This window comes from Nomascus leucogenys, chromosome 10 (assembly GCF_006542625.1).
Source record: "Nomascus leucogenys isolate Asia chromosome 10, Asia_NLE_v1, whole genome shotgun sequence".
Lineage (NCBI taxonomy): Eukaryota > Metazoa > Chordata > Mammalia > Primates > Hylobatidae > Nomascus > Nomascus leucogenys.
In genome coordinates this window covers 41,858,677-41,999,459 of record NC_044390.1, presented here as the reverse complement: position 1 = coordinate 41,999,459, position 140,783 = coordinate 41,858,677, and the positions used below count along the sequence as shown (strand labels likewise).

At 52.1% G+C, this 140,783-nt stretch overlaps 3 protein-coding genes and 1 pseudogene across 10 annotated transcripts; 3 read left to right on the top strand and 1 right to left on the bottom strand.

Annotated features, from left to right (window-relative positions):
- Positions 1–31,041: 31,041 nt before the first annotated feature.
- On the top strand, positions 31,042–57,057 carry GRAMD1A (GRAM domain containing 1A). 4 transcript variants are annotated; one of them, XM_030820203.1, is made up of 20 exons: positions 31,042–31,226; positions 39,823–40,033; positions 40,130–40,150; positions 40,595–40,679; positions 40,800–40,903; positions 40,992–41,087; positions 42,187–42,267; positions 43,980–44,092; positions 44,264–44,414; positions 44,916–45,114; positions 46,547–46,690; positions 49,848–49,966; positions 50,048–50,190; positions 52,128–52,231; positions 52,317–52,490; positions 52,577–52,664; positions 53,524–53,535; positions 53,860–53,967; positions 54,051–54,171; positions 56,635–57,057. In XM_030820203.1, the coding sequence occupies exons 1-20, from the start codon at positions 31,219–31,221 to the stop codon at positions 56,725–56,727; spliced, it is 2,175 nt and encodes a 724-aa protein (XP_030676063.1). In that variant the 5' UTR covers positions 31,042–31,218; the 3' UTR covers positions 56,728–57,057. The 4 variants fall into 4 exon arrangements, with proteins under 4 accessions (XP_030676063.1, XP_030676065.1, XP_030676061.1 ...); XM_030820201.1 differs by lacking the exon at positions 31,042–31,226 and adding an exon at positions 37,670–37,695; XM_030820205.1 differs by lacking the exon at positions 53,524–53,535.
- A 3,996-nt stretch (positions 57,058–61,053) lies between these two features.
- Positions 61,054–70,984, top strand: SCN1B (sodium voltage-gated channel beta subunit 1). 2 transcript variants are annotated; one of them, XM_030820199.1, is made up of 6 exons: positions 61,054–61,468; positions 63,118–63,284; positions 64,081–64,321; positions 69,650–69,791; positions 70,168–70,239; positions 70,330–70,984. In XM_030820199.1, the coding sequence occupies exons 1-5, from the start codon at positions 61,429–61,431 to the stop codon at positions 70,232–70,234; spliced, it is 657 nt and encodes a 218-aa protein (XP_030676059.1). In that variant the 5' UTR covers positions 61,054–61,428; the 3' UTR covers positions 70,235–70,239; positions 70,330–70,984. The 2 variants fall into 2 exon arrangements, with proteins under 2 accessions (XP_030676059.1, XP_030676060.1); XM_030820200.1 differs by lacking the exon at positions 61,054–61,468 and adding an exon at positions 61,825–62,371.
- Positions 70,985–71,226: 242 nt separating this feature from the next.
- HPN (hepsin) lies at positions 71,227–96,785 on the top strand. 4 transcript variants are annotated; one of them, XM_030820197.1, is made up of 12 exons: positions 71,227–73,053; positions 79,653–79,754; positions 79,838–79,879; positions 89,987–90,116; positions 90,188–90,310; positions 90,443–90,483; positions 90,661–90,826; positions 90,940–91,130; positions 95,461–95,556; positions 95,750–95,892; positions 96,078–96,242; positions 96,522–96,785. In XM_030820197.1, exons 1-12 carry the CDS (start codon positions 73,038–73,040, stop codon positions 96,732–96,734), a joined length of 1,428 nt encoding a protein of 475 aa, XP_030676057.1. In that variant the 5' UTR covers positions 71,227–73,037; the 3' UTR covers positions 96,735–96,785. The 4 variants fall into 4 exon arrangements, with proteins under 4 accessions (XP_030676057.1, XP_030676058.1, XP_030676055.1 ...); XM_030820198.1 differs by having other exon boundaries at positions 96,461–96,785; XM_030820195.1 differs by having other exon boundaries at positions 90,443–90,826.
- An 8,265-nt stretch (positions 96,786–105,050) lies between these two features.
- LOC115836947 lies at positions 105,051–105,553 on the bottom strand (annotated as a pseudogene).
- Positions 105,554–140,783: the final 35,230 nt, after the last annotated feature.

Below are 140,783 nucleotides of genomic sequence, written 5' to 3'. Positions count from 1 at the left end.
GAAAGCTCTCTCACTTACAAGTCTGGCAATTGATGCTGGCTCTCAGATGGGGCTGTGACCAGGATACCTACAGGTGGCTTTTCTGTGCATCTGCTTGGGCTTCCTCAAAGCATGGAGCCTGGGTTCCGAGGATGAGCACCCTGAGAAAGAGAGAGCCAGGCAGAAGTTATCCCCTTTTATGACTTAGCCTTCAAAGTCACCTGGGGTCACTCCTGCCACAGTCTCAGGCCTGCTAGATTGAAGGGATGGGAACATAAATCGCATATCTCCATGAAGGAGATCAAGTCATCAAGGTCATTGTAAGGAGGGCATGTGGCATGGGATATATCCGTGCATTCACCTTTGGAAAATACAATCAGCCACAGAGAGCAAACAACCCCACCACCATCCCACCCGAGCTTTCACAGGTGTCAGTGACAACAAGCATCGTAGGATGAAAAGAAGTCAGCAGTCATGAAAAAATAAGGCAGCAAGAAGTACAATCCTTTCCACCTCGTCTCCCATGAGAGCAGGAGGTTGGGAATGAATCCATCTGCCTGAACTAGAGAAGAGACGTTGTGCAAGGTCACTGGGCCGAGCCTGTGGGTTTGGGCTTCTCAGCTGGCCTGTTACCATGAAGCTTGTTCTTGTCTATTGCTGCACACCAAATTACCATAAATTTAGCAGCTTCAAACAACCCCGTTTATTATCTCACAGTTTTGTAGGTCAGGAGTCCAAGCAGGCTTGGCTGGGTTCTGCTCCAGTTATTACAAGGCTGAAACCCCAGGTGTCCGCCAGAAATTCTGTTAGCCAGGGCTTCTATCATCAGTTCTTCTCTGCGGGGCGCTGCTAGGGAGGTCCTGACCACCAGAGGGCACTAGAACCACAATCCCGGTCCCAGGGAACTTTGCTTGTGCTCCAGCCCCTTTCTGTCAAAACACGGTCCGGCCACCAGTGGCAGCAGCGTCTGGGAACTTGTTTGAAAAGCAGAACCTCAGGACTTAAAACCACACCTGCTGAATCAAAATCTGCATTTTGCCAACCCCCCCACCCAGGCAATTCGTGTACACCCTTGAGGGCCAGGCTGTAACTCAGTGGTTCTCCACCTTGGCTGCATGTTAGAACCACCAGAGGAAGCGTGTGTGTGTGTGTGTGTGTGTGTGTGTGTGTGTGTGTGTGTGTGTTTGAGATGGAGTCTCCCTCTGTCATCCAGGCTGTAGTGCAATGGCGCGATCTCAGTTCACTGCAACCTTCGCCTCCGGGGTTCAAGTGATTCTCCCGCCTCAGCCTCCAGAGTAGCTGGGATTACAGGCTCTCGCCATTATGCCTGGTGAATTTTTGTATTTTTGTAGAGACGGGGTTTCACCATGTTGACCAGGCTGGTCTCGAATTCCTCACCTCATGTGATCCGCCCAGCTCGGCCTCCCAAAATGCTAGGATTACAGGCGCGAGCCACCACACCTGGCCCAGAGGAACTTTTAAAATCCCTGATGCAAGGGACTACCCCCAGAGATTTTGATTGCATTGGTCTGGTGTGCAGCCTGCTGCCCAGGTTGTTAAAAGCTTCCCTGGGGATTCTACTGTGGAGTGAAGGTTGAGAAGGGCTGCAAGCCTGGGTCATTGCACGTTGTAAGAACCTTGTGTATGAATGGAACTGTGCTATGGAACAACTCCACGCCACCTGTGTGTGTAGGCACAGGAGAAACACATAAAGCCCTGACCCTCAAGGGTCTCCTAGAATGCAAGACCTCAGCCCTCAGGGGCCTTCAGATGATGGTGCAGTCAGGGCAAACATGGAACACCAAGGACATGTGATCTTATTTTCCAGGTGCTTCAAAGACTCAAGTCAAACACCAACTGCTCAGATAGCAAATTCTAGTTCACCCACCCCCACCCATGCTCAGTGATGGGGCTCACGGCAGTTTCCTGTAAGTGTTTGCTGGTCTCACCTTTCTAACTCCATTGTGGGCCCCCTGAGAGAAGTAATGAGTCAGGTCTCCCCTCAATGGAGCCCCGTTTGCAATTGCTTTTGTGATCTAGGAAGAAACCAGCTGATGGTGGAATTGGTGAGTTGTGCTCCAGGAAAGAAGGTGCCTGGAAGACAGAGATCAGCGATGTTAGGAGGCACTCTAAAAAAATGTATTCTTTCCTATTTATATAGAACTTCACGGTTCCCAATGCACTCTTAGGTGCACTGTTGTATTTTTATAACACCCATCTGCATTAGATTAGAGTAGGTTATCTGTACAGATGAGGAAAACTGAGTGACAGAGGCGTAAACAGATATGCTGGAATTTGCATGAGTCAGGCAGAAGTAGAACAAGAAATCACCTTCCTAAATTTCCTAATTTCCTATGTGCTGTTTCCAGGATGTAGCAGTACTCAGCTTCTGACCTCTCTTTCCTCACTGTTGAGAGCATTTTCCGGGGGATTTTGTCTTCATTCTTTCTTTTTGTTCTCCTCCCCAAAATTGTGGGTTTGTTTTGTCATTCTGGAATTCTCTGTTAATCTCCCACCAAATGTCCATTGACGTACTTGATTTCTCATTTTCGAAGGAAGATTCACCAGGTGTAAATTCTTAATATATGCTAGCAAAGACAATGATTTCATCACATTATAATCTTCTTGAATGCAAGAAACTTATTTCCCATTGTATCTCTAGCACCTTTGACAAATATTTGTGGAATGAATGAATAATGAATGAAGGGGATTTGCAAAGTTAAATGTGAGTGAGGGAGGAAGCAGACCCAGGAAATTAATCTGGAGCCAGTCTGCAGGTGGTGTGGTAGGCGTGGTTGTAACCTCTGGACCAAGAGCTGTGAACGATGGTGCACAAAAATACTGTCAGCACCACAGAGAGCGGGTTTTATCTTCTCAAATAATGGCCAACTTTCCTGCATATTCTTCCCTTTTCCTGCTCCTCTTGAGGATGTATTCCCTGCTCAAATGAAATGCTGAAACGTGGCTGGGCGCAGTGGCTCATGCCTGTAATCCCAGCACTTTGGGAGGCCGAGGTGGATGGATCACTTGAGGTCAGGAGTTTGACACCAGCCTGGCCAACATGGGGAAACCCTATCTCTACTGAAAATACAAAAATTAGCCAGGCATGGTGGTGCAGGCCTGTAATCTTAGCTACTTGGGAGGCTGAGGCAGGAGAATTGCTTGAACCCAGGAGGTGGAGGTTGCAGTGAGCCAAGATTGTGCCACTGCACTCCAGCCTGGGTGACAGAGTGAGACTCCATCGCAAAACAAACAAACAAACAAACAAACAAACAAAAAAAAAACAGAAGGGCTGAAACGTTCTTTGAAGAATTCAGCGAGCCTTTGGATACTGACTTTCAGTAAAGGCCTCCGCTGCTCCCTGCCATTTTTTTCTATAAAGTGTCCTTACTCCTCTGGGGTCAGAAACCCTTCTCCTTCTGGGGTCCCCAAACAATGCTCCTCCCCTAGACAAATGAGGTGTGGGAAGGATGTGAGTGGCATGCCCTTCCTCCACCACCAGTGTTTCTGCCGAAACCATATTCACTTTATTAAATTAATCAGGGAAGAAGGGAGGGGGAGAAATGAAAATAAACCAAGCTTGCCGCACATTCAGCGTTCATCGTGAGGTCATCCTGCTCTCCGACCTGCCCTTCCTCACAGTGGTTTGGTGCCTGTTGTTCTAGAATCACACAGACCTGTTCCAAGATGATAGTTCCCATTAACCGCTCTAGAGATAAGAACTTGAACATTATGAAATGTTAAGTTTTGGCTGGGTGCAGTGGCTCACCCCTGTAATCCCAGCACTTTGGGAGGCCGAGGTGGGTGGATCTCCTGGTCAGGAGTTTGAGACAAGCTTGACCAATATGGCGAAACCCTGTCTCTACTAAAAATACAAAAATTAGCCGGGCATGGTGGCAGGTGCCTGTAATCCCAGCTACTCAGGAGGCTGAGGCAGAAGAATCGCTTGAACTCAGGAGGCAGAAGTTGCAGTGAGCCAAGATGGTGCCACTGCACTCCAGCCTGGGCACCAAGAGCAAATCTCCGTGTAAAAAAAAAAAAGTAAAGAAAAGAAATGTTAAGTTTTCAATTTGAGATATTTTTTCAGGTTCTGTATACTGATGAAACCACTGATGCCAGTTGGTCTGAAGGAACCCACTGGAGCTGCTGACTCACCAAAGAATGCAGTTTTCACACCCTGATTTCATCCCCCAACCCCAAACAATCAACAACCCCAATTCTCCAGCTCCTCGTCCTTCCATGATCACCTTAAAATCGCCAGCCCAGAACTCCTTGGGGAGATGGATTTGAGGGTTTCCTCTCGTGTCCTCACTTGGTGCCCTGTGATCATGAAACACCCTGCTGTCTCAGGGGAATGGTCTGTCACTGTACAGTGGGTATATGAGCCTGTTGGTCTTATAACACTGCTTCATCAGGATGCTCTGAAGCTCCATACCCCAGGCCCACCCTGCACTGGCCCGCTCCCCCTGCCCTTCTCCCCATTGCCGTCCTCCCACCCTCCTCCACTTTCTTCCCTGAGAGCTGGCTCCCAGGGTCTGCAGGGCTTATCCAGGGTGGTTCTGTGGCCAAGGGGCATGGTTCCAGCTCAGCCCCTTCTGCCCCTTGGACTGAGAACCAGGGTCTGCAGTCCGCAGTGGAGTAGGCCTTCTGTATGGGCTCTGGGTCCATACTTAGGACCTTATGAGGGGCAGGTGATGGTAGAGGAAGAGGCTACCCCTAGTGGGCACTTGATTGGCAATGGAAAGGCTTAGAAAGGCGTCACAGGCTGGAGAGCTTCATGGACTGCATCCCACCATGAAGGAAATGGAAACTTGGCTTTTCCATTCTCAGATTACAAGGGAAGAAACTTTCATGATGGTGTTGATAAAGAATATTCTGACTGAATAAGTTGGGGCCAATTTGGAGTTGGGTCTCAGGGAGATGAAGAGGCTGTAAGAGCCCAAATCTTTCCCTTCAAGTGGCCCCCAGAGTCTTTAAACTCTCCTACTTATTCAAGGCCCAAGCCCCTTCCTTCAACTCATCTTGGATCACATCGAACGAAGTAACAAACATTTATTAAGAATTTGTATTCACGGCCAGGCGCGGTGGCTCACGCCTGTAATCCCAGCAGTTTGGGAGGCCAAGGCTGGTGGATCACCTGAGGTCAGGAGTTCAAGACCAGCCTGGCCAACATGGCGAAAACCCGTCTGTACTAAAAATCCAAAAAAATTAGCAGGGCATGGTGGTGGGCACCTGCAATCCCAGCAACTTGGAAGGCTGAGGCAGAGAATTGCTTGAATCTGGGAGGCAGATGTTGCAGTGAGCCGAGATCATGCCATTGCACTCCAACCTGGACAACAAGAGCAAAACTCTGTCTCAAAAAAAAAAAAAAGAATTTGTATTCACAAAACTTTGTGGCAGGCTGGATGCGGTGGCTCATACCTGTAATCCCAGCACTTTTGGAGGCCAAGGCAGGAGGATCGCTTGAGCCCAGGAGGTAGAGGCTGCAGTGAGTTATGATCGAACCACTGCACTCCATTCTGGGTGACAGAGCAAGAGCTTATCTCAAAAAAACAAAAAATCACCCAATTCTGTGCCACAGGGAAACTTTTGGGGACTACAGATGCACACATTTGCTAGAAGCCATTGAAGTATGCACTCAAAATGAGTACATTGTGTGTGTAAATTATACCTCAATAAGTTGATTAAAAAAAACTGCATCAGAAGATTGGCAAGAATATTGGTAATTGTCAAAGCCAGATGATGGACACGTGGCAGCTCATTATGCTTTTCTCTCTACTTTTGAGAATGTTTAAATTTTTCATAATAAAATTAAAAACTAAATTTACTCTGTGCCAATACATTTAGTTCTGGGAAGCAAAGTGTCATTGGGTATCTAAGATTCACACTTTAATTCTTCCATGTCACAAGCAATCCACTGAGCACCAGCCTTGTGCCAAACATTGGGCTGGTGCACTGGAAATCTTATGACAAGGTCACGGCCTGCCCCTGTCCTGATGGTGTGCACAGTGGAAGGAAAGAGATGGGTGCTTAACAAATAATTGCCCAGATAAATGGCGATTTTCATAATCCATATAAAGAAGCCAGATGCCATCAGATATGATGGAAGAACCCACCTTGCTCTAGGCAATCAGAAAGGCTTTCTAGAGGAGGTGGTGGTTAAACTGGGTGCCGAAGGATGAATAGGAGAGTGAGAGAAAAATACAGGAGCATTTGTTGTTGTTACTGTTGTTGTTTTTTTGAGACAGGGTCTCACTCTGCTTCCCAGACTGGAGTGCAGTAGCACTCACTATATAATGGCACTCATAGCTCACTATAAACTCGACCTGTTGAGCTCAAGCAATCATCCTGCCTCAGCTTCCCCAGTAGCTGGGACCACAGGTGCACACCACTATGCCTGGCTAATTTTTTTCTTTTATTTTTTGCTAGAGACAGGGTCTTGCTATGTTGCCCAGGCTGGCCTTGAACTCCTGGCCTCAAGTGAGCCTCCTGTCTTAGCCTCCCAAAGTGCTGGGATTACAGGCGTGAGCCACAATGCCAAGCCATACACAGGAATGTCTTAATTCAGCAAGCTTTTATGGCATCAATGCTATGTGATTAATTCCAAGTACTTTTCCTTGGGGAACTCTTATTCTACCAGGAGATTCCAAATGGTGATAAACACTTTATTGTGATTCAAAGCGTTAATTACTATAATGGAAAAAACCTATCTCATTGGGAACCAAGGAGAGAAAGAATTCTTGGAGAGAATTATTGCTGACATATTTACAATGGAAGTTGCTGTTAAACTGGGTGTTAAAACACAGTTGATGTTCACTAGGTGCACCAAAAGGTCTGCACAAAGCAGAAGTGCTCCAGCTATTCAAAACCTCAAACAAGCACTTTGTTCCAGGAAGAAAGACAAGGCCCTGAAACTGGACTTTGGAAAGCGGGTGGATTTGTACAGGAAGAAGAGTATTGCAGGCAGGTGGATCGCACAGGTTTTAAGGGGGACCTTCTGGTGGTGTGTGAGAGACAGTGAGTGGAGCTGAGGTAGCATCCTGAAGAGCAGGGGGATATTTGGCTGGGTGTTTAGCTAGGGTAGGGTCGACACGGAACCCTTGGATGCCAAGACAAGGAGGTTGGAAAGGACCCTGACAAGGGGACCTCACTCCCAGTTGCATTCACCTCTCACTGCCTCAACTTTAGGTGTGTGGAAGAGCAGACCCTGGTGGCCTTTCAGTACCAAGAGTCATCTTTGGTCAAAATTGCTGAGGATCAGGTCTGGCTGGGAGCACCTAGTCTGTCTGGAGGCAGAGGTGGCCAGGAGCCAAGCACCAGGGGAGAGAGAGCTCTCAGCATGATGAGGAGAGCACCGTCCAGTTTACATATTTCTTTCTGGAGGAATCTTCAAGTTCTCCCAACTTGATTCAGGACAGGTGACCCTCAAACCGGGGCTTAGCATGTGAGGGTTCTTGGCTTTGTTCAAGAAAGAATTCAAGGGTGAATCAGTATGGGCCAGTGGTAGGGGAGAAGAAAAGAGGCTCATTGAGGAAGCCATGTTACAGCTCCATGACTGCTCCTGCAGAGCAGGACTACCTGGTCCCGTAGGCAGACAGCAGCAGCTCAGAGCAGTTCTGCAGTCAGATTTATGCTCACATTTAATTGCATGTAGATTAAGGGGCGGTTTATGCAGACATTTCTAGGGAAGGTGTAGTAGCTTTGGGGTCATTATATCATTGCCATGGAAAGGGGTGGTGACTCTCGGGTGTTGCCATGGCAATAGTAAACTGACATGGTGCACTGGTGGGCATGTCATAGAAAACTGCTTCCCTCCCGTTTTAGCTAGTTCTCAGTTTGGTCAGGTGTCTGAGCCTCACCTCTGGAGTTGAGCCCACCTCCTACCTCACGGGTGTACTGCAGCCAGTGAGTATCATTGAGTCCCTGCATATAACAAACAGACTCCGAGATCTGCCTTCACCCAGCGGCAGTTCATGACCATTTGGACATGGTGCATAGATAGTGATAGAATAGAAAGACAATAATGTAATCCACTATGCATTGTCTTCGTTCTAATCACAAAGTAAGTGAAAAATTAAGCATTATATTTTCAGGTGCCTTTCAAATTCTAGACCCAGCATAAATACATACATATATATATATATATATATATATATATATATATATATATATATACAATGCAGAACATATATATGTGCTGTATTTCCTTTTTTTTGAGACTAAGTCTCTCTCTGTTGCCCAGGCTGGAGTGCAGTGGCACCATCTCGGCTCATTGCAAGCTCCGCCTCCCAGGTTCAAGTGATTCTCCTGCCTCAGCCACCCGAGTAGCTAGGATTTCAGGCATGCACCACCAGGCCAGCTAATTTTTGTATTTTTAGTAGAGATGGGGTTTCCCCATGTTGGCCAGGCTGGTCTTGAACTCCTGACCGGCCTCCCAAAGTGCTAGGATTACAGCATGAGCCAACGTGCCCAGACTTTATTTACTTTATAACTGTACTTACCTTATGTAGTGAGTATATATGAAGTAGTGTTAAAATATACATATTTAACATTTAAATATCATGCAGCATTAAAAGACATGGCTGGGTCCAGTGGCTCCCCTCTGTAATTCCAGCATTTTGGGAGACTGGCAGGCAGACGGAATGAACCCAGGGTTTTGAGACCAGCCTGGGCAAGACGGTGAGACTCCATGCTTACAAACAATACAAAAATTAGCCAGGCATGGTGGCATGTGCCTGTAGTCCCAGCTACTCAGGAGGCCGGGGTGGGAGGATGGCTTGGGCGTGGAAGACTGAGGCTGCGGTGAGCTGGGATGGCATCACTGCACTCCAGCCTGGTGACAGAGCAAGACCCTGTCACAACAAATAAATAAATAAACAAACAATAAAAGACATATAAATAAATAACTGTCCTCTGCCTTACATCTACATCCCATAATCAATCATTTTCATCTTTTGGCTCTTCTATTATTGCTTTATGTTGCTGAATAATTTGCATATTCTAATATCTCTTTTGCACTTTAATCAGTATTATTGAAGGATAGTTTATATACAATAAAATGCATCTCTTTTTTGTTACTTATCATTTTGAAACACCTTTATCCCACATGTGTTTATTAGGTGTTTACAAAGCTCTAAAAGTGCATTACAAATAAGTCATCAAACCACTAGCTTAGCATATTTGCACAGGCATGTCAGCAGTGGGGAAAATAAAACAATTAATTATAATGTCCCGTTAATAATATCCTGTAAATATCAAACAAAACACATTTTTTTCTTTGTCCTCATTGCAAACTATACTGCCTAGGCTACCTGTAAACAAAAATTTTTGTGTGTATTAAAAGTATTTCCATCAGTTTGGGATTCTTAGACTCAAAATTCTTGGTCCTACCAGTTGCAAACTTAAAATTTTAATTCTAATCAGTCATATAAATGCACAATAGAAAAAGTCAAAGAATTCAACGAGATTTCTAAACCCAGCAGCTCTCTTCTCTACCCCATGCCTTCCTGCTCCATCCCCCTCTTCAGAATCAGAATTAGCCACTCTCTCTTTTAGTGAATAGTTCTATTTTCATCTCCTTTTTTTTTTTTTTTTTTTTTTTTTTTTTGAGTTAGAGTCTCGCTCTGTTGTCCAGGCTGGAGTGCAGTGGTGCCATCTCTGCTCACTGCAACCTCTGCCGCCCGGGTTCAAGCAATTCTCCAGCCTCAGCCTCTCAAGTAACTGGGATTACAGGCATGCACCACCACACCCGGCTAACTTTTGTATTTTTAGTAGAGACAGGGTTTCACCATGTTGGCCAGGCTTGTCTCAAACTCCTGACCTCAAGTGATCTGCCCATCTCAGCCTCCCAAAGTGCTGGAATTGCAGGCATGAGCCACTGTGCCCGACTCCATGTTTATAAATAGCAGGTTTATACACAGTCTTGAATTTGAGTGCTATATATTATCAAGTTACTTTTTACTAGAAGATGATGAATTCGCTCTTTTCACTCCTCTCCCACGCACATATTTCCTTCCCCTCCCTCCATCCTCCCAGAATTGTCATGTCATGATTTTTATTAAGTTCAGTGATTATGTTATGGTAATCAGGAAAATGTTAGAGATGAGCTGTGTTGTGTGCTGGCCTTACATTTCTTTCTCATGCAAACTTTTTGCTTTTCTTTACAACTGTAGTTAAGATTTGTCCTTTTCCCCGCTTTGAATAATTTAAACTCCAATCTCTGTCCTTCTGCTCCAATCTATACTTTCTTTAAGCCAGCTGCATGATTCTCCCGCTGGGACTTCACTTCACCATCTAGTCATGTTGGTCCTCCATTTTCTCTTTCCTAGTTTACTCCCTTGTTTAGGGTGAAAATATCTTCCAGGAGCTTCCTGAGAAAGATTGGGAGGAAATTTTTTGAGACGTTGTTTGTCTGAAAATGTCTAACCCTGTTTCCACTGGACTGATAATTTGATAAAAGTCTAGGTTAAATAGCGTTTTTTCCCCAGAGTGTCCAATGTCCTCCCACCTATGATCCTTTGACTGTGATCTGTTTGGCTTTTTCTTTTTCCTCTCTGGAAACCTCTAGAACTGATGTTCTGAAATATTATTACCATATTTTAACAATTGTGGAGCACGCTGCAGGCACCCCAAATTTCTTTCAGTTGTGGGGACATTTCTTTAATACTTTCTTCACTACTGGAGTTTCTGTTTTCTCTTTTTTGGAATTTCTGAATTTATCCTCTAATTTTCTTATATTTTCTCTTATTATCCACTTTTGTCTTTTATTCTACTTTCCAGAAGCTTTCCTTTTAGTTTGTCGTTTTTTAGAGACAAATTCTCAGCGGCTGGGCACGGTGGCTCATGCCTGTAATCCCAGCACTTTGGGAGGCCAAGGCGGGCGGATCACAAGGTCAGGAGATTGAGACCATCCTGGCTAATGCGGTGAAACCCCGTCTCTACTAAAAATACAAAAATTTAGCTGGGCGTGGTGGTGGGCACCTGTGGTCCTAGCTACTCGGAAGGCTGAGGCAAGAGAATGGCGTGAACCCAGGAGGCGGAGCTTGCAGTGAGCAGAGATTGAGCCACTGTACTCCAGCCTGGGCAACAGAGCGAGACTCCATCTCAAAAAAAAAAAAAAAGAGAGAGACAAATTCTCGCTCTGTCACTCAGGCTGGAGTGCAGTGGCACTATCATAGCCCACTGCAGCCTCAAACTCCTGGGCTCAAGCAATCCTCCTGCCTCAGCCTCCCAGATAGCTAGGACTGCAGGGTTGCACCACCATGCCCTGTTAATTTTTTAATAGAGATGGGGTTTCACTATGTTGCCCAGGCTGATCTCAAACTCCTGGCCTTAAGAGATCCTCCCACTTTGGTCCCCAGTGTGGTGGTGTTGGGTGATGGGACTTTTAAGAGGTGATTTGGTCATTAAGAGAGACTGATGCCATTCTCTTGAGACTGGGTTAATTCTGGAGGCAGTGAGTTCTCACTCTTTTGGGACTGGATTGGTTATTGCAAGGGCAGGCTGCTATAAAGTAAGGCTCCCCTTACGTTTTGCCCCTTTGACACACACCTGCTTCTCTTCTGCTTTTCCATCATGTTATGATGCAGCACTAGCCCCTCCTCTGAAGCCAACCAGATGCCACCCACTTGGTATTGGACTTCCCAGCCTCCAGAACCATGAGCTAAATACTTCTTGTTCACTATAAATTACCCAGTCTATAGTATTCTGTTATACCAACAAAAAATGGACTAAAACAATCACTGTCCATTTAGATTTACCCACACATTTATCATTTTCGTTGCTTGTTATTCCATCTTACAGCTCATATTTTCCCTCTGATATTGCTTTTCTTTCTTCTGACCTAATTTTTTAAGAATTTCCTTTAGGGGGATATGTTTGTAACAAAGTATTTCAGTTTTTCTCTGCAAGTGTATTTAGTTCATCTTCATCCTTGAATGATTCTTGGGCCTGCAGCTTTAGATTGACATGTGTTTTCTCCCAGCACATCAAAGGTATTGTTCCATTGTCTTCTTGTTCCCATTTTTGCTATTGAGAAATCAGTAGAAAGTCTAATTTTGTTTTCACATATGTAATCCATCCTTTATTTCCAGCCACTTTTAAGATTATGTCATTGTCTTGGGTATTCTGTGGTTTCTAGGTATGCTTTTTAAATTATTCTTTTAAAAAGTGAATTGAGGCCGGGCACGGTGGCTCATGCCTGCAATCCCAACACTTTGGGAGACCAAGGTAGGTGGATCACCTGAGGTCAGAAGTTTGAGACCAGCCTGGCCAACATGGTGAAACCCTGTCTCTACTAAAAATACAAAAATTAGCCGGGTATGGTGGTACATGCCTGTAGTCCCAGCTACTCAGGAGGCTGAGACAGAAGAATTGCCTGAACCCAGGAGGTGGAGGCTGCAGTGAGCCGAGATCACGCCACTGCACTCCAGCCTGGGTGAGACAGAGTGAGACTCCGTCTCAAAAAAAAAAAAAAAAAAAAAGTGAATTGAACTAATGTTTAATTTTATTTAATTCCTTTTTTATCTATTTTATTCTATTTATTTATTCTTTGGATTTGTTGGGCTTCCTAGACTACTAGCATTTTTCAGTGGCATATTCTTCATCTGATTTTTTTTTTTGAGACAGAGTCTTGCTCTGTCACCCTGGCTGGAGTACAGTGGCATGACCTTGGCTGACTACAACCTCCACCTCCTGGGTTCAAGCCCTTCTTGTTCTTCAGCCTTCTGAGTAGCTGGGATTACAGGCATGCACCACCACAACTGGCTAATTTTTGTATTTTTAGTAGAGATGGAGTTTCACCATGTTGGCCAGGCTAGTCTCAAACTCCGGACCTCAAGTGATCCACCCGCCCTGGCCTCCCAAAGTGCTGGGATTACAGGTGTGAGCCACTGTGCCTGGCCTCTGAATTTTTTTTGTTTTGTTTTTTTGAGACGGAGTCTCGCTCTGTCACCCAGGCTGGAGTGCAGTGGCGCGATCTCGGCTCACTGCAAGCTCCACCTCCCGGGTTCCCGCCATTCTCCTGCCTCAGCCTCCTGAGAAGCTGGGACTACGGGCGCCCGCCACGATGCCCAGCTAATTTTTTTGTATTTTTTATTAGAGACGGGGTTTCACCATGTTAGCCAGGATGGACTTGATCTCCTGACCTTGTGATCCACTTGCCTCGGCCTCCCAAAGTGCTGGGATTACAGGCGTGAGCCACCGCGCCCAGCCTGAATTTTTTTTAATGTTGCTTTTATCCTTTTTCTTTGATAACTTTGTTCAGTTTCTTTGTATACCCTTTCTTCTCTATCTTTTTAATGAAACTTTCCAAACACAGAAAAGTCAAAAGAACTATACAGCAAATATCTGTATACATACCACCTATGCCCTTAGCATTTCACTGTACTTGCTCTATATGACTTTTTTATGTGTCTAAAGTGAGTTGCAGACATCAGGTTCCTACCCCTAAATCTGCCGGTTATGCGTTTCTCTTTTAGCTACCTTTGACTTGGGGGGAACTCTTCCTGTGCCAAGTAATTGAAGACATTCGCACAGAGTAGGGGGAGGCTTTCGACTCTGCCTAGCAGGAAGCATCTCCAGTTTCCAGGAACGTTACTAATTTAGAGGAATATGTGTATGTGTGAGTTGCTTAAACTTCCTTTGCCCCAGCTGGCCAAGAACAGCAGCCGGAAAGCCACTTACAGTGCAGCAGCTCAGCCCCACCTCCTCCTGGCAAGCAGGCAGCATCCTGTCCAGACAACTGTGTGTTGATCCCTCCTCCAGTACTGCTTCCCTGGCCCCAGATATCAATGGCAGCAAGTGCCAGGAAGGTTCCAGCAGCCAGGCCGTATCTCTCACTCTTTGTGTTCCAAACAGGTGACTGCTGGTTTGCCCATCACAATGAGCCTCTTGTGCCTTGTAGGCTTAGTCTAAGATCAGAACCATGGGCACTCCTTCTTGGCTTCCTCCTGGACTCACTTGACTTTTCCTGTGTTGGTAGCTCTTCCTCCTCTGACCTTTCAGATACCCCCTAGTTATGCCAGAAGTGCAGAATGCATTTATGTTTCTGAATCCTCCTTGCTGGTCTGGTGTAATTCCTGAAAGAAGGCATACTGCAGTAATTTTACTTGTGATTCTTTTTGCTACTAGCAAGATCAACCAGGTATTTATTTATTTTTATTTTTTAGAAAATTTTAATATAATTTTAATGTTGTAGGGAGCATGAGGAATATGGAGAAGGGCAGGAAGACTTTTGTGGGTGATGTTGGTTAGCTTGATTGTGGTGGTGATTTCATGGATATATACAAATGTCAATATCAAAGATCAAAATTGTATAATTTAAATATGTGCAGTGTATCATATATCAGTTATACTTCAATAAGCCTGTTAAAATAGTTTTAACAATGATGATATATTGCAACTTGTCATTAACATTTTATTTATTTTAAACTAATTGAGTTTTTACACATGAAATTGTACATGTAATTGAGTTTAAAATACATAAAATTTTCATGACAAGTTAAATTTTATAACATACATGCAGTAAAGTACATAAATCTTAAATGCATAGTATAATTAATTTTTCGTATGACTACCACTACCACTCAGATGAAAATATAGAATACTGGCTGGAAGCAAATGGCTCATACCTGTAATCTCAGCATTTTGGGAGACCAAAGCAGGAGGATCATGCATGGCCAGGTATTTGAGACCAGCCTAGGCAACATAGCGAGACCCCATCTCTACAAAAAATAAAAAGTAAAAATATTAGCCAGATGTGGTGGCACATACCTGTAGTCCCAGCTACTCGGGAAGCTGAAATGAGAGGATCAGTTGAGTCTGGGAGGTTGGGGTTACAGTGAGCTATGATTGTGTCACTTCACTCCAGCGTGGGCTACAGAGCAAGACCCTGTCTCTAAAAGAATGAAAAATATATATAGAATACTTCCAACACTTCAGAAGATCCCTCGTGCCCTCCTAGTTATTATCCCCTGAGGGTAAGCACTATTCTGACCTCCATCACCATGGATTAGTTTCGCCTGTTCTTGAACTTTATATTAATGGAGATGCATTCATGCTGATACTTGTGGCAATAGTTTGCTCAATTTCATTGCCATATAGTATTCCACTGCATGAATATATCACAATTTATTTATTCATTCTCTTGTTGATGCACATTAGGGTCGTTTCAAGGTTTTGGCTTTTATGGATAAAGCTGGAATGATCATTCTTATTCAGGACCTTTAATGGACATCTGTGGTCTTTTTACTTGAGTGTTGTAGTAAGTAGTATAATAGCCCCCCAAAAGATATGTCCACGTCCCAACCCTCGGAACCTGTGACAGTGACTTTACTTGGAAAAGGAGTCTTTGTACATGTAATTTTTTTTTTTTTTAAGATGGAGTCTCACTCTGTTGCCCAGGCTGGAATGTGGTGGTGCAATCTCAGCTCACTGCAACCTCTGCCTCCTGAGTTCAAGCAATTCTCCTGCCTTAGCCTCCCAAGTAGCTGGGATTACAGGCATGCATCACCACACCCAGCTAATTTTTTTTTTTTTTTTTTTTGTAGAGATGGGATTTCACCATGTTGGCCAGCCTTCACCATGTTGGATAGGCTAGTCTCCAATTCCTGACCTCAGGTGATCTGCCCACCTCGGCCTCCCAAAGTGCTGGGATTGTGGGTGTGAGCCACCACACACAGCTTGTACATGTAATTAAATTAAGGATCCCAAGATAAGATCAGCTTGTATTATCTGAGGGGGCTGTAATGACAGGGGTCCTTGTAAGAGACACAGGGAGTAGGAAAAGGCCATGTGGAGACAGAGGCGAAGATGAGGGTTATGCAGCCCCAAGCTAAGGACTGTTTAGAGCCAACAGAAGCTGGAAGAGGCAGGGAAGGATTAGAGCCTGCAGAGGGCGCATGGCGCGGCTGACACCTTGACTTTGGCCTTCTGGTCTCTAGAACACTGAGATAATATTCTGTTGTTTTAAGCCACAAAGTTTGGGATCATTTGTGACAGCAGCCAAAGGAAATTAATAATACAAAAGTTCACTTTATTAATACCCGTTTATATTTGTTTGTGATGTGCACAACACTCCAATGGAAATTTTAAAACTGTTTGGAGTACAGACTTTCCCAAGCCTGGCTAACTTTTTCTTCCTTCTCTGGGAACGGATGTTTCACGCGGTGTACAGAAGTGTGGAGAGTGACCCCAATGTCCTTGTCGATGTGTGTCTGCAAATCTTACCTGTCACAGTGTGGGCACTCTGAGAGCCCTGTGTCCCCGCCAGAAGCATCTGTTCCTTATGCAGCCGAAGCGTACTCTGCTAGGGTAGCTAATTCCCCTCCTCCTGCCCTGCCTTTTTGCAGGTTCACAGGTGCAAGACTGGCTGTTTTCTGTTAATATTAACTATACTTGAATTTTCAAGGATTTTTTTTAAGAAAAAAATGTATAATGCCAATACAAAAAAAAAAAAAACACACACAGGAAAAAAAATTAACCTTACTAAACTAAACCTGCCCTGATAGGAGGGTTCTTCTCACAAACCTGACTGCAGAGCAAAATGGAATTGTTCCAATTTCTCCCTTTGCAAACAGGCATGCATCAACTTCTCATTTTAACAACTTTCTTTATTTCTCTTCTTTCTTTCATTCTTTCTTTCTCCCTCTCTCTTTCTTTTTTTCTTTTTCTTTTTTTTTTTTTTTTTTTAGACAGTCTTGCTCTGTCACCCAGGCTGGAGTGTAGTGGTGCGATCTCGGCTCACTGCAACCTCCATCTCCTGGGTTCGAGCGATTTTCCTGCCTCAGCCTCCTGAGTAGCTGGGAATACAGGTGCATGCCACGACACCCAGCTAATTTTTTGTATTTTTAGTAGAGAGGGGGTTTCACCATGTTGCTCAGGCTGCTCTTGAACTCCTGGCCTCAAGTGATCCACCTGCCTTAGCCTCCAAAAGTGCTGGGATTACAGGCATGAGCCACCACGCCCAACCTTTAACAACTTTCTTAATAAGTGGTGTGGGAAAACACCCAGGGCTAAACAAAACCAACATGGGGAAGTGACAAGCATTTGCGGATTCTTACATTTCTCTTAGCTGTATTCCCCCAGAATCTGGTTTCCAGCTTTTTTTTTTTTTTTAGTCTGGAGACAGGTTGGAGTGCAGTGGTGTGATCAGTGCTTACTGCAGCCTTGCCCTCATGGGCTTCAGCAATCTGCCTGCCTCAGCCTCCCAAGTAGATGGGTCCACAAGCATGTGCCATCAGCTTGGCTAATTTTTCTATTTTTTGGTGAAGATGAGGTCTTGCTATGTTGCCCAGGCTGGTCTCAAACTCCTGGGCTCAAGCAAGCCTCCTGCCTCTGCCTCCCAAAGTGCAGAGACGATAGGCAGGAGCCATTCCAGCATCTCGTATGATGTGGTTGTTGAAACTGACCCTCTCGGGAACATTCAACAATAGCTAAAACAGTGAGTGGGCACTGGCTGTGTGCTCCAGCTCAGGCCATTACTTATCTGGTTAGATTCTCTCCAAACCCTTGAAGGTGGGGAATTTCCTTGAGGTGGGGGTTTTCCACACTTTCCAGATGAGGGCTGTACGCTCATTGACTAGAGGCACCATGTCTAAGTGTCTGAGGCTTAATTCCCATTCTCTAGAAGAGCAGCTGACTATGTATATGTCAGTGGGAGAGGGGAGAGCCCAGAAAATCATTGCAGTTTATCACAGCCACCCCCACCCCCTCCATCACTGCGGAAACCGAGCCTCCACTATTGGGAGTTTCCTTGAAGAGTTCCCAGTCTTGGTGAAATATGGGATGGACGGCCAGGCGCAGTGGCTCACGCCTGTTATCCCAGCACTTTGGAAGGCCAAGGTGGGTGGATCACTTTAGGTCAGGAGTCCGAGACCAGCCTGACCAACATGGTGAAACCTCATCTCTACTAAAAATACAAAAATTAGCCAGGTGTGGTGGCGCATGCCTGTAATCCCAGCTACTCGGGAGACTGACGTAGGAGAATCTCTTGAACCCAGGAGGTGGAGCTTGCAGTGAGCCGAGACTGCGCCACTGCATTCCATCCTGGGCAACAGAGCGAGACTCTGTCTCAAAAATAATAATAATAAGAAGAAGAAGAAATATGGGATGGAATTTCCAGTGGATGTTAAAGATCCTTCCAAAACAGGTATTTTCTACAGAAAATGTTACATTTGGTCTGACAACGTCTTGCAAAAATGAACTCAAATGGTCAGAAATATTTGTTGCTCTAGGTTTTCAGAAGCAGAACGGGCATCCTTTCTTAGAATACATCCTGGGACCCTCAGGGTGTTCAGGGTGGGAATAAAGTATATAAAATGAGAAGTCAAAACAGGGAAGAGGTACTAGGGAGGAAGCTGGGCAGAGGAAAGGAACCCTTGGGAGGCCCAAACTTTAATGCTCTGGTTCATAAAATGCAAAAAAAAAAAAAAAAAAATCCATTCTCATCCATCCTGTCCTGTTATTGTCAAGATGCTAGCTCCTTGGACAATTCAAGATACACCAAGCTTCCTCCCCGGATAGCCCCAAGTTTAAGGGCAGGAAATGGCCTTGGACTGGGTGTCTTTGCCGAGAGAACAGCAGCACTTTGATCCAAGATGTCCGAAAGACAAACAGAAGTTCATGAGAAACAGAGGCCCCAGCGTCACTTGGGGTGGCGGGAGGGACCTGTGCAGCTTGCGCCATGGACACCTCGTTAGTGCATAGGAGCACATCAGTTTTACAGAAACGGGGCTCCATCTAGCCCAAAGGGAGAACGCCCAGGCTGTGATCAAAGGATTGAGGGTAGGACATCAAAGGTTAGGGACTTTCCAGAGTGGAAAATATGGGAAGGGATTGGGTCAAAACCAGTCACACGTGGGGAAGAAACATTAAGCCTTACAGAGAATGTGGGCGAGATTTGGTAAGACGTCAAAACTTACCAGACCCAAGTGGGCATATTTAGGGGAAAACCAGAAGTCATAGTTCATTGGAAACAGACAGATACAGTCAACAAATCTTCATGTATCTGGGGAGTGCAAATATCACGTTATTCCTTATTGTGTGTCAGAAATACACAAGCCCACACTGTGTTGAGTACCTGCGTGGGAGTGGGAGATGTTCAGGCCTGCACACAACTTATCTGTGCCTCAGCTCTTCTTGTGGAAAAATGCTATAGAAACAGCACAAGATCTGGACCATCCAACTCACCAACCCATCCCAGCTGGAATTCAGTGGGCAGTCCCCTGACCCTGTTATTCCTCTGAATATGAGAAAGGCAGAGACAATAGAATAGGAGGGCGATGGTTTCAATCCACAGGGCTCTTTGGATGAGAAAACATGGGGGTGTTGTTAGGTAGCCCTGGTCTGCTTGAGATTTCATTTCTGGCCAGGCGCAGTGGCACATGCCTGTAATCCTGGCACTTTGGGAGGCTGACGCGGGTGGATCACTTGAGGTCAGGAGTTCCAGAGTAGCCTGGCCAACATGGTGAAACCCCGTCTCTGCCAAAAATACCAAAATTAGCTATGTGTGGTGGTGCACGCCTGTAATCCCAGCTACTTGGGAGGCTGAGACAGGAAAATCACTTGAACCCACGAGGCAGAGGCTGCAGTGAGCTGAGATTGCGCCACTGTGACAGGCGTGGGCCATAGCACAGAGCCTGGTAACCACCATTCTATTCTCTGTTTCTATGTATTTGAGTTTTTTCAGGTTCCACATATAAATGAGATCATGCAGTATTTGTCCTTCTGTGTCTGGCTTAGTTCACTTAGCGTAACATCCTCCAGATTCATCCAAATGGCAGGGTCTCCTCCTTTTTGAAGGCTGTATAGTATTCTTTTGTATTGTATACCAAGTATCTTTATCTATTCATCACTGATGGACACTTAAGGTGTTTCTATGTCTTGGCTATGGTGAATAATGCCACAATGAACCTAGTCCAAAATGGGAAGTCCTCAAATATCCATCAATGTTAAATCATTAAGTAAATAGTGGTATTTATTCACAATTTATTTCATAGGTGGAATGCTACACAATGGTAAAAATGAACAAAGTTTAGCCATACACAAAATGGTAGATGATTCACAATCATAATGGTAAATCAGAGCAGCTGGGCTGGGCACAGTGGCTCACACCAGTAATCTTTAGGAGGCTGAGGTGGGAGGATTGCTTGAGCCCAGGAGTTCAAGACCAGCCTGGGCAACATAGCGAGACTCTGTCTTTAAAAAAAATACAAAAATTAGGCAAGTGTAGAAGCACACCAGAGGCTTAGGTCAGAGGATTGCTTGAGTGCAGGAGTTCGAGGCTGCAGTGAGCTGTGATTGTGCCACTGAACTCCGGCCTGAGCAACAGGGCAAAACCCTGTTTCAAAAAACAAAAAAAGGAAGAAGAAGAAGAAGCCTAAACAAAAGAATTCTAAGTGCATTGTTCTATTTGTATGATGTTCAGAAACTGGCAAAACTAGAGCTTTTGGGAATATGCACTCAAGTAGTAAAACTCTAAAGAAAAGCAAAGGGGCTGGGCGCAATGGCTGATGCCTGTAATCTCAGCACTTTGGGAGGCCAAGGTGGGTGGATCCCTTGAGGCCAGGAGTTCGAGACCAGCCTGGCCAACATGGTGAAACCCCGTCTCTACTAAAAATACAAAAATTAGCCAGGCGTAGTGGCATGCACCTGTAATCTCAGCTACTCAGGAGGCTGAGGCAGGAAAATCGCTTGAACCTGGGAGATGGAGGTTGCAGTGAGCCGAGATTGTGCCACTGCACTCCAACCTGGGTGACAGAGCTAGACTCTGCCCATCCACCCCCCAAAAAAAGCAAAGGAAGGGGAGAGGGCAGTGCTTGTCTTCAAGGGGAAGAGTGTTTGGTGGGAAGACACTTGTGTTGTCTAGGGGTGCTGACCACATGCTTTTTCTTGATCTTAGTGGCGGTTGCAAGGTGTATACTTTATAATTACATATTAAGCTGTGCATTGATATTTTAGTCCCTTTTCTGTGTGTATCATCTGTCATAAAAAGGTTTTAAAAAACATGAAGCAACAAAGAAAAAATTGCTGATGGACACTTACGTGTCTTCACACAAGATATGAAAGAACTTTACAAGCAAAACTTAAAAAAAGAAATAAGAGATGGGATCTCACCATCTTGCCCAGGCTGGTCTCAAACTCCTGGGCTCAAGCAGTCCTCTGACCTCAGCCTCCCAAAGTCCTAGGATTACAGGTGTGAACCACCATGACCAGCACCCCCCACCAAAAAAAAAAAAAAAAAAAAAAAAAAAAAAAAAAAAAACCTTTACTTTAAAAAATGCCTACATGAGGCTGGGCGCAGTGGCTCACACCTGTCATCCCAGCACTTTGGGAGGCTGAAGCAGGCAGATCACGAGGTCAGGAGATCGAGACCGTCCTGGCTAACACGGTGAAACCCTGTCTCTACTAAAAATACAAAAAATTAGCCGGGCGTGGTGGCAGGCACCTGTAGTCCCAGCTACTCAGGAGGCTGAGGCAGGAAAATGGCATGAACCCGGGAGGTGGAGCTTGCAGTGAGCCGAGATCACGCCACTGCACTCCAGCCTGGGCGACAGAGCAAGACTCCATCTCAAAAAAAAAAAACAAAAAAAACCCCTAATGTTTACACAACAGTGTGAATGTACTAAGTACTACTGAACTGCACATTTAAGAATGGTTACGATGGTAAATTTTGTCATGTGTGTATTTTACTACAGGTTTTTTTTGTGTGTTTTTGTTTTGTTTTGTTTTTTGAGACAGTGTCTCGCTGTCACCCAGGCTGGAGTGCAGTGGCCTGATCATAGCTCACTGCAGCCTCTACCTCCTAGGCTCAGTTAATCCTCCCACTTCAGCCTCTGGAGCAGCTGGGACTGCAGGTGCGTGCCACTGTACCCAGCTAATTGTTTGTATTTTTTTTAAATGGGGTCTTGCTATGTTGTCCAGGCTGGTCTTGAACTGGCCTCAAGCCATCCTCCAACCTCAGCTTTTGAAAGTGCTGGGATTACAGGTGTGAGCCAACACACCTGGCCCCACAATTTTAAAAAATACCTGAACACACAGAGTGACATTAAAACGTACCTAAATACTTGGAGAGTGACGCCACGTAGTCACTTTGGAAAACCCGGTATTGTAAAGATATCAATTGTTGGTTATAGTATAACAATCAAATTCTCACTGTCGATTTTCCTGGCTTTGGAGCTTGACTAGCTGACTCTGTGTAAGAAGAACAACATAAGAACACTTACTTTATCCAATATGAAGAGGTACTATAGAGCTAAGTAATTGAAACAATGTCGGTTTTTTTTTTTAGAGACAGTCTTGCTCTGTCATCCAGGCTGGAGTGCAGTGGTGGGAACACAGCTCACTGCAGCCTCAAGCCTGGCCTCAAGCAATCCTCCCACCTCAGCCTCCCAAGTAGCTGGGACCACAGGCATTCGCCTCCATGCCCTGCTAATTTTTTTTAATTTTGTAGAGATGGAGTTTCTCCATGTTGCCCAGGCTGTTCTTGAACTCCTGGCCTCAAGTGATCCTCCTACCTTGGCCTCCCAAAGTGCCGGGTTTACAGGCGTGAGCCACTGCACCTGGCTATAAGCAACACTTTATAGGGTTAGGGCTAGACAGTAGATCCACAGACTCAACCTGGGCACTCAGAGATAGACCCATAGACAAGGAAGGGGTGGCTGGACTATTGGTGGGCCCCTGGCTTACCCAGGAGCATTCATGACAGCTGCGTTCATCATAGCACAAAACTAGAAACAACCCAGTGTCCACAGGCAGGAAAAATGGATAAATGAACTGTGATGTGTTTCCACAATGGAGTATCATGCACGAGTGATATGGTTAGGCTTTGTGACCCCACCCAAATCTGCTATTGAATTGTAATTCCCAGGTGCTTAGGGAGAGACCTGGTGGGAAATGATTAGATTATGGAGGCAGTTTCCTCTATGCTGTTCCTGTGATAGTGAGTGAATTCTCCTGAGACCTGATGGTTTTAAAAATGGTAGTTTTTTCTGTGCTAACATGCACTCTCTCTCACCTGCCACCGTATAAGACGTGCCTCCTTCCACTTCCACTTCCACCATGACTGTAAGTTTCCTGAGGTCTCCCCAGCCATGGGGAACTGTGAGTTAATTAAACCTCTTTTTTTTTTTCTAATAAATTACCCAGTCTCAGGTATGTCTTTATAACAGTGTGAAAATGGACTAATACAATCAGCAAAAATTGATGAAGTGTAGTTAACCTGCAGCCATGTGGATGAATCTTAGGAATAATGTGACTGAGAAAACCAAGTCACAGAAGATGACACGTTATGATTTTATTTTTAAAAGCTCAGCTAGGTGCAGTGACTCATGCCTGTAATCCCAGCACTTTGAGAGGTCAAGGCAGGCAGATCACCTAAGGTCAAGAGTTTGAGACCAGCCTAATCAACATGGAGAAACCCCGTCTCTACTAAAAATACAAAATTAGCCGGGCGTGCTGGTGCATGCCTTTAATCCCAGCTACTCAAGAGGCTGAGGCAGGTGAATCACTTGAACCCGGGAGGCGGACGTTTCAGTGAGCCAAGATCACACCATTGTACTCCAGCCTGGGCAACAAGAGTGAAACTCTGTCTTAAATAAATAAATAAATATTCAAAAGCAAAGAAAACTAAAAATCATATTGTTTAGAGATGCATACCAATATGATAATAACTATTAAAAAAGTAAGGGACTGGGCTGCGCATGGTGGCTCACGCCTGTAATCTCAGCACTTTGGGAGGCTGAGGCAGGAGGATCACTTGAGCCCAGGAGTTTAAGATGAGCCTGGGCAATATGGCAAAACCCCATCTCTACCAAAAAAAGAAAAAAAAAAAAGTAGCCAGGTGTGGTGGTGCATGCCTGTAATCCTAGCACTTTGGGAGGCTGAGGTAGGAGAATCCCTTGAGCCCAGGAGTTCAAGAGCAGCCTCAGCAACATGGCAAAACCCCATCTCTACAAAAAATTTTAAAAATTAGCCACGTGTGGTGGTGTGTGCCTGTAATCTCATCACTTGGGGAAGCTGAAGCAGGAGAATCACTTGAGCCCAGGAGTTGAAGACCAGCCTGGGCAATATAGGGAGACCTCATCTCTACCAAAAATTTAAAAATTGGCCAAGTGTGGTGATATACACCTGTAGTCCCAGCTACTCAGGAGGCTGAGACAGGAGGATTGCTTGAGTCCAGGACTTGGAGGCTACAATGAGTATGATGGCAGCCTGGGAGAATGAAACCCTGTCTCTAATAAATAAATAATAAAATAAAATTAAAAAAATGTAAGGGAATGATAACCATCAAACAAAGGGCAACAGATACTTCTGAAAGGAAGACAAAAGTGGAATGGGGAGGGGCCCAAGGCAGTCACAGGGTACTTCCCAGTGATGTGCTGGTTCTCAAACTGAGTTGGTGGATGGAGGTAGGGGTCGTTTTATTATTATACACCTCATATATTATAACATTTTATTGTTATACATTATAACCCACATCTATGGGTATATGTCAATTCTCATATAATAAAACTGGCACGGTGGCTCATACCTGTAATCCCACCACTTTTGGAGGCCGAGGTGGGAGGATCACTTGAGGTCAGGAGTTCGGGACCAGCCTGGCCAACATGGTGAAACCCCGTTTCTGCTAAAAAAATTAGCCGGGCATGGTGATGCATGCCTGTAATCCCAGCTACTTGGGAGGCTGAAGCCGAGAATTGCTTGAACCTGGGCAGTAGAAGTTGCAGTGAGCTGAGATCGTGCCATTGCACTCCAGCCAGGCAACAGAGCGAGACTCCATCCCCCTCCCCCCACCCCAAAAAAAAGAAAAGAAACTGGAAAAGTAAAAGTTCCCAGACCTCAGCCTTGGTGAACGCCAGCTTTTACGGACCAGGGAGAGGGGCAAGAGTTGTGCACCAAACAAGATGGAGCTGCATGAGGTGGGAGAAGAGGAAACTGTGACATCACAGTGGCCAAGGGAGCCTTCCAGGAGGAAGAAGCCTCTCCCAGGGTCAGGGCTTCTAAGAGCAGCTGGGGAAGATGAGGACTGGAATTTGGATTTGGTCACCTGGGGGTGTTTTCTGAACTTGGAGGAACATTCTTGGGGAGTTGGAGTTTGGGGACGCCCCTATGATGCTTGCAGCGGCTGAGGACTCCAGACCTGCAGAGTCTGTCCTGAGACAGGTCAGACCTCGGCGGTGGGACAGGAAAGGGGGCCTCTCTGTCTAGGGACTTGCACTCCGATGTAGTTGGAGGTGCTACACTGCGGCTGGCCACAGACCAACACGAGCAATGGACCACAAGAGGCCTGGGGTAGGTAGCCTTTCCTTCCTGTGCAGCCAAGAACGGAAGGATGAGAGGGGTTCCTTCTGCCTCCTCCTTGGTATGAGCACCTCCACCTCCATTCCCACTCTGTCCTTTCTCCCAGGAGCAGCTGGCCGGAGAGTAACACGACTCCAGCCGGACATGGTCATGACTATTCCAGCCTGCAAGGTCATGACTCTCTGGCACAGCTAGGACTCCTGGGGGAAAGGAAGTGCCTGGTCTACTGCCCTTCCCCTGCAAGTCTGAACCCTGTGTGGACAGAAGGAGGAGGACCCCATAAGGTAGGGGTATTGGGGTACTCAGGTGCCTGGGAAGATCCAGGCCTGGCCTGTAGGGGTCAAGGTCTTTTCCAAAACAGGGGAAACCCTTTCTGGTTCCCGAAGGTCCTCCCTTCCCTATTCCCTGAACAGTGGGTGCCAAGAAGCCCCTGTCTTGAGGACAGGGACTGCAGTCTGGCCTCCCGAGACCCAGGCAGCCTCTAACATCACAGCCGCAGCGCAGAAAAAGCCTGGCTTCCTCTCAGGCCCAGAAGGCCCCAGCTGGCCACCTCCCTTTGTTTGTCTTGGGAGGGGCGACTGCTAAGCAAACAGGGAAGGGGAATCCCGATTCTGCCTCTCTGTCTGTCCAGCCAGCCATTACCCAGGCCCGGGTCTCTGGTACCCACTGAGGCCAGGCTCCTTCCTGGCCCTTTGTGTGGAAGGGACACAGGGCAGGAGTGGGTACAGAGAACACCCAGGGCTTTCCAAAAAAAAAAATAGCCCAGGCCCCCCACAGATGAGATAGGAGCTATGTGGTTCTGTAAACCTCAGTTCCAGTTACAGGCAAATGGGATTAACTGAGCACTTACTGTGTTGGGGCCCTGGCCTAGCGACTTGCATGTCAGAGCCCTCCAGATACTGCCTGGCCACCCTACGGGGTCCTATCAGGATCTCGAGTTTCCAAAAGAGGACACAGGCTTGGGGTCATAAGGGAATGAGGTTAGCAGGGGTGGTAATCCCACCCAGATCTCTCTGACTCCCAGATCATGCTTTTTTTTTTTTTTTTTTTTTTTTTTTTCTGAGACAGGGTCTCCCTCTGTTGCCCAGGCTGGAGTGCAATGGCACAATCATAGCTCACTGCAGCCTCAAGTTCCAGGATTCTCATGTGATCCTACCACCTCAGCCTCCCGAGTAGCCAGAGCTATAGGGACGTGCCACCATGCCTAGCTAATTTTTAACTTTTTGTAGAGATAGGGTCTTGCTATGCTGCCCAGACTGGTCTCAAACTCCTGGCTTCAAGTGATCCTTCTGCCTCAGCCTCCCAGAGAGCTGGGATTACAGGCATGAGCCACTGCGCCTGGCCCCCAACTGTGCGCTTAATCATAGCTCATTTCTCTTAGTGGAGCCACGGGGGAAGGTGGTAAGGGGGCTTAAGCAGGAACTCTACCCCCACCTCTCTTTTCTCTTTCCCAGAGACCACGCCGCTGTTCCAGACCCTCTCCATGGATGAGATCCTGCCCCTGATGCCTTGGGAGACCCTGCCGGCACAGGGCAGTCCCCAGGGCTCGCCTGACCTCCCAGCTGGGCAGAGGAAGCAACAGCCACAGGGTGACAGGGCCCAGGGCCTGGCCTCTGAGTCCTGGAAGCTCCTGGAGGTGCCCATCATTCACATAACGCCATCCAGTGATGGGGAGTCCCCCGCCTGCACCCCGATCCCCGGACGCCGGGAGCAGCTGAGGATGCCAGACCCGCAGAGTCTGTCCCAGGACAGGTCAGACCTGGGCAGTGGGACAGGAAAGAGGGTCTCTCTGTCTAGGGAGGGTTCTCTCTGTCTAGGGTGGGTTCCTTGTGGCTGCAGATCACAGCGCAACCTTAGCCCCACAGAGGGCTGACTCAAAGCCACGAAACAGATGCACAAACAAAAGGTAAAAACTGAGGGTGTGCATTGGGACAACCAGCTATTAGTGAGCCCAGCTGAGCTCTGCCTAGTAAGAGTGGCGGGGAAGCTGGGCACGGTGGCTCATGCCTGTAATCCCAGCACTTTGGGAGGCCGAAGCTGGTGGATCACCTGAGGTCGACAGTTCAAGACCAGCCTGGCCAACATGCTAAAACCCCATCTCGACTAAAAATACAAAATTAGCCAGTGATGGTGGTGGGTGCCTACATATAATCCAAGCTATTCAGGAGGCTGGGGCAGGCGGTTCGCTTGAACCTGGTAGGACGAGGTTGCAGTGAGCCGAGATTGCGCCACTGCTCCAGCCTGGGTGACAGAGCAAGACTCTGTCTCAAAAAAAAAAAAAAAAAAAAAAAGAGAGTGGATGGGTGGAGAGGGACCCCACCCAGTGTTTTTCAAACTGTAGGTCAAGAACCATTTAAGGACCACAAAACTAATATAGTGAATTGCAATCAGCCCTTGTTTTTTGTGTTTTTTTTTTTTTTTTTCTTTTTAAGACAGCATCTCTCTCTGTCACGCAAGCTGAAGTGCAGTGGCACGATCTTGGCTCACTGCAACTTCCATCATTCCCCCCTCCACCCAGTAGCTGGGTCCACAGATGTGCACCACCACACCCATCTATTTTTTTGTATTTTTAGTAGAGACGAGGTCTGACCATGTTGCCCAGGCTGGTTTTGAACTCCTGAGCTCACGTGATGCACCCTCCTCGGCCTCCCAAAGTGCTGGGTTTGTGAGATGCGGTGCCCGGCCGCAATCAGCACTTCTTTATCCAAATCAGAAAATAGAATTGCAAATAACACTATGCGTGAGGCTTAATGAGGGTTCGTGTGGTTTCTTACAACTTCTGTGGCATTACGCCTATTTCTAAGTACGTGCTGGAAGCCCATGTGAAAGGTATTTCCTGCTGTAGATCACAGGCCCCAAAAAAAGAAGAAGAAAAACAGAAAAAAAGAAAGTTTAAACAAAACTTCTGCAAAGAAACACAACCTGCGATACAAGGAGACAGGAAATGGGAGGTTCAGGGCCATAGGGGGAAGAGGAAAGAACTCTACTGACCTTGAATAGAAGTAGCCACTGTGGTTTCTTCCAACAAGGGATACTCGATAAGAGTTAAAGTTTATGAAGCAGAGCTTTGTGCATGGATGTGGAGAAATCGCAGAAACAATGATGATGGGGGACAGCAAGTTGCAAATGAAACAGAGGGAGCCTAATTGTGTATCTTTTAAAAAAGACACTGGATAATAGGCGATAGTGTTGGTGGATGCCTCCTGATGTGGAAAAAGAACAGAAAAGTGCACAGGGGCCAGGCGTGCTGGCTCACGCCTGTAATCCCAGCATTTTGGGAGGCCAAGGCAGGCAGATCACCTGAGGTCAGGAGCTTGAGACTAGCCTGACCAACACGGTAAAACCCCATCTCTACTAAAAATACAAAAATTAGCCAGGCATGGTGGCGCATGCCTGTAATCCCAGCTATTCAGGAAGCTGGGGCAAGAGAATCGCTTGAACCCAGGAGGTGGAGGCTGCAGTGAGCCAAGATCGAGCCACTGCACCACTGCAGCCTGAGCGACAGAGCAAGACCTTGTCTCAAACAAAAAAACAAAACAAAACAAAAAACACAGGAAGGAAACACACCAACTGCACGGCAGGCAGAAGGCTCCTTGGGGGAAGGGAAAGGAGGGATGGGGAGCCGGGCCTTTGGTTGTAAGTGTAATCATTTATTTCTTTTAAAAAAAGGACCTGAAGCAAAATGGCAAAATGTCCACATCTGTTCTATATAGGTACAGGGCACATAGAGGACCATTATATTTTTTTCCCTTTTTTTTTTTTTTTTTTTTTTTTGAGATGGAGTCTTGCTCTGTTGTCCAGGCTGGAGCACAGTGGTACGATCCTGGCTCACTGCAACTTCCACCTCCCGGGTTCAAGCAATTCTCCTGCCTCAGCCTCCTGGGTACCTGGGATTACAGGGGCAAGCCACTTCACCTGGCTAATTTTTTTGTATTTTTAGTAGAGACAGGGTTTCACTATGTTGGCCAGGCTGGTCTTGAACTCCTGATAGGTGATCCACCCTCCTTGGCCTCCCAAATTGCTGGGATTACAGGCGTGAGCCAACGTGCCCAACCTGAAATAAATATTATTTAATTAAAAAAGCAAAAGCATTACACCAGAAGAAACAGACCAAAGAGAAATCTAAAGAGATCAGTTGGACAGAGGAAGGTGGTGGGAGGAGGGCCTCTCTTACATTGGCCGGTGGGAGGCAGCAAATGTCAGATGGGGGATGGGGAGTTTTAGAGGTGGGGGGTAGCATGAGAGGTAGGGCATGGCAAGGTGGGGGTGCTGTCCGTGCAGAGGGAATAGCCAGTGCAAAGGTCTTGGGGTAGGAGGCAGGAAGATGCCTGGTGAGTTAGAAGAACAGCGGGAAGGCTGGATGGAGGGTGTGAGCCAGGGGGAGATGAGGAGCTGAAATCAGAGAGCTGACAGAGGCCTTGGGTGCCAAGGTGAGGACTTTGCTTTTACCTGGAGTGAGGTACAGCTGGGGCAGGGCTCTGAGACAGGAGGGTAGTTAACTGACTCAGGTGGTCCCAGGCTCTCTCTGGCTGCAGGTGAGAACAGACAGTACGGGCAGGGATGGGAGCAGGGAGATCAGGCAGGAAACTGCTGGGATATCCAGGCAAGAGAGGATGGAGGCTGGGCCAGGGCGTGGGCAGCGGAGGAAGAAGAGTTTAGAACCTGGAGCGATTTGATTTTATAGGTGGAGCCCACAGAGTTTGTGACAGATTGGATGTGGTGTGAAGGAAAAGAGAGGGTCAGAAAAGACTGAAGTTCTGGGCCTGCCATTCATCAAAATGGAGAAGTCAGGTGGGGTTCTTTTGCCGGAGGAGGGGAAGGGTTGATGGAGAGGGATGGGAAGGGAGTTTTTTCAAAAGAGGCCGGGACAGCGTACCCTGGAGAGCGCTGGGGAGCCACAGCCCCGGAGCTGTGAGGTGGGACTCGCATTTCTGTGTGGTTGGGCCAGGAGTCCAGGACACCACCTGACTCTGACCTCTTGCAGACGGGGTGGGGGGGGGACGCAGGTTATGGCGTCAGAGCAGGATCGAATCCAACTCTGCTGCCTACCTACCGGGTGACCCCAACAAGTCACTTCCCATCTTAGAGGCCGGGCTTCTCCTTCCGTAAAAGGACTGATTTTGCCCGTTCCTGCGCTGTCCCCGGGGAAAGCCCTTACCACCGAGTTAGTGGGACTCCCAGCACCGGGGTGATGAGCGCAAGGTCTCAGCACAGATAAGAGCCAGGGAGGCTGGATTCTGACTTGGTACTTGGCCTGGCTGACCAAGACTGGGAAGTCCCTAGAAACGGAGGCACGGGACCTCCTGGGACCAGGAACCCGGGCTCAGAGACTGGGAGAGGGAAGGAGGAGGCGGCCAACCGGCCCCACCCCTTCCCGCCAGCTTCGGGCCCCCTCTCCTATACACACACCTCGGTTTCCCAGCATCTCCAGTCCTCCCCTACCTTCGCCCCGGCTCTCAGGTTCCTCCCTGGGAGGTCCAGGAGCTTCTGGCCAGGGGCATAGTAGTTGCTAGGGACCCTTTTTTAGGTACTAGGGGAGGGGGCTCCCCAACCTGCGGGCAGGCAGCTGTCTCCACGATGTTTGGTTTTAATAAAGTCTCTTTGTTTCCTTCTCTGTCTCTCTGCCCCTCTGTTTTCCCTTCTCTGTCCAGTCCCTCTCTCCCCAGCTTCTCCCTCCTTCTAGGCCTCTGCGGCCCCTCCCGGCTTTCCCTCCTGGGCGGGGGGCGGCGCCGTGACGCGGCGGGGCGGGGGAAGGAAGGGGGTGTCGCTGACGCCGCGGCGGCCTCCGGCGGCTCCGGCCTTTTGTGCGGGCGGCTGGGTCGGGTGGGGGCGGCGGCCGCGGAAGGCCAAGCCGGTGCCCTGCGGGGACGCCCAGCGCAGCCCAGCCCCGCGCAGCCCAGCCCTGCCCTGCGCCCGGGGCGCGCCCGCCGCGCCGCATCCATGTTCGAGTAAGGACCAGGCGACTAGAGCTCAGGGACCGGGCGCGCGGGGGAGGCCACCGGAGGGAGGGGGCGCCGCAGGCTTGGGGAGGGGGCGGCGCGGCAGCTGCAGAGGTCGGAGGCCTCTGCACGTGGCCCTGGCCGGGGCGATCGGGGTGGGGGCGGGGCAGGGGGCCCCCGGGCGAGGGGTGCAGCTGGGGGGTGGGGCGCGGACGCAGGACAGGGCCCGAGGTCTGGGTCGCCACTGCCGGCCCGCGACGCACTGGGTTGCGGGGTTTGGCTGGGGGCCCGCGGGCTTATCTGGCGGGGAGGGCCCTCAGGCCTGGCACCCCCCTGCCTGGTAAGCGAGGGGTGAGCGCGAGGCCGAACTGGGGCTCCGGCCTGGGATGGAGAGAGGATCCGGACCAGCCCAGGCCCACAGGCCGCAGAGCCCTGGGCCCGCCCGGAGCAGCCAGCCCCTTCCTGGCTGGGCCCCCTCCCACCGGCCTTGGCTGTTGCGGGTCTCGGGGCTGCCGGGGGTGGGGGCTTCCTGCGTCTCCCCAGGACCGCGTGCTTGAGATCATGGGGGGCGGGGGGTCCTGTGTGCTCGGAATTGACTTCTTACTCCCCTTCCGGTCCAGGTGGGCGCATGTGCTTCCAACTGTGAATTGTCTTGCAAGTTTGTGTACGTGTGTCTGGGGCTGCTAGCCTGCAGCAGCTTTGGGCCTCTGATAGGGTTCCTGCGTGTAACTTAACCATTAATTCCGACGGCGGCTCTGTGTGTTACTGTTACCTGTGTGTGTCTGGGGCTCCAAGTCTGTGGCTGTGAGCAGGTGGTTGTGTGCGTGTTGTGTCTCATTCCATCCGTAGCTCCCCGTGCAAATTAAATTACCCCTGTGTGTCTGAGTGTGACGTTGGAGTGTGTGTACTTGTGTCTGGAGTTACTGTGTGTAGCAGCTCTGATCCTTCTTGGGCTGTGTGTGTTTTACCATTAATTCCATCTGTAGCTCCAAGCGTCGCTGTAAGTCACCAGTGTGCATCCCACTGTGACTTAGTGGTGTGTGTACAAGAGTGCCTGGGGCTCTGGGTTCTACCATGACCCTCTGTGCCTGCATATGCCTGTAATTTAGCTCTGAAACGCTCTTTTCTTTTTTTTTTTCTTTTTTTTGAAATAGAGTCTGGCTCTGTCGCCCAGGCTAGAGTGCAGTGGCACGATCTTGGCCCACTTCAACCTCCTCCTCCTGGGTTCAAGCAATTCTCTTGCCTCAGCCTCCCGAGTAGCTGGGATTACAGGCGTGCGCCACCACGCCTGGCTAAGTTTCGTATTTTTAGTAGAGATGGGGTTTCACCATGTTGGCCAGGCTGATCTCGAACTCCTGACCTCAGGTGATCCACCTGCCTCGGCCTCCCAAAATGCTGAGATTACAGGCTTAAGCAACCGCACCTGGCTTGAAACTCTCATTTAGCTCTGTGTGCCCGTGTAAGTTACATTTGTGACATTGTTGTGTGTCTGGGGCTCTGTGAGTGTGGTTGTAACTTAATCTGATTCCATCTTTGTGTGAACATTCCCTTGTGTATTCCTTTGTGACAGTATTGAGTGGTGCCTAGGCCTCTCTGTGTACAGCTGAGACCCTCTGTGGTTTTGTGTGTGTGTGAACAGTGTGAGACCCCTTGTGGCTCTCTGTGGGCTTGGAACCCTCCGTTCTAAGACCCTGGGAGTACCCAGGGCACTTTGGAGGCAATAATCATAACTGACATTGTCCACCTGTTACAGTTAGTATAGCCTGTGCCACGCATTATTCCACTACCTGGCCACTGTGTCCTCAAGATCCACGCCCCGCGAGGCTGCATTATTCCCAAGTCCTGCTTGACTGTGTGAGCGTCAGGGCTCTCCACCAGCGACAGCCACTGACACCTCCACCCCTTGCCACTTTATTTTTTCTTTTCCTTTTTCTCTTTTTTTTAGACGCAGTCTCGCTCTGTAGCCCAGGCTGGAGTGCAGTGGCACGATCTCGGCTCACTGCAACCTCCGTCTCCTGGGTTCAAGCGATTCTTCTGCCTCAGCCTCCTGAGTAGCTGGGATTACAGGTGCGTGCCACCACACCTGGCTAATTTTTGTATTTTTAGTAGAGATGGGGTTTCACCATGTTGGCCAGGCTGGTCTCGAACTCCTGACTTCAGGTGATCCACCCGCCTCGGCCTCCCAAAGTGCTGGGATTACAGGCGTCAGCCACTGTGCCCACCCAGCCCCTTGCCACTTTAGAAGTAGCCTTTGCTCAGTCTTCCCTGCCAGACAGTGAACCCAGTGCAGGCACAGAACAACTCAGTGGGGATGTGTTGGCTGACTGTGGGACCTGATTTACCTGGGACTATGTATGTGTCACCCGGGGTCTTTTGGGACCAGTCTTTCACTGTATGGCTGTCTTCGGCTCTTTACTGAGACTTCCTCGTGGCTATGTGTGTGAATATAATTTATCCGGGACTTTCTGTGGGTCGCTGTATGTTTCTGTGACCCTCTGCAGCTCTTTGTCTGTGTGCACACATGCATGTGTCTGGATAACTTTCTGGGAAATTGCCATGTGACTGTAGCAGACTAGCAATGCTGCAGGTGTGTGTGTGTGTGTGTGTGTGTGTGTGTGTAATTACTCTGGCTCTCTGTAGCATACCTGTGATGCTGTTGCTCTGTGCGTGTGTCTGTGCATATGACACAGAGAGAGAGGAGACTCCTTGCAATTGTAGGGAAATGCAGTTTACCCCTGACACCTACTGTGTGGCAATCATTGAGTTTCCCTTTTATGCACACCTGTGGATGCATCTGCCCTTTTCTGACCAGAGGCAGCTCTGGGTCCATTGGGGCCTAGGAAGTTGGAGGTCAGGTGTCTGCGGAAGCAAAACAACATCCCTTCCGAGTCTCCTTACCCCTATAACAGTCCCCCAGGCTCCTCCCTTCACTCTGCCTTCAGCTAGCCTGGTTGGGCAGCCACAGGGCCCGCCCTTGAGTACTTCCTCTTTGCCCAGCCCTGGAGCAAAAACTGGGGGCGTGGTCCTTGCCCTGTCTGTGTGCCTTGAGCCTCTGTTCAGGATTCCTGCCCCCAGGCCCTGCTCCTAGATCTGTGGCTGCGGGAAAGTAGGGCAGGTCTGTGTTTCAGGCTAGACGGCTGAGAAAAGCAGGCAGGGGAGGAGTAGCAGGCCCTGCTACTTAAGAGTCCCTCCCTGCTCACCAGTGCCATCTGGGTGAAGCCAAACTCCTGACTAGGGTCACCAGGCCTGTGCACCTCCGCCAGTCCCCAAGCCCCACTGGCCACCTCACTCACGCTCAGACCTGCCAGGCTCAGTCCTGTCCCTGAGCTTGATGTTCTCCACCTGGAACAGCCTTCTCCCAGCCTTTGCCACATCTGTTCTTTGTCCTCAGGTGAACAAGTGGGCTTTGTTCAGGAAGGCTTTTGCTGACTCTTACTAAAGAAATTGGTTGGGCACGGTGGCTCATGCCTGTAATCCCAGCACTTTGGGATGCCAAGGTGGGAGGATCACTTGAGGTCAGGAGTTTGATACCAGCCTGGGCAACATAGCAAGACCCCATCTCTACAAAAAAAAGTTAAAAATCAGCTAGGCATGGTGATGTGAGACTGTAGTCCCAGCTACCAGGGAAGCTAAGGCTGGAGGATCACTTGAGCGCAAGAGTTCGGGCCTGGAGTGACCTGAGAGGCTGAGGCTTGAGAATTGCTTGAGCCCGGGAGTTCAGAGCTGCAGTTAACCATGATTTTGCCACTGTACCGCAGCCTGGGTGACAGAGTGTGACCGTGTCTCTAAAAAAAATTTTAAAAGCATCTCTGCCCCCTAGTTTTCCCATCCCTTATCTCTGTGGTCCTCAAACTTGAATGTGCGTCAGAATCTCTGGCCCCAGCCCAGTTCTGTTTCAGAAGGTTGGGAGTGGGTCCTGGACTCTGCCTTTTGAACACTTTCCAAGTCCTGCTTGCTGCTCTCTGGGGCCCATACTGAGCAGCATTGCTTTATGGCGTTCACCAGGGTCTGAGGTTGCCATCCCTGCTCACTTGTTTTCTTACTGACGGTCTATGTTTCCCTGTTTCAGCGTCAGGTCCCTGCAGGCAGGGGCTTGTATGGGCTTTGCTCACTTCCTTGTGGCGGGTGCAGGGTATTTAGAGGTGAAAGGCTGGAGTTGAGGGTCAGTCATGGAGGCTCCTAACATCAGGCGTAGTGCTTGTGAGGTCCCTGTCAGGGTCAGCAGAGCGTCATGGACAGTGGTGCACTGGGCTGGCAGCTGGGCTCTACACTCCATTTTAGTCTGCCAGTCCCTGCCGGAGGGAAAGCAGCGTAGTTAAACCAGGTGCCCTCCAGGTACTGGGCTTTGTGGATCTCACCTCACCTCCATCTCTGTGCAACCCTAGGAGGTGGGCACTAATTCCCATCATACCCAAGAGGAAACTGAGGCACAGGATGGTTCAGACACTGGCTCAGGGTCACACGGAAAGGACGCGGCTGCACTTGACTGGAAGCTCCTTGGACTGTGGGGCCCACACTCCAGGCTGCTGCCCTGGAGACCTGCGGGGTCCAAGGAGTCGTGCACCTGCTGGAACCCAAGTTCTATGAGGGGCGGGGGAGGAGGGCCAATCACCCAGGCCATCCCCAACAGTATGTGCTCACGGAACACCTCCTGTGCGCCAGGCCCTGCTCTAGGTGATGGGGACACTCACATCGTGGGTGGGGGTGGGGAGAGAAGGATAAGAACTAGGGGGAAATACCGAAGGTCCTGGGAGGCAGCAGGCAGATGTGCTTCGAAGAAAGAGAGCAGGAAGGGGGATCAGGAGGGTGGGGTAGGGGGTGTTAAATAGGGAGGTAGGGAAGGTGTCCACTGAGCAGAGAGCTGAGGGAGGTGGGGGGGCCTGTGGATGTGGATGTCTGGGAGGAAGGGCATTTTGAGCAGAGGCGCCGACCAAGGCAGGAGCTGGGAGAGGGAGTGCAGGGCTGATGACGGCAGAGAGGGACCAGCCAGGAGGGCCCTGATGGACTCAGGTGATCCCAGGCTCCCTCCCACTACAGGTGTGGGCAGGGACGGGAACAGGGAGACCAGGGAGGAGGCTGCTGGGATGGCCCAGGGGAAAAGCAGTAGCCTGGGCCGCTGGCTGTTTAATTATTTTATTCATGTATTTTATTCCACAAATTTATTTTACAAGTGTTACATGAATGCCTACCCTGCGTCCTGTCCCGCATTGTGCTGGGGACAGAGCAGTGACCCACAGACCCGTGAGGGACTTGGACCTGTCATCAGACAGTGACAGCCCAGAGTAGTCCAGGATAGGAGCTGCCCAGGGGACTGTGGGGTCACGCATGAGCCAAAGTCCTAAAGGACAAATAAGGATTTGCTAGGTAAAGAAGAACTACGACCTGGACAGACAGAATGGCATATGTTAAGGCTTGGAGTTAAGAGAGACAACTTTGAGTTGCCCCAGGTGGTGGAGGGAATCCCACCTGCACCCCAGAATACATCGAGGCCCCCAAATGGGAATCCTGCCTTGAAATAAACCAAGCCTGTGGCCAGGTGCAGTGGCTCACACCTGTAATCTCCTAGCACTTTGGGAGGCTGAGGCAGGTGGATTGCCTGAGCTCAGGAGTTCGAGACCAGCCTGGGCAACATGGTGGAACCCTGTCTCTACTAAAATACAAAAAATTAGCTGGGCATAGTGATGGGTGCATGTAATCCCAGCTACTCGGGAGGCTGAGGCGGAAGAATCACTTGAACCTGGGAGGCGCAGGTTGCATTGAGCTGAGATAGTGCCACTGCACTCCAGCCTGGGCGACAGCGCGACTCTTTGTCTCTAAAAACGAAGGAAAAAAGAAATAAACCAGGCCCATATCCTATGGCAAGTGGTTTGCCGCTTCGAGCTAGTTTCCTCCTCTGTAAAGCAGGGATGGTTAATCGTATCAAAGGCACCGGCTTGAGAAATAATACAGTTAATCATACGGAGAGCTTGACATAGTTCCTGATAAGGAGTCAACAAAGAATGTCCTTTTAAAGTTCCCAACACCATCCCCACAGTCCTTATTACAGTTCGTGTTTGCACAGTCAAGTTGGGAGTGTCCTGTTTGTTCAGTGTCTGCCTCCCCACCAGAAGGCTCATTCCCCAAGGGCAGGGGCCGTGTCCTGCGGGCTCTACTGATGCCAGCTCCAGCCAGCGTGCAGATTATTCATTTAGCCTCTGGTGGTTATTGAGCATTCGCTATGTTACTAGAGTTTTGGGCTCTAGGGACCCCGTGGTAACCAAGATCTGAAGGTCACAGTCTGGGTAGACAGTAAACAAACAGTAAACAAGCAGGACACTCCAGATAGCCCAGGGTGTGGCAACAGAGGTGCCTGCCTTAGGCTAGATGACGGGGAAGGAGAGCATTTGAGCTGAAGGGAAAAGAGCTGGTGATGCCGGGGTCATGGAAGGACATTCAGGCGGAGGGACTACAAGTGTGGAGGCCTTGGCATGGGAATGAGGTTGGAGAGCTTAGGGACAAAAGCAGGCTGGGATGGCCAGGGTGGAGGAAGGACAGGGAGAGGGAGGACGTGAGGTCAGTGAGGTTCCAGGGCCAAATCACCACACCAAGGTGAGGTCTTTGCTTTTACCTGGAGTGAGGTGCATCCAGGGCAGGGCTCAGACCTGACTCAGACGGTCACTGGCCCCCTCTGGTTGTAGGATACCAGGGAAGAGGCTGCCGGGGTGTCCAGGCTAGAGGTGATGGAGGCTGCAGCAGGGAGAAATGGGTATAATAAAAATAATGTATGTCGGGTGCGGTGGCTTACGTCTGTAATCCCAGAATTTTGGGAGGCCGAGGCGGGCAGATAACCTGAGGTCAGGAGTTCAAGACCAGCCTGGCCAACATGGTGAAATCCCGTCTCTACAAAAAATACAAAAATTAGCTGGGCATGATGGCGGGTGCCTGTAATCCCAGCTACAGGGGAAGCTGGGGCAGAATCGCTTGAACCCGGGAGGTGGAGTTTGCAGTGAGTCGAGATCGTGCCATTGCACTCCAGCCTGGGCGACAGAGCGAGACGCCATCTCAAAAAAATAAAAATAATGGAAATAGAGCTGGGTGCAGTGGCTCACACCTGTAATACCAGCACTTTGGTAGTGTCCGAGGTGGGAGGATCACTTGAGGTCAGGAGTTTGAGAACAGCCTGGGCGACATAGCTAGACCCCATCTGTACAAAAGTTTTTTAAAAATAAAAAAGCTGATGCAGTGGCGTGTACCTGTAGTCCCAGCTACCTTGGAGGCTGAGGCAGGAGGATCACTTGAGCCCGGGAGCTCGAGGCTGCAGTGAGCCATGATTGTGTCACTGCATTCCAGCCTGGGTGACACAGCGAGCCCCTATCTATAAAAATAAAAATAAAAATAAATAATGGAAATAGATTTTGAAATGAGAGATGAAGAAAATAAAGAAATTAAGAAAGGTGCTTAGGGTTTTAGCTCCAACAACTGAGTGGAAAGTCACTGTTCAATAAATATTTGTTGTATGAATTAGTAAGTTAATTTAAAAAATAGCAGGTATAGGCCAGGCATGGTGACTCATGCCTGTAATCCCAGCATTTTGGGAGGCTGAGGTGGGCAGATCACTTGAGGTCAGGAGTTCGAGACCAGCCTGGCCAACATAGTGAACCCCCATCTCTACAAAAAATACAAAAATTAGCCAGGTATGGTAGTGTGATCCTGTAATCTCAGCTACTCAGGAGGTTGAGGCAGGAGTATCTCTTGAACCCAGGAGGCGAAGGTTACATTGAGCTGAGATCACACCACTGCACTCTAGCCTGGGCGACGAGCGAGAGACTCTGTCTCAAAATAAAATAAAATAAAACATAGCAGGTGTCGTCGAGAGCTTGCTATGTGCCATGCTCTGTTAGAATTACTTTACATGGGCTGGGCATGGTGGCTCATGCCTGTAATCCCAGCATTTTGGGAGGCTGAGGCCGGAGGATTGCTTGAGGCCAGGATTTTGAGACCAGCTTGGGCAACTTAGGAAGACCCCGTCTCAAAAAAAACTAAAGTAGGCTGGGCACGGTGGCTCCCACCTGTAATCCCAGCATTTGGGAGGCCAAGGTGGGCAGATCATGAGGTCAAGAGTTCGAGACCAGCCCGGCCAACATGGTGAAACCCCATCTACTAAAAATATAAAAGTTAGCCATTCATGGTGGCAGGAACCTGTAGTGCCAGCTACTCGGGAGGCTGAGGCAGGAGAATCAGTTGAACCCAGGAGGCAGAGGTTGCAGTGAGCCGAGATCATGCCACTGACTCCAGCATGGGCAACACAGCAAGACTCTGTCGCAAAAAATAAATAAATAAAATAAAGTAAGATAAAGGAAGTGCTTTACATGTCCTGACTTGTTTAAGCCCCAAAACAACCAGATGAGGACATGTATTTATCATCCCCGGGTTACTGATGAAGTAACTGTAGCACAGAGACATTAAGGAGCATGTTCTGAGTCTCACTGCTGGGAAGAGGAACAGGATGGCTGGGTGGATGGGTGTGTTTTTGGGGATCAATGGGTGGGCCTCTGAAAATAGGCCTGTCCCCGAACCCTAGCCTGTTTTTTCCAGTTAACACTTCCCTTCCTCTTCCTGCCCCCAGCACCACACCCCACTCTGGCCGGAGCACGCCAAGCAGCTCCCCATCACTCCGGAAACGGCTGCAGCTCCTGCCCCCAAGCCGGCCCCCACCCGAGCCAGAACCAGGCACCATGGTGGAGAAGGGGTCAGATAGCTCCTCAGAGAAGGGTGGGGTGCCTGGGACCCCCAGCACCCAGAGCCTAGGCAGCCGGAACTTCATCCGCAACAGCAAGGTTGGTGCAAGCCCAGGTAGGGTGGGGAGAGGGCTGGTGGGGGGGGCTGGCCGGTGATCTAGGGGCTCATCCTGACTCCTCTCCTTTTCTTTACAGAAGATGCAGAGCTGGTACAGTGTAAGTGTCTGGGCAAGGGACTTGCTGGAGGGCTGGGAGGACAGGGTGCTGGGCCAGGAGCCCCAGGCTGCAACAGCCAAGGAGTGCATGCTGAGATGGAGTGGGTGCAGACCTAGGGTCACCTTGTATGCTATTATTTATGTGCTGTGTGACCTTGGGTGAGTTACTTAACCTCTCTGGGCCGCTCTCTGTCCTTGAGAAACAGCCCCACCTTACAAGGCTGAAGGGAACATTGAATGAGTCAGTGATGCTGGTGGGTGCTTGGTACAGGGCCTGGCTTACATAAGAAATCTGTAAATGGCAGCTGTCATTGCGGCTACTGGTTTGTTGTGTGCATTGGAATCTGTCAGGGACTTAAGAGACTGAAGGGGTTCCAGGAGCTTTGTGGGGCAGAATTGGGAGTGTGAACCCCCATCCAGATTCTCACCTCCCAAACTTCCTCAGATGCTGAGCCCCACTTACAAGCAGCGTAATGAGGACTTCCGGAAACTGTTCAGCAAACTCCCCGAAGCAGAACGCCTCATTGTGGGTGAGTCCCAGACCACTAGTCCCAGCTCCTAGCCCAGCCCTGTGACTCCCCGCCAGCCCGCGGGCGCCGGCTGAGCCTCGTGACTTGGGTGTCCTCCTATCTCTCCCTGGCCACTCTCAGATTACTCCTGCGCCCTGCAGCGTGAGATCCTGCTCCAGGGCCGCCTCTACCTCTCCGAGAACTGGATCTGCTTCTACAGCAACATCTTCCGCTGGGAGACCACGGTGAGCCCACAGCGGGGCAGGGTGCAGGGGCGGGGGCCCCCATGGCCAGGCCCCACCCCGCTCCTATTGACCCTCCTGCTGTCCTCAGATTTCCATCCAGCTGAAGGAAGTGACATGTCTGAAGAAGGAAAAGACAGCCAAGCTGATCCCCAACGCCATCCAGATCTGCACGGAGAGCGAGAAGGTGACGGAGGACCCGGTGACGGGACCAGGCGGTCCCCCCTCTCAGCAGGCCGCCTCCCGCAACCATGCAAAGCCCCGTTTGTTCTGCACCCTGAGTTCTCTCCGAGCTGTCCCCTTCTTTCTGTTCTCCCGGCCCAGGCGCCCATCACCCCTGACCTGATCCCTGCACCAGCCTCTCCTCTCTTTCCCTGCAACCTGTCACCTCACACAGCTGCTCAGCAACAGCAGAAATAGTAAAACTCTCCCATGTATGTGGCACTTCAGCCGCCCCTCCCTTCGTAAGTCTCCCCGATGCTGTGTCCTGTCCCTGTCATTGTGGCCTCATGTCCGTTGGTTGCAAGATGGCTTTCTCACCAACGGTCCAACAAGAAGGGGGACAGGTGTGGGGGACACTTTCCAGCAGACTTCTCTTTGTGTTTTGTTGGTTAAAAGTGGATCTGGCCAGGTACAGTGGCTCATGCCTGTAACCCTAGCATTTTGGGGAGGCTGAGGCAGGAAGATTGGTTGAGCCCAAGAGGTCGAGGCTAGCCTGGGCAACATAGGGAGGCCCTGTCTCTTAAAAAGCAAAAAATGAACCAGGTGTGGTGGCACGCACCTATAGTCCCAGCTACTCACTCAGGAGGCTGAGACAGGAGGATGGCTTGAGCCCAGGAGGTTGAGGCTGCAGTGAGCTGTGATCATGCCACTGCACTCCAGCCTGGGTGACAAAGCCAGACCCTGTCTCAAAAAAAAAAAAAAAAAAAAAAGGATCAACTGACCATTCTTAGTGGCAAAGGAGGCTGGGCAAGTTCCCTGGGCTTCCCCCATCACATCCCAGCCCCTCTGGGCTGACCCTGCCTAGAGATGCATCTGCCCCTCCGTGGACTGGAAGCTCCAAGGACAGGGCCAGGGGCCGTCTCCCCAGCCCAGTGATTCTGGCATTGTCCAGTGCAGGGCCAAGCGCAGGACAGATGTTTTGTGGAACTAATGCAGGGGTGAATTAGTGGAGTCATGGGGACAAAGATGTGGCATCAGCGCAGATGAGGGTGGCGCTTCCCCGCCTCTGTCCTGGTTGCTCCCCAACCTGCTCACACCTCTCTCTCTCGCTCTCTCCCTGACAGCATTTCTTCACTTCCTTTGGGGCCCGTGACCGCTGCTTCCTCCTCATCTTCCGCCTCTGGCAGAATGCACTGCTTGAAAAGGTGGGCCTGGGTGAGGCCTGGGTGGGGATGGGGTGTTCCCAGGGGGACCATGGAGCCAGGGACCCCAGAACTTGTGGAGCTGGAGGCAGTCCTGGCTCTTCTCCATGGGCACCAGGCCCAGTGCCCCTGCAGCTCCTCCCTGGGCTCCACCTGATCCTGAAGCTGAGTCTCTGGCAAAGGGACATGAATTGGTGTAAACCATCGTAATTCTTCCCTGGGGCTGGGAATGATTTTCACCCTGAAGGAAATCCGGGTTCCGCTGGCAGTGGGGGAGCATGGATAGAGGTTGGGTGGTCATCACAGGATACTGGCTATGGCTGGCCCACAGCACCTCAGAGAGCCCCAGCCCCATCCTCCGGCTCAGCGGCACTCACGCACTGCCTTCTCAGAGGCTCCGAAGTCCCTGGAGGAGGCAGGAGTGCTGAGGGTCCCGTTCAGCATCCTGAGAGAGGGACAGCGCACAGTCAGGCCCTAAGGAGGACAGGGCAGAGCCCCGGGATTCCAGCCCCATCCCCTGGGGCAAGTGATTGAACCCCATCTGTCAAATGGGGGCCATCACCACTTCTCAGCACCCAGAATTTTGCCCAGAATAAGTACTCAGTCATGTCAGCTCTTATAAGCAGAGTAGCCCAGTGGTTAGCTCCCTCGCCACCCCCTCTGCCCCCTGGCTGTAGACCAGCTCCCCTGGGGGGTCACATCTCAGCACTGCTACTTCCTGGCTGGACCTTGGCATGTCACCTTGCACTTCTCAGCACCATTGTCTTAAAAGGATGATGAGGTTAGCACCTCCTTTCCAGATGGTTTTGAAGATACAGTGAGTTAGCACATCTGTAAAGTGGTTAGAAGAATGCACCTAGTTGACAAGGTGGCAAATGTCTGCTGCTATCATCACTTACTGTTATCTGTCATCACTGTCATTCAGCCACTCTGACCATGGGTGGCTGAAAGCTCAAGGCTCCTGAGGACACCTGGGAAAAGATTCGGGGGGCCACGATGGCATAGACGTGGGAGACTCAGCCCTGGAGTCTGGCAGGGCTTGACCAAGTCACTTGGTGACCTTGAACACATGACTTTCCCTACATAACTTCCCCTTCCTGGGCCTCTGTATTCTCTGTAAAGATGGGAACATTCATGTCTGGGCACGGTGGCTCATGCCTGTAATCCCAGCACTTTGGTAGGCTGAGACAGGTGGATCGGGGTGCCCACGAGGTCAGGAGATCGAGACCAGCCTGGCCAACATGGTGAAACCCCGTCTCTACTAAAATTGCAAAAATTAGCTGGGCGTGGTAGCAAGCACCTGTAATCCCAGCTCCTTGGGAAGCTGAGGTAGGAGAATCGCTTGAACTCAGGAGGGAGAGGTTGCAGTGAGCTGAGATCACACCACTGATCTTACCAGCCTGAGCGACAGAGCCAGGCTCCACCTCCAAAAAAACAAACAAACAAACAAAAAAAGTTATAAAAAATAATGGGAACATTCTCTGGCCAGAGTATTGTGGGGACTTGGGAGGCGGGAGGTTTGAGTCTTGGGCGCAGGCCCTGGAGGGGCTGTAGCAGATTTCCTGCGTGCTGGGGCCAGGTCTGGTGCGGGAGATCATGGCTGCCTCCTTGTGGAAGCCAGGGGAACTGCGGAGGCCGAGGGCTGGTGGGGAATCTGGCGGGCCGGGCTCTGGCTGGGGTGAGATGGAGGCCAACCCCAGGTCCCGCCTCCCCAGACGCTGAGTCCCCGCGAGCTCTGGCACCTGGTGCATCAGTGCTACGGCTCAGAGCTGGGCCTCACCAGTGAGGATGAGGACTATGTCTGCCCCTTGCAGCTGAACGGTCTGGGGTGAGTTGGCGGTCAAAGGAGGGGAAGGGTTCGGGGGAGAACAGGACAGTCGGCGTGCAGAATTCCTGGAGTGCTGGGGGGCCTGAGGTGGTTGTATGAAGTCTGGAGGATTCAGGAGGGTGTGTGGGGCCTCAAGGACACAGCAGTCCTGCTTCTTCCCCTTCTGCATAGGACCCCCAAGGAAGTGGGAGATGTGATCGCCCTGAGCGACATCACCTCCTCGGGGGCAGCCGACCGCAGCCAGGAGCCAAGCCCAGTGGGTTCGCGCCGTGGCCGCGTCACGCCCAACCTTTCCCGAGCCAGCAGCGACGCAGACCACGGGGTGAGTGGTGGGGTGGAAGAGAGGTGGGATACTGATAGGAAGAGAGAGGAGGGCTGGGGGTGCAGTGGGAGAAGAACAGCCTGACAGATTTGGAGGGGAATGGATAGAGGGACAGGGGAGGCCTGGATGGAGGAACAGGACGGGGAGGGGAAGACGGACATGCGACAGATAGGGAAAGAGAGACAGGGAAGAGAGGGGACAGACAGAAAGGATGAGAGACAGAAGGGGTGGGAGATGGGTGGATAGATGAAGCAGCAGACAGACAGATGGACAGGACAGGTAAGAAAGCTTATGGCTCAGGCATCTGAGACAAGCCTGGCAGGGGCTGAGAGGGGTCCTCATCTGGGTGGCCCCAGGCTGCTCGCAGCTCAGCCGTGAGCCCTCGGTGCACACACCACCCAGGGTCTGCACAGGCTCTGGAATCCTTGTGGCCAGTGTGGACTTGGGAGCCCTGGGGCTGGGATGGAGATGGCCAAGGCTGCATCGGGCCTTTCTCCACAGGCAGAGGAGGACAAGGAGGAGCAGGTAGACAGCCAGCCAGATGCCTCCTCCAGCCAGACAGTGACCCCGGTGGCTGAACCCCCGAGCACAGAGCCCACCCAGCCTGACGGGCCCACCACCCTGGGCCCCTTGGATCTGCTGCCCAGCGAGGAGCTATTGACAGACACAAGTAACTCCTCTTCATCCACTGGGGAGGAAGGTGAGGCAGCCAGGCCCAATTCATTCGCCTCCGGTACTTGCAAGCCTCGCTCAGTCTTAAGCAAGAGGGGATGGATTTGCCCGCGGCACTGAGAATCCAGGGGCAGGCAGGATGGCGTTCAGGTGCTGTTGCTAGAAATCTGTCTTTACTCTGTTTTGAAGGCAGCATGGCAGGGTGAACACGAGCACAGACTGAAGGCAGCTTGATGGGTTTCACATCCTGGTCGCACCACTTCCTGACCATGTCACGTGGGCAAATTATGTAACTTCTCTGAGCTTTGCTTTCCTCCTCTGAAAATGGGGTTAACAATGATAATACCTACTTCATAGGATTGTTGTTAAGAGACTATAAATGAAACCGGGTGTGATGGCTCACATCTGTAATCCCAGCACTTTGGGAGGCCAAGGTAGGAAGGATTGCTTGAGGCCAAGAGTTGGAGAACAGCCTGAGCAGCAAAGCAAGACCCCGTTTTGTACAAAAAAGAAAAAAAAAGGAAAAATCTAGGTGTGGTGGTGCATATCTATAGTCCCAGCTACTTGGCAGACCAAGGCAAGAGGATCCCATGAGGCCAAGAGTTTGAGACAAGCCTGGGCAACATAGTGAGACCCCTGTCTTTACAAAAAATTTAAAAATTAGCCAGGCATGGTGTCATGCACCCTGTGTAGTCTCAGCTACTGGGGAGGCTGAGGCAGGAGGTTCGCTTGAGCCCAGGAGTTGGAGGCTGCAGTGAGCTATGATTGCACCACTGCACTCCGGCCTGAGCAACAGAGCGAGACCCTGTCTCTAAAACGAACAAAGGGAGACAATTAAGTTATTTCATACATCTAAAGGGCCAGTTAGTAAGCGTTGACTATTAGTATTTCAATTATCGTTATTATATTCATTTTCTCTCCACTAATTTTCAGCTAGCGTCTACTCTTGTCTCTTATGGGGCAGAGATAGCCTCAGCCCTGCCCCAGACCAGCCCAATGAGAGAGAGGAGCCTATTTTTCCCAGTGTCTACAGTGGACACCCTAGGGTTAGCTCTGATTGGCCCAACTTGAGAGCGTGCCTGCCCCTGAACCAATCACTGTGGTTGATCGGATAGACCTGGGCCACCCACTCACCCCCGAACCAATTGCTCTGCTCCTAGGTTGATGCTCCCAGGAACGCATGCTATCTGGTAATGAATCCCTGTAATTTAAATCTCAGGGCCTAGGTGTGTTCTCCACCCAGAACCAAGCACAGTGGCACTGACTGTCTGGGCCTGGAGCACATGCCCACCCTCAATCCATCCCTGAGTCACAGGAGGGCTCTGTGTCAGTGTCTAGCTCTGCTCCAGGAGGTTGGGTCTGCCCATGCACACTACAAGGCCTGGGAGTGTGGAGGCGTGGCCTGCAGAGGGAGGGAGGAGTGTAGGCAGTCATCATCTTCGGCTCTCCTCTGTCTCCAGCGGACTTGGCTGCCCTGCTTCCCGACCTCTCCGGCCGCCTCCTCATCAACTCTGTCTTCCATGTGGGCGCTGAGCGGCTCCAGCAGATGCTCTTCTCGGACTCGCCCTTCCTTCAGGGCTTCCTACAGCAGTGCAAGTTCACAGGTCAGCGGGTGCATGAAGGAGAGGCTGAGGTTACCCAGGTTCGGGGGAGGGGTGAGGAAGGGTAGCCCAGGGCAGGGTGGGGTGGTGAAAAGCAACGTCTGTCAGACCAGAAGCAGTTCTGCCTCTTAACTAGCTGGGTAGGCTTGGGCGGAGTTCTGAGACTCTCTGTGCCTCAGTTTCTCCTTCTGTATAATGGGGGTATGATAATAGTACCTGGCTTATTGGTTATCATGAGAACTAAGTGAGTTCATACTAGAAAAGTGCCTAGAGCAATACCATATAGTAAGCGTTTAATAAATACAAGTTAAGAGGCTGAGGTGGGGCTGGGTACGGTGGCTCACACCTGTAATCCCAGCACTTTGGGAGGCCGAGGTGGGCAGATCACTCGAGGTCAGGAGTGCGAGACCAGCCAGAGCAACGTGGTTAAACCTTGTCTCTACTAAAAATACAAAAATCAGCTAGGTGTGGTGGCGCACGCCTTTAGTCCCAGCTACTTGGGAGGCTGAAGTGGGAGAATTGCTTGAACCTCGGAAGCGGAGGATGCAGTGAGCTGAGATCACACTGCACTCCAGCCTGGGCGACACAGCGAAACTCTGTCTCAAAAAAACGGGGGCTGGGGGTGGGGTGCTGGGTGCAGTGGCTCACGCTTATAATCCCAGCACTTTGGGAGGCCGAGGCAGGTGGATCACCTGAGGTCAGGAGTTTGAGACCAGCCTGGCCAACATGGCAAAACCCCATCTCCACTAAAAATACAAAAAAATTAGCCAGGCATGGTGGCGGGCACCTGTAATCCCAGCTACTCAGGAGGCTGAGGCAGGAGAATCACTTGAACTCGGGAGGCAGAGGTTGCAGTGAGCCAAGATCGTGCCGTTGCACTCCAGCCTGGGCAACAGAGCGAGACTCTGTCTCAAAAAAAAAAAAGCGGGAGGAAGGCCAAGGTGGGAAGATCACATCAGCCCAGAAGTTGGAGACCAGCCTGGGCAACATAATGAGACTCAGTCTTTACAAAAATAAAAAAAAAATTAGCTGAGCATGATGCTGCACACCTGTAATTCCAGCTACTCTGGAGGCTCAGGCGAGAGAATTGCTTGAACCCAGGAGGTGGAAGTTGCAGTGAGCCAAGATCATGCCACTGCACTTCAGCCTGGGTGACAGAGAGACTCCATTAAAAAAAAAAAAAGCTCCTGAGGCCTCCCCAGAGGCCGAGCAGATGCCGGCATCATGCTTCCTGTACAGCCTGTGGAACTGTGAACCCATTAAACCTCTTTTAAGTTACTGAGCCTTAGGTATTTATAGTAACGTAAGAACGGCCTAATACAGAGCTCCTCAGCCTGACACGCCAGCCCTTTTAGGACATAAGCATAGTTTTGGGGGCCTTGTAGCCCCCCAACACAAGGCACCATCTTCCTGACCGCAGGGGATACTACATGTCTCATCAATACAGAAAAAGAAACAGAGAAACTCCCATCTGACACGCTCCTCCCCTGCTTGAATCTCTTTCGTAGCCTCCCAAGTTCCTTGGCTGGTCTCATGTCAACCCTTCAGCCTCACCCAGCGCTGTGGCTGCCCCTCTCCATACCAGGCTGCCCCATCCCAGCCTCAGGGGACTTCTCCCAATATTGGCCTCCAGCCTCAGGGCCTTTACTGGTACCACACCGGCCTCCTGGGCTCCTCTGCCCCCACCCCCTTCCTTCCTCAGTTCCTCCTTCAGGCCTTGGTTTTGATTTCACATCCTCCTGGCAGCCTTCCCTTACCTTCCTCAGATCCCAGATACCCCCAGATACTCACAGCCTCTGCCCTTAACTCACACCATGCCGGTAGTGTGTGGTTTTTATTTATAGATATTTCCTGTTGTTCTCAAGAGATTCTGGGTGCTAAGGGCAGGAGTTCATCTATCCTGGTCTCCCACTGGCCTCCAAGCCCTGCATAGGCCTGACAGAGTGGACATATAACACGTATTTATTTATTTATTCATTTTTGAGTCAGGGTCTTGCTGTCGCCCCAGCTGGAATGCAGTAGCATAATCTTGGGTCACTGTAGCCTCTGCCTCCTGGGTTCAAGCCATTCTTCTGCCTCAGCCTCCCGAATAGCCAGGATTACAGGTGCCCACCACCATGCCCAGCTAATTTTTGTATTTTTAGTAGAGACGGGGTTTCACCATGTTGGCCAGGCTGGTTTCAAACTCATGACCTCAGGTGATCCTCCTGCCTCGGCCTCCCAAATTTCCCAAGGTGCTGGGATTACAGGCGTGAGCCACCATGCCCGGCTGCCTCAGGGAGCTTTTGATCATGGTGGAAGACAAAGGGGGAGCAAGTGAGAGTGGAGGGGAGGTGCGACACACTTAAATGACCAGATTTCGGAAGAACTCACTATCATGAAGACAGCAGCAAACCATGAGGGATCCGCCCCCATGATCCAAACACCTCTCACCAGGCCCTACCACCAGCATTAGGGATTACAATTCAACATGAGATTTGGGTGGGGACAAATATCCAAACTATACCAAACTCAGACTCTGTTCTAGGGGTACTGGGGAGCCATGGAGTGTTCTAGGCAGAGAAGGGATAGAGTCAGGCTTGGCTTTAACAAGATGCCCCTGGACCAGATGGGGAGACTGAGGCCAGACACTCAAGGGAAGGCTGGGAGGGGCACTGGGCAGGCAAAGATGGGCTGAACCAGGAGTGACGCTCAGTAGATTTGGTGAACACACAGTGTAGGTAATCATCTGGGGTCTGACTAGGGGGTGTCCAGGGCAAGGCCTACCGCTCCAGTGGGAGCCTGGGGGACCCTAGGCCACCCCTGAGTGGGGGCCTGGGAGATGCAGCAGGTTTGGGGAGGTGCTGAGGCTGTGTGGAGCTCGGTGGGTTCAAGGGGTCCAGGGACCTTCCAGGGGAAGGTGTTCAAAAGATTGCAGGTCCAATGCTCAGGGCAGAAGCCAGGATGGGTGCAGAGGGGGAAACTGAGGCTGCAGCAGTGGATGAGATGGCCCTACCCCAACAGCTAAGGTTTTAGGCTCCTGGAAGGAAGGTGGGGACACAGAGGAGTGGTGGGGATTGGGACAAGTCCCCAGAGAGACCTCCCAGAAGGCTGAGTCTCCTGCGGCCTGTGGGCAAATGACTGGGGTGTGGCCTCCTCATGCTGCTCCTCCCTCCCCTAGACGTGACCCTGAGCCCCTGGAGCGGGGACAGCAAGTGCCACCAGCGCCGGGTGCTGACGTACACCATCCCCATCAGCAACCCACTGGGCCCCAAGAGCGCCTCCGTGGTGGAGACACAGGTGGGCCAGGTGGGGCAGCCGGGTGGGTGGGGCAGCTGGGTGTGTGGGGTGGCTCTGACTCCTCCGGCTCTGTCCCTGCAGACGCTGTTCCGGCGCGGCCCCCAGGCCGGTGGGTGTGTGGTGGACTCTGAGGTGCTGACGCAGGGCATCCCCTACCAGGACTACTTCTACACTGCCCACCGCTACTGCATCCTGGGTCTGGCCCGGAACAAGGCGCGGCTCCGGTGAGCGGTGGCTGGACCCCTCCACCCGATGCCCTGGTGGCTCCAGGGCCTCCTGTCCACTCCTCAAGTCAACAGCAGAGCCTTGGTTCCCACCCTGGTGGAGGAACAGAAGCGTGGGGTTCCTGAGGCCCTTGTCCTCCGAATAGTGGAGGGTAGAGGAAGAGTGGCCCTGGGATGGCTCCTCCCATCTACAGAGGGTGTTTGAGCCTCAAGACTCGGAGGATACAGCAAAGCCAGGCAATATCACCTCTCTCAGGGAGCTCATAGTCTAGTGGGGAATTGGACAGTAGAGAAATAATCAGGAAAATCTGCAGAACATTCACTGGCAGTTAGGCCTGTGGAGAAAAATGAGGAAAACATGGCAAGCTAAAGAAGCAGAGCATGGAGGCTTTTACACCCGACACACTGGTCAGGGAAGGGCCCGCTGGGTAAGAAATGTTTCACCAGGAACCTGAAGGAGCTGAGAGCAACTCATTTGGGACAGCAGGTGCAAAGGCCCTGAGGCAGGGTTGTGGGCAATGGCTGGAGTGGAGTAAGATTGAGTGAGTAGGAGCTGAGATTAAAGTGGTGAACCGGGGCCCAGCACAGTGGCTCACACCTGTAATCCCAGCGCTTTGGGAGACTGAGGCAGGAGTATCACTTGAGCCCAGAGATCAAGAGTAGCCTGGGTAACGTACAGAGGCCCTGTCTCTACAAAAAAAATTTTTTTTAATTAGCCAGGGGCCAGGCGCAGTGGCTTACGCCTGTAATCCCAGCAACTTGGGAGGCTGAGGCGGGCGGATCACTTGAGGTCAGGAGTTCGAGACCAGCCTGGCCAACATGGTGAAACCCCATCTCTACTAAAAATACAAAAATTAGTCGGGGGTGGTGGTGCACGTCTGTAATCCCTTGAACCTAGGAGGTGAAGGTTGCAGTGAGCCGAGATCCGGCCACTGCACTTCGGCCTGGGTGACGGAGTGAAACTCTGTCTCAAAAAAACAAACAAACAAACAAACAAAAAAACAAGTTAAAAAATTAGCCAGACATGGTGGAGATGTCAGTGAGCCATGATCACACCGTTGCACTTCAGCCTGGGTGGCAGAGCAAGACCCTGTCTCAAAAAAAAAAAAAGAAAAAGGTGAACCAGATGTGGCTCATGGTGAAGACTTGACTTTACCTGGAGTGAGGTGCAACCAGGCAAGGGCTCTGAGCCAGGAGGGCGCTGACCTGACTCAGGTGGTGCCAGGCTCCTTCTAGCTCCCTCTGTTCTGGTGGGAACAGACTGCAAAGACAGGTACAGGAGCAGGGAGGCCAGGGAGGAGGCCGCTGGGACATCCAGGTTGGAGGGGACGGAGGCTGAATCAGGGTGGGGAAATGGAGGGGGAAGAGTTTAGATTCTGGAGAGATTTTGTAGGTTTAGCTGACAGGATTTGCTGAGAGATTGGATGTGGCGGTGAGGGAAAGAGAGCTCAAGGAATACCCGGAGGCATTTGGCCCAAATCACTACAACGTTGGAGCTGCCCTTGACCCAGATGGGGGCGGCAGGGAGGCATGGGTTTGGGGAAAGACCAGGAGGTCAGTTTGGGTCTGATCTGTCTATGTTGAGCTGAGCCCATGTGGAGCTGGGGTGCAGCAGCTGAATGGAAGAGGTTCAGGGGCATGGTCTGGCTAAGACGTCAGTCTGTGAGTGGACAGGGCTCAGGCCATCGGGAGCATTGCCCAGGTAGTGGGCATAGGTGGAGAAGGACCGAGGGCTGAGTTGGCTGGCATTTGGGCTGGGCGGGGTGGTGTATGGGGTATCCAGGGAAGCCATGGGGGGTAGGGAACCTATCTGTTTTGTCTGTGAGTGACAAGGTGCCCTCTCTGAATTAGGGGAAGGAAAGAACTCAGCTTGGGGGACGGGGCAGCCAGGGCTGGAGTCAGACCCTTACCTCCTTCCCCTGATCTCCCAACCCCAGAGTGTCCTCTGAGATCCGCTACCGAAAGCAGCCGTGGAGCCTGGTGAAGTCGCTCATTGAGAAGAACTCGTGGAGCGGCATTGAAGACTATTTCCACCATCTGGGTAGGGACAGAAGGCCAGCCGGGGCGCAGGTTGGGGGATGGCCTGGCCAGGTATGGACATCCAGAGCCCCCTCTCTTTTACGCAGAGCGAGAGCTCGCCAAGGCTGAGAAGCTGTCTCTGGAGGAAGGCGGGAAGGATGCCCGGGGCTTGCTATCCGGCCTGCGGCGGCGGAAGCGGCCCCTGAGCTGGCGGGCTCACGGGGATGGGCCCCAGCACCCAGATCCTGACCCCTGTGCCCGGGCCGGCATGCACACCTCGGGTGCGTTCCGTTGGGGCCGGGTTGGGGTAGGCGGAGGATCGGGGGTCCTGGACTGGGCCATCTGACTCCAAGCCGCTCTCCTGCAGGCTCCCTCAGCTCCCGCTTCTCCGAACCATCTGTGGACCAGGGCCCCGGGGCAGGCATCCCCAGTGCCCTGGTTCTCATCAGCATTGTGTGAGTAAGAGACAGGAGCAGTGGCCACACAGGCCTGAACCTGCCTTCTGACTGTGTGACCTTGGGCAAGTGTGTGGCCTCTTTGAGCTCCCTGCTTAAGTGGGAGTGTGGGTTTGCTCACAGCAAGGATTAGACGAGGCGATGTTTGGGATGTGCCGGTTTGTCATGGAGAAGCCTTCCCTGCTAGAACAGCAGAGCCCGGGGGGGCTATGGGAGATCAGAGGGGCCTGACCTCACCCAAGGATCAAGGGGGGCTTTCTGGAGGAGCAGGCACACAAGGATTCTGGAATTAGGTGCACAGGGAGAGGTGTGCCTAACAAATGAGGTCATTTATGCACGTTATGTTCTCTGTGCCCACCCCTAAGCTGGGCGATGCTGAGGACACAGCAGTGACCTTGAGGAAAAGGTAGACCTCACACCAGACCAGAGTGATCCAGGCTGGGATGGGGGAGGTATGGGCAGAGGAGTCAGGGCTGGGAGTGGGGAAGCCCTGGGAGGCCAGCGGCAGCTTCCTCCCAGGCCACAGGGGGCAGTCAGGATGGGCGTCCTGAGAGAGTGGAGACCGCATAGGCTAAGGGCTTGGGCAGGGAGAACCCACACTCCTGCCCAGAAGCCTGCAGGAGTTGGCAGGCAGGACACTGGGAGGAAACAAGCAGGATCCCGGGGTTGAGCAGACCCTGGGAGGTGAGGGTCAGGCCGGCTACATGCTCAGCCTCTGAGCCTCAGCTCTCGGCTCTCATCCAGTGAGGGGGTGTAGTGCACTCAGCCAAGAGCTGCCCAGGGTGAGGAGGGCTGGGGGTGGCGGGACCAGGCCAGGTGACGCTCATCTCTCTGTCTCCCCTCACTGCTGCTGCTGCAGGATCTGTGTGAGGTAGGGTCCTGAGTCCTCCCCCTGCCCTCCCCTCCCTGCACCCCACCCCTGCTGCAGCCTCTTCTCCCCACCCCACGACCCCCAGGTCCCCCAAGGAGGTGGCCTGGCATGGCAGCCAAGGGTATGGGCATCAGACAGACCTGGATTTGAACCCTGACTTTCCTGCTATAGACTGTGCAACCCTAGGCATGTCTCTCACCCTCTCTGAGCCTCATTCTCCTCCTCTGCAATGGGGGATAGAGGTGTCCCTACAAGGTGTAGTTGTATGGGGGGGTTCAGAGCATCTAGACCCCAGGAATCCTGACCTCTGACCCCTGTCCCCAGCCTTATCATCCTCATCGCCCTCAACGTCCTGCTCTTCTACCGTCTCTGGTCCCTGGAAAGGACAGCCCACACCTTTGAGTCCTGGCACAGCCTGGCCCTGGCCAAGGGGTGAGTGGGTAGCCTGGGGAAATGGGGGGGCTTGGGCACATCGGGGGAGGCCAAGGCCCTGCTCAGGCCTGGCATCCCCACAGCAAGTTCCCCCAGACGGCCACAGAGTGGGCCGAGATCCTGGCGCTGCAGAAGCAATTCCACAGCGTGGAGGTGCACAAGTGGAGGCAGATCCTGCGGGCCTCCGTGGAGCTCCTGGACGAGGTAGGAGGCGCCACTCGGGCAGGGCTGGGGGCTGCAGGGCTGCAGGGTCCTGTGTTGAAACCCCACCATGCGGCAGGCACTTCCCCTCTTCGGGTCTCAGTGTCCTCCTCTGTAAAATGAGGAGGCCACTCAGAGTCCCCACCCCACAGCATTGCCCGGGAAAGCATGGAAGCATGGATGGAAGAAAGAACTGATTGGCTCACATCCTGGAGAAAAGTCCAGAGGCGTCTCACGTTAGGCACGGCCGGGTTCGGTCACTCAATGGCAATAAGAGTCAGTCTCTCGTGCCCACTCTGCCCTGTGCCCATCTCCAGGGTTGGCTTCATTGGAGGCCACCCTTTTTCCCCCGACGGGACCACAGAGCTTACTCTCATTGGCTGCCGGGGTCCCAGGCCCACCCCTGACACATCACAGCAGCCAGGGCAGGCCAGGTGTGGTCCCTCTACCCGCTACCCCCCTCTGGGGTAACTAAGGGGTCACATGGTCTGAAGGGGAGAGACTCTCCAAAGGACCTGAGGTCTCGTCTCCGAAACGGAGTGGACCCAGACACCCAGTGTAGTTCAGGGACAATGTCTACTCAGACAGTCAGGTTCCAATTCCGGTGTGTGACCTCATGCAAGTGATTTTGCTATGGTGGCCATGGCCTCCTCTGTGCACAGAATAATGACTGATGCTACCTCAAAGACTGTTGTGAGGATGAGACAAGTTGACATTGGGAGTGGTGCCAGGCCTGCAGGAAACACTGGATGTGGGCTGGCTGTCCTGAGTGTGAGCCTAGTGCCAGGGACAAAGCAGATGCCCAATAAATGTGATGTCATCACACGGCAATGCCCTCAGGCCCCAGTAGACTCAGGCCAGCAGTTGCGGTGCGTCAGAGCAAGTGTCAGGCCAGCAGTTGCGGTGGGTCAGAACAAGTGTTAGGGACTGGGGAAGGTGTTGAGGGGGAAAGCGGATGGGAAATAGAGAGTCTGGCATTGCCTGCATTTCCAAGGCCATCAGAGCTGAAGTTGTGGGTGACGGTGAAAATCTTGTCTCGTCGGACCCTTCCATATCAGAAGGCTCATCTTTAGGGGTCTCATTCCCCCCCGAAATCAATGGGAGAGGCTCACACTGGAAAGGGCGGGGCAGGACGGGGTGGGGAGGGGATGAAGGCTGAGGCCCCATCAGTCATAGAGAGGGTGGGCAGGGCCCCCCATCCTGCGTTATTTTATTTTATTCTTTTGAGACAGGATCTCATTCTGTTGCCCAGGCTGGAGTGCAGTGGCACAATCATGGCTCATCGCTGCCTCGAACTCCTGGCTCAAGTGATCCTCCTGCCTCAGCCTCCTGAGTAGCTGGGACTATAGGCATGCACCACCACGCCTGGCCAATTTTAAAATTTTTTGTAGAGACCAGTCTCACCATGTTGCCCAGGCTGGTCTCAAACTCCTGGCCTCAGGCAATCCTCCCGCCTCAGCCTCCCAAAGTCCTAGGATTGCAGGTGTGATCCACCATGCCTGGCCCTGAGTTAAATTTTTATCATTTTCCTCTCTCTCAAACTGCCAAGGATGCAGAGTTGACGTCACAGATTGGTGCTCACAGTAGATGTAGACTGAGCACTTACCTGCAGCCGGGCTGTTCTAAGTTTTAAGCATGACTGCTGTATCCCCACAGCCAGCCTTTGAGTAAGATGCTCTTGTTATCCCAGTTTTTTTGAGACAGTCTCGATCTGTCACCCAGGCTGGCATGCAGTGGTGTGACCTCTGCCTTCCAGGTTAAAACGATTCTCATGCCTCAGCTTCCCAAGTAGCTGGGATTACAGGCACCCGCCACCACACCTGGCTAATTTTTGTATTTTTAGTAGAGATGGGGTTTCACCATGTTGGCCAGGCTAGTCTTGAACTCCTGACCTTAAGTGATCCACCAGTCTCAGCCTCCCAAAGTGCTGAGATTACAGGCACGAGGCACTGTGTCCGGCCGTTATCCCGGTTTTATACATAGGTAGGCGATATGAGGCATCCAGAGGTTCGAGGAGCTCAGGAGCTTGCCCGAGGTCACAGAGTGGGTAATGGTGACAGCTAACATGTGCTGAGCACTTAGTGTACACCGGGTTCTCAGTGCTCCTCAGAAGCCTGAAATAATCCCGTGGAGCAGATGTGTTACAGACCCGTATTTCAAATGAGGGGATTTTGGCTCAGGGTGGTTACGGGACTTGCCTGAGGTTAACTGAGGTAACAAGCAGCAGAGCCGGGATTTGAACGCAGGCCATCGAGGTCCCAGGCACACACTAAGCCCCTTCCGCTGCTGCCTCTGAGAAGTTAAACTGGGTGCAGTGTGGCTGTGCTCTTTTCACCAAGGGACCCTGGGGTGGGGCAGTATGGCCTCTAGACCGTCCTCAGTTTCTCAATGGCAGGATGGGGGTGGGCGACATCACCCCCCAGCCTCCAGCGTTCACCCCCGACCCTGCTCACCTCCTCCCCGCAGATGAAATTCTCGCTGGAGAAGCTGCACCAAGGCATCACAGTCTCAGACCCTCCCTTTGACACCCAGCCCCGGCCTGATGACAGCTTTTCCTGAGGACCCTGGCCATGCAGCTGTTCCCCCACATGGACAGATGGACACACAGAGCCTCGGCGGCCACTGCTGGCACAGTGTGAGCGCCAGGCATCTCCCACCCGCCCCTCCCAACAGCCCAACCAGGGGCTGTGCAGACGTGGGGGCCACGGAACCGAGATGCACTTTAGACCAGGGAGCTGGCCCGGCCTCTGGCAGGCCCCCCACTAACTTATTTTGCCCGGCTGAGGTTGTGGGGGGTGCCTCCTGGGGTGCACGTTTCCCTCAGCTCTGGGTTTAATGTATTATATTTATTTGGGGCCAACAGTACCCCAATAAATGGTCAGAAATGGCTGTGGCTGTGCCTGTGGGGCCTTGGGAGTGGGTGGGAGCCTCCTGTTGCACTCAGATCCTGCCGTGGTGGGGAGGGGACGTCTGTCTGTGTTCTGGGGCCATAGTCACTGAAACGATCTGGAAATCCCCCAGCATCTTACACAAGCTTTACATCATCTGAGGTCAACACAGGAACTCCGAGGACAGACTCTGGTAGCCGGAGTTCAAATCCTGCTTCCTAGCAGTGGTGTAACTGCAGCAGGTCAACCCCCTGGAGCTCCAGTACCCTTTCCTGTGCAATGGGTGGAATGGCAGTACCTGTCTCTCAGGATTGTTAGAAGGGAGTGGTTCTCAAACTTGAGCTGCATTAGAATCTCCTGGAGGGCTTGATGAAAAACAGACTGTAGGCCCCTCCCTCCAAATTTCTGGTTCAGTAGGTCTGGGGCAGGGCTGGGATTCTGCCTTTATAACGAGTTCCCAGGAGATGCTCATGGTGCCATCCCAGACGACACTTTGTTTTTTTGTTTGTTTTAAGTTAGGGTCTCTGTTGCCCAGGCTGGAGTGCAGTGGCACAAACATGGCTCACAGCAGCTTCGACCTCCTGTGCTCAAGCCGTCCTCCCACCTCAGCCTTCTGAGTAGGTGGGACTACAGGTGTAAGCCACCATGCCCGGCTAATTTTTTATTTCTGTTTGGAGATGGGATCTCACTATGTTGCCCAGGCTGGTCTTGAACTCCTGGCCTCCAGCGATCCTCCCACCTCAGCTTCCCAAAGTGTTGGGATTTCAGGTGTGAGCCACCATGCCCAGCCCCAGACCACACTTTGAGAACCACTATTATAGGTTCAAGGAGTTCATAAATGTGGCTACTTATGACAGGGCCTGGCACAGATGGAATGGAGTAAGTATTCAATAAATGTTACACTTATTGCATAAAAATAGAGGGAAAAAAGTAACTCATGTAGTGAGTACCAAGTACGTACGTACCCAGCTCTGTGCCAAGATCTGATGTTCATTTTATTCTCACAGTGATTCCATGAGGCAGAGACAAAGATGTACACGCCCGAGGCTACCCAGCAGAGAGGCAGACTCCAGGCCTGACCCCTGGGGTCTCCACATTTACATGCAAGGTCCTAACCCCCTCAGGACCCCACCACAGCCCATTCAGGCTGACTTTGGTTGGATTCCTGTTTTACAGATGAGGAAATGAACTTGGAGGCAAAGTCCCTGGTCCAGAAAGAACCCAGGTCCACCTCATGCAAACCTTGTCCTGGTTCCAGAGGGAGTGTGTGGGGCAGAGACACCTTTGGCATGTCACACCCCCGGCTATAAGAATCATCGTAACTGATGGCTTGGAGCAGGGGACTGGAGGAGGGATTGGAGAGTGGATCAGGAGTGGCATAGGAGGCAAAGCCAGCCTCTCCTACGCTCTAGCTGTGTGATCATGGCAAGGTACCCACGCTGAGCCTCAGTCTTCTATATCTGTAACATGGGTATAATAATAATATCACCTATAGGAAGAATTAAATGAGCTAATGTTAGTAAAGTGCTTAGAATGCTTAGAACAGCACCAAGCCCATACATAGTAGGTGCTCACTGAACATAGCTTATAGGGCTGCGAGGTGCCTCCTGTCCAGTGCTGAGGCCTGTCCTCACTGTGCCTTCACCTACCATCCCCCACCAGTGGAAGGGCCCGGAACAGCAAGAGGGTTATTCTCTGCGGGGGAATTTCACAGCTCAGGAGGTGCTGGCGTAAAAGTCTAGACCACAGAGGTGTCGGATGTCCCTGGCTCCCTGCCCCTCTGCCATGGTCCTGCCCCACACCCTGGCTCCTCTTGCCTGGCAGGGCTGGGCCAGGGGGATTCTGAGACCTTACCCCACCCGGAATTGGAGTCTAGGATCTGGGTAGTGACCCTTCAGCCGAGAGTCTCACTCCCACCCTGGTCCTGACAGCCCAGAACTCCCACCTCCATTCTCTCCATTTGGCAGAACCTACTGGTAGGACAGGCCACTCACCACTGCTGGGGCAGGATTTCACATCCATCCTAGGCCAGCTACATGACTCTGGGCAAGGGCACGGCCCTCTCCCAGCCTCGGTTTCTTCATCTATAAAATGGAGATAATAGAACTTGCTGAAGGTTTGGGGCAGTAGAAGTGGGTTCTGCAAATCCCAAGGACTTAGTGAACATTGGCATTCATTTATTTGTTTGACAAATGTTGATTGAGTACCTGCAATGTGCCAGGAACAGTTCAAGGTGCAAGAGACATGGTGGTACACAAGACAGTATCCTCACCTGGGAGATTTTTTTTGTTTGTTTTTTGTTTTTTTGTTTACATGGAGTCTCACTCTGTCACCAGGCTGGAGTGCAGTGGCGTGATCTCGGCTCACTGCCACCTCTGCCTCCCGGGTTCAAGCGATTCTCCTGCCTCAGCCTCCCGAGTAGCTGGGACTACAGGCATGCGCAACCACGCCCAGCTAATTTTTGTATTTTTAGTAGAGATGGAGTTTCACTATGTTGGCCAGGATGGTCTCGATCTCTTGACCTCGTGATCCGCCCACCTCGGCCTTCCAGAATGCTGGAATTACAAGCGTGAGCCACTGCGCCCGGCCTTTTTTTTGAGATGGAGTTTCGCTCTTGTTGCTCAGGCTGGAGTGCAGTGACGTGATCTTGGCTTACTGCAAACCTCTGCCTCCCGGGTTCAAGCGATTCTTCTTCCTCAGCCTCCCGAGTAACTGGGATTACAGGCGCCCACCACCACTCCCGGCTAATTTTTTTGTATTTTTAGTAGAGACGGGGTTTCACCATGCTGGTCAGGCTGGTCTCGAACTCCTGCCCTCAGGTGACCTGCCCGCCCCCCCGCCTTGGCTTCCCAAAGTGCTGGGATGGCGGGGGCGGGGGGAGCGGCTCACACCTGTCATCCCAGCATGGTCAACATGGTGAAACCCTGTCTCTACTAAAAAATTAAAAAATTAGCCAGGCATGATGGTGCACACCTGTACTCCCAGCTACTCGGGAGGTTGCGGCAGAAGAATCGCTTGAACCCGCGAGGCGGAGGTTGCAGTGAGAAGAGATTGGCCACTGCACTCCAGCCTGGGCGACAGAGCCAGACCCTGTCTCAAAAAAAAAAAAAAAAAAAAAAAAAAAAAAAGAGGAAGAACATAATGTCAGGTAATGAGGCTGCTGTGGAAAACACTCAACAAGAGTAAAGGAGGTCAAGTTAGGAGCGGGGGAGGCAGTTTACCCTGAAGGGACACAGAAGACCTGACGAAGGTGACATTGGAGCCATGGAGGCCCGGGAGGGGGGGGTAAGGGGGGGAGAGCAGGGGCAGAGGGGAGAGCTGGGGCCAAGGCCCTGAGGCAGGAATGGGTTCCCTGTGTTGGGAACAGCAGGAGGACCTGAACAGCCAGAGTAGAGTGGGAGGAAAGAGGGGTAGAAGGTGACATCAGGGACATAAAGGGGTGCAGGGGATCATGAAGGGGTCCTCCTCCTGAAACAGCACCTCCATATTCCCGGGGCTGCTTCTCTCCAGGGTGCCCCGCCTGCTTGGGTGAGGTCTGGATTGTAGCTGTAGTCCTAGCCTGACGGCCCCCTACCCTCCTCTAATGCCTACTTGGGGTCCCTGCACGTTGACCCCCCAGGCCAGGATATCAGGGCTCAGGGGAGATAACTTGGAGGTTCGCCCTCTCGAACTCCTGAGGATGACCTCCATCATTTGAAGTCGGAAACCCGGCCCCCAAACTGCGCTCTAAGTCCTCCTGTGACTCTGGGGGTGACCTTTCCAGACTCCCTGGGAAGGTGGTGGGGTGGTCCTCAGAGCCCCAGCGGGGTCGGAGACACCCAGACCACCCTCCCCGTTCCCAGAAGTCGCGGTCCCTGCGCCACCCGGAGAGGCCGGTGCAGCGGGCGCCTCCCGGGCCGCTGCGGCAAAGGCTGGGCGGCCGCGCCCTCCCCCAGTGGTGATTCATCCCGCCCCCTCCCTCTCCTCCCTCCTCCCTTCCTAGGCCGCCGCCGCCGCCGCCGCCGCCGCCGCCGCCGCTGCAGTGCGCAGGAGACCGCGGTCCGCGCCCGAGCGCGCCCGAGCCGGAGCGGGACCGGGGTCGGTGCACCTAGCGGATGTGCCCGGCTGCGCGCGCCAGCGCAGCAGCCCGAGCAGCGGCCGCCGCCCGCGCGGCGGGGATGCCCGGACGCCGGGTCCCGGGGCTGGGCCCCCGGCGGTAACCGGAGCGGGGGGGCCGCGCCCCCCCTCCTCCCCCCCTCGCCGGTCCCAGAGCCGCAGCTGCTGCGCCCGCGCGCTCCCGGGGACATTCTAACCGCCGCCGGGTCCCGCCGCCTCTCGACCCGCTATTAATACCGGCGGCCCGAGAGAGGGGCGCAGCACGCGCCGCGCAGCCATGGGGAGGCTGCTGGCCTTAGTGGTCGGCGCGGCACTGGGTGAGTGCGCGGGGGGGGGCGAGCGGCCGGGGGCACTGGCGGGGCGGCAGGAGTGGCGCTCGGGACTCGGGGCAGCCGCGCTAGGGCCACCCCCGGCCCATCCCCGGGCCCCGCCAAGTCAGCTTCAGAAGTTGTGCGCGCGGGAGCCGGGCTTGGGCAGGGCAGTGGAGGTGAGAGTGGGCTCCAGCGGGGCGGGGGGACCGAGCTGGCACAGCTTCGCGGCTGCAGGCGCCCAGCCGGGGGCGAGGAAACGCGGAGTCAGCTGCTCCCGGAGCCCCGCAGGCTGCAATGTGACACCCACAGCCGCGGGAGGGGGGTGGGGGGAAGGCGGCGCCCGGAGACTGGGACGGGAAAGACGGAGGGACAGGGAGAGATGAAGACGGTAGGAAGGGGGCGAGAGACAGAGAAGGACTCGGAGCGCACCGGAGTGGTCCGCTGGGAGGCTGGGGACATGGGGGTCAAGGGGGAGACGGAGACAGAGAGGGGTTATTGGAGAGAGAGAGAGAGAGAGTTAAGAGACTGAGCGCGATGGAGAAAGGGAAACTTGAGAAAGGCGGAAGGAGATGGAGAGAAGAGGGAGATGGGGGTGCCCGTGAACACCGGGAGAGAATCTGGCATGGAGTTTGAAAAGGGATAGACGTGGAAAGGTGGGAAGAGATTAGGAGAGGTCTCCTTCTGAGCCCAGAGAGTGGACAAAAAGTGGAGGGACCTTCAGAGAGACCCCTGAGAGGGACAAAGATAGGAGGAACTGAGACAGAGGCCCTCAGGGAGTCTGAAAGGTACCGCAGGGGAGGCGGATGGATGAGAAGTCCTGAGGATCAGGAGACAAGGACAGCACGGGGCTGCAGCAGAAGAGACACAGCGTTAGCTACAGAGTGCTGGGAGGCAGAAAGGAGGTGCCAGGTAAGAGAAGGAATTCTAAGACTGGAATTCAGTGGGGTGCAAAAGCCCTGGGGCAGGAGAGAGCTCAGGAAAGCTTTGAGTAGTGGATGGGGTTGGGGTGGGAAGAGCTCTAGAGGCGAGGAGCCTGGGGAAGAGGGGACGATGGAGGCAGGAGAGGATGGGGAGGGGATGGCTCACAAAGGGGCTTGTGGGGCTGGGGAGAGGGGCTGAGTGTGGGTCAGCCCCGGTTTCAGTGCCCACCTCCCCACAATCCCCTACCCCCAGACCTTCTTTTCTCCCAACCCATTTCTCCTGGAACTAGCTGGTTTTGCAATTTAATGGTGAAAATGACTGCCACCTTAAACTTCTAACTTAGCTGGAATTCTCATTCTACCACCTAGATGCTTGGGTTCCTCCAGCAAGGGACTTCTGAGGAAGGGGCATTCGGGTAGCAAAAAGTCTGAGTTACTGGCAACGTTGACAGTCCCACTTATGGGGCCTCCCATGTACAAGGCCCTACCTAATGTATGAAAATGGGCCCAGCCATTGCTGGAAGCAAAGGACCATTTCTTTCAACAAGAGAGAGGGAAACTGAGACTCAGAGATGAATGACTTGCTGAGGTCACGCAGTGAGTGACAGGGCTCAGCCTGGCATCCAGTCCTGTCTGCTGGTAATCATTGAGCGGGAAACAGATGGTTTCTGAGGGGTCTGGCATTGTGTAGGGCAATGGGTGCCTCTGCCTGACCTGAGCCTGCTGTCCCCACAGTGTCCTCAGCCTGCGGGGGCTGCGTGGAGGTGGACTCGGAGACCGAGGCCGTGTATGGGATGACCTTCAAAATTCTTTGCATCTCCTGCAAGCGCCGCAGCGAGACCAACGCTGAGACCTTCACCGAGTGGACCTTCCGCCAGAAGGGCACTGAGGAGTTTGTCAAGGTGTGCGGGTGCCGGGCACGGGCATGGGAGGGCAGGGGTCCACGAGTGGGAGGCGGTGGGGCTGGGAGGGGGCTTATTTGTTTAACAATATGCTGTGATTGCTGACCTGGATTCAGATTCTGGCTCCACCAGTGGCCAGCTGGTGACCTTGGCCAAGTCAGTGAGCCTCTCTGAAAGTCAGTTTCCTCCTCGGTAAAGACGGGGTGGCGGTGGTCTCTAGCCCATAGGTTTGTGTGAGGACTGAATGCATTGACACACCTGGCACATGGTTGGCATGAAATAAATGTCAATGGACTTATTTGGCACCAGCAAACAATGTCTCTGATAGGCATTACGGAAGGAAGATAGAACTTTTTTTTTTAACCTCCTTTAAAATATGTGTGTATTTTGCATTACATATCGGTGAGGGAACCATAAACTTCTATGATGTGCTGGAGAGTTGGGGTCTCCAGCTGCTGGAATCAAGCTGCCCTGTCTCTGCTGGAGGAGTGTGTCTGGTGGCTGGGAAAGAACTGCAGAGAATGATGGCCTAGAGGCCAGATGGGGCTTGGGAGGATGACTGAGGAACGTGTGTGCGCGCGTGTGCATCTCAGCTAGAGGCAAAAGCGGGGTCTGGATGACTCCAGGCGTGATCCTAGTCCCCCACCCCTGTGCCCTCCCTGCCTGAGGTCAAGGCATCTGAGCCCATCTGTGTGCCATCTGTGTCTGTGGGTGTCAGGGCAGGGGACAGAATCAGGGTCAGGTGAGGGAAGAGAGGCCCAGGCAGTGACACCTTCCCCTCCCTGGCTACCCCTAGATCCTCCGCTATGAGAATGAGGTGTTGCAGCTGGAGGAGGACGAGCGCTTCGAGGGCCGCGTGGTGTGGAATGGCAGCCGGGGCACCAAAGACCTGCAGGATCTGTCTATCTTCATCACCAACGTCACCTACAACCACTCAGGCGACTACGAGTGCCACGTCTACCGCCTGCTCTTCTTCGAAAACTACGAGCACAACACCAGCGTCGTCAAGAAGATCCACATTGAGGTAGTGGACAAAGGTGAGTCGGGCGCTGCCTGCCCCTTTACTGTCAGCCACTGGTGAGCCAGATGGAGGGACAGATGGCAGGTAGCAGACAGGACAGGCTGGCTCTGTGCCTGGTCAGCCAACCGCCCACAGCAGCAGGCTGGGGGGGAGGGGAGCAGCCCCTCTCGCCCACTCCAGCTCTGGCCTCTGTTTCCCTCCAGCCCACGGAGAGGTCAAAGCATGCCTCTCCCCCACAGACACTCCGGGTATAGAACGCAGCTCTGTCACCTGTGCTGTATGACCTCTGGCAGGTGCCTTCTGTCTCTGAGCCAAAGGGTTGTCCTGGGCTCGCCCAGGATAATAATCTGATGTGTTTCTCGGGGTGTGGTTTGAGCCATTCTTCCATCATGGGGATCATGAGGATTGAGCAGCTGCAGGCACATGCCCGGCTTCCAGCAGAGCCTTGCAGGTGGTGGCGAGGGTGGCGGTTCTTACTGTTTGAGTAGCTCAGCCCTGCTGCCCTCTGTCGTGATGAGGCAAGAGAACGTGTCACCTAGAGCAGAGTTCCGCACACCCCTCTGCACTCCTGCCCCGGGGGAGCCGCGCTGGCCTGCAGAGTCTCACTCAACACCTCTGGGGCGGGCCCAGGGATCCTTTCTAAAGCTCTCAGGTGAGGCAGTGAGGGGCCACAGGTGTGGGGCCCACCCTCTGAGCAGCAAGGGTCTACAGCGCTTTCGAACGTCTCATCATTTTGCCTCAGCCACCCTGGACCCCTTTTTTGAGGGAGGTCTGCCCCTTTTCTGATCCATCTTCTGCTCAGCATCAATTGCAATTGTCCAGGGCCCTGTGGCCACTGGCTTAGAGTCGGGGAGACAGCCTAGGCTTTGAAGCAGCTACAAGCCATGGCAGGAAGGTCTCTCAGGGCCACGGCACACACATCCTCATGGGCAACACGCGCTGCCCGTCTTTTCCGTGAGACAGGTCCTGGCCTCAGTGCCTTACACGGAGTCCCTTAGTGAATCCTCTCCCCACCCTCTGGGGTAGGGGCTCTTCCTATCCCCATTTTACAGATGAGAAAACCAAGGCTCAGGGAGGGAAGGTTATGTGGCCAAGGTCATGTGATTGGGAGCTGGACTTGAATCCAGAGGAGCTTGGGTGACTGTGTTTCTGTTCTTGGTATGATTCACTGTACTCTGATCAGCCAGAGCCTGTGGGTTTCTTTTTATAATTAGCATTTTTACGTTTATTGTCAAATTAGTGTAGCAGAATGCAATTCAGCAGACATGTCTGAGCCACTCTGGTGTTTGTCACGATGCTGGGGGGTGGGGGTCACCCGCAGACATGGACGATGGAGCCCCACCCGCGGAGTTGCTGTGACAAAGATGCCTGCGGTACTGGGGCTTTACAAAACCTGTGTTACTGCTCTTGCAAATCTGCAGAGGTGAGATGGGGAGAGGGTGGGAGGCTCCAGGGCACTGTTCAGCCACCCAGGTTCTTTCCATCTTGTTGTTTGGCAATTGGCCAGGGTGTTGTGTCCTCTGTATGCCATGACCCAGTAGAGCCTCTTTTTTTTTTTTTTTAAATTTAAATTTTTATTTTTTGAGACGGAGTTTTGCTCTTGTTGCCCAGGCTGGAGTGCAATGGCGTGATCTCGGCCCACTGCAACTTCCGCCTCCCGGGTTCAAGTGATTCTCCTGCTTCAGCCTCCCAAGTAGCTGGGATTACAGGCATGTGCCACCAAGCCCAGCTAATTTTTGTATTTTTAGTAGATATGGGGTTTCCCCACATTGGCCAGGCTGGTCTTGAACTCCTGACCTTAGGTAATGCTCCACCTGCCTTGGCCTCCCAAGGTGCTGGGATTACAGGCGTGAGCCACTGCGCCTGGCCTGAGCCTCTCTGTTTTAGGATTGTCCACTGTATCACACTACATCCCAGAGCCCGTGTTTTTACCAGCATTTACCATCGTATGCAGTTCCTTATGTTGGCCCTGCAGAGTTTGTGTTTTCTGCACTATCCACCCAGTTCTAGTGTTTTTTACCCACCATATGTAGTATTGCCTTTTAAACATTATCCACTATATTATAGTATTTTATATTACCCACTATAGTATATTTTATATTACACAATATATTATGCTATCATAATATTGCCAAACACAACAGTTTTTTGTTTTTTGTTAAAGAGAGACCAAGTCTTGCTCTGTTGCCCAGGCTGGGACCCCACTGCAGCCTCGAACTCCCAAAATCCAGCAATCCTTCTGCTTGAGCCTCCCAAGTAGCTGGGACTACAGGTGTGAGCTACTACACCCGGCTATTTTTTTTTTTTTTTGTAGAGACTGGATCTTGCTATGTTGCCCAGGATGGCCTCGAACTCCTGGCCTCAAACAATCTTCCCTCCTTAGCTGCCGTAAGTGCTGAGATTACAGGAGTGAGTCTCCACGCCTGGCCTACAGTATTTTTATTATAATCCATCATACTAGAGTATTTTTAACATTCCCCACCATGGCGGGTATTTTTATTACCCACGATGCTATGCTATAGTATTTTAAAAATCGATCCTATTGTAGCATTTAAAAACATTCCATTCTATCCTATACTATATTCATCATTACCCCTGATACTACAGTATTTTTAACACGACTCACTGTGCTACTGTATTTTTTCATTACCCACAATACTACAATATTACTGTATTTGTTAGCACTGCCTGCCATTCCTTATTGTTATTACTTTTGCAATGGAGTCTCGCTCTGTCACCCAGGCAGGCTGGAGTGCAGTGGCACAATGTCAGCTCACTGCACCTCCCGGGCTCAAGCAATTCTTCTGCCTCAGCCTCCCAAGTAGGTGGGATTACAGGTGCACGCCACCATGCCCAGCTAATTTTTGTACTTGTAGTAGAGACGGGGTTTTCCCGTGTTGGCCAGGCTGGTCTTGAACTCCTGACCTCAGGTGATCCACCCACCTCAGCCTCCCAAAGTGCTGTGATTACAGGCGTGAGTTACCATGCCTGGCGTATTATTATTATTATTATTATTTTGAGTTAGAGTCTCCTCTGTCACCCAGGCTGGAGTGCAGTGGCACGATCTTGGCTCACTGCAGCCTCCACCTCCCGGGTTCAAGCGATTCTCCTGCCTCAGCCTCCGAAGTAGCTGGGATTACAGGCGAGTGCCACCACACCCAGCTAATTCTTTTGTATTTTTAGTAGAGACAGGGTTTCGCTATGTAGACCAGGCTGGTCTCGTACTCCTGGCCTCCAGTGATTCACCCACCTTGGCCTCCCAGAGTGCTGGAATGACATGTATGAGCCACCACACTGACCTTTTTATTATTTTTATCCACCATCTCGCTGCAGTTTCAGTATTGCCCTTCGACCTATATTGCCTCCTGGTAATGACCCCTGAGGAGTGAGCCATGCCATTTCCATAGGTGGAGGCGACGGGTCATGGTGGTGAGAACTTCACTGACCTGGAAGAGGTGAAGAAGATGCTGGGAAGCTGCTAGGGGCTGCCCACTTGTGGTAGGAGCAGGCAGATAGGGACCCATGGGGACAGTAATACTATTTTGGATCCACACAACATGAGTGGAAAATGTCTTGAGGCACAGCAGTGTCTGAGGCGGGTGAGAAATCCGGCCTGCAGAGTTGCGGCTGGCCTTCAGATCTGCGGGCTGCCTGTGAGATGCCGTGTTACCTAAATCCGTTTGGGCACTGAGTTCCAGGAGTGGGGGCAAAAATTCCGATGACGGGGCTTTATCCGGTGTGCATCCAGCCCAGAGTGGTTCCTGAGACCAGCCACTATGGGCAGCCAGGATGTGCTCGTCCTTGAGGCTTTCCGAGGCATCAAGGAGATGGTTGGATAAAGAATTTAGCACAGAGCTTGACTGACAGCAGGCGCCCACTACATGAGACACGTTAATAATGTCTGTGGAGGCCAGGTGCAGTGGTTCATGCCTGTCACCCCAGCACTTTGGGAGGCAGAGGTGGGAAGATTTCTTGAGGCCAGGAGTTCAAGACCAGCCTGGGCAACATAGTGAGACCTCATCTCTACCAAAAAAAAAAAAAAAAGGAAAAAAATTCACCTGGCCTGGTGATGCACACTTGTAGTCTCTGCTACTCAGGAGGCTGAGGCAGGAGGATTGCTTGAGCTCAGGAGTTCCAGGCTGCAGTGAGCTATGATTGCATCACTGCACTCCAGTCTGGGCAATAGAGCAAGACCCTGTCTCTTAAAAAAATAAAGTCTGTTGAAAAGAATGAATGAAGGAAGGAAGGAATGAGAAGGAAACCCTATCTCAGCTCCTCCCAAAGGGAAGCTGGGGCAGGGCAGGCAGGGGGAGCATCCAGCCCCTCTCCCTCCCTTACTGTGGCCCAGAAAGCACTGGTGCCATCTGCACAGGGTGGAGCCAAAGAAAGTGCCCCACTCACAGCAGAGGGAGGCCATTTGAGGACAGCAGGGAAAATGGGATCTCAGCCATCTAGGAGGGGGCCAGAGATGTGGGATGGACACCTAGGAAATCCAGCCGAGGACACCAGAGTGGCTTTTGACTCTGGTCCCCTGGCTGAACACGTTCCCTTTACAGTTTAAATTTAGGCTCAAGGAGAAGCTGGCAATTGGCAGGGCCAGTGCTGTAGAGAGGATGTAGGGTTTCCGGAAAATAGCCAACACTTCAGCAGTGCTGGCTGCGTGCTCCTCCAAGCATGTTACGGATGTTAACTCATTTCCTCTCCAGCAACCCTGTGAGAGGGTCTGAGTGTTCCCATCTCCATTTTACAGAGGCTCAGAGAGGTGCAGTCCTTTGCCTGAGGTCACACAGCTAGTAAGAGGCAGAGCCGGGATTCGAACCCTGGCAGTCTGGCCCTAGAGCCCTGGCTGTTAACCATTAGGCTTTACTGCTCCAGTTAGAACAATAATAATAATAATAATAAAACTGAACCTTCATTGAGTGCTGTTATAGATCAAGCACTATTCTAAGGATTTTAAAGCATATTTAATTCTCACAGCACTCTGATGAAGGAGGTATTCATTTTACAATTGAAGAAACAGAGGCCTAGAGACATTGAGTCACTTGGCGCAAGGTCACACAGCTGGCCAGTGGCAGAGCCAGCCTCTGAACCTGAGCCTTCTGGTTGCAGAGCTAAGGCTTTTAGGCACTGTGCTGAGGGCCTCCAGAATGACACAGATGTGCCCTCGAGTTACACAGGGAGGTAGGTTGAGGGTGACCCCCACCAGGCCTACCCAAGGCTGGGTATTAATAATCACAGTGCATACACCAGGCCCAGGGAGGTTGAGCCACTTGTCCAAGCTCACAGCACACTCAGGCTGTCATGCAGCCTGGGCTACCCCCTTAACCCTGCCTGGCCCCTGCAGCCAACAGAGACATGGCATCCATCGTGTCTGAGATCATGATGTATGTGCTCATTGTGGTGTTGACCATATGGCTCGTGGCAGAGATGATTTACTGCTACAAGAAGATCGCTGCTGCCACGGAGACTGCTGCACAAGAGAACGCGTGAGTAGGGTGGCTGGGAGGCGGGAGGGCACCCAGGGCACCATCACACTTGCCAGAGAGGAACTCCGGAGCCCGGGCAGGGAGGAGGCAGCGGAGCGGCCCAGGGCGCCATCTCTTAGTACTACCCAGAGGGGAGCGCTCCCTGTCAGACACAGGATAGGGGTTGTCAGACCGAGCCCCTTCCTCCCTCTAACTCAGGAGCCCAGGCTCCCAGCTAGATTCCTCAAAGACCCTGAGGAGTCCACCCACAGACTCCTTCTCTCTCTAACTAAGGAGCCCTGTGTTCCTGGGGTGGAGACTGCTACCTTCCCTCATCCCCTGGGGGTTGGGTCGGTCTGATGATGGGGTCACTGTATACCTGGCCTTTCCTCCACAGCTCAGAATACCTGGCCATCACCTCCGAAAGCAAAGAGAACTGCACGGGCGTCCAGGTGGCCGAATAGCCCTGGTAAGGTGGATGGGCGGGCAGAGGGGAAGAGGATTGGGAGGGGCCGAAGTCCCCCAGGTCCCTAATTCCCCCTCTCTTGCTCCCCTTCAGGCCCTGGGCCCCGCCTCAAGGAAGAGCCAGCCCTAATGGGGACTCTCCAGGCACTGCCTGCCCCCAGTGTGGGGGTGGCCACTCCTGGGCCCCAGAAAGCCTCAGAGTCCTGCCGACGGAGCCGCTGGGGTGGGAGGGGGCAGGGGGCTTGGCTCGCACCCCCACTTTCGCCTCCTCCAGCTCCTGCCCCTCCGGCTGCGCACCGCCATGCATGATGGGTAAAGCAATACTGCCGCTGCCCCCACCCTGCTTCTGCTGCCTGTTTGGGGAGGGGGGCGGTGAGGTGGGGGCAGCGGCCCCGCACCCCTCCTCCTTGCTGATTTGCACACATTGGCCGCTTCAGACACGCACTTCTGGGGCCAGCCCCTCCCCGCCTCCTCCCTGCCTGGCGGCAGGGGTCGCGATGATGGGCTGGAGCAGTTTGGGGCAGGGGGTTCTGGGACCCACTCCGACTCCCCCTCCCCGGCATCATTTCCCCTCCCGCTTCCTCCGGCTGGACCTGGGGTCCCCCGTCCCTGTAATGCACTCCTGCCCCGGCCCAACCTCGCCCACTCTCACCAGCCTTGAACTGTGGCCACCTAGAAAGGGGCCCATTCAGCCTCGTCTCTCTTTACAGAAGTAGTTTTGTTCATGAAATAAAGACTCTTGGACTTGATGCATAGTTTCGATTGTGAGTCCCGTCACCTTCCCCCCATTCCTGTCCCAGAATCTTACAGCCAGCTTTCCAGGGACCCTACCTGAGGGCCCACAGGTGAAGCCACTTAGTGCCTGATCTGTGTCGGGGTTGGGGGAGCCATTCGCTCAGGGGTGAGGGAGAGTGGAACGGAGCCAGGAAGGGAGGGGGTGCCGGGGAGGGAGGAGAATCGAGGCTGATGCTGGGGTACAGGGGTGGCATGGGGTGTGCGGTGTGCCCAGCAGAGTGGGTCTCTGGAGAGGTGGGCGCTGGGGAGGAGAGGGAAGGAGAGACGGGTATGGATGGAAAGGGAGAGGAAGCCAGGCTAAACCAGCGTGTCCCAATGGGGGGCCCTGGGCTGAGTGGAGGAAATGGGTGCGGTGGAGGTGGGTTTGGCTGGGCACAGCCGGCACGTGGGGTAAGCGGGTGGGGCCGGTTGTGCGGGAGGCCTATCTGGGGCAAGCAGCCGAGGCCGACTGTGTCAGGCGTGTGGTTGAGCACGGGCAGGTGTCTGGCGGTGACCCTGCACGTCTGGTGTTTACCTGGCCCTGGGTCTGACGTGGACCGCGCCTGGCTGCTGGCGGGACAGTGTGTTATCTGCCTGCGGACGCTTCCGGCCACTTGGCCTGGGCCTCTGCCCTTAGCGCTGTGTTTTCCGGGCCAAGCCCCCCATCCCCCCTATCTAGTGCTAGGACTTTCTGGCTCCAGAGGTCACCGCGGCCGGGCAGAGGCTGCCAAAGCAAACCAGCCCCGTGACTTGTAGGAAGCCAGCGGGGGAGGGGCTGGGGCAGGATGAGCAGGGCAGGCGGGAGAGGCTGGGGCTGGGGTTGGGACCCAGGAATTGGGCAGGGAATTAGCAGAGGTGCAGCAAGTGGCGGGCACAGCCAGGACCTGGGGCTGGAGGATGCAGAAAGGGCGGGGGGAAGGGGTCGCTGGGCGAGGGTGGAGTGGGCTTAGGGCAACTGGGGCCCTCCATCTGATCTCTTCTGGTCAGACCCCCACCCTTCAGCCTGCACTTTCTCCCTAAACCCCCATCCTCCAGCCAGGCCTGTCCCTGTTCCCACATCCCTGCAGACAGGCACACCTGGGTCCCCCTGGAGGTCCAAGACGAGCCCCGTAGCTGGGCCCGCCTGGTCCAGCCCCCGCAAGCCCGGCCCCATCAGCCAGGTGGCCTCCAGCGCTGCCAATCGAATGGTCCGGCCCCTCCCCGCCCCTTCGCCCGCCCCTCGCCCAGCCCCCTCCTCCTCAGGTGAGGCAGCCTGGCCTAGCAGGCCCCACGCCACCGCCTCTGCCTCCAGGCCGCCTGCTGCTGCGGGGCCACCATGCTCCTGCCCAGGCCTGGAGACTGACCCGACCCCAGCACCACCTCGAGGCTCCGCCCCCACCTGCTGGACCCCAGGGTAAGGACAGGGGGCCCCAGACTCACGGTTCCAGCCCTGAGGACAGGGGTTCCCTCATCCCTCCACGCAGCCTAATGCCCACCTCCTAATAGAGGGGTTCCTGGGGACCTGAAGAGGGGGCACTGTGACGTCCCCCCAAGTACCTAGGTGTTCAGGCCTGCTCTTCCTTCAGACTCAGCGGTTGGGCCCCAGGCCTTTCCTCCCCAGACCCAGGAGTTCCAGCCCTCAGGCCCCTCCTCTCTCATACTAAGGAGTCTTGGCCCCCAGATTCCTCCTTTGCCAAGACTTATGATTTCAGGTCCTCAGCTGTCTCCTCCCTCAAACCCGGATCCTCAGTCCCCTGCTCCACCTGGCTCAGGCATGGGGGTCCCCATCCCTGCAAATCCAAATCCAGGCTTCCCCCCACTGCTGGTCAGACACTGACCCCATCCTTGAACCCAGCCCAATCTGCGTCCGTGATCACGGCGTGCTCTGGCCAAGGCCCAGTCCCTACAGCCTGCCTGGATGGACGCCTGGGACTGGGGGCGCCAGGACTGGGCTGGGCTCCCCCAGGCCCTGCCTCCCCGTCCATCTCCTCACAGGTCCCACCCTGGCCCAGGAGGTCAGCCAGGGAATCATTAACAAGAGGCGGTGACATGGCGCAGAAGGAGGGTGAGTCCCCTTCCCTGAGCCCCAGCTTTGGCTCTGCCTGGTGCCCCACCCTCTGTGCTCTCTTCTCTACCCTCTACTTTTCGGAGCCCCCTCTCTCCGGACACCCCTCCCAGATGCATCCCCACCCCCTCTTAGTCCTCCTCCACCTGATTAACTATTAACCACATTTTCTGTGTAGCTGTGCCACCACCAGCCTCCCTTCTACCCTATATGACCTTCCTGGCATGCTGCCTCAGTTTCCCCTCATCCCCCAGTGATTTCTCAGCTAACTCTGGACTTGTCCTCTACTGGGGCTGAGGCGGGGAGGCTGTAGCTGTCATGGTTAAGGACACAGATTTGGGTTCAAACACACAGGCTTGCATTTGAATTTGCTCTTGCTGTGTGATCTTGTGCAAGTGACATTATTCTCAGGGCTTTGGTCTCCCTCTGGGTCAAGCATGGATCCCAGTCCTCCCTCTGTGAGGTTGTTGAGTGCATGACACACACCAGGCACTAGCCTGGGGCTCTGCATATAAGACGAATGCCATCAACCAGAGCTGTCGTGACAGAGGTTGGCAGACTCAGAGTCCCAGAGACCTAGGACCCCCACCGATTCTAGACATTCCTTCACCTCCTGGCTCTGTGGGCAAAAGAGCAGAGGGAGGACTTTGGACTGGGCCTGGATGGATGGAGAGGGGAGAGACGGCAGAGAAACCACCATAAGGATGACAGAGAGAGACTGCGTCATGGAGTTGTTGGCCCTTGGGAGGCTCCGGGCAGCCCCTGGATAGCCTGGCTTCCTTTCTACCTCTCACACATGGGACCCAGCTGGAGGGGCGCATGGAGGGGTGGCCTGTTCTTTCTGCCTTCCCCTAGCTGGGGCTGACTCCCTCTCTTCTTCCTGCAACCAGGCTAGCCGGGCTCAGTCCTGGGCAATAGCACTTTCTAGCTGTGTGGCCCTGGGCAGATGGCGTGTTCTGTCTGGGCCTCCATTCTCTCATCTGTGAAATGGAGAGGGTGACAGTGCATGTCCGACAGCGTGGGATGAGGCCTGAAATGCCAGGATGGGCAGGAAGCACTGAGTGTGTTGGCTGAAATGATTAGTTCAGATCTCTGGCCTCCTCAGGTCTCGGCACAGCTGGCAATTCAGACCCCAAACCATTCAGCTGTGGTTCAGAGGGAACTCAGGCTCCCAGTTACTCAGGAGATGGCATTGCACCCCAGCTGAGCAGGCGGATGACGGAGTCCAGCTCCTTGGGGACAATCTCTTTCCTGGAGCTGCCAGAAGGCTTGGGCCCATGGGTGAATGAGCCAGGGAAGAAAAGCAGCAAATGCCCAGATGGACAGAGATGGCTTGGGTACACAGAGAAACAGACACAAAGTGGGCTCTGGTGCCTCCCTGGCAGCTCCGGGCTGGTCTCGGAGGGGAGTCCTGCTGTCAGGGCTGGGGGTGTGGGGGTCAAACCTAGACACAGATGCTGAAGGGTTCCGATTCTGCACTTACTTGCCGGGTGATCCGGGTTTAGTGGCTGCCAGACTTTGGGCCTCCTTTTCTCATCTGTAAACTGGGGGTGATGGCAATGGCGCCTTCCTCGTGAACAGCTGCAAGGATTTAAGGATGCTGTGCGGGACTGGGCGGGGTTAGGGTAGGGCGGTGCGTCCGTGTGTGATTTGGAGAGCCGTTGTGGCTGCAGCGGCTGCTGTTGTTGCTGTCACTGTTATTGCTGCTGGCTTCTTGGTGCTGCCTGGGAACTTGGAATTAGAGGAGGTGATACTGGAGTTGCAATTCCAAGGATGCCAGGCAGAGGGAAGAGCAAGGCTCTTGCTCTTCTCTGGGAAGCTGGGAGGTGACACAGCGCTGGTGTGCACATAGCCAGTTGTGGTATTTCTGGAGGTGAAGTTGGAAATGGAGCTGGGTGGGAGAAGAGGTGTGCAAGCTGGACCAGGCAGGGTTGGGACTGTTTTGGGGAAGAGCCGGCCAATTCCTCGCAGTGCCAGGTCTCTCCACAAGGTGGCGCCAGTGGTTAGTCCCTGCTTCTCTTGTCTAACTTGTATTTTACAAGTTCTACTCTTTGGGTTGCTTTTTGGAAGCTCTCTCTGGTGCCTGTTAATGACCCACTTGGTTGTCTGGGAATTGGGGGAAACATACTCCCAAATCTCAAAAAAGCCATGCTTATACCCTAGTGGGGCTGGAAATGCCAGGCTGAGGGACTTAAGCTGTCCGGGGGGTACTAGGGAGTCACAGAGGGTTCTATAGGTAAAGAGGGGACAGGTTGGATTTGGTGTCTCAGTAGGTTCCCCAAGCCTCCGTGTGGATGGTGCGCTAGAAGGGAGACTGAGCCCAGTGGTTGGATGGGGCTGGAGCAAGGTGCAGATGGACGGAAAGAAGGAACCAGGGGAAGGAGAGTCACTCAGGAGGATTGTCAGGCTGTTGGGGGAGGGGAATGTTATGCAGATGGGGATGGTCCTAGGAGTGAGGGCCTCTGAGACAGGACCTGGGAGGAAGAACATACTTGGGGAGACATTGAGTCCATTCTGGGTCCTGGTAGGGCCAAAGGGACTAGGAGTTCCCAGGGAAAGGTATTTAAAAGGTATTTAAAGGACTGCAGGAGCCCTGACCTGGGACCTGGAAGAGGGTCTAGGGCTGGGGACAGAGGGAAACTGAGTCCACAGAGGTGGGTGAGACAGACTTAGGGGCAGGGAGGAGTAGGGGAGGCTGCGGCCAGCCCTACAAACTCCGGATTTTACGGAGTAGATAGAGGGTGGGTGGAGACAGCAGCCTCAGAGATGGGAAGGAAAATCAGGTGCGCGTGGTGTCCCAGAAGTCCAAAGAGGAGAGCATTTATTCAGGAAGCTGCAGTCATGTAAGAGGAGGCCCGAGACACGGAGCCACCAGTTGAATGGATTTTCAGAGCCAGGGAGCCAAAGGTGTTACGTGTGGGGGTCTTTGCAGCCAAATGGTGGAGGCGGAAGAACTGACCTATGATAAGACCCAAGGCATCCAGAGGGACCTGGAGAAGCAGGGGCAGAGAGTCTCAGGGAGACGTGGGGGTGGGGGAGGTCTGGCTTACCAAGGGACATGGCCCTGCTGCTGGGATCAAAGAATTGATGATGACATGCCGCCTGTCCCAGTAGACACGCAGGGAGGATGAAGATGCATCCCACACCCTGGGCCAGATGAGGATGCTGCCTGTCCCAATAGAGACACACAGGGAGGATGCCTCTCATACTGGGGGAACCCCAGGATGCAGATGCTTCCTGTCCCACTGGAGGCGCTGAAGTCCTCTGAACCACACAGCATGGAAGGAGGTTCTTCCTCTCACCCTAGGAGACACATACATAGTGGCATTGCTTCCTGTCCCACCAGATGTGCCAAGGCCTCTAGGCTGCATTCTGCGTGGCCTAGAGCCCTGGCAGGCACAGCTGAAAACAAAGGAAGCAAGACCCGCCCAGTGGCTGTTGGGAGCCAAGACCTCCTGCTGGAACCTGGAGAGTGGTCCTGGGCAGAGTTGGGGGGCAGGCCTGAGAGCCCCTCGCAGGACAGGCAGGGGTCAGCCAGCAATAGTTGGGCTGGTCTGGCCCACTGGGGCCTCTTTTGGGGAAGAGAGTGTTTCCTTATGCCTTGATGGGAGCTACTGAGCTTTCAATTTTTTTTTTTTTTTTTTTTTAGACAGTCTCGCTCTGTTGCCCAGGCTAGAGTACAGTGGTGCAATCTTAGTTCACTGCAACCTCCACCTCCTGGGTTCAAGCGATTCTCCTGCCTCAGCTTCCCAAGTAGCTGGGACTATAGGTGCCCGCCATCACACCCAGCTAATTTTTGTATTTTTAGTAGAGGCAGGGTTTCACCATGTTGGCCAGGCTGGTCTCGAGCTCCTGACCTCAAGTGATCCACCCGCCTCAGCCTCCCAAAGTGCTGGGATTACAGGCATGAGCCACCATGCCCAGCCTGAGCTCTCAAATTCTTAAGACACCCAGATAATGGCCACCCCAGGAAGGTCCTGGACCACTCCCTGCTCTGTTCCGGGTGCTGGCCTGGTGCCGGGCTCACCAGCCACACCACCATGGGTGCAGATGGGCGAGCTGCCGCCTTGGGGGTGCTTTGTAGCTGCCAAGGGCAGTTGAGCCCAAGCCAGGCCTAGCTGAAGGCTTTCAGCTGCCTTTACTCTTTGGCCCTCTTATAATCCCTAGTGAAGATGTTGGCTTTTATTTATTTATGTATTTATTTATTTATTTTTTGAGACGGAGTCTCGCTCTGTCGCCCAAGCTGAAGTGCAATGGCGCGATCTCGGCTCACTGCAAGCTCTGCCTCCCGGGTTCACACCATTCTCCTGCCTCAGCCTCCCGAGTAGCTGGGACTACAAGTGCCTGCCACTGTGCCTGGCTAATTTTTTGTATTCTTGGTAGAGATGGGGTTTCACCGTGTTAGCCAGGATGGTCTCAATCTCCTGACCTCGTGATCCGCCCTCCTCGGCCTCCCAAAGTGCTGGGATTACAGGCTTGAGCCACCGAGCCCGGCTAGGGGTTGGCTTTTAATCTCCAGGACCTCTTTGCCCTGGGAATAAAATCCCTTTTCCTGTGCCACCAGGCCTCCCCAGCTGGCCCCAGCCTTGGTTCTCACTACCTTCCCCAAGCTCCGGCCATCTGGCCGTCTCGATGGCCTCTCCAGCCTCTGACGTAACAGAGCCTGCTTATTCTTGCCTCAAGGCCTTTGCCTGTGCTGTTCCCTCTGCCCACAGTGCCCTTCCTTGTGGTCTGTGCATGGCTGGCACCTCACCTTTCAGAGCTTAGCTCAGAAGTCTCCTCTAGGGGAGGTCCTGTGATCCCTGATCCCCCTGCAGAAGCCCACCTGCTGCCCCAGCCTGCACGGTTTTCTTCACAGCCTCTGCCACAATCTGGAAATTATCGGGTTCATTTACTTGTTTCCTTGTTAATGTCTCCCACTCCCCACCTACACGCATGAGAATGTGAACCCCTGAGAGCCGTAACCTTATCTGTCTTCTTTGGGTTATGTTCCCGGAACCTAGAAAGGTGCCAGGCACACAGTAGGTGTTCAGTAGGATGGTAAACAAATAAAGCTCCATTAGGCTGATGAAAAAACTGAGGGTCAGGTGCAGTGGCTCACGCCTGCAAACCCAACACTTTATTTGGGAGGCTGAGGCAAGCAGATAGCTTGAGTCTAGGAGTTCACGACCAGCCTGGCCAACGTGGCAAACCCCGTCTCTACCAAAAATACAAAAATTAGCCAGGTGTGGTGGTGTGTGCCTATAATCCCAGCTACTCGGGAGGCTCAGAATTACCTGAGCCTGAGCGCTTGAGACTGCAGTGTGCCATGATCGCGCCACTGCACTCCAACCTGGGCAGCACAATGAGACCATGTCTCAAAAAAAAAAAAAAAAAAAAAAAAAAAAAAACAAAGAGAGAAAGAAAAGAAAAGAAAAAACTGAGGCTGAGGCTCAGAGAGGGGAGGGGAGTTGCTCAGGCCCACACAGCTCTAATGATTTATAAAGCGTTTATAGAGAACTTGCTATGTGCCAGGCACTTCCGCACAGTGAGAGCCAGGATGGCTTCGTGGCTGTACACAGGGGACCTGGCATCAAACCTGCCCAGGGTTCTGGACGCTGCTCTGCCTCTTCCAGGCTGTCACTGTGGGCACGTGACCCCACTTCTCTGAGCTATCTGAAAAACAGGAATCATAGTTGTAGGATTGAAATAAGGACTAAATGAGCTGATGTATTTAGAGTGGTGCTTAGTACCTAGGAGGCATCAATACAATTTGGGCTATTCTTCTTCTTGAAAATAACTTTAAATTATTATTTTTAGAAGTAGGTGCTCAGTGGATGCCCATTTAATAGATAAGAAAGTTGAGGCTCAAAGATATGATGGCACCTGCCTTAGGTTCCAGCTAGGAGGGGGTAGGGTCAATATTTTTAAATGAGGCTGGCCAGGCGCAGTGGCTCACTCCTGTAATCTCAGCACTTTGGGAGGCTGAGGAAGGAAGATCACTTCAGCCCAGGAGCTTGAGACCAGCCTGGGCAACATAGCAAGACCACGTCTCTAAAAAAATTAATACATAAAATAAAATCAAATGAGGCTGGCAGATTTTCAAGTGGAGGGGCAAATTTGATCTTGCAACTGGGTACCACGAGAGAGGTCTGATTTAGGGGGTATCTAGGGGCAAAGCATCTAGAACAGCAGAAACAACTGAGGCAGCGAGGAATGCCAGCGGCAGGGAAGAGAGCTACCAAGAGGGCAAAGGTTGGGGGTCACAGTCCCAAGAAGAGATGGCCCAAAGCAAAGACAGAAATACAAAAGCACAGTGTCACTGGGGAGGAGACATTCCCTAAGTGCCAGGAAAGTGCAGGGTGGAGGCGGAGACTGTGGCAGGTGGCCTGGCCATGCCCCCTCCCAGCTGGAACCCTGGGGGAGCTGGGCACCTGGTTGTTCACACGGCAGGGGAGGAACAGCCCTGTCAACCGCTGGCCCCGGGTAACTGGGCCTGGGGAGGGCATGCTTGGGCATAATAAGTTAGCCCTGGGGGCAGGGCAGAGCTGGCCTCGGGCCCAGACCCTGCCGCAATGAGGACAGGCCTGGCTGTGGCCCCAGCATGGTGTCTGTTGCAGGTGGCCGGACTGTGCCATGCTGCTCCAGACCCAAGGTGGCAGCTCTCACTGCGGGGACCCTGCTACTTCTGACAGCCATCGGGGCGGCATCCTGGGCCATTGGTGAGAGCGGTTCCTGTGCCTCTGACCTCCCCTGGCCCCTGCAGCCTCCAGCCTGCCTGCCCTCACCCCTCCCTTCTCTGCAGTGGCTGTTCTCCTCAGGAGTGACCAGGAGCCGCTGTACCCAGGTGAGTGGAGCAGGCTGGGACCCTCTGGGGGAGCCCTGGAGGACACATATATCTGGCGGGAGCTCAACAAGCGTATTTGTTGAATAAATGTACAAATGCATGCAGAAATGCTAATCATAATAGTGCATTTGTATCAAGTGCCTGCTATGTACCAGGCACTATTCTAAGCACCCCACATGTCTAACCCAGACTCTTTCAGACACCAGTGTATCACTCATGAGTGCCTCATAAAATTAAATTAGTGAGTTGGAAAACCATGTTTTTTTTTTTTAAGTATGAAATAGATTAGATTACAGACTATCAGAGTGCATCTCTCAGTAAGTAAAGGTTATGCTAATTTTTGTTTGTTTTTTTTTTTTTTGCACTCATATACATATAATCCCACTGCATCCCCACACTGTGAGGGTGGGACTGTTATTCTCCCTGTTTTACAGATGGGGAAACTGAGGCTTTGAGCAATGAGGTAGTTTGCCCCAGACCACAGAGCTATGGGCTACATCAGGATGTAAAAATGTGTTTCTTACTGCGGGGCATGGTGAAAACATGTTGGGGAGGCATGGTATAAATTCAGTGGGCCCTTCTAACTCTCTTAGGAGGTAGTTTTTTTATTTGTTTGTTAAAAAAAAAAAAAAGTCTTGCTCTGTCACCCAGGCTAGAGTGCAATGGTGCAGTCTCAGCTCACTGCAACCTCTGCCTCCCAGGTTCAAGCGATTCTCCTGCTTCAGCCTCCCAAGTACCTGGGAATACAGGCATATGCCACCATGCCCGGCTAATTTTTTGTATTTTTAGTAGAGATGGGGTTTCACCGTGTTGGCCAGGACGGTCTCGATCTCCTGACCTTGTGATCCACCCGCTTCGGCCTCCCAAAGTGCTGAGATTACAGGCGTGAGCCACCGCGCCTGTCCCTGGTATTAGCTCCGTTTTACAGATGTGCAAAATGAGGACCAGAGAGGACATGCAGCTGGGGAATGAGGGGCCAGGAACAGCTCTTAGACTTATCCACTGTAGGTGTGTCTGCAGGCATGTGGAATGAATGGCCACACAAATAAATAGATAAAGAAACTAACTGTGGGATGAATGAATGAATCTTCCCAAATGCCAACTTCAAGCTGCCATTCCCTGATGCAGGACAGCAGGAAAAAAGGGGAAGTTGGGTGGTGGGATGTATTTTTCGTGTCTATGAGCCTCATCTAACTCCATAAAGGATTCAGCTCACACTAAAATCAAAAATGAAAATCCAGACAAGAAAAGCCAACATCAACATTAATCATCATTACCAGCACTTAGCATTTGTATGCACCAGGCAAGGCCTTGGGACCTTATGGTATCAACTCATTAAGTCTTCACAACAACCTGTTTTTTTCTTTTCTTTTTTTTCTATCTTTTTTTTTTTTTTTTTTTGAGATAGGGTCTTGCTCTGTTGCCCAGGCTGGAGTGCAGTGGCATGATCTTAGCTCATTGTAACCTACATCTCCCGGGCTCAGGCAATCCTCCCATCTCAGCCTTCTGAGTAGCTGGGACTATAGGCTAATGCCACCATGCCTATACAAAATTATTTTGTCAATAACAAAATTATTGTTATTTTTATCTTTTTGAGCCGGAGTCTTGCTGTGTCGCCCAGGCAGGAGTGCTGTGGTGCGATCTCGGCTCACTGCAATCTCCATCTCCCAGGTTCAAGCGATTCTCCTGCCTCAGCCTCCTGAATAGCTGGGACTACAGGCACGTGCCACCACGCCCAGCTAATTTTTGTATTTTTAGTAGAGACGGGGTTTCACCATGTTGGCCAGGATGGTCTCGAACTCCTGACCTCAGGTGATCCACCCGTCTCGGCCTCCCAAAGTGCTGGGACTACAGGCATGAGCCACTGCACCCAACCTCATTTTTTAAATTTTTAGTAGAGATGGGATCTTGCTATGTTGCCCAGTCTGATCTTGAACTCCTGAGCTCAAAGCAGTCCTCTCAGATCAGCTTCCCAAAGTGCAGGGATTACAGGTGCGCACCACCACAACCCATTTTCTACGGGGACGCTGAGGCACAGAAAGGCTGAGTGACTTGCCCCAGGTCATGGAGCTAGTCAGTGTCAGGGCTGGGATTTGAACCCAGGCAGCCTGCGTAGGAACTGTGTATGATGTCTACACTTGATTGCTTGTTAAAAAATAAAATAAAAAAATAAAAAGAACAGCTGAATTCATTGCCATAGTAAAGACTAACATATGCCAGGCCCTGGCGGCAGCCTTAACCCAGTAGGCCTATGAAGTTAGGGCTGTTACATCCCAACACTTTGCATTTGGGGGAAATTGAGTCCCAGTGAAGCAAACTGACTTCCCGAGACCACACATCAGATAAGAGACAGAGCGAAGGGATCACACCCCTGCCAAAAGTCCCTCCGTGACAACACGTGGCATTGAGATAAAATCCCAACCCATCACAGGCTCCAAGGCTGCTAGTGTGGAGGCCCCTCTCCACCCCCACCTCACACTGGCTTCTAGCACCCTCGGGGCCCAGTCCCTCACTCAAATGACCTGCTCACACAGAAGTCTCTACTCACCCACTTCTTTCTAGCTCACACCTAGAGGCAAATTTCAGTTCTGCACAGTTCCTTCTGAGCTGTGGGGCCTCCCACCAGTCCCTACCCTCTCCGAGCCTCAGTTCCTCATCTGTGAGATGGGGGTAAGAAGAATCAGTGAGAATAAGAGGAGATAAAAATCTGTGCAGTACTTGGACGGGGTGCGGTGGCTCACCCCTGTAATCCCAGCACTTTGGGAGGCCGAGGCAGGCAGATCACCTGAGGTCAGGAGTTCGAGACCAGCCTGGCCAACATGGTGAAACCTCATCTCTACTAAAAACACAAAAATTGGCCGGGCGTGAGGGCGGGCGCCCGTAATCCCAGCTACTCAGGAGGCTGAGGCAGGAGAACTGTTTGAACCCGGGAGGCGCAGGTTGCAGGTTGCAGTGAACTGAGATCACACCACTGCACTCCAGCCTGGGCAAGACTCTGTCTCAAAAAAAAAAAAAAAAAGGCTGTGCAGTGCTTGGCTCTTAGCCAGCACAGTGGACATTGGCTTTTGTTTCTCACTCTTGAAATTCTTTCTTGAAATTTCTTGAGCAAGATCTTCCTGGACTTCCAGACTCTATGGCCTCTCACCCTATGGTGGTGTCCCTGCCACCCCAGTAAAACCCTCCTCATTCACTGTGAATTATTTACTCCTGGCGAACTCCAGGAGGGCAGGGACCTTTTGTGGTCAGACAGTGCCTGGCACATAGTAGGTGCTCAGGAAATCCTTGAGTTATGAATGCATCCAAAGCCAAAACACTGAGATGAACTAGAGAGCCATGGGCCTCCAGCTGGAAAGGAGTGAGGTCACCACTCACACCTGGCTCTGGCCAGCGCCACACCCCCGCCCTGCAGAGGTACTTGGGTTTTTCAACAACTCAGGGAAATGATGAAACAATCAAACAAACAAAAACAACCCCAAGCTTGTATCCCCACCTCGTTTTTTTTTTTTCCTGGGATTTTCACACTTCTAAATATATCCAACAACTTGGCAGGCACACGGGGTGACCCAGAACATCCTTTTTGTGTTGCCTGAAATGATAGGAACAAGAATAAAGAATTTAAAAGTGAGAAACAGCAGCAGAGAGTGTGACTTTAAAAATAGCCAGAGGGGACATTTGATGTTCTCTCCCCACTCCCATCTCCCCCAACACACATCTATAAAGTGATTTTTTCCCCCCTAAAACCTCACACTTTCTGGAAATCACATTTCCAGAGCAGTTAACCGTCATTTTAAAATAAGAATCCACCCCTCTCCCCGCCCCAGCTGGTGTTTCAAACTCCAAGCCTTGGCTTTCATGGGGTGATGAGGACCCCCCAGCTAGAGGTGCCAGGCATTCCCTGCCCCAACCCCAGAGCAGGAGACTGTAATTAAGGCAGGCCAGGCCAGTGTGGTGGCTCACGCCCGTAATCCCAACACTTTGGGAGGCCCAAATGGGCAGATCACTTGAGGTCAGGAGACCAACCAGCCTGGCCAACACGGCAAAATCCCATCTCTACTAAAAATAAAAAATTAGCCGGGTGTGGTGGCTGGTGCCTATAATCCCAGCTATTTGGGAGGCTGAGGCATGAGAATTGCTTGAACTCAGGAGGCAGAGGTTGCAATGAGCTGAGATCGTGCCACTGCACTCTAGCCTGGGAGACAGAGCAAGACTCCATCTCAAAACAAACTTAAAATAGAATAAAATAAAATAAGAATCCACCCCCCTCCCTGCCCCAGTTGGTGTTTCAACCCCGAGCCTCGGCCTTGGAATTTATGGGGTGATGAGGACCCCACAGCCAGAGGTGCCAGGCGTTCCCTGCCCCAACCCCAGAGCAGGAGGCCATCATTAAGGCAGGCCAGCCAGGTGGCTTTTCAGTGCTGGCTGTAGCTGAATATATTAGGCAAGGAGACAGGCAAGGGTTTATATGAGACCCACAGAAGGAACAGGGAATATGCAGGTCTGGGTTCAAGTCCCGGTTTTGCTGGTTAGCCGTGTGCCCCTGGGCAAGTTTATTCCTCTGAGGCTTAGTTTTCCCATCTGTAAGGTGGGCATAGAAGTGGTCACTATTGGCTGGGCACGGTGGCTCACGCCTGTAATCCCAACACTTTGGGAGGCCGAGGCAGGTGGATCACCTGAGGCCAGGAGTTGGAGACCAGCCTGGCCAACATGGTGAAACCCTGTTTCTACTAAGAACACAAAAGTTAGCCGGGCATGGTAGCACGCGCCTGTAGTCCCAGCTACTCGGGAGGCAGAGGTTGCAGTGAGCCGAGATCACGCCACTGCACTCCAGCCTGAGCAACAGAGCAAGATTATGTCTCAAAAAAACAAAAACAAACAAACAAACAAACCAGAAGTGGTCACTATCTCCGAGGATGGTTGTGGGATTCAGAGAGCCACTTGGATAGGATGCATAGCATGGGGCCAGCCCACTGACACCCCCCAGTAAACGTAGCCAGTGCTATTATTACTGTGCTGTTGTTTAACTCTTCAGAGGGGAAGTCTCTTGAGAGGCTGTCCAGGGCAATGTTAAAAGCTTGGGGTTTGAAGTCACTCAGACCTGATTTCCAATCCTCTCTCCCTGCTTCTCATGCACTTGGTGATGTTGGGGAAGCCACCTCACCTCTCTGAGCTTCAGCTTCCCCGTCTGGAAATTGGGGATGATCTTTGTGGCTCCTGGGGTGTGCAACGAGGCCTTGGTTGATGGTGGGGCAGAGGTAGCCCAGCCCCGGGCACACAGTAGGTCCTCAGCTGGGGAGAGTTCTACTTGGAAGTCCTGCTTCTCCTTGTCCCGACCTGCGGGGCTGTGGGAAGACACCTCAGCTGGTGTGTGGCCTCACCAGGTTCCTTCTAAGAGGATGCAAAAGCAAGTTTTCATTTGACTCAGTTTCCCAGAATGTACTCTCAGAGCCCAGGCCAGGCAGGAGGCTCCTGAGAAAAGGACAAAAAGGTTGGGCACAGGCCGGGCGCAGTGGCTCACACTTGTAATCCCAGCACTTCGGGAGGCCGAGGCGGGCGGATCACGAGGTCAGGAGATCGAGACCACGGTGAAACCCCGTCTCTACTAAAAATCCAAAAAAAAAAAAAAAATGGTTGGGCACGGTGGCTCACACCTGCCATCCCAGCACTTTGGGAGGCCAAGGTGGGAGGATTGCTTGAGGCCAAGAGTTTGAGACCAGCCTGGACAATATAGCAATACCCTGTCTCTACAGGAAAAAATAAATTTAAAAGGTGTTTTTAGCTCAGGCTTTGCTGGGTTCTAACCTGGCTATTGTCACTCAGCTTTATCCTAACATAAAAAGGTAAACAAATTAGCCGAGTGTGGTGGTATGCCCCTGTGGTCCTAGCTACTTGGGAGGTTGAGGCGGGAGGATCGTTTGAGCCCAGGAGGTTGAGGCTGCAATGAGCTATGATTGTGCCACTGCACTCCAGCCTGGGTAATGGAGTGAGACCGTGTCTCAGAAAAGAAAAAAAAAAAGGTGGCAGGGAGAAGGAAAGGAAAGGACAAAGAGGTTCACAGCTGATCTCTCCCCGAACCTGCTCCCTCCGTCCCAATCTCTGTCAGCCCCATCTTTTCAGGCTCAGGCCAAACCCCTCGGTTACCCTCCCAGTTCCTCCAGTCACCCATGAATCAGATCTTGCAGGAAACCCTGTTAGCTCCACCTACAGAACCTCTCCAAAATCTGAACTCTTCTCCCCCTCCACTGCCCCCACCCTGCTCCAGCCCCCTTCCCCTCCCTTCTGGACATCCCAGAGCCTCCTTCCTGGCCTCCCTGCTCCCATCCCTGCCCCCCAATCATATCCCACAAAGGGGATATGACTCACTCACTTCTTAAAACCTGGCTGCCTCAAGAGGCTTTAAAATGTTATCGGATGGGGGCCGGGTACAGTGGCTCATGCTGGTTCCCCACTTGCAGCCAGAGGGAGCTGGTGACCACCTGAGTCAGGTCAGGGCCCTCCCCTGGCTGCACCTCACACCAGGTACCAGCAAAGCCCTGATGTAGCTCTATTTCTAGCTTCCACCTCATCTCCCCCTCTCTGGGTCACTCTGCTCCAGCCTCCCACTGTTCCTGGAGCACTCCCCCCAGTACCCCACACCAGCCTTGGTATCTTTGCACCTGCAAGTCCCTCTGTCTCCGTGCTGATCTCACACACCTCCTGACACTTTCTCACCTCCTGCAGGTCTTTGTTCCTGCACCACCTTCCCAGGGACGCTCTCCTTGCAGCGATTGAAAAGTGCAACCTCACCCCACCCTCCATGCCAGCACTCCCCTCCCTCGATGGCATTTTATTTTTCTCTGTGGCCCCTTCCTATCTTGTGACACATAATATATCCTACTTATTTGTCCCATTCTTGATTTGTCTCACCTACTGGGCTTTGAGCTCCACAGGGGTCGAGATTTTTGTCTGATTTGTTCATGGCAGTGGTGATTTGTTCACTGCCTAAAATAGAGCCTGGCAGGTACAAAATGTTTGGTAAATAGAAATCAATACCCCAGGGTCTGTGACCTGACTTAGGTGTTAACAGGTTCCTCTGAGGTGTGTGGGGAGCAGACTGAGGGGTTTCAGGGGACATCTGTTCTCACCACAAATTGCCCCCCAACCAGCCCCAGACATGAACAGTCTCCCGGGAGCTCCCTCTAGCCTTCTCGTATATCCCAGCCCTGCCTCATGTCACAATTTTTAATGATGTGTTTGGCTGGGTGACATTTTATGGCCATCTGTCTCCCTATCCCCCATAATATGGTTTGCCGAAAGCAAAGCCCAGGACTGTCTTGGCCATCTGTGTCTCCAGCATCACCCCTCACTGGGCATGGAGTACATGTCCAGTTAACGCTTGCTGAGTGAATGAATGAATACTCCATCCTCTGCTTGGAGAATTATGCACTTTAGCATATTCAAGGCTCTGACAAGTCCTGCCTAAAAGATCATTATTGTTTTCTTTCTTTCTCTCTTTCTTTCCTTCTTTCCTTCTTCTTTTCTTTCTGACTGTAGGATATTGATTATCAATCTGGCAATAGTCAAGATTGGCAATCTGGTATATTAGTCAAAGGTTTTCTGCCTACAAAAGACAAAAAGAAAAAATAAACTGGCTAAAAACAAAAGGGGAGATGATTAACTCGCTTAACTGACAATCATAGAGGTTCTTCAAACCTGGCTGCATCGAGGGGCTTTAAAATGTTATCAGATGGGGGCCAGGTGCGGTGGCTCACGCCTGTCATCCCAGCACTTTGTGAGGCCAAGACAGGCAGATCACTTGAGGTCAGGAGTTCGAGACCAGCCTGGCCAATGTGGTGAAACCCCATCTCTACTAAAAATACAAAAAATTAGCCAGGTGTGGTAGCACGTGTCTGTAGCCCCAGCTACTCGGGAGGCTGAGGCAGGAGAACGGCTTGAATCCGGGAGGTGGAGGTTACAGTGACCCAAGATTGCACCAGTGCATTCCAGCCTGGGTGACAGAGCGAGACTCTGTCTCAAAAAAAAAAAAAAAAGTTATCAGATGGGAAATGAATTCCGATATTAAAAATTGATGTTTATTTATACTATATTATTAAAGTTATTTTTCATAAAACATAGAAGGGTAAGTTTAAGAAATGAGAAGTATTTATACCAAAACTATTAAATATTATTTAATTTAAACATATGTCTTGTTGGACAAAGAATTCAAAATTTCCATTAGACAGGAAAAATAAGTTCAAGAGATATATTGAACAACACCCATCTCGATTATAGTTAATAACAATACATTATATACTTGAACATTGCTAAAAGATATTTTAAGGGTTCTCACCACACACAAAGGGTAGTGCATGTGTTAATTAGCTTGATTTAGCCGTTCCACAACGTATACATATTTCACATCATCTTGTACACCATCAATGTATATAATTTTTGTCAATTAAAATAAATATATATTTTAAGGCTGGGCGCAGTGGCTCACACCTATAATCCCAGCACTTTGGGAGGCCGAGGCAGGCAGATCACCTCAGGTCAGGAGTTCGAGACTAGCCTGGCCAACATGGTGAAACCCCGCCTCTACTTAAAATACAAAAAAATTAGCTGGGCATGGTGGTGCATGTCTGTAATCCCAGCTGCTCCGGAGGCTGAGGCAGAAGAATCGCTTGAACCTGGGAGGCAGAGGTTGCAGTGAGCTGAGATTGCGCCATTGCACACCAGCCTGGACAACAGAGTGAGACTCTGTCTCAAAAAAATAAATAAATAAAAATAAAATAAATACATATATATATTTTTTTGAGATGGAGTCTCACTCTGTCGCCCAAACTGGAGTGCAGTGGCATGATCTCGGCTTACTGCAACCTCTGCCACCCGGGTTCAAGCAATTCTCCCGCCTCAGCCTCCCGAGTAGCTGGGATTACAGGCACCTGCCACCACGCCTGGCTAATTTTTGTAGTTTTCGTAGAGATGAGGTTTCATCATCTTGGCCAGGCTGGTCTTGAACTCCTGACCTTGTGATCCACCCATCTCGGCCTCCCAAATAAATACATATTTTAAAAGATAGAAATCACTCTGGAAGGAGAGTTAATCTGTTCGATATAATAATAATAATACGCAATATAGCTATGGAAAAGTTCATATGAAGAAACCAGGCTGTGATCTACAGACTGGCAACAAATTTGTTCTTCTATTTTCCATATGCTGTCTGTGTACATATAAAGTGAGAGGTCTTTTTATATGAGTTAAGAGTGTGGCCAAAGACAAATGTAAAAAGACAAATGACAAACGTACTAATAAACAGCTTCAGTTTCTCCACAAAAAATATAATAATAAAATGTTATCAGAAATCTCTTGGCTCTCCTCCACGTTAGCTTACTTTTTCCCTCAAGAGGGTGAAGATGACCCTTAACAGATCCAGCCTCATGTGCTGGATTCTCTTGGGAACTTGGTTAAATGGCTTTTTTTCTTCCCAAATGTCCAAGTTACCTTCCAGATCTGCAGCTCCTGAGCAGCCAATTTAGGACTTCTAATGGAGAGTGAAGTTCCCCTGGTTGGCAGAGGGGCCGGCCACAGCCCCAAGGCTGCTGTTCATTGGTCCGACCTGAGTCCTTGAGTCTGGCAGAGTGCCATGGCGCTCTGTAATCCCACCTGTAATCCCAGCATTTTAGGAGGCTGAGGCAGGAAGATTGCTTGAGCCCAGGAGTTCGAGACCAGCCTGGGCAACATGGCAAGACCTGTCTCTACAGGGAAAAAAAAAAAAAATACAAAAATTAGCCAGGTGTGGTGGTGCACGCCTGTGGTCCCAGCTACTCAGGAGGTTGAGGTAGGAGGATTTCTTGAGTCTGGGAGGTCAAGGCTACAGTGAGCCAAGATCACACCACTATGCTCCAGCCTGGGCAACAGAGCGAGACCCTGTCTTAAAAAAAAAAAAAAAAAAGTCCTCAAGTCATGATTCCAGATGCAATCGCAGATGTGGGGGCTGCAGCCCTTTGATGGGCTGGGGTTCATGTCAACACCACATGGCTGGAGCACAGGCCAGGAGGGGCTCCGGCTGGGGAAGCGCATGGGGAGCCTGGCTGTGGGACTCAGGCGGCCCCGGGCCCTGTCGCCCTGCAGTGCAGGTCAGCTCTGCGGACGCTCGGCTCATGGTCTTTGACAAGACAGAAGGGACGTGGCGGCTGCTGTGCTCCTCGCGCTCCAATGCCAGGGTAGCCGGACTCAGCTGCGAGGAGATGGGCTTCCTCAGGTACTGGGGGCCCTCGGAGGGGTGGGAGCCGGGAGGGGTGGGGGAGCAGGCCTAACCCCTGCCCCGCCCAGGGCACTGACCCACTCCGAGCTGGATGTGCGAACGGCGGGCGCCAACGGCACGTCAGGCTTCTTCTGTGTGGACGAGGGGAGGCTGCCCCACACCCAGAGGCTGCTGGAGGTCATCTCCGTGTGGTGAGGAGGGCAGCGGGCAGATGGGGCAACACCTCGGACCCCCAAGGCACTCCCTCTCCCCGCTTTCCTTCCACCTGTCTTAACTGGTCTCTATTTCCTTTCTTTCTGTGTCTCCAATCCCGTCTCTCCCAGTGATTGCCCCAGAGGCCGTTTCTTGGCCACCATCTGCCAAGGTGAGACCCTAAAACTCAGAACCCTCTCCTTTAGGCCCTTGGGGAGGCCACGTCCCCTCAAGCTCCCCAGGATGGGGCCGTGTACTTTCAGACCCCCTAGGGCAGGGCCAAGCCTGGGCTCTGGGGACCTGGGCTTCAGTCCTCTGTCGCCGCCCCCGGCTGACCCCTGTCCCACAGACTGTGGCCGCAGGAAGCTGCCCGTGGACCGCATCGTGGGAGGCCGGGACACCAGCTTGGGCCGGTGGCCGTGGCAAGTCAGCCTTCGCTATGACGGAGCACACCTCTGTGGGGGGTCCCTGCTCTCCGGGGACTGGGTGCTGACAGCCGCCCACTGCTTCCCCGAGTGAGTGCCCCCCATGGCGCTGATGAGGGGGAGGCAGAGGAGCGGAGAGACGGTGGGGAGGGGGACGGATTGTGCCCAGGCAGGTGGCCACCCTTCACCCCTTTCCCTGGTAGGCGGAACCGGGTCCTGTCCCGATGGCGAGTGTTTGCCGGTGCCGTGGCCCAGGCCTCTCCCCACGGCCTGCAGCTGGGGGTGCAGGCTGTGGTCTACCACGGGGGCTATCTTCCCTTTCGGGACCCCAACAGCGAGGAGAACAGCAACGATATTGCCCTGGTCCACCTCTCCAGTCCCCTGCCCCTCACAGGTAAGTCTGAGGGCTGAGCCTTGGGGTTTGGGGACCCGAGGCCAGGAGGACAGAGGAGGGGACCAGGGGCACAGGGGAATCAACTTATGGTTCAGGCATCCCTGGTGATAAGGGGAATGATCTCAAGGGAGCACAAAGTAGGCCTTAACTATCAACAATCAGTGCAGCCAATTTGGAAAACTTGCCAGCATTTCCCCAAGAAGTAAACATAAACTTACCATTGGACTCAACACTTCCACTCCTAGGACAGGAGGTATATACCTAAGACAAATGGAAACTGTCTGCACCAAAACTCGTACATCAATGTTCATAGCAGCATTATTCATAATAGTCCAAAGATGGAAACAGCCCAAGAGTGTTTCATCGGACAAATGCATAAAGAAAATGTGGTATATTGGCCGGGCGCAGTGGCTCATGCCTGTAATCCCAACACTTTGGGAGGCCGAGGTGGGTGGATCACGAGGTCAGGAGTTTGAAACCAGCCTGGCCAACATGGTGAAACTCCATCTCTACTAAAAATACAAAAATTGGCCTGGCGTGGTGGCACACGCCTGTAATCCCAGCTACTCGGGTGGCTGAGGCAGGAGAATCACTTGAACCCGGGAGGTGGAGATTGCAGTGAGCTGAGATCGCACCACTGCACTCCAGCCTGGCTGATAGAGCGAGACTCCATCTCGAAAATAAATAAATAAATAAATAACAAAAAAAAATGTGGCGTATCCATATAACGGGAGAATATTGGACCATATAAGTGAATGAGGTACTGATTCATGCTACCACAAGGATGAACCTTGAGAACAGTGCTGAATGAGACAAGCCAGCCACAAAGGCCACCTGCTGTAGGATGCCACTTGTATGAAATGTCCAAGGCTGGGCACGGTGGCTCATGCCTGTAATCCCGGCACTTCGGGCAGCTGAGATGGGAGGATTGTTTGTGCTCAGGAGTTTAAGAGCAGCTTGGGCAACATAGCAAGACCCCATCACTTAAAAAAATGAGCTAGGTGTGGTGGCGCATGCCTGTAGTTCCAGTTACTCAGGAGGCTAAGGCAGGAGGATCACTTGAGCCCAGGAGTTTGAGGCTGCCGTGAGCTAGGATTGTGCCACTGCACTCCAGCCTGGGTAACAGAGCAAAACCTTGTCTGTTATAAAAAGAAGAAGAAAGAAAGAAAGAGAAAGAAAAGAAAGAAAGAGAGAGAGAGAGAAAAGAAAGAAAGAAAGAAAAGAAAGAAGAAAGAAAGAAAGAGAGAAAGAGAGAAAGAAAGAGAAAGGAAAAGAAGAAAAGAAATGTCTAGAATAGGCACATCGGTAGAGATAGAAAGTTGATTGATGGTGGCAGGGTGGGACGTGGGGATGGGAGATTGGGAGGTGACTGGTGAAGGACACAAGGTTTCTTGTCTGGGTGATGAAAGATTCTAAGTCGATCATGATGATGGTTGCACTTCTCTGTGACTATACAAAAAGCCAGTGACTTGTGCCTTTAAAAGGAATTGGGTAATATGTAAATAATAGTTCAATCAAGCTGTTACCAAAAAACTAATAAAATGAAAAGAAAATGTGTTAAAAAATGAATGAATCAGATTTAGAAAGTAAGTTAGGAGTCATTCCCTCTGCAATTCCCTGGAGTATTCCCTTGGTCTTACTGAGACTCACTTGGGTGCCAACGTGTCCTTAACACCTCTCCAACACGTACATCTTCCTTTTGGATTAAAAGCAGGCCCTGGGCTTCAGAGTTCAGCAGGCCGCAGTGTAATAATAATAAAAATAGGCTGGGCATGTAATCCCAGGCCAAGGCGGGGGTATCGCTTGAGCTCAGGAGTTCAAGACTCGCCTGGGCAACATAGCAAAACCCCATCTCTACGAACAATAAAAAAAATTAGCTGGCCATGGTGGTGCGCGCCTGTGGTCCCAGCTACTTGGGAGGTGGAGGCAGGAGAATCACCTGATCACCCCGGAGATCAAGGCTGCAGTGAGCCATGATCGCACCACTGCATTCTAGCCTGGGTGATAGAACGAGACCCTGTCTCAAAACATAATAATAATAACGGTGATAATGATGATCATGAAGTAGTAATAGCGAGTAGTATTCAAGTTCATGATCGAGTATTCGAGTATAGCAAGTTCATGATCGTGAAGTAGTAAAAGGGAGTAAGGGAGTACATGATGAGTGTACACAACACAGTAAAATAATCTGGTAAACATAGCAGTGAACACCAATGCTGGCACGCAGCCTCCTGTGTGCCAGGCACCATTCCAAATATGTCCTGTGTATGGACTCACTTAGTTCTCACAGCAACCCCAGCACACCCTGGTAAGGGGGGTTCTCTTAAGATCCTGTCTTCCACCTGGGAAAAGGTCCCAACCCAAAGAAGGCAAACAATGCCCCAAATTCGTACAGCTGGTGAACGGCAAAGATTTGTGCCCAGGTGGACTGGCACTGGGATCTGTGCCTGTGGCCCCCACGCTATGGTGACGGAGAATCCAGGGCCATGTTGGGGTTGGCATTATGTTTATTTTTTATGTTTATTTTCTTTTTCATGATCTGTGGTACTGGTTTCCTATTGAAGGGAGTGATACATGCTTTTCTTTAAAACCAAACCCTGTCCTGACATGGTGGCTCACGCCTGTAATCCCAGCACTTTGAGAGGCTGAGGCGGGCAGATCACTTGAGGTCAGGAGTTGGAGACCAGCCTGGCCAATGTGGTGAAACCCCATCTCTACTAAAAACACAAAAATTAGCCAGGTGTAGTGACATGCACTTGTAGTCTCAGCTACTCTGGAGGCAGAGGCAGGAGAATCACTTGAACCCAGGAGGTAGAGGTTGTGGTGAGCCCAGATCGTTGCCACACCCTTCTCCTTAGTGAAAAGAGTGAGAGAGTTAATATTGAAGTAAGGACGCGTCTTTGAGAACACAGGTAGACAGGTGGAAGCGGCTGGGGTTTCAGACACAGGGCTGAGGGGGTCACAGCATGGGCTTTGGGGTCAGATTCAGGTATTTGCCAACTGTGTGATCTTGGACACATGGCTTCACCTCACCGTGCCTCAGTTTCCCTTATCTGTAAAATGACTTCCTAGGGTTATTGAGACAATTAAAAGGGTTAATATGAGTAAAGAGCTTAGAGAACTGTCAGCACATAGTGAACACTGGTAAATGTTAGCAGCAATTGCTACTGTTGTTGTTTAATACTTGTACTAGTTATATGAACACTTGCTGTTTGCCTGGCATGCAACTCAATGACTCACCAATTTCTCACTACAACTTCTGGGGATAAGCGATTATTATTTCCACTCTACATCTGAGAGCTCTAAGACTCAGGCCGGTGGTGTCATCAGCAGGCAGCAGGCAGCAGGCAACAGGCAGGGCTGCCAGGAACCCTTGCATAGGTTGTGCACTGCACAAGGACACCACATCTCGGGGTTACCATTCTCTCTGTAGACCTGTGTATTTATTATTATGATTTTCGAGTCTTGCTCTATCACCCAGGCTGGAGTGCAATGGTGCAATCTCGGCTCCCTGCAACCTCTGCCTCCCAGGTTCAAGCGATTCTCCTGCCTCAGCCTCCTGAGTAGCTGGGATTACAGGCACCTGCCACCTGTAATACCAGTGCTTTGGGAGGCTGAGGCAGGAGGATTGCTTGAGCCCAGGAGGTCGAGGCTGCAGTGAGCCATGTTCCTGCCATTGCACTCTGGCCTTGGTGACACTGCAGGCTTAGAAATGAAAACAAGCTGTGTTAAAACATATTTGTTATGAAACTTTGGGCACGTGACTTGGCCTCATTTTCCCCCTCTGTATATAGACCCTACATCTCTGGGCTGATGAAACATTAAAGAAAATGGTGCAGGAAGGCGCCTAGTATGCGATGAGCTCTCGGTACATGGCGACTTCTGTTGTGGCTTTTTTGTTTGTTTGTTTGTTTGTTTGTTTTTGAGACAGAGTCTTGCTCTGTCGCCCAGGCTGGAGTGCAATGACGTGATCTCGGCTCACTGCAACCTCCACCTCCTGGGTTCAAGTGATTCTCCTGCCTCAGTCTCCCGAGTAGCTGGGATTACAGGTGCGTGCCACCATGCCCAGCTAATTTTTGCATTTTTAGTAGAGATGAGGTTTCGCCATGTTGGCCAGGCCGGTCTCAAACTCCTGACATCAAGTGATCCTCCTGCCTCAGTCTCCCAAAGTGCTGGGATTACAGGCACGAGCCACTGTGCCTGGCCTATTGTGGTTGTTTTAAAAGAACAGAGGGCAGGGTGTGTTAGGGGCCATGGTAGCTGCTGGAGAGAGGTTTGTACCAGGTGGGGCAGGCCAGCGGGGGCTGGACCAGCATGGTCTCTCTCACAGAATACATCCAGCCTGTGTGCCTCCCAGCTGCCGGCCAGGCCCTGGTGGATGGCAAGATCTGTACCGTGACGGGCTGGGGCAACACACAGTACTATGGTGAGTCCTGTCCTCTGCCTCCGATGCCACCGTTTGGGAGACTCTGAACTGGGCTGGGGTTGGGCAGTCTGGCTGGTTGGATGAGTCTTGACCATGAGGAGTAGGGATGCTGAGGGGAATGGGGTGCGCACCAGGAGGGAAGGGAGGGGTGTACACCCCCCAGCTCTGGCCAGCCTTGCCCGCACACCCCCAGGCCAACAGGCCGGGGTACTCCAGGAGGCTCGAGTCCCCATAATCAGCAATGATGTCTGCAATGGCGCTGACTTCTATGGAAACCAGATCAAGCCCAAGATGTTCTGTGCCGGCTACCCCGAGGGTGGCATTGATGCCTGCCAGGTGAGGGACTCTGTAGGGGCAGCCCCCTGGCTGCTGCCACCCCAGGGATGGAGACGCAGGGGAGTGGGTGGTCGGGCTTCCTATCTAAAAGCTTCAGGATTCTGGGGCCACAGCCCATGTCATCCCGGGGCGTCCTCCTGTCCAACCACCTTGGCCTCCAGCCAGACCTCCCTCTCCCCTCCCAGGGCGACAGCGGTGGTCCCTTTGTGTGTGAGGACAGCATCTCTCGGACGCCACGTTGGCGGCTGTGTGGCATTGTGAGCTGGGGCACTGGCTGTGCCCTGGCCCAGAAGCCAGGCGTCTACACCAAAGTCAGTGACTTCCGGGAGTGGATCTTCCAGGCCATAAAGGTGAAAGTTGGGCCCAGATGGGAGCCAGGGTGGGGATGTTTGGGTGTCTCATGGGGTAAGGGAGGCAGAGATTTGTTTTAGGAGACCTACGCTCAGGCCTGGAAGAGGGCCCCCCTTGGGAACAGATGGACTTTGAAGGGTTCCTGGAGAGGGGAAGCCAGTGGTGGGATGTGGAAGAGCCTCTCAGACCTCAGGAGCCCCCAGCTGTCTTTCCCCAGACTCACTCCGAAGCCAGCGGCATGGTGACCCAGCTCTGACCGATGGCTTCTCGCTGCGCAGCCTCCAGGGCCCGAGGTGATCTCGGTGGTGGGATCCACGCCGGGCCTAGGATGGGACGTTTTTCTTCTTGGGCCTGGTCCACAGGTCCAAGGACACCCTCCCTCCAGGGTCCTCTCTTCCACAGTGGCGGGCCCACTCAGCCCCGAGACCACCCAACCTCACCCTCCTGACCCCCATGTAAATATTGTTCTGCTGTCTGGGACTCCTGTCTAGGTGCCCCTGATGACAGGATGCTCTTTAAATAATAAAGATGGTTTTGATTAATGTGGCCTCCGAGCTTACAAACATACACAGCAATGAGGACATTTTGGCAGGAGGGAAGAGAAGAATTAGGACCTGGCGCAAATCAGACAGAGAGTGTGGGTCCCTCAGTTCCCACTGATTTGAGATTTAAGATTTTAATTGGTTCACTTAACTGGAATTTTCCTGGAGCAAGGCTTCAGGTACAGCTGGATCCAGCTGCTCTCTCAAATCTGCGTTACTCTGTGTTAGCTTCATTTCCAAGCAGCCTCTCCTACAACCAGAGAGAGAGATGGTCCCTTCCACACAAACTGTTTCCCAATCACTGCAGAAAAAGTCCCAGGCAACAAAAAAAAAAACCCCAGGCCCAGCTCCCATTGTACAGATTTGGGTCACGTGATCATCCCTTGGCAAATCACTGTGCACCGGATGTATGGGGTAGGGGTGGAGCAGGGTGGAGTGGAGGAGCTAGGCCTTCAAGAACGATGTGACCTGAGTATAGGAGTCCCAAAGGAAAACAGGGTGCTATTTTCAGAAGTGGAAATAGATGCTCAGTGAGCAAAAAAGACATCTACCTTGAACCAACACGGAAAATGGGGCCCTGTAAGGTGGAGACAGGGGCGCTAGACGCTGGGAACACAGGCTGAGACCCTTCCCCCCACCCCTTTCTCCCTCTGGGCAGCTTCTGGGGAGGGAACCCCCTTCTTTAGAGCCTCTACAGAGCCTCATGGAGCCCTGATGGCCACCAGGGGGCACTGCTGCCTCAACATTGTGACACATTACGGGGTTTCCTGCCTGAAGTCGGCCACGTGTTGCTGAAAACCTGCTGTTCTGCTGAAGAAAGGCTCAGCGGGGGGGCCTGTTCACCATGACTTTAAATAACAACAATTATAATACATCACCCATCGACCACCGCTCCCAAGCAATTTCCTTTTTTTTTTCTTTTTTTTTGAAACGGAGTCTCGCTCTGTCGCCCAGGTTGGAGTGCAGTGACGTGATCTTAGCTCACTGCAACCTCTGCCTCCCGGGTTCGAGCGATTCTCCTGCCTCGGCCTCCCGCGTAGCTGGGATTACAGGCGGTGCCCCACCACGCCCGGCTAATTTTTGTATTTTTAGTAGAGACGGGCTTTCACCATGTTGGCCAGGCTGGTCTCGAACTCCTGACCTCAGGTGATCCGCCCACCTTGGTCTCCCAAAGTGCTGGGATTACAAGCGTGAGCCACTGCACCCAGCCCAACCTCCTAAAATGTAAACGATCTACAAGAGCTCCTTTGAGAAACTGACAAACCGTGCATTTGGAAAATGATCCCAGCGTCACTCCCTGATCCCCACACCCCTGGCAAGGTTGAGCCCCACCACTGCTTTGTTGGTCAGGAGCCCCCAGGCCCACATTCTGTTAGCAGAGCCTCAGTGCAGTTTCCCCAAACGTCTACCTCTGGCTGTGGTGTTCTACGTATGGGATGTGGGATGTAATTTGAGACCTGACCTACGGCTTGCTTTGTTAGAAACGTATTGAGTTACAACAGGGAGTGACTGAATTTTCCTTTGTAATTGCCAGCTGAGAAATGTACTGTACCTGTGTTTTAGGAAGTTTGGGGACTCTGAGAGAACATGGTCCACCCTGGGGGTTCTGAACCAATGTGACCATGTCCTGGAGGGACACAGTTCACCCTGGTGAGGAGGAAGGCAGGTGTGAGGGGCACTGAAGAAGGCATGGCCCTGCCCTGGGAAGTCTGGGGGGATGTGGCCTTATTCTAGGGGATCTGATGGAAATTTGGTCATTAAAAGCCAACAGGCAGCTTGCTGGAAAAATAAAAACCAGGTGGCCATATTAATGGAAAGGGCTCCCAATCCAGACCCCAAGGGTTCTTGGATCTCGTGCAAGAAAGAATTCAGGGTAAGTCCACAGAGTAAAGTGAAAGCAAGTTGATTAAGAAAGTAAAGGAATAAAAGAATGGCTACTCCATAGACAGAGCAGCCCCGAGGGTTGCTGGTTGCCCATTGTTATGGTTATTTCTTAATTTAGTCTTGATTTATTGTTTAGTTATGCTAAACAAGGGGTGGATTATTGACGCCTCACCTTTTTAGACCATATAGGGTAACTTCCCAACATTGCCATGGCATTTGTAAATTGTCATAGCGCTGGTGGGGGTGTAGCAGTGAGGGCAATCAGAGGTCACTTTCGTGGCCATCTTGATTTTGGTGGGTCTTCCCGACTTCTTTACCACAGTCTGTTTTATCAGAAAGGTCTTTATGACCTGTATCTTGTGCCGACCTCCTATCTCATCCTCTGACTTAGAATGCCTTAATTTACTGGGAATGCGGCCCAGCAGCTCTCAGCCTTACTTTACCCAGGTCCTATTCAAGATGGAGTTGCCCTGGTTCAAACGCCTCTGACAGCCATTCTGAGTTCTGTCTGCGTTATTGCTTTGTTGGAGGAGTGGAGGGGCTGGGGAGATTGTGATTCACCCAATAGCCATTCAGTAGTTTCCCTTTATGCCAGGGGTCAGTGAGCCTCAGTTTCTCCTCCTGCTCCCAGCAACCTTGCCATTCACCCCAAGGAGCCAGGAAGATATTTAAAAAGAATAATAACAGTCACAAGGTTGCTTTCAGGTCCTGCCAGGGTCTCAGTCTTCAGAAAAGCTGAATATGAAAATTACTTCCATGTCATTGCAGTGCCGCTCGGAATCAGAAATATTTGACCCATCTTACAGAATTAGTGCAACTACATCAGGAACCCAAGCCAAGTTTTGCATTCCTATTTAGCATTTATATCTACATAGTCCTTTTCAAATATAGAAAAGCTTCCTGGATGTTACTTGGAACAGATAGCTCCATATGTGGTTATAAGTTGGCATTCTCCCAGCCAGGTTGAAGGAGAAATGTACAGCTACTCTGCCACAACAGTTATTTCATACATAAAATCACGGCCATGATTAGCAATGATGGTGAAGGCTATTCATTTTATATTCAGAAATAATTATTGTGAACATTCAGATAGCAGCGTAAGTAGGGAGATGGACTTTAGTTTCTGCATAAAAGGTAACACTGTTTCAATCCCACAGTTATGAAGTGAGGAGCTGTTTTGGCTCTTGCTGCAGGACAAACCACCCAAAGATAGTGGGTATGGCAAATGCTCATGGATTCTGTGGCTCAGAAAGTTGGACAGGGAACAGCAGGCACAGCTTGTCTCTGCTCCATGATGACCAGGTCCTTAGCTAGAAAGCCTAAAGGAACAGGGAGTGGAATAGGGAGGCTTCTTTTGTTTGTTTGTTTTGAAACAGGGTCCCACTCTGTTGCCCAGGCTGGAGTGCAGTGGCGTGATCATGGCTCACTAAAACCTCTACCACCTGGGCTCAATTGATCCTCCCAATTTAGCCTCCCAAGTAACTGGGACTATGGGTGTGTGCCACCATACCCAACTAATTTTTTTTTTTTTTTTTGGAGAGATGGGACTGGTTGCCCAGGCTGGTCTTGAACTCCTGGGCTCAAGTGACCCTCCTGTCTCGATCTCCCAAAAGAAGGCTCTTTACTCACCAGTCTAGTACCTGGGCTGGGATCACTCAAAAGCTGGGCTCAGCTGGTACTCTGGACTCATTGTCTGTCTGGCTAACTTGGGCTTCCTTCCAATATGGCTACCCAAGGACATTTGAACTTCTCACGTGGTGGCTCATGGCTCCAGAGTGAGCATTCCAGCAGACACTGCCCTTTATACCCCAGCTTCATTTCTGCTCCACTCTGTCAGCTGAAGCAATCACAAACATGTCCAGACTCTAGAGGAGGAGATGGAGACCCCACCCTTTGGTGGCAGAAGGCAGGTCAAAAACTTTGGGGCCACATCTTAAAACTGCCCTAGGAGCTTATGGACTATCGGAGCAAATTAACAGCTGACAGAGCAGAGAAATGATCCCTCAGTAAGGGGTTCAACCTGAAATATTTCCCACTAAAATTGTGGATAATAAAATTATGATAGTAATAACTTTTTAAAACACTTTCACATTTGTTCTTATATTACAGAAGTTCATTCTAAGAAGGTGATATTCAGCTTTGGACAAATCTTTAATTTAACACTTTACTAATTAGCATTTGGCCACAATGCCTGTTTCACTTCTAAATAATAATAATAATTTATATTAATAAACATATCCATGCATATTTTTGAGCACTTCCTATGTGACAGGTACTGTACTGAGAGTTTTATACATGTTACTTCAGTATTTCCCCAAATTCGGACATTTGAAAGTGGCTGTCTTAATTTTTGCTATTCATTCATTCAAATAATATTTATTAAGCACCTATTATGTGCCAGACACTGTTCTAGGAATTAGAGAAATATAGGGGACAGGACAAACCAACATCCCTGCCCTTATGGAGCTTAGGGGCAAACAGACAATGAACAAATACCACTGGTGCTACTTGTATTATTTTATTCAAATTATCTCTTTTCCTTTTTTGTGTGTGTGTCTTTTTTTGTAACCTAGCCTTGACTTCATTTTTGTATTATTTTTATTGATTTATTTATTTTGAGACTGGGTTATGAGACTGGCTAATTTTTGTATTTTTGGTAGTGATGGGGTCTCGCTATGCTGCCCAGGCTGGTCTTAGACTCCTGGGCTCAAGCGATCCACCTGCCTTGGCCTCCCAAAGTGCTAGGATTACAGGCATGAGCCACTGTGCCCTGCCAGCCTTGACTTTAACAATAATGTTTATGAAACTGTGGGTTTGAGGCCGGGTGCGGTGGCTCACGCCTGTAATCCCAGCACTTTGGGAGGCCGAGGCAGGTGGACCACAAGGTCAGGAGATAGAGACCATCCTGGCTAACACGGTGAAACCCCGTCTTTACTAAAAATACAAAAAAATTAGCCAGACATGGTGGTGGGTGCCTGTAGTCCCAGCTACTCAGGAGGCTGAGACAGGAGAATGGCGTGAAGCTGGGAGGTGGAGCTTGCAGTGAGCCGAGTTCACGCCACTGTACTCCGGCCTGGGCGACAGAGCAAGACTGTCTCAAAAAAAAAAGAAAGAAACTGTGGGTTTGATGTGGCAGTGGCAGATATGTTTTTCAATATAAATCAAAACAAATGTATTAAATAAACAAATACTAGTGAAATAATAAATAATAACAATTCCTTCTTCACTGCCATCCTGTACTCTCCCAGGGTTTCCTGCCAGCAGCCCATGTGCTGCCCTTTGGGAAACACTTGTTTCATCCCCATGCAAGCTGGGAAGGAGAGTCTGCGGGGTTTGCTGTCCTACAGAGGGGCTGCATAGCCCATCCAAGGTCCACATCCGAGGGGCAGGGCTGGTGCTGGGGCCTGGGGCTGGAACAGCTCTGGATATGGCACTGAGCTCTCATTCCCAGCCTCTCTCTGCTGAGCAGGTTCGGACACTTTCTCCCTGGCGGGGTGGTGGGGGGTCCCTGGGCCCCTAGGGAAGTGCATGTCTCCAGATGCTGGGGGTGTTCTGGGGGAAAAGATGGGATGCCTTAACCCAGACACTCCTTGGACTGGTGGTGCAAAAAGGAGCCTTTGAATCAGGACTGGGCCCAGGTGTGGCAGGCCAGATCTCACTAACGCAGGCCTCCATTAACAACTGTTTCAGCACCGACTGAGTGGCTGAGTTAAATATTAAAAGCTGATAGAGCCAGTGCCCTATACAAAAGCTGGAACGTAAAAAAAGCCTACCAAGAGTTTTGCTCAGGCCTTTCCTGGACTTTAAAGCATGACAAGATAAAGAAGGAATTCTTAACAGGACCCTTTTAGGATTAAACAAGTTTAATTGGGGGTCTGAAGAAACTCCCCAGGCCTCCACAAACAAGTTCATTGGGAGTCTGAAGGAGCTCCCTAAACCTCCATGAGTTAGCAGGAAACAAAATAAGGGTAATCACCCCAGCACCTGGACCTATTTAGATTAAGTAAATGTACTGAGGCTCCAGAGGAAGGTCATCAGGACTCAGATCTTAGTAATAGATTACAAGAAGTTGATCACTTATGTCTTTAGATGAATGCACACTTACACGCAGACATATAGCTTAGAAGGTATATAAGCTCTGGAAAACTTTGTAATTTTGAGTTGGTCTGGGGACAATTTCCAGGCTTTCGCCCTGTAACCAGTTACAGAAATAAAAACTTCTTTTTCGCAGGGTGTGGTGGCTCATGCCTGTAATCCCAGCACTTTGGGAGGTGGAAGTGGGCGGATCACCTGAGGTCAGGAGTTTGAGATCAGCCTGGCCAACATGGAGAAACCCCGTCTCTACTAATAATACAAAAATTAGCCAGGTGTGGTGGTGGGTGCTGGTAATCCCAACTACTTGGGAGGCTGAGGCAGGAGAATTGCTTGAACCTGGGAGGCAGAGGTTGCAGTGAGCCGAGACAGCGCCATTGCACTCCAGCCTGGGCGATAGGGCGAGACTCCATCTCAGAAAACAAAAACAAAAACAAAAAAAACTCCCTTTTCTCCCAGTTCATCTGCATCTAGTTACTGGGCCATGAGAAATAGCAGCCCAATCCTCAGTTTGTTCCAGGAACACAGGTGACCCTCTGTCCCACCTGGTTTGACCAGGTGAAGGGCTGTCTGGGGCTTGAGGGTCTGGAGCACCCCTTTGGGACACTGCTTTGAAGATGGAGTCCCCAGTGCCTAACTCTGAGCCTCCTCCACCAGGGTGGCCCATGAATCTCACAGGTGCACAGTACCGAGCCCCCTTGCCTGTATGCTCCTCCTCCCCGTCTCCCCGTTCAACTCTCCAGGCGAATCTCTCCCTCTGGGTCCAGTAACACTCCTAAATGCCTGACCTTGAGTATCCACCATGGCAGCCCCAGCCATGCCCTGCAGATGCCCACCCCTGGGCCCCCGGGGCTGGCCTTCAGCCCATGAGTCTCCCCAGCTGCACATCTTGGCCCCACTTGATGCACACGCACTCCGTTCCCGGACGCTGTGCACTCATCTCTAACCTGCTCCAAGAGAACCAGCAAGGCCCCACGGGAAGAGGCTCCCTGCTTGTTCAGCTGTCTGTCAGCAGCGGCCCCTCACCAAGCAGTGGCTCAGCTTCCCCACTGTGGATTGCTTGACTTGTGCCCAGCTCTGCTAATGGGTGGGGGGTTCCTCCAGGGTCTGGCAACCCGGCCCCCTGGGACAGCCCTGGAAGATTTCCATCCCCTCTTTCCTCCTTTGTCCTGCCCACCACTCCCAGGACTGGCCCAGCCTCGGGCAGACCGGATGGGAACCAGGATCCCTAGGAGACTCCCAGGCCCCCTGACCCTTGAACAATGGAAGCTGAGCTCCAGCCGCCCTGTCCCCACCCTGGCCCCACCTCTGCCTTGGTATAAGCCTGCCTGGCCCGCAGCACCTGCAGCCACCATGGGGATGCTGTGGCTTCTGCTGGTGGGTGAGTAGGAGTGGGGGCTCCGGAAGGGGGTTGACTGTGGCACGTGGGCCCCAGCCCTTAGCTGACATCCTTCCCCTCAGTCCTACAAAACCAAGTGACTTGGAGCGAGGAGATCAGAGGTGAGAATGGACATGCTCCCTAACCTGGAGAGAGGACAGGGCCATGGGGACAGGCAGGGAGGGCTCTAGGGATCTGAGGAGCCATGGCCCCATCCTGGAGTCCCTCAGGGGACCTGGAGCTTTCTCTTGGGGACTGAGGGGACACAGCCCTGCCCTGGGGCTCTGAGGAGAGCCTCAGTGGTCTTGTGTCCCCAGCCTCGCTCCTGTACCCCTACGGGCTGGAGCACGGGGATCAGGCCCTCCCTGCAGAGGATGATGACTTCTCGGAGCAGCTGCGGCTGCTGGAGCCCTTCCTGCTCTTCGAGGCCACACACAGGATGGCCTATGTGAGTGCCCTGGCCCTGACCGTGCAGTCCCTGGGCTCTCTCTCTTCTCCCCACCCCACTCTTGACTCGGAGCCTGTCTATATCTATAGCTCCTGGCTCCTTCTGGCTTCGTCCTCTGTCTTCCTGGGGCGGCCCTGTCCCTGTTCTGCCCCCCGCCCTGCCAACACCCCTCTATGGGTCTTGTCCTTCCTCACTTCCCCCAGTTCTGCACCAATGGGCTAGTGTCCTTCGGGGAGCCTGTGGCTCTGTTCACACCGGAGGCGTTTCCCCTGGAGATGGGCCAGGCCTTCGCAGTCCCGTTCTGGGCCGATGGGTACACACTGAGCAGGGGCCGGGTGTGGTGCCGGCAGAGCTGCCAGCCAGAGCTGCTGCAGCAGGTGGCCCGAGACCTGGCCTTGGCCTTCCCCCACGCCCCGCCCACCCGCTGCGCCCTGCTGGTGGCCATGTGGGACCAAATTCCATTTTACGGGGCACTTGATCCCCAGGTGAGGAAGCGGGTGGCAGAGAAGTGCCCAGGCTGAGGCTTTTTGGCCCAGCCCCTTGGGAAGAAGGGCTTGGATTCCTGGGCAAGGAGGAGACACCACAGAGGAGAGACGGAGATAGGGGAATGTGGGAGAGATAGAAAGAGGGGGAGAGAAGAGAGAGACAGAGAGACAGAGGGAAGCATGGAGATGCAGCGAGGGAGAGAAAACAGGTGGGAAAGAGGAGGGAAGACACGAACAGGGAGAGAAATGGCGAGAGAGAGGAGGCAAGACAGCAAGCGAGAGGAGTGAGATGATCAGATGGAGAGACAGAGAACAGGAAAAGGAGAGAAAGACGGAGAGAGAGGGGATGAGAGCAGAGCAGAAAAATCGGGACTGGGGGATGTGAAAGGGAGGCTGGCACAGGTGCCAACGGAGGCAGCTGTGGACATGGTGTGGACGGGGGCCTGGGAAGGGGCATGGATGGGGGTCTGGGATGTGCCATGGGTAGGGGCCCGGGAGGTGGTGTGGACAGGGGCCCAGGAGGTGGTGTGGACAGGGGCCCGGGAGGTGGCACAGCGGGAAGCAGCCAGCTTAGTGGTGCAGATGGAGCTTGGTTGAGGACTGGGCAGTGAGGAGGGGCCCTGGGTGCCCCTGGACCAGCCCACGACACCCTGGCCCCTGGCGCTTGCCCTGCAGGTGAACACCTTCCAGGTGGTGCTGGCCCTGGGCAGCGGCCCCTCCTGGGTGCTGTTTCACTACAAGGACATCCAGTGGACCAGGGGGGTGGCCAGCGGTGGGAGCCCCCACGACGCCCTGGGGGGCATTGTGGCCCAGGTGAGTGGGGAACCCACAGGGGCCTCCCTGGGTCCTCGGGGAGGGTGAGGACGCAGCTGGGCTGACCCTGTTCCGAATGACACCCCCAGGCGGGCTTCAACAGCGGCTAGCAGAGGGACTACTTCACCCTTCCTGGCTCCAGGACCTCAGGCATCCTGAATGTGGCAGACACCAGCAATGTGGGCATCCCCAGGCACTAGACCTTCCACATCAACAGCTTTGCAGTCCCCAGTGGCTGCACCTACAATAGTGAGGGGTGGAGAACCTGCCCCAGACCTGCCTGCTCCCAGGGCCCAGCCACAGAGCCCAGAAGCCCAGGCCCCACCCTCTCCTCCTCCAAGACCCAGGAGTCCAGGCAGCCCTCAGTCCATTCCATCCTTAGATCCAGGAATCAGAGGCCGGGCGGGGTGCCTCATGCCTGTAATCCCAGCACTTTGGGAGACCGAGGCAGGCGGATCACCTGAGGTCGGGGGTTCGAGGCTTGACCAACATGGAGAAACCCTGTCTCTGTTAAAAATACAAAATTAGCCAGGCATGGTGGCACATGCCTGTAATCTCAGCTACTTGGGAGACTGAGACAGGAGAATTGCTTGAACCCAGGAGGCGGAGGTTGTGGTGAGCCGAGATCACGCCATTGCACTCTAGCCTGGGCAACAAGAGCGAAACTCTGTCTCAAATAAAAAAAAAAAAAAAAAAAAAAAGATCCAGGAGTCAGAACCCCCAGTCCCACCTTCCTCAGGACCTGAGGTTCAAGCCTCAGCCCCAGACACCCCCACCTCAGCCCCACTCTCTCCACAGCCCAGTTCCTGCCCCTCGGTGACTCTTTATGGAACAGCAGTGCCTGCAGTCACCATTGCCACTGTGGGCAGGAAGGCTGGGTGTGGTGCTGGCCAGAGGGCTGCCAGGTGGGGCAGCAGTGTATGCCTGCACACCCCTTCCCACACTGCTGGGCCCCTCGTGGCCCTTCCTGCCGCCTGGGCCCCCAGGCCACCTGCATACACTCTCCAGATGGCAGCTGCGGCTCCAGCCCTGCCACTTCATCCTGGCCCTGCTTCCTGGCATGCGTGTGGAGGTGGAGTTGAGGAGGGGAGGCCCGGTGGCAGAGGCCCTGGTGCGGCTGGTTATCCACGGCTGGGATGTGGTAGTGAGATCGCATGGCCCAATAGAACACGTGCTGGTGAGTGGGGCTGGGAGCTGGGCTGGAGGATGGAACCCGGACAGCCGTGGAGTCACAGGCACACTAAGTGCCCACAGCCCCAAAGACCGCCACAGAGACTGGCGGGCAGAGTCAAATGTTAGATGGACGGACAGGCAGACAGACAGACAAAATGAATAACAGGCAGAGAGACGGACAGGAAGACAGACCAGCTGGCCGATGGACAGGAAGACAGGAGGGTTGGACAGATGGACAGGTTGATGGAAAGACAGACAGAGTGACATTGGGATGACCAGAGCAGGTGGCGAGACAGACAGCAGAAGGGGGCTAGATGGACAGAAGGACACGTGGCTAGCAGATGGCGAAGCACTTGGTGGACTCGCTGAGGCTGACAGATGGTCGCAGGCAGACAGAGCCTCCCGGGCTCTCATCCTAGCCATGGACCTCGCATTGCCCACTGATGCAGCACTCCGGGGCCTCAGTGCCACCTGTCCCCCTGACCCCACCTTTCTGTGTTACACAACCCAGTTTCTGCCCCCCACCTCTGGTTTCCTGACTGGTTGACCTCACTGGCCGCCCCATCTGCTGAGCCTACTGAGCCTACGGTGCCTCCCCACTTCTTACCTTCTGGGACATCAGGCTCCCTCTCGAATCCCTACTTGTCTACACTCATACCTACCTACCCTTCCTCCAATATCCCACAGGTGAACCACACCTCTCCATTTGCACTCACCCCTGCATGTAGGCAGCAGAGCACACCTGAGCTGGTGTTGCACCTGTGACTGTGAACTTGAAGAGCCCTTCCTTCCACCTCCCTGGCACCCTCACTCACCTCCTCTCCCTGGCCACCTGTTCACACCTTCTCCTCTCCCTTTAGACCAAACCTCCTCCCTGGAACTCATTCTCAGCCCATGAGCTCACTTCCTACTTCACTGGTAGCATCAGCTGGAACCTGCACTCCCCAACCCTCCCCCTATAGTCCAGGCTGCCATGATGGAGGGTGGTCTGTGCTCCTTCCAGGCTGGGCCACCTCTGTGACAGTTCCTGCATCTCCCAGCAATGCTTCCTCTCCCTCTCCTCTATATCCGTGCTTCTCAAAGTGCAGCTATTAGGCCAGTAGCATCAGTAGCACCTAGGAATGTGTTTGAAATGCAAATTATTGGGTCCCACCCGAGACCACCACTCTGGGTAGGGACATGCAATCTGGATTTTTTTTTTTTGAGACAGGGTCTCCGTCACTCAGGCTGGAGTGCAGTGGCACGATTTTGGCTCACTGCAACCACCTGCCTTGGCTTCCCTGGGTAATGGGATTCCAGGGAGCGCACGCCAGCACTCCCAGCCTGCAGTCTGTTTTTGCCAGCCCTTCCGGGGATTCTGATCTGATGCATGCTGAGCTCCAGTGAGCTTCACCATCAATTTGCTCTTTTTTTTTTTTTTTTTTTTTTTTTGAGACAGAGTCTCGCTCTGCTAAAGTGCAGTTGTGCAATCTCAGTTCGTGGCAACCTCCGCCTCCCAGGTTCAAGCGGTTCTCCTGCTTCGGCCTCCCAAGTAGCTGGGATTACAGGCGTGTGCCACCATGCCCGGATAATTTTTGTATTTTTAGTAGAGATGGGGTTTCAACATGTTGGCCAGGCTGGTCTCAAACTCCTGACTTCAAGTGATCTGCCCACCTCGGCCTCCCAAAGTGTTGGGATTACAGACGTGAGACCCTGCACCTGGCCAATTTGCCCTTTTCTACCAGATCCTTCTTACTGCATTCCAACAGGCTACAATTTGTGCCATCTTCAAAAACCTTTCTCCTCAATCCTTCCTCCGCCTCTAGCCACTGCCTCGTTTCTCAGATACCCTGTACAAGAAAAGCATGCAGAAGAGTTGTCAGGCTCACTGCCTCCAATTCCTCCCTTTTCTTTCTTTGAGAGACAGGGTCTCACTCCATGGCCCAGGATGGAATGCAATAGTGCAGTCATGGCTCACTGCAGCCTTGACCTCCAAGGCTCAATTGATCCTCCCACCTCAGCCTCCTGAGTAGCTGGGACCACAGGCGCACATCACCACGGTTGGCTATCAGTTCCTCTCTTTTCATTCTCTTTCGGACCCTCTGTAGTCAGGCTTTTTCTGCCTTCAACTTCATGCAGCCAAAACCACTCTTGATGGGGTCCCCCCAGGACAGTGGTCAATCTTCAGGCCACATCCTGATTGACCGCCAGTTATGTCTGACACAGCCCTGTCCCTCCCTTCTCCATGAGACACTCTTCCCAACTTCCAAGACCCCACAGTCTCCCGGTTTTCCTCCAGCTGTGCCTCCCCATCAGCCCACACGCTAAACACTGGAGTGCCCAGGGCTCAGCCTGCCCTCCTCTCCTCCCCACCTTCACCCATTCCTGGGCATTCACCCAGGCTTTCTGCTGGAAACACCCCAATCTGCTCCTACTTTTCCTCTTAAGAATTTTACCTGACCGGGTGCGGTGGCTCATGTCTGTAATCCCAGTGCTTTGGGAGGCTGAGGTGGGAGGATCGCTTGAGTCTAGGAGTTCCAGACCAGCCTGGGCAACATAGTGAGAACCCATTTCTACAAAAATTTTAAAATTAGCCAGGTGTGGTGGCCTGTACCTGTAGTCCCAGCTACGTTTCGGAGCCTCATGGCATCTTCTCCTTCTTGCTGACAAGTGCATTTCTATCTGAATGCCTCTCGCTGGGAGCCTGCGCCATCACACTCACCCCATGCCAAGGCCCCGACCCCACAGCAGGGCCACATTCTGCACCTAGGGCCGCAGGAGCTGAGCCCCAACTGCCGTGAGCTGTGTGAGTGCAAGGAGGCTGGGCAGCCACCCCACTGCAGCCCCCAGGAGTGTGAGGACGGGGAGGCCTGCCTCCTGCCCACCGGGGCCTGGTACTGTGGGGTCCGGAGAGGTAGCAGCTGGGTGTCAGGTGACCCCCATTACTGCACCTTCAACAGCGCAGCCTGCACAGCCCAGGGTGCCTGTCACTATGTGCTGAGCTGCACCTGTCAGGCCGGTCTGGGGGCACCAGCTTTCACAGTGTGGGTGGACAATGAGTACCTAAGCCCCATGGCCCTCATGACTGGGGCTCGGCGGATTGAGGGGGACGTGCACGGGGTGAAGGTGATGATGGAGGCTCAGACCCCCGGGAGGGTACAGGTGAGCTTGGGAAGGGGCTGGGATCAGGCCCCAGAAGGGCGGGCTTAGACTCAGGAGTCCAGGGAGGACCCAGTCACATCCTAGGAAGACTTGAGGGGACACAGCCTCACCCCAAAGGTTCTCAGGGATTCCCAGACACACCTAGGGGTGTTTGATGTGGACATGGCCCCGGGTGTGTCTCCAGGTTAACAGGATCCAGGCCCACCTGCCCCTATGCCTGGCTGGCAGCCAAGTGCACTTCTATTTCAGCGATTCTGGGGCCATGCTGGAGACTGACGCTGGCCTCTTGGTCTCCTACGACTGGAGCCACCACGTATCCATCATGGTGCCTGAGACCTACGCTGGCACCCTCTGCAGCCTGTTTGGGGACTTCAACGGGGACCCCCATGATGACTTCCATGCCCCTGATGGCTCCCTCCTGCCTGACCCGGAGGCATTTGCACTCAGCTGGAAGGACCTGGATTCCCCAGCCAGCTGCTCCATCATGGGCACTGCCCCTCTGTGCCCCCACAACCGAGAGGGCCGGTACCAGTCACTGGCTTTCTGTGGGCTGCTGGGTGCCCATGACGGGCCCTTCCAGGCCTGTGATGAGCTGGCCCAGGCCTAAGTCCACATGGAGAACTGTATCCATGACCTCTGTGCCACAAGGGGTTCGCGGCAGATCCTGTGCGAGGCTCTGGGGAGCTATGCCCAGCAGTGCCAGCGGCATGGCCTCCTAGTGAAGCCCTGGAGACACCTGGTAGACTGCAGTGAGTGGTGTCCTCTCCGTGCCAGCCAGCATGTTCTGCCGGCCAGGTCCAGAAAACCAGTTCTGCCCATTTTGTGGGGTTGCATAATTAATGATCTCAGAGCAGCTACTTCAGGCCTGGCCCAGTGAGGCACTCGACATCACTGGCCTTGGTTTCATGCTTCCCACCAGATTGCCTCTGCATCCAGACAGGCTCACCCTGATCGCAGTGGCTCCACACCTTGCAGCCACTCAGGTTTCTCAGCCCAGCAGGAAAGAGAGCTCCGTGGGTCTCAGAAGCTCCAGCCTGATTTGCACTGCGACTCTGTGGCTTCAACTGACTCCTTCTTGTACGTCTCACTTTGGCCAGGGGAATGTGAGTCTTCGATTGACTTCCGCCTGACCTCGGGCTCTGCCCTTGGGGAGACTGCCCAGGCAGAAGTTGGGATGAGGTTAGCAGTGGGCAGTAGTACTGGCTGGTGACCAAAGGACAAATGTCTGCTGCCTCTCATCCTTGTCCTGCTGCCAAGCGATCTTTGTCAAGAGCATTAAGCAGTCTTTCAAACGTTTTTGTTGGAGACCCACAATACAAAATATAGTTCATTTCAGGATCTAATTCTATTAGTTTTCTATCTCTTGCTGCTGTAACAAATTGCAGCAAACTCAGCAGCTTAAAATAACACTTTTTTTTTTTTTTTGAGACAGGATCTCGCTCTGTCACCCCAGCTGCAGTGCAGTGGTGCAATCATGGCTCACTGCAGCCTCCAACTCGTGGCTCACGTGCTCTTTCTGCCTCAGCCTCCTGAGTAGCTGGGACTACAGGCACACACCACCACCTGGCTATTTTTAAAACTTTTTTTGTAGAGACAGTCTTCCTATGTTGCCCAGGCAGTTCTCAAACTCCTAGTGTCAAGCGATCCTCCTGCTCAGCCTCCCAAGGTGCTGGGATTACAGGTGTGAGCCACGGCACCCAGCTAATTTTTATTTATTTATTTATTTTGAGATGGCGTCTCACTCAGTTGCCCAGGCTGGAGTGCAATGGCGCGACCTCAGCTCACTGCAACCTCCACCTCCTGGGTTCAAGCAATTCTCCTGACTCAGCCTCCCGAGTAGCTGGGACTGCAGGCACCCGCCACCACAGCTGGCTAATTTTTTGTATTTTCAGTAGAGATGGGGTTTCACCATGTTAGCCAGATGGTCTCGATCTCCTGACCTCATGACCTGCCCACCTTGGCCTCCCAAAGTGCTAGGATTACAGGCATGAGCCACCCCGCCCAGCCCAACTCCAGCTAATTTTTTGAAAATGTTTTGTACAGATGGGGTCTTGCTATGTCAAATTTTTTCTTACAATTCCAACACAGTTCTCACTGGCCTAAAAATCAAGGTGTCTGCAGGAGTGCATTTCTTTCTGGAGGCCCTAGGGGAGAACTGTTTCCTTATTTAAATTGTTGGCCAAATTCAGTTTCTGATGGTTATAGGACTGAGGGCCCTGTCTCTCTGCTGGCTGTAACCTGAGGGTTGGTGTCTGCTTCTAGAGGCCACCCACATTCCTTGGCTCATGGCCCCTTCCGTCATTTTCAAGGCCACTAACAGCAGGTCAAGTCCCCATCACGCTTCAAAATCCCCTGCCTCTTTCTGATGGACTCTCTGGCCTCTGTCTTCCACTTTTAAGAGCCCACATGATTACACTGGGCCCAGCCAGATAATCCAGGTTAATCTCTCCCTTCCCAAGGTCTAGAACCTTAATCACATCTGCAAAGTCCATTTTGCCATGTAATGTAACACAGGATACAGAGATTAGACTGTGGACATCTTTGAGGGGCTGTTCCTCAGCTGACCACACCAGCATATGCATACACAGCGCACAAAGTGTCACCAAATAGGAAAATGCACTCAATACTTTGCATTACATTCTTTTCTATTCTATTTCATTTTTCAGAGCAGGGAATGCTCTCACTGATCTGTATAGCATTGAGATTGAGAACACAGATCCCAAAGTCAGGCTGCCTTGGTTAGGATGCCAGTACCACCACTTTCAGCTGTATGCTCTTGGGGAAGTCATTTAACCGCTCCGTGCCTCAGTTTCCCCTTTAACAAGAGAAAGAATGGTGATAATAACACTTCTCTTGTGGTGTTGTTGTGAGAGCCAAACAAACAGTAGCTGGCAATATAGTGAATATAGTGAATGCTCTACAAGTATTAGCTGTCATTATGAAATCGATTTTTTTTTTTTTTTTTTTTTTGAGATGGAACCTCACTCTGTCACCCAGACTGGAGCACAGTGGTGTAATCTCGGCTCACTGCAAAATTCACCTCCCGAGTTCAAGCAATTCTCATGCCTCAGACTCCCAAATGTCTGGGAGTACAGGAGCACGCCACCAGGCCCAGCTAATTTCTGTATTTTCAGTAGAGATGGGATTTTGCCATGTTGGCCAGGCTGGTCTTGAACTCCTGACCTCAAGTGATCCACCTGCCTCTGCCTCCCAAAGTGCTGGTGAACCACCGTGCCCAGCCTGAAATTGATTTTTAACCTGTGTTAACATCACTCTGTCCCGAGATCAAAACCACAGGGCTCTGCTGTTGGCAGGCTTTGTCCCAGAGTCTGGGTCGGCCTGTCCTGGGGAGGGCTTGAGATCAGCCCGGCCCACACCCTCTCCAGTCCAGCAGGCAGCTGAGATGGGTCCTGAGCCATCGTTTTATCCCTTTGGTGTGAATGGGACAATGGGACCATTTCACAGATGAAGAGCAGACACAGAGCCGCACAGCTGGGGAGTGGCAGGGAGGGGTCCCCCTGGGCCTGATCTTGCCCTGGGTGATGCAGGGGCCAGGGCAGGACTGAGAAGTGCTGGGTCTCTGACCTCGTAGGGCTCACACGCTGCCAGGGTGGCCGGGTCTGTGGTGGCAGAGTGATCAGGGCTCAGATGAGGGAAGCGTAGGGCCACATGGGAGCACAGAGGAGGGTCTGGCCCAGCCTGGAAAGTCAGGCCAAGTTTCCCAGAGGAAGGGCCACGCGAGCTGAGGCCTGAATGACAGGTCAAAGCCAATAGGTAAGCGAGGAGAAGCCAAATGTTCTAGGGAGAAGGAACAAGGTTTTCAGAAGCCCAGAGGCTGTGTAGAGTTGAGCCAGAGGTGGGGGAGCCTGGAGAGAGACGTGGTCCTGGGCTGTGTCTGTGGGGCTTTGAATGGCAGGCACGAAGTGAGGACTTTATCCTGAAGGACTGGGCCTCTAACTTCCAGGACCCCGAGGCGCAACTCCTTTTCTCTGCCCCTAGTCCCTCACTCCTCTCAGAGCAGGAAGCAAGTTCAGCATCCTGCAAACAAAACCTCTCTTTATCCAAAGGAAACAGCCCACTGCAAGCTCCAAAGGCCAACACAAGGGACTGGTGGTGGGTGCTCTGGCCTCTAGCCTGCCTGGCCCACCCCTCCTCCCAAAGCCAGAGACAAGCCCCAGGGGCATCACACACTTTGACTAAGGTTCACTAAGCGCCAGGCAGCATTCTAGACACTGCAGACACAGCAGTGACCCAAACAGACAAAACCTTGCCCTCATGGAGGCGACATTCCAGTGGAGAAGACAGAAAGAGTGCCAGTAAGTAGGTGATTAAACAGTAAGTCAGGCGGGGCAGGGCTGGGGAGTGCTGGAGAAGGGGCATGCAGTATTAAACTGGGGGGTCAGGGTTCCCTGGGGTGCAGGGAGGTGCCTTGGGAATGGAGACTGAAGCGGGTGGGAAAGGGAGCTGAGCTGGCTGTGGGGACATTCCAGGCAGCAGGAATCCAGGAAACCCATCCAGGAAGGGTGCAGGCGTCTCCCCAGCCCCTAGACTCTGGGTGCCCAAATCAAGATGAACTTTTGAGCTGGAAAATCTCCCATGTCCCACTCCAGGACACTTCTCCTTTTCTGACTTTCTTTATTAATCCTGAGACTGGGGGACACCCCCACAGCCAGCGCGCACACACGCCCACACACACACACACACACACACACACAACCCTTCCCAGCAATCTCTCCTCCAGTATGTTTTTCCCCTGATCTGTGAAACCCCCAAAGACAAAGGTTGGGGATGGGGTCTCTCTTGGTCACCAGTGTGTCACCAGAACCTACCATGAGGCATTTAAAAGCATAGGTCAGGGCCGGGCACAGTGGCTCACACCTGTAATTCCAGTACTTTGGGAGGCCAAGGTGGGTGGATGACTTGAGGTCAGGAGTTCAAGACCAGCCTGACCAACATGGTGAAACCTCGTCTCTACTGAAAATACAAAAAAAAAAAAAAAAAAAAAATTAGCCGGGTGTGGTGGTGTGCGCCGGCTGAGGCGGGAGGATCGCTTGAACCCAGGTGGAGGTGGAGGCTGCAGTCAGCCAAAATGGTGCCACTGCACTCCAGCCTGGGTGACAGAGCAAGACGCCATCTCAAAAAAAATAAAAAAAATGAAAAAGCATAGGTCAGATCTCATCATATTCCTGATTAAAAGCATCCCTGGGTCCCCCTTGCCTCTGGGATGAAAGCTGACTTCCAGGCCTCCTCCTAAGAGGCCCCCACAGCAGCCTCTCTCTGCTCACCCTGCCTCCTCCTACACTGGCTTTGTCTAGCTCACTCCACACCAAGGGTCCAGCCACACTGGCCTCTCTGCTGTCCCTGGACCATGCCAGATGCCTTCCCACCCCTAGGTCTTTGCATCTGCTGTCCACCCAGCCTGGAATGCTCTTTCCCAGATGTACACACGGCTGGCTCCTTCCATTATTCAGGCCTCGGCTCCAATGTCCCCTCTGCAGAGAGGCCCCCCTAGCCACTGTCCTCAAATCAGCCCATGGGGCTCGGCCACTCTGTGCTACCTAAAGCTGGGTAACACAGATCTGACCCAGTTCCTCAATCCGAAATTATCTCTTATTTATTGCTAGTTTGTTGCCCATTTCCCCCCTCTAGAATAGGTCAGCACACTTTTATGATAAAAGGCCAGATAATACATATTTTAGGCTTTCAGGGCCACACTCTGCCACAACTACTCAAAGCTTCTGTTGTAACACAAGAACAGTCACAGACAATACACGAACCGACGACGAGCTGGCTTCCATGAAGACATTATTTATAGACACTGGAATTTGAATTTTACATGATTTTCACACCTCACAAAATTTCCTCTTTTGGTTTCTTTTTTTCTAACCACTTAAACATGTAAAGACTATTTAGATGGTAGGCTGTACCAAAACAGGTGGAGGGCCAGATTTGGGCCCAGGGGTGAAGCTTGTCAACGTCTGCACTAGAACATCTGTTTCATGAGGTCAGGGATCTCTGTCTTGGTCATTGCTGTGTCCCCAGGCCCTGGGATGTTCCTGGCGTGTAGTGGATGCCAAAGTTGAACAAATATGTGTTATAGAAAAGGCTTCAACACATTCATTAATTCTTCCAACAAATATCCATTGAGGTTTGCTGTGAGCTGGGCTCTGGGGAGACAGCAGGGAACATAATTTGAACGTGGGGCAGTGAGTTGACATCCTTGCATTGAATGACTTGTGTTCCTCCAGAGCTGACCTGTCCCCCCGACAGCCACTATGAGCTGTGTGGCTTCTCCTGTCCCAGCTCCTGCACCGAGCCTGCCCTGCCTGACAGCTGTCTGACACCATGCCGGGATGGCTGCCAGTGTGACCCAGGATTTGTGCTCAGTGGCATAGACTGCGTTCCCCCCATCCAGTGCAGCTGCTCCATGGGGGGCAGGTACCACCTGGCCAGGGAGGCATTCTGGGCTGGGGAGCACTGTGAGCAATTCTGCCACTGTGAGGCTTCCACCCACGCTGTGTGCTGCTCCCCCTCCTCCTGTGGGCCGGGGGCAGAGATGTGGGACCCTCAGGGGCATCTTTGGGTGCCACCCACTCTCCCCTGGCACCTGCCAAGCAGCCGGGCACTCACATCATCACCTTTGATGGGAAAACTGTTGAGTTCTTGGGTACCTGTGTGTCCGTCTTTGCTGAATCCTGTGGCTCCTCTGGCTCACTGCCGTTCTTCAGGGTACAGCTGGGAAAGGAGAACAGATCCAGCAGTCCCGTCACGCTCATCTCAGAGGTGTCTGTCCAGGTTAATGGGACCCAGGTCCACCCACGGAGGGACAGCCCAGGCATGACTCAGATAAGCACCAGCTTTGGGGACATGTCATTTCTAGGAACCCCAACCCTTCGCCCAAACCCATAGCCCCAAGGAAAAAACTTATTGTCTCCATTATTTCTACATTTTACCTCTGTTTTCTGATTATACGCCCATTTTTGACTATATCCATCAGATGCATTCAGCTAAAATAACAGAAACACTCTCAGACCAGTTTAAGAAAAAAAAAAGAATTACTGATTTACACAATTGAAAAAAAAATCTACAGGTGTATGGATTCAGGCATAGCTGGACCCAGGTGCTTGAACAATGTGTCTCAAATCTGTCTCAATTTCTGGGTTCTCCTTTCCTTCATTTTCAGACACATGCCATCCCATCCCACCTTGTAGGGACAGCTGCCAGGTTAGCAAATGTCACTGGAGGAAAAGTGTCCCTCACTGGCCCAGCTTGAGTCATGTGACCACCACTGAATCCCTGGTGGACTAGCTGATTGGCTGGGCCTGGGTAATGTGCTGGAAGTTAGGATAGGATTGACTTTCTGTGAACCACATGGATTGATTTTGGTGGGGTGAGTTGTCAGGGAAATGCAGAGAAAGGAGAAATGAATGCAGAGCAGGATAAAAACAAGAGATGGTCATTATTATAGTTATGTCTTTGTTCCTTCATTTAAAAATGTTTTACATGTGTTTTACATGTACTGGGTGCGGTGGCTCACATCTGTAATCCTAACACTTTGGGAGGCCAAGGCAGGTGGATCCCTTGAGCCCAAGAGTTCAAGACCAGCCTGTCTGAAGCAGGCAATATAGCGAGACCCTGTGTCTAAAAAAGAATTAGCTGGGTGTGTTGGCACACGCTTGTAGTCCCAGCTACTTAGGAGGCTGAGGTGGGAAGATCGCATGAACCCAGGAGGAGTTCGAGGCTGCAGTGAGCCATGATCGTGCCACTGCATCCAGCCTGGGGGACAGAGTGAGACCCTGTATCAAAAAAAACCAACATTTTTACATGTATTTGAACCCCTACTATGTGCCAAGCAACACTGTCCCAACTGTGGTCCTATGCTCCCGAGCCTTCCTTTGATTCTGCCTGCTCCTTAGGTGAATGGTGAGACAACAGCCTTCCCCGTAAGCCTGAATGGGGGCAGCCTTGCCGTCCACTGGAGTGGCCTCTTCTCCCTGCTGCAGTCGGACTTTGGCCTCTGGCTCAGCACAGATCTCACCTACAGCCTCACCCTCACCCTGCCCCACCTCTACGAGGGTCACACCTGTGGGCTCTGTGGCAACTTCAACGGCGACCCCAGTGAGGACGCTAAGGCTGACATTACCTTGGAGAAGCAGAGCAAGGCTTGTAGGGACAACTGTGGGGCTGCCTGTCCAGTCTCAGTCTGCAATGCCCAGGGGCAGATTGTGTCAGCCAGGAGGCAGTGCTGGCTCCTACAGGACCCCCAGGGACCCTTCAGCCACTGCCACCGGGAGATCAACCCAGACCCATATGTTTCCAGCTGTGTCGATGATTTGTGTCTTGCTGGGGGACAATGACCACATCCTCTGCCTGGCCCTGCAGACATATGCCGCCATCTGCCAGGGTGCCAACATCACCGTCAGGCACTGGAGGAATTCTCCCTTCTGTGGTGAGTCATGGTTGAGCAGGGCAGGAATTCATCCATGTGCTCTGTATGGCCACACACAGACTGACATCCTTCTGTACTCCTGGGCTGCCTGAGTGCCCCAGCCACTTCCCATGTTCCCAATTCCAGCACAGGAAGGCCTTCCAGGTTCTCCTACTAGGCTCCAGCTGGACGCATGTGGATTGGTAGGGGGCCTGTATGCTACCAACTGTTGTTTTTTTTGTTTTTGTTTTTGTTTTGAGACAGAGTCTCACTCTGTCACCCAGGCCGGAGTACAGTGACTTGTTCTTAGCTCACTGCAACCTCCTCCTCCTGGGTTCAAACTATTCTTCTGCCTCAGCCTCCCGAGTAGCTGGGATTACAGGCGCCCGCCACTACGCCCAGCTAATTTTTTGTATTTTTGGTAGAGATAGGGTTTCACCATGTTGGCCAGGCTGGTCTCGAACTCCTGACCTCAGGTGATCTGCCCACCTCGGCCTCCCAAAGTGCTGGGATTACAGGCATGAGCCATGGCACCCAGCCCGCTATGTATTTTGAATACCACCCTGGGCTGACTGGATCCCTGGCTCCCGGTCAAGGGGCTGTCCTTTTCCACCCTCAGAAAGCCTGACCTGAGATGCCACAATAATAATCCCAACAACCGCTAATACTTATTGAACATCTACGATGTCCCAGGCATGGGGCCAAAGGCTCTGTGTACCTCTTGCCGCCACTGTCTCAGAAACACCCTGCAAGTGAGAGGCAATGACTGTTATTATTCCCACTTTACATTTGGGAAAACAGAGGCTCACAGAGGTAAAGCCATTTGTCCACAGCTAATCACAACAGACAGAGCTGAGACTTGAACCAAGACTTTCTTTCTCCAGAGACAAAAGAAGTTTTATTAATAGCCATATCCTCCAATTCTTTCTTTCTTATTTAACTATTATGGAAAATTTGAACATAAAAGTAGAGAGAATAGCCTATTGAATGCCCCTGTACCCAGAAGGCAGCCTCAACAACAGCCAAGTTGTGGCCGACCTGTGTCCACCTCCACCCCTCCCTTGTTGATTTATTTTGTGTAAAGTAAATCCCAGACATCGTGTAAACCTTTAAATACTCCAGCATGATTTTTTTAATTGATTAGGACTTTTGAAAGGAAAAAAACCTGCTGTGGCTGGGCACGGTGGCTCATGCTCACACCTGTAATCCCAGCACTTTGGGAGGCCGAGGCAGGCAGATCACCTGAGGTCGGGAGTTCGAGACCAGCCTGACCAACATGGAGAAAACCCGTCTCTACTAAAAATACAAAATTAGCCAGGCGTGGTGGCACATGCCTGTAATCCCAGCTACTCAGGAGGCTGAGGCAGGAGGATCGCTTGAACCTGGGAGGCAGAGGTTGCAGTGAGCTAAGATTGCGCCATTGCGCAACAAGAGCAAAACTCCATCTCAAAAAACAAAGACAAAACAAACAAACAAAAAAACCTGCTGTGATTTGCTCACACCTAACAAAATAAGCAATAATTCCCAGATATCATGAAAAGCCTAGTCCATGTTCAGATTTTTCTGATTGTTCCTAAAACATCTGGCTTTCCTCCCTTGCACCAAGGCTTTGCTGGCCCCTAATGCTTGCCCATTAAGGGTTCCTAGCTGGTTCCAACATTAGGGGCGCAATCGGGGCAGGTCATGTTCTATGGAGTGGGGGTGGAAGGTGCCGCTTTGTTGCTCAACCAACAGGCAACAAAAGCCTGTCCAGTACCATCCTGGGGATCAGGACACCCCTAAAACCAGGTTCTAACCCACCTATGTTAGATCCAGATGTGAATCTCTGACACCTGGGCCATAGGGAACCCTCAAAGGGTTTGGAATGGGGGGGCGGGGCGGGGTAAGACAGTGTTCATGGAGTGAGAAAGGTGGGCCACCTAGGGGCTATTTCTGGAATAACAATAGGTCGCATTTATCCAAGGTTCCCAGGGTGCCCGCCGCTGTCCCAACCACTGAATTTATTTTAACTTGCTTAACCCTCAAAGTCAGTTTGAGGTCAGTACACTTTTTGGAGAGATGGGTACGGAGTCCTGGAGAGGTTAAGCACCACGACAGAGCCAGGATTTTAAGCAGTAGATCGGGGAGTTGGGCAAATGTGGCCTGCAGATCCTGTTTCCTTACCCGCGCTTTTTCTCCTCCCTGCACAGCCGCCACGTGTCCGAAGCACAGCAGCTACCAGCAACGCTTGGACCCGCGCCGAGTGCAGCTCTGCGTCCCCGCGGCGGCCCTGCCTGCTCCGAGGGCTGCGCCTGCGACAACGCGCACCTGTGGGCAGGTGCCAGGTGCGGGCAACCGAAGGAGTGCGGCTCCTCGCACGGCGGCCCCTCCTACCAGGTGAGCTGGGGGCAGGGTCTTGCTGTTGTGAGGGGGTCGGCCCATCATGGGAGTCAGGGAGCCCCCAAAACATGCCAGGGATGGGCGCCCAATCCGGGACACCTATATTCAATTGTGCGGATGGCACATTGTGGGTTCACAATGTGTTGACCTGCTTTATTATTGATGATTCCAATACTGCTACTTGTTACTAAGGTCATTCCCTGTGTGCTAAGTGCTTAATATTATTGGCTGGTTGCGGTGGCTCACGCCTGTAATCTGAGCACTTTGGGAGGCCGAGGCCGGCGGATCACCTGAGGTCAGGAGTTTGAGACCAGCCTGGGCAACATGGCGAAACCCCATTCTACTAAAAATACAAAAATTACCTGGATGTTGTGGTCCACGCCTGTAATCTCAGCTGCTTGGGAGGCTGAGGCAGGAGAATCGCTTGAGCCCGGAAGGAGGAAGCTGCAGTGAGTGGAGATGGCGCCACTGTACTCCAGCCTGGGCAACAAAGCGAGACTCTGTCTCAAAAAACATACGTATTATTATTACTACTGTCAGCACTATTGACTTTTTAAAATATTAGCCATCATTTATTGAGTGCATGGCCCCCACTACACACTTTGGCAATGTAATAGTAGTAACAGTAATAATCAAAACAGCTCATTTTATTTATCATTAATAGGTACAAGACTCTGCCCTAAATGTTTTAGCATTGTGGTCAGTGCTATTTTTTATTTTTTATTTTATTTTTATTTTATTTATTTATTTTTTATTTTTTTGAGACAGGGTCTTGCTTTGTTGCTGGGGCTAGAGTGTAGGGGCACCATCTTAGCTCACTGCAGCTTCAAACTCCCTGGCTCAAATGATCCTGCCCCTCAGCCACCTGAGTAGCTGGGACTTCAGTTGTGTGCCACCAAGTCTGGCTAATTTTTTAATTTTTTGTAGAGATGAGGTCTGACCGTATTGCCCAGGCTGGTCTCAAACTCCTGGCCTCAAGGGATCCTTCTGCCTCAGCCTCGCAAAGTACTAGGATTACAGGCGTCAGCCACCACACCCAAACCGTTTGTATTATTTTGATGGCCAGCATCTGAGTAGTGATCACACATCAGGTCTCATACTGCTAATAATAATAATTAAAATGTGGCCAGGCGCGGTGGCTCATGCCTATAATCCCAGAACTTTGGGAGGCTGAGGCGAGTGGATCACCTGAGGTCAGGAGTTCTAGACCAGCCTGGCCAACATGGTAAAACCCAGTCTCTACTAAAAATGCAAAAATCAGCTGGGCATGGTAGTGCAGCAGGACAAGCTGCAGACAAAATTCCTCAGACACCGAGTTAAAGAAGGAAGGACTTTATTCTGCCAGGAGCATCGGCAAGACTCACGTCTCAAAAAACCAAGCTCCCCGAGTGAGCAATTCCTGTCCCTTTTAAGGGCTCACAACTCTAAGGGGGTCCGTGTGAGAAGGTCGTGATCTATTGAACAAGCAGGGGGCATGTGACTGGGGGCTGCATGCACCGGTAAGAACAGAACAGAACAGGACAGGGATTTTCACAGTGCTTTTCTATACAATGTCTGTAATCTATAGATAACATAACTGATTAGGTCAGGGGTCGATCTTTAACTACCAGGCCCAGGGTGTGGTGCCGGGCTGTCTGCCTGTGGATTTCATTTCTGCCTTTTAGTTTTCACTTCTTTCTTTGGAGGCAGAAATTGGGCATAAGATAATATGAGGGGTGGTCTCCTCCCTTAGTGGCAGGTGCCTATAATCCCAGCTACTCAGGGGCTGAGGCAGGAGAATCGCTTGAACCTAGGAGGCAGAGGTTGCAGTGAGCTGAGATTGTGCCATTGCACTCCAGCCTGGGGGACAAGAGTGAGACTTCATCTCAAAAAAAAAAATTTTAAATGTACTGGGGGCTGGGCACAGTGGCTCACACCTGTAATCCCAACACTGTGGGAGGCCAAGGTGGGCGGATCACTTGAGGTCAGGAGTTGGAGACCAGCCTAGTCAACATGTCGAAACCCAGTCTCTACTGAAAAATACAAAAATAAGCCGGGCATGGTGGCACATGCCTGTAGTCCCAGCTACTTGGGAGGCTGAGGCACAAGAATCGCTTGAGCCCGGGAGGCAGAGGTTGCAGTGAGCTGAGATAACACCACTGCACTCCAGCCTGGGTGAGAGAGCAAGACTCCATCTCAAAAAATAATTAAATGAATAAAATAAAATATATTGGGTATTTACTTCGTGTTCATGCCTGGGCTAAGCATTTTATGAATAGTAATAATAATAATAATGGCTAATATATTAAGAGTTTGGGCATTTACAATGTGCCTTGTGTAAGCATATCAAAACAATGATGATATTAACAATAATAATGGCTAGTATGTACCAGGCATTTGCTGTGTTCCTGTGCTAACCATTTAATGATATAGAGTGATAACCATTGTGAACACATTTTGGTCATTTGCTGCGTGTGTAATCCTGTCATCAGGATAAAAAGTAATATTTTCTGAGTGCTTATTATGCCTTGAGCACTGGGCCAGCATGTTATTAATAATGGTATCAGATATATGTCAAGAACTTGGTTACTGTAGGCCAGCTGGGTGGTGAGATCCTCATGCGTATGACCGCACTGACCTTCAAACAGCCCTTTGATTGCCCCCAATGTGCAGAGGGGGAAACTGAGGCTACAGGATGCACAGAGATCTCAAGGGACAGAGCTAGGTCTGGACTCCAGGTCTCTCTGACCCCAAAACTGTGCTGCTAATCACTAGGCTGTGCTTTCCACTGAGAGAAAACAGGTGTCACAAGTTTGCTGCCCTCTGGGTAAGGCAGTAGCCTGTCATGACGGTCAGACCCCCAGCTGTTGAATCTGGGCATGGCATTCCTGCCCATCCCATGCTGAGCCGGCCCCTGAGCCTCTGCTCTTCTGGGTCAGCTGCCAGGCCAGCCTCGGGCCTCCACCAGGCCCTGTTCGGGTCCACCTGGGCTGGGCTGGGCAGGGCATGCTGATCTGGCCTCCCTCCCCAGGTTGGGGACCTGGTCTGGCTGAACAAATGCACCCGCCGCTGCAGCTGTGACAGAAAGGGGCATTTCCGCTGCAGCCCGGCGTGCTGCCCCACTGGGGAGATCTGTGGTCTGCAGGGTGGCCGGCTGGGCTGCCAGAGCCCCCTGGGCACCTGCGTGGCCACTGGAGATCCTCATTACTTCACCTTTGATGGGGCCGCAGCCCACTTCCAGGGCACCTGCACCTACCACCTGGCCCATGCCATGCATCCATTCCATCATCCATCCACTCATCCATCCTTCCATCCATTCATCCATTCATCCATCCATTCATCTATCCATCCATCCATCCATCCATCCATCCATCCATCTATCCACTCATCCATCCTTCCATCCATCCATCTATCCACTCATCCATCCTTCCATCTATCCATTCACAAAATTTTTCTGAGTATCTACTTTGTAGCAGGCCCTGTTCTAGGCTCTGGAGACACAGCAAAGAACAAAAGAGACAGGTCTCTTCTCTCCTAGAGTGCACATTATAATAGTGAGAGACAAACAGTAAAAAATAAATACATAATATTTCAGATGGTGATAAGTCCTAGAAAAATAAAACTAGAAAGGAGAATCAGGAGTGCTTGTGAGTATGGGGTGGGAGTTATAATTTTTAAACAGGGTGAGCAGGAAAAGCCTCATTGAGGAGGTGACTTTGGAGCAGAGACTTGCTGGAGGGAAGGAGAAGCCTTATGAGCAATGAGGGAAGAGCCCTCCAGGCACAGGGAACCTTAGGTGGAAAGTCCAGACGCAGAAATGCCCTTAGCCTTATTAAGAAAGAACAGGGTAATTCTAGCAGTTTAGGAGGCCAAAGTGGATCACTTGAGGCCAGAAGTTCAAGGTCAGCCTGGGCAACATAGGTGAGACCCCCATCACTATTAAAAATTAAAAATTAAAAAATTAGCTGGGCATGGTGGCAAGTGCTTGTAGTCCCACCTATCGGGAGGTTGACATGGGAGGATCACTTGAGCCCAGGAGTTGGAGGCTACAGTGAGCCATGGTAGTACCACTGCACTTCAGCCTGGGGTACAGAGTGAGGCTCTGTCTCTAAAATAAAATAAAATAAAATAAAATACAATTTTAAAAAAGAAAGAAAGAGGCTGGGCACAGTGGCTCACGCCTGTAATCCAAACACTTTGGGAGGCTGAGGTGGGCAGATCACGAGGTCAAGAGATTGAGACCATACTGGCCAACATGGTGAAACCCCGTCTCTACTAAAAATACAAAAATTAGATGGAGGTGGTGGCACACGCCTGTAGTCCCAGCTACTTGGGAGGCTGAGACAGGAGAATAGCTTGAACCCAGGAGGTGGAGGTTGCAGTGAGCTGAGATCACGCCGCTGCACTCCAGTCTGGGTGATAGAGCAAGACAAGGAAGGAAGGAAGGAAGGAAGGGAGGGAGGAGGGAGGGAGGGAGGAAGTGTGGGAGGGAGGGAGGGAGGAGAAGGAAGGAAGGAAGGAAGGAAGGAAGGAAGGAAGGAAGGAGAAAGGAAAGGAAAGGAAGAAGGAAGAAGGAAGGAAGGAAAAGAAAAGAAAGAAAGAACAGGGAGGCCAGTGTGTCTGGAGTGGAGAGTAAGGGGTGAGGTCGGAGCGTTAATGGGGACAGATCCTGTAGGGCCTTGTGGGTCACTGTGAGGACTTTGGCTTTCACTCAGAATGGGCTGGGAGTTCCAGGGATTTCGGGGAGGGCTCTGAGCCCAGGAGGCCCCTGATCTGACTCGGGTGTTAGCAGATCCCTCTGGTTTCATTCATGCAGGGGACAGATGGCCGAGGACCTGGGGGGAACAGGTAGACTAGAGAGGAGGCTGACACGATTGTTCAGGCAGAACGTGGCAGTGGTTGGAATCAGGAAGAGGGCGGTAGAGGGAGTGAGAAATGGTTAGATTCTGGAAATATTTTGAAAGGATGAGCTGTGGGATGAGAGAGAGGGCAGGTTCCAACATGATTTGGTTTTTGGCCTCTGCGTCCTGGACAGAGCTGCCACTGCCTGAGATGGAGAAGGTGGGAGAGGAGGCTTGGGGTAAAATTAGGAGTTCAGATTTGTTTTTTTTTTTTTTTTTTTTTTTTTTTTTTGAGATGGAGTCTCGCTCTGTCGCCCAGGCTGGAGTGCAGTGGCGCAATCTCGGCTCACTGCAAGCTCCGCCTCCTGGGTTCACGCCATTCTCCTGCCTCAGCCTCTCCGAGTAGCTGGGACTACAGGCACCCGCCATCACGCCCAGCTAATTTTTTGTATTTTTAGTAGAGACGGGGTTTCACCGTGGTCTCGATCTCCTGACCTCGTGATCCGCCCGCCTCGGCCACCCAAAGTGCTGGGATTACAAGCGTGAGCCACTGCGCCCGGCCTAGGAGTTCAGATTTGAACGTGGGGAGTTCGAGGTGCCTCTTTTCTCCCAGAGCTGGGACACAGCAGGATGCGGACACCTGGAGTTCTAGGACTGGTGAGGGCTGGAGGTAGACATTTGGGAATTGCCAGAATACAGCTGGGGTTTAAAGCCAGGCAAGTGGATGAGAAAACTAAGGGAAGGGAAATGAAGGGGATGGGGCTAAGTTGAGCTTGGCAGTGTGAGGTGTGAGGTCCTTGGTGGCATGGAGCAGACAGCTGGGCTTGGAGATTCATGCACCTTACCTGCTGTGGGGTCATGAGGAGTGTATGGATGGCATTACGGGGTGGGAGGTGGTAGGGGAAGATGGATCCTGGGCTCTTCCCCTGCACTGCAGGTAGACAGCCAGGTGGTGAGCAGGGCCTGGTGCTCCTGCAGGTGGGCACCCGGCTCCAGGTGCAGTTCAACGGCCACAATACGCTGTTGGTGCGTGTGGGGCCTGAGTTCCGGGGCCACCCATGTGGCCTCTGCAGCCTCTGCGGCAACTTCAGTGGCGACCCCAGTGATGACAAGGTGTTCCCCAGCAGGGTGCCCACCCTCAGTGATGCCATCTTTGGCAACGCCTGGCAGAGCCAGGACAGCCGGCCTGGGTGGGTGGCTGCCTGGGACCAGGAAGGGCCCGGGTTGGGGGAAATACAGGGCTCGGGGAAAACAATGGGCAGACAGGCAGGCTTCGAGAACAGACAGGTGGAAGAAGAGGGCGTGAATTGCACACACAACTCTCAGGAGATTCAGGTAGAATCAGGAACAATGATTATACCCATTTATGGATGGGGAAGACTGAGGCATGGAAGGGAGAAGCATCTGCCCAAGTTCCCACAATAAGAAATGATGGAACGGGCCGGGCATGGTGGTTCTTGTCTGTCATCCCAGTATTTTGGGAGGCCAAGGCAGGAGGATCACTTGCGCTAAGGAGTTTGAGACCAGTCTGGGCAACATAGCAAGATCTCGTCTCTACTTAAAAAAAAAAAAATTAACCAGGCCTGGTGGTGGTGCACACCTGTAGTCTCAGCTACTCTGGAGGCTGAGGCAGGAGAATCTCTTGAGTCCAGGAGTTCGAGGTTGCAATGAGCCATGCTGGCACCACTGCACTCCATCCTGGGTGACAGAGCGAGACCCTGTCACAAAAAGAGGGGAAAAAAAAAGGTGGAACAGGGATTTGAGTCCAGGCATCCTGGCTTCAGGGTCCCTGATCCTAAATACTCCACCCCAACACCTCTCACAGGGGAAACAGGAAGCACTCCTCACAGAGACCTTATTTATTTATGTATTTATTTATTTATTTTTGAGTCCTGCTCTGTTGCCCAGGCTGGAGTGCAGTGGCACAATCTCGGCTCACTGCAACTTCTGCTTCCTAGGTTCAAGTGATTCTCATGCCTTAGCCTCTCGAGTAGCTGGGATTACAGGCACATGCCACCACGCCTGGCTAATATTTATGTTTTTAGTAGAGACAAGGTTTCACCATGTTGGCCAGGCTGGTCTTGAACTCCTGACCTCAAGTGGTCTGCCCACCTCAGCCTCCCAAAGTGTTGGGATTGCAGCCATGAGTCACCGTGCCAGCCTCCCTTCACTGAGACCTTAGTCCTGCAAAGTCCAATGCACCAACCACACGTGCTATTTAAATTTATGTGTAAATTAAATTAAACATATTCCGTCACACTGTCTACATTTCAAATACTCAGTAGCCTCTGGTTGCTAGTGACTGCGGTATTGGATGGCACAGATTTGGGGATTCATCCAAGTAGCAGAGCTGGGATCTGAAGCTAACAAAGTTGGTTCCAGAATCCATGATCTAACTAATAACTATCCTGGCCAGGCGTGGTCACTCACACCTGTAATCCCAGCACTTTGGGAGGTCAAGGCGAGCGGATCACCTGAGGTCAGGAGTTCGAGACCAGGCTGGCCAACATGGCAAAACCCCATCTCTACTAAAAATGCAAAACTTAGCCGGCTGTGGTCGTGGGCACTTGTAATCCCAGCTACTTGAGAGGCTGAGGCAGGAGAATCGCTTGAACCCGGGAGTCAGAGGTTGCCAAGAGCTGAGATCGCGCCACTGCACTCCAGCCAGGGTGACAGAGCGAGACTCTGTTTTAAAAAAAAAAAAAAAATTAATGACTCCCTCATGTTGAGTAACTGTATGAAAATCATTTGTTACTATGGGGTTGAGGTTTTTAAACGTGTCTAAAACTGCACCAGGAGCTGTCAGCAGCTGGGAGGGAGAGCCTGGCAGGGGCAGAGGAGGAGGACTGGCCAAGGGTGGCCAAGCGGGAGGCAAGAGGAGGAGGAGGCTTGGAGGTGGCGGTGTTGAGTCCTGTGATCCCCAAGCTGCCGGCGGGACCCTGGCGGCGCTGAGCCCTGCCAGGACAGGCCCCGGGTGGAGCAGCTCTGCAGCGTTCTGACAAACCGCTCCGGGCCCTCGGCCAAGTGCCACTGGTACGAGGGCCCCGTGTCCTACCCACAGGCATGTGTCTCTGATCTCTGCCAGTATGGCACGGGCAACCGCATGCTGTGCACAGTGCTGGAGGTCTATGTCCAGCTCTGCGCCCTGTGCCGTGTCGCCCGCCCGTGTGGCGAGCCAGTCTGGGATGCAGTTACGTGCACCTTCTCTTTCGCCGCCCCCAGCTCCAATGAGGGCCTCCCCACTTGGCTAGCTGGGATGCCTCCTTCCCTGGTGGATCGGAAGCCCTCATCCCCAGGGAGACCCCAGCCCTGCCTAGGATGTTAACTCAAGCTTCAAGCCAGACCAGGGCTCCCCTTGGGCCCTTCCTAATCCTACCTCTCACCTGCCAACACTGTCCAAGTAACTAAATTGTCCAAGTTACTCACCGTGTGCTGCAAGTTTGAAGTGGCCTGTGGGCGTGACATGCATAACAAACCACGTGGTTAAAAGTTTCATCAAGAACAATCGGGACGCTGCAGTGAGCTGAGATCATGCCATTGTACTTGGCCTGGGCAACAGAGCAAGACTCTGTCTGAAAAAAAAAAAAAAAAAAAAAAAAGAACAGTGGCAGTTTGGGAATCGCCCTGTGGTTCATTCCTGCCCGTCCCTCCCCTGCACCCACCCTGATTTTTTTCTCCCTTTAATTGAGGAAGCAAGGGTTTCAGGGTTGTGGCCTCTGGGCCATCTTTCCCCTCCCCCAGGTGTGGCGTGTCCAGCCAACAGCTACTACGACTTTTATGGGCTGCCCTGCCCAGCCACTGTGCCAGCCTCAACTCCTCTGTGCCCTGCACCCGCCAGTGGACAGTGGGCTGCTTCTGCCTCAAGGGCTTTGCCCCGGAGGCGGGCATCTGCATGCCCCACGCTTGCTGCGGCTGCCACCTGCAGGGCCGCTATATCCGCCTGGGTACTGAGGTGCTGCCTGCAGCCACTTGTGACCAGAGGTGCGTGTACCATGGACCCGGATGCCCGCTGAAGTGCCACCCTCATGCCTGCAGGCCCTGTGAGCTGTGCCGCCAGCACAGGGGTGTTTGGGGTTGCCACCCCAGGGACATTGTGGCTCTACGGAGACCCCCACCTGTGCACTTTCAATGGGACCCGCCACCAGGTTCCAGGGCCCGGCCGGGAGATATTGGCTAGAACATGCTGGCCACACCACACCGCCTATGCCATCCGGGTGATCAGGCGCCAGGAGCTGTGGGATGCCACGTGGGCCCAGCAGGTGGACGTGGATGTGGCAGGATGGTGGCTGTCACTGCTGGCAGGACAGTTTGGAGCCATCCAGGTATGTGTCACCCAGCTCTGGTCCTGGGCCTCCAGGAACTCTAGTGAGTAATGAGCATGAAGCACAGCAATGCCGGGCACAGGAGCTCACACCTGTGATCCCAGCACTTTGGAAGGCTGAGGCAGGAGGATCGCTTGAGGCCATGGGTTCAAGACTAGCCTGGCCAACATGGCGAAACCTTGTCTCTATAAAAAATTTAAAAATTTAGCCACAAGTGGTGGCATGTGCCTGTAGTCCCAGCTACTCAGGAGGCTGAGGTGGGAGGATCATTTGAGCCCAGGAAGTCGAGGCTGCAGTGAGCTGAGATCACGCCACTGCACTCTAACCTGGGCAACAGAGACCCCATCTCAAAGAAAAACAAAAACAAAAACAAACAGGCTGAAGAAATGGTGATGGCCCAAGGGCCTTCCCTTTGGAGAAAGAGCTGTTGGGACTCTGTCACCTTTAGAAGTGGGCAGAGGGCCCCAGCCCTGAGCTTCAGAGGATCCACCCACTTTGGCCTCTTCTGGCTGCGTCCCACTCCATGGGCTTTGGAGTCCTCTGGGAAACACCCCTGACCCCTAGAGCCTGGAGCCTGCATGGCCCTCCCCTTCTAGACCATGCTCCAGGAATGGGAATTCCCTGCCTAAAAGGCTCAGAGCTGCTTCCAGGATCCACGCCGGCCTCGTCCCCAGGTCCACCCTCACAGGAGTGGACCATGCGGCCCACATGACGCATTCTAGGCACCATTGCAGGAAGCCAGTGTGGACCAAGCTGGGCAGAGTGGCACAGGCTGGGTGTGTGGGGATGCAGTGCCTCTTGCAGTGAGGGCCAGAGCTGGGGCTGCACAGAGAAGAGACGGGCCCAGGGCAATCTCTCCTTGGATGCCAGATCCTGTCCAGGAAAAGTTGGAAATTCTGATTTTGCACCTGACCACCAGGACACTAGGGAGGTTTATGCATCAAGGCAGGAGGATAGACCGTATTCCATGTAATAGTGTGGCAGCTTGGTTTATAATCTTAAACGTGAAGATGTGTAAGGTATGCGCCTCCGTTTCTACTCTTGTCTGGGCCCCTCAGGGTTGATGCATGTTGGGTCCACCTGGGGCTTGGTGGATGCTTTAGCTGGCAGCACGGTACACGGTGAAGCCTGTGGTGATGGGCCCAGGGGGCCAGGACTGAATCCCACTGTGCCATTTGCTAGCTGTGGACCTGAACCTAGTGGCTTTACATCTCTGTGCCTCAGTTTCCCATCTGTAAAAGGGAAGTGAATGGTACCTACCTGTATGTGAGGATTAAGAGGTGTGAATTGCCTAGGAGAAGGCATTTAGTAAGGGCATAAAAGCATTTGATCAATAAATAACACAGGCGAGGTGTGGTGGCTCATGCCTGTAATCCCAGCACATTGGGAGGCCGAGGCAGGAGGATCACTTGAGCCTAGGAGTTTAAGATCAGCCTAGGCAACATAGCAAGGCCCTATCTCTATTTAAAATTTACATTTAAAATTTAAAAATAATAGTAAATAAATAAAACATGTAACTGCAAAGTCAAGCCAACTTTGTACCACTAGTGCTGTGTCCCCACCCCCACAAAAAAAAGGCAGAGTAAAGATGCAGTCTTTAAAAATCTGAAGCTGGGCATGGTGGCCCATGCCTGTAATCCCAGCACTTTGGGAGGCCGAGGCCGGCAGATCACCTGAGGTCAGGAGTTCGAGACCAGCCTGACCAATCTAATGAAACCCATCGCTATTAAAAATACAAAAATTAGCCGGGAGAAGTGGCGTGCACCTATAATCCCAGCTACTCGGGAGGCTGAGACAGGAGAATTGCTTGAACCCAGGAGGCAGAGGTTGCAGTGAGCCGAGATCGCAGCACCATTGCACTCCAGCCTGGGCAATAAGAGCAAAACTCTGTCTCAAAAAAAAAGAAAAAATCTGAACTCGGGAGCCAGGTATGGTGGTTCATGCCTGCAATCCCAGCACTTTAGGAGGCCGAGGCAGGCAGATTGCTTGAGCCCAGGAGTTTGAGACTAGACTGGGCAACATAGTGAGACCTCACTCTACAAAAATAAAAAAATTAGGCCGGGCGAGGTGACTCATGCCTGTAATCCCAGGACTTTGGGAAGCCAAGGCGGGTGGATCATCTGAAGTCAGGAGTTGGAGACCAGCCTGGCCAACATGGCGCAACCCCGTCTCTACCAAAAATACAAAAAATTAGCTGGGTGTGGTGGCGGGCGCCTATAATCCCAGCTACTTGGGAGGCTGAGGCAGGAGAATTGCTTGAACCTGGGAGGCGGAGGTTGCAGTGAGCCAAGGTTGTGCCATTACCCTCCAGCCTGGGCAACAGAGCAAGACTCCATCTCAAAAATAAAATAAAAAAATAAAAAATCAGCTGGGCATGGTGGCGCATGCCTGTAGTCCCAGCTACTCAGGAGGCTGAGGCTGAGGTGGGAGGATCAGCTGAGTCCAGGAGGCAGAGGCTGCACCATGCACTTCAGCCTGGGCTACAGAGTGAGACCTGGTCTCAAAAAAAAAAAAAAAAAAAAACAGAAAAGAAAAGAAAAGAACAAGAAAAGGACTCAGGTCACATTCCTTCTGTCTCAACGCCCTCCCATGGCTCCACCTCACTCACTTTGTGGTCTATGTGACCCTACAAAACTGGTTTCTGTCACCTCTCTGCTCTCGTCCCCTCCCATCTGCCCCTCACTCACTCTGCTCCAGCCGCAGTGACCTCCTAGTGTCCTCCCGTACCCCAGGCAGTCTCCCACCTCAGGGCCTTTGCACAGGCTGTTCCCTCTGCCTGAAACACTCTTCCTGGAGGTCCTCATATAACTGATCATTCTCATCCTTCAAGTCTCAGCACAAATGTCACCTTCTCCGAGAAGCCCTCCCTGACCACACACATGAAAAAAGCCACCACTCCCAGCCTCTCTCTGTTGTAACCCTACTCGTTTTCTTTCCTTTGAAGTATCTGTCAGTCTCTTAAATCATCTTTTCTGTCAATCATTTCTTTGTTTATGATCTACCTTTTGACAGAATAAGTATTCTTCAAAGGCAGGAACTTAATTTTGTTGAAAAATAGACAAAAATCCCTGGTAGAAAGACAATAAACAAATACAGAAGTAAATTTCTGATATGTCAGAAGGTGACAGGTGGTTCTGGAGAAGAAAAAAGCAGGAAAGGGGTGAAGGGCCAGTAAGGGTGTTGCCCTTTAAGACAGGGAAACAGGCCAGGCACGGTGGCTCATGGCTGTAATCCCAGAACTCAGGAAGCCAAGGCAGGAGGATCGCTTGAGCCCAGGAGTTCAAGACCAGCCTGGGCAACATAGGGAGACCCCGTCTCTACAAAAAATCATGTAAATTAGCCGGGCATGGTGATGTGTGCCTGTAATCCCAGCACGTTGGGAGGCTGAGGCAGGAGGATTGCTTGAGCCCAGGAGTTCAAGACCAGCCTGGGCAACATAGTGAGACTCCCTCTCTACAAAAAATCAAGTACATTATCCAGGTGTGATGGTGCGTCTGTAGTCCCAACAAGTCGAGAGGCTGAGGTGAGAGTATCACTTGAACCCATGATGCTGAAGCTGCAGTGAGCCGAGATCATGCCATTGCACTGTAGCTTGAGTGACAGGGCAAGATCCTGTCTCCAAAAAAACAAAAAAAAATGGGAAACAGTGAAGTGTGGAGCAGAGATTGGAAGGAGAGACCGGGAATCATGTAGATACATGGGGAGGGTGTCCAGGCAGAGGAGCAGAGGCTGGAAGGGTGCCTGGTGTGTTGGAGGAGTGGTGGGGAGACCCGGGGAGCTGGCGCAGAGTGAGCGGATGAGTGAAGGGGTGAGTGAGACAAGATGAGGACAGAGGGGACAAAGGTTCATTTTGTGGGACTGCCCAGGCCATGGTGGCGAGTTTGGATTTTCTCCAAGTGTACTAGGGAGCTATGGAAAGGTTTTGAGCAAGGGAGGGATAGGATCTAATGTGTGGTTTCAAAGAGCTCCTTGGGTGCTACGTACAGAGTGGATCTCAGCAGTGGCAGGAGCAGGGGCCCAGGAGGGGCAGGTGTCTGGACGTGGTTGCCCGACGCAGCCTGGGTGTCTGTGTTCCAGATGAATAGCTGCCAGGCTGGCCTGCCCCTGACCCTGGCTGGGGGGCACACTCCGGGCCTTCTCCACGCCCTTGGCCATCACAGTCCAGGTGGCACCCGGCCTGTATGTGACCTTTCACGAATCCCATGCCCTCTGATTGGCAGTGCCTGAGACCTACACCAACACCCTCTGTGGCCTGGGTGGGGACTTCAGCATGGATACCCAGGATGACTTCAGCAGCTCTGATAGCATGTGGCTCTCTGATGCCAACAGCTTAACGGGGGCCCAGCCCCTCTGTGCCCACCAGACAAGGCAGCCCTATACCAGGCCTTCTGTGGCTTGCTGGGCACCCAAGATGGGCCCTACAGGGCCTGCAGTAAGGACGAGGATCCCTGGGTCCATGTGGAGAACTGCATCTATGACCTCTGTGCCACGGGGGGCTCAAGAGAGACTCTGTATGCCGTACTGGGGAGCTACACCCAGGAATTCCAGCAGCGCAGCCTTCCCATGCAGCCCTGGAGACACCTCATGGCCTGCAGTGAGTGGGTATTCCCAGGGAGGGTCTTTCTCAGCCTGATCTCCCCAGCTGGCCCAATACCACTTCCAGGATGTCCTCCTAGGTCAACCCCACCCAAAGTGAGCCACTGCATGCCTTGCTGGTTAACTGTTCCCCCAAAGAACCTACCTGCTTAAAACTCTGCAATAACAATGACAGATGACACTGAGTGCTATTGCATCAGTCAGGATGGTCTGGGTTATGCTGAAGTAACAAACTAACCTGAGCATGACCCAGCATGACCAGGGTTGTTTCTCCATCACTATCTTCATCACCTTTGTCATCACCACTGTCACTATCATCATTACCATCACCATCACCACCACCACCAGCATCACCATCACCACCATCCTTGTTGCCACAACCATCATCACCATCACCACCACCACCATCACCACCAGCATTACCATCATCACCACCACCACCATTGTTACCACAACCACAACCATCACCACTATCACCATCATCGTTACCACAGCCACAGCCATCATCACCACTACCATCACCACCATCATCATTACCACAGTGACAGCCATCACATCACTACCATCATCACCATCACCACCAACATCACCAACATCACTATCATTACCATCATCACCACCATCATCATCATTGTTACCACAACCACACCATCATCACCACTACCATCATCACCATCACCAGCATCATCACTATCACCATCATCACCACTACCATCATCACCATCACCAGCATCATCACTATCACCATCATCACCATCACCACCATCAACATCATCATCACCATCACCACCATCATTGTTAGCACAACCACACCATCATCACCACTACCATCATCACCATCACCACCACCACCATCACCACCAGCATTACCATCATCACCACCACCACCATTGTTACCACAACCACAACCATCACCACTATCACCATCATCGTTACCACAGCCACAGCCATCATCACCACTACCATCACCACCATCATCATTACCACAGTGACAGCCATCACATCACTACCATCATCACCATCACCACCAACATCACCAACATCACTATCATTACCATCATCACCACCATCATCATTGTTACCACAACCACACCATCATCACCACTACCATCATCACCATCACCAGCATCATCACTATCACCATCATCACCATCACCACCATCAACATCATCATCACCATCACCACCATCATCAACACCACCACCACCATTACCACCATCAACATCATCATCACCATCATAACCATCACCAGCAGCTTCACCATCACCATCACTACTATAATCACCATCACCATTATCACTACCACCACCATCATTGTTACCACAACCACAACTATCGTCATCACCACCACCACCATCACTATTATCACTGTCACCATCACCACTATCATTATCATCACCATCAACACCATCACATCACCAACATCACCAGCACTACCACCATCATCACCATTACTATCACCACCACCACCATCATCATCATTACTATCACCACAACAACCACCACCACCACCATTATCACCATCACGATCATGCCGCCACCATTGTCACCACCATGATCACACCACCATCATTATGCTTCATCCTGATGATGCCTCCACCTTCCCTCCTTTGCCTTTATGACTTACCCTTGGCCCCCACAACCCTCTCTCTGCTCCCTTGGTCCTCTTCTGGTTGGAAATGCTCCAGAATAGTAATGCTTGCTCAATTATTTAACTTCTACCTGTTTTCTTCCAGAGCTGGCCTGTCCTCCCCACAGCAATTACGAGCTCTGCGGCTCCTCCTGTCCCAGCTCTTGTGCCGAGCCTGCCCTGCCCGACAGCTGCCTGACACCATGCCAGGATGGCTGCCAGTGTGATCCAGGCTTTGTGCTCAGTGGCATGGACTGTGAGCCCCCCATGCAGTGCGGCTGATCCATAGGGAGCAGGTACTACCTGGCTGGGGAGGCCTTCTGGGCTAGGGAGCGCTGTGAGCAATTCTGCCACTGCCAGGCTTCCACCCATGCCGTGTGCTGCTCCCTGTCCTCCTATGGGCCGGGGCAGAGATGTGGGACCCTCAGGGGCATTTTTGGGTGCCACCCACTCTCCCCTGGCATTTATCAAGCAACCATGCACTCACACATCAGCTCCTTTGACCGGAAGAGTGTTGAGTTTCCAGGCACTTGTGCTTCTGTTTTTACCAAGTCCTGTGGCTCCTCCAGCTCACTGCCCCTTTTCAAGGTGGAACTTGGGAAGGAGAAACAAGTCCAGCAGCCCCGCTGTGTTCATTTCAAAGATGTAGGTTCATGGGACCCAGGTTTGTCTGCAGAGAGAGCCCTGCCCTGACGAGGTAAGAACTCACTGGCATCTGGAGACTCTTGAACCAATTGAAGCCAAAAGAAATACATTGGCTCAAACTAAGTAAAAATCATGTGATAGCCTAGTGAAAGTGTAGAGATTCTGGGTCCACAGAAGTTCTCTATATACCACTTTGGCTGTTTTGATTACAGAAAGCCTCATAAAAAGTAGCTCAAACCAGTCACAGACTGTGTTTTATGATTTTTAGATTAATTACATAACTGAAAATTCCAGAGGGAGATCAGGCATGGTTTGATCAGGGTGCTAACTCAGTTTCTCAGCATTTCTCTTGGTCTGTGGTTCTCTATAGCATTAGCTTTGTCCTCAGGCTGGCTTGTCTTGTGATGGCAAAATAACTGCCAATTTTCCAGTCATTAAATGTGTATCCCCCCATTGTCCAAAACCCAAATCTTTTCTTGCCCCAAGTACTCAACAAAAATTCCAAAGCTTCACTTTGATTAAACCCCACTGAGCCAATCACTGCGGCCCAGAGGTTTTCTTAAGCCTATCTAATCCTCTCCTCAGGAGTTGTAGGTGGGAGAGATCCTGCCCCCACCCCCCACCTCTGGCAGCCACTTCTTGCAGGGAGAGAGGGCAAAATGGGAATCCACCCAGTGTCCTTATGTCGCCCCAAACCAGTATTTCTTCTTAACAATCTTCAAAGAGTGTAAATGCCCTGGTAAACCTCCACTCTGAGACCTGAAACTTTTGTCTAGAACCCACGGGGTGGATGTGTTTTCTATGCCCGAGGGCCCCTGCCTACAACAGTCCCATTGTTGGCTATTGGAAAACACACAGGCACACCCCTCCCACTCCACCCCCTTCCAGGAAGGGAACCAGCTTTCAGAATTAGTCATGCTGTCAGCATCCCACACAACGAGCCCATTGACTCCAAAGGGCAGCCCAGCAGATGGACTGCTGATATTCCAGTGGTACAGATGGGGAAACTGAGGCCCAGGAAGGGAGACTTCCTTGCCTAATGTCACACAAGGAGAAAGTGGCTGTGCTAGGATTTGAACCCAGACTTTCAGGCTCTGAGCCCTTCCCTTTCTGTCTGTGGGCCTACTGTGTGCTCCCAAAGCTGTGGCCAAATTAGGGAGGTGGCATGCCTGATTCATCTGTGGTGGGGCCTGGGATATATAGTAACTCTCAACAATGGTGTTCATTAGTCCGGGCATGGAGGCTCACACCTGTAATTCCAGCACTTTGGGAGGCCAAGGCGAGTGGATCACCTGAGGTCAGGAGTTCGAGACCAGTCTGGCCAACATGGAGAAACCCCATCTCTACTAAAAATACAAAAAAATTGCACTTTAGGAGGCTGAGGCTGGCAGATCACCTGAGGTAGGGAGTTCGAAACCAGCCTGACCAACATGGAGAAACCCTGTCTCTACTAAAAATACAAAATTAGCCAGGCGTGGTAGTGCATGCCTGTAATCCCAGCTACTCGGGAGGCTGAGGCAGGAGAATCACTTGAACCTGGGAGGCGGAGATTGCAGTGAGCTGAGATAACGCCATTGCACTCCAGCCTGGGCAACAAGAGCGAAATTCCATCTCAAAAAAAAAAAAAAAAGAACATTCATTCATCCACTCATTAAAAACTTCCTGAGCACCTACTATGTGCCAGACCCTGGGCTCAGTGCTGGGGAAACAGCAGTGGGTGGAATGGTCAAGATCTCTCCGTCGTTGTGGAGCTGAGATTCCAGAGGAGAGACAGACAATAGGCCTAACCAGTATGAATTATATAGTTTGTCAGGAGGCCGTGTGCGTTCGTGTGAGGCAAGAACATAACAGAACAGAATGGGGAGGGGCGGTGGTGGCTTCCAGATGGAAAAGATGGTTTTAAATTGAGAAGCCAAGGAAAGCCTCCTTGAGAAGGTGATATTTGAGCAGAACCCCAAGAAAGAAGAGGAGAGGGGGACTCATGTGTGCATCTCAGGGGTGAGTGAGTCCTGCAAGGGCTGGATGAGGCCTGGTGCATTGGAGGAGCCACAGGGAGGCTGGTGTGGCTGGAGCTGAGGGAGGGGCTGGGGAGAAGAGACGATGAGGTCAGAGAGGTGACAGGGACCAGATGGTGGGGGACTTATGGGGCTAGTGAGGACTTTGCTTTTGCCTGGAGCGAGGTGCGCCAAGGACAGGGCTCTGAGCCAGGTGGGCCCTAACGGGACTCAGGTGGTCCCAGGCTCCCTTTGGCTGCAAGTGGGAACAGACTGCGGTGGGTTGGGGACCAGAGCAGGGAGGCCAGGGAGGAGGCTCTGGGACGTCCAAGCTGGAGGGGACAAAGGCTGGGCCAGGGTAAGGGCAGTGGGAGGGGAGAAGTAGATGGTTCTGGAAATATTCTCTGGGGTCTTATCCCCTCTTCAAACCCTACTGACTGTTCTTGGGGCCCTCAAGGTTATGTGGGCCCCTGGTTTTGTTTTTGTTTTTGTTTTGAGATAGAGTCTTGCTCTGTCGCCCAGGCTGGAGTGCAGTGGCGCAATCTCAGCTCACTGCAACCTCTGCCTCCTGGGTTCAAGCTGTTCTCCTGCCTCAGCCTCCAGAGTAGCTGGGATTACAGGTGTCTGCCACCATGCCTGGCTAATTTTTAAATTTTTAGTAGAGACGGGGTTTCACCATTTTGGTCCAACTGGTCTCGAACTCCTGACCTCGTGATCCACCTGCCTCAGCCTCCCAAAGTGCTAGGATTACAGGCGTGAGCCACCACGCCCGGCCGCCCCTGTTGTTTTTAGTACTCCTTGCACCCCCCGCAATCACACAGGGTGTGTGTGCAGCCAGACGTGGGGTGGAATCCTGATTGCCCCTTAATTAACTGGGTGACTTTCCGCTAAGCAACTAAGCCCAGGTGCTGCAGTTTCCCCAAGTGGAAGAATAACTCCCCGCAGGCAGTTAAGTCCTGCAGCCACAAGCACCAGGATTGTTGGTTGAGAATAGAGAGAGACAGTCAGCAATTGTAGGTAAATGACTCAGGCCCGAGCAGGGGTGTGGCGCTGGCGCAGGCTGAGTGCGGCACTGCCTTCTTGGATACCAGGGTGCAGGGGGAAGGGGATGTGGAGATGGGCCCCAGCTGCCAGCAGGCTGCTGGGTCAGTGCCTCCCCGCAGCCGAGGGTGCCAGCCAGGCTCTTAGAACTGCAGACTCATGGTCCTGCCTCTGCAGCCAGGAGGGAGCCTGCCAGCCCCAGCACCAGCCTCAGAGCCTTGGGGTTCCCACCGTTCGGGGGGCCGGGGCTGGGTGGCCAGGAGAGGTTAAGCCATCCACAGCCAGGAAAGGGCAGAGCTGGGCCCCAAGGGGCTGTGGACAGTGAAGTGATCCAGGAGGAAGGAGAAGGAAGACATTGTGGGAGGGCCAACAAGAACACAGGCAAAGGAAAAATATATAGACAGTAAAAGGAAAAAGATATAGAGATAAAATATTTAATATATAATCTATAGTAATATACATAAATATATAGTTTCTTCAGTTCGTTTAAATTCTGTTTCCTTAACTGTTAGTTTACCAGGTTCTAAATTTCCTTTTCCTTCCACTTTTTCGGTGTTGTTTTTTATCTTGTGATTTATTATTTTGTGTTAACTTTAATATTATATTTTTAAGGGCCGGGTGCAATGGCTCACGCTTGTAATCCTAGCACTTTGGGAGGACCAGGCGGACGGATCACTTGAGGTCAGGAGTTCGAGACTAGCCTGGCCAATATGGTGAAACCCCACCTCT

Coding starts and splice junctions, on each gene's coding strand:
- GRAMD1A (XM_030820201.1), top strand. Junction 40,034..40,129: donor ACTTCATCCGCAACAGCAAG/GTTGGTGCAAGC, acceptor TTTTCTTTACAG/AAGATGCAGAGCTGGTACAG. Junction 50,191..52,127: donor CGGAACAAGGCGCGGCTCCG/GTGAGCGGTGGC, acceptor TCCCAACCCCAG/AGTGTCCTCTGAGATCCGCT.
- SCN1B (XM_030820199.1), top strand. CDS start 61,429: ATGGGGAGGCTGCTGGCCTTAGTGGTCGGCGCGGCACTGG. Junction 61,469..63,117: donor AGTGGTCGGCGCGGCACTGG/GTGAGTGCGCGG, acceptor CTGTCCCCACAG/TGTCCTCAGCCTGCGGGGGC. Junction 63,285..64,080: donor GCACTGAGGAGTTTGTCAAG/GTGTGCGGGTGC, acceptor GGCTACCCCTAG/ATCCTCCGCTATGAGAATGA.
- HPN (XM_030820195.1), top strand. Junction 90,117..90,187: donor GAGGAGATGGGCTTCCTCAG/GTACTGGGGGCC, acceptor TGCCCCGCCCAG/GGCACTGACCCACTCCGAGC. Junction 95,893..96,077: donor GTGGCATTGATGCCTGCCAG/GTGAGGGACTCT, acceptor CTCCCCTCCCAG/GGCGACAGCGGTGGTCCCTT.